The sequence below is a fragment of the Tubulanus polymorphus genome, chromosome 2 (genome assembly GCF_964204645.1).
Source record: "Tubulanus polymorphus chromosome 2, tnTubPoly1.2, whole genome shotgun sequence".
Lineage (NCBI taxonomy): Eukaryota > Metazoa > Nemertea > Palaeonemertea > Tubulaniformes > Tubulanidae > Tubulanus > Tubulanus polymorphus.
Genome location: NC_134026.1, coordinates 7549704 through 7673582, shown reverse-complemented (window position 1 = coordinate 7673582; position 123879 = coordinate 7549704). Strand labels below are relative to the sequence as shown.

The window sequence follows — 123879 nt, the reverse complement described above, 5'->3', positions numbered from 1 at the left end:
CACCCCCCCCCTCTCCCTAAAGAAAAGGTGCACAATTTAACCAATGAAAAGATTGTCCCTAAAAAAACGGTCGATCTATTCGCTATTTTTCCCCCGAGACGACTGCAAAGTGTCACACAGTAAAATAATGAAACTTTTATATTTTGTATTCAGTGTTTCGATGTTTTCTGATCAGAGTATACTAGATATTGAAGTCAAACCTCGCATCAAAACTTCGAGCCTTCGTCGCCTGGCTTTACTGACGTGGTTTAGGCCCACTTGTTGTTTATATCGCACCCCCTGGTCGGCTCATCTCCATTATGCCCAAGCACTCTTTTTCTTTCCCTCTCTCCCTATCTCAGAATCTCACACTCATCTCTCCTCTCTTCCTCTTACTGTCTAACTCTACCCGTGGACGTGTAAACTGATTTATATATGTCCATGCTCTCCCTCAGGTCTCTCTACTTTGCTTTGCCCTCTTTCCCTCTCTCACTCTTTCTCATTCATTTGCGCCGCCTTCGAGTCACTCTCTTTTCTCTGCTCACGTACATTTTACCAACTTAATATTTATATAAAATCAATGAAGCAATTTACATACACGTATATTTAAAAATATTTCTGAAAGCGCACATTCAACTGATCCCTACAAATTTCGAGTCAGCTAAAATTCGAGTTTTTTTGTGGAATCATTTGAGCTTGTATCAGCAGTATACGCAACATAGTCGGCGATGCTGCTGATGGGTGTGGGCTATATCTAATTATCCAAACCTCGTTTTTTCATTCATGATCAAACCCGACCACGTGTTGAACAATAACCAGGACGGTTGCGAATTGAATGCAATTAGGACTACACGGGAAAAATATATCAATTCAAAACTATCCGTGAACATCAGACTATGAAGACACACGTGCCTCGTTGTGTCAGTCTACGTATAATACTATACCGATTAATGCAAGCCAAGCAATTTTCAGAATTTGAAAAAAAGATCAGCAACATCAGGAGAAACTGGCGTACAGGTCGCATTTCGAGTCACACCCAAAATCATTAGCTCCGTTTTACTGAAAAGTTTCCAGTCTCATGTGAATATGACGTTCATCGATCGATTTTTGTTTTTCGCTTAACGTTTGAAATATGAAATATACGCGCATGAATTTCTATGTAGAATTGAAAGATAATCTGATCTGAGAGCAAGAGAGAGGAGGTGGATACAGAAGTGGGAGAGGGGGGAGGGAGGGAAGGAGGGAGGAAGGGAGAGATGGAGATAGGGGAGGGAGGGAGAGGGAGGGAGAGGGAGAGGGAGAGGGAGAGGGAGAGGGAGAGGGAGAGGGAGAGGGAGAGGGAGAGGGAGAGGGAGGGAGAGGGAGAGGGAGAGGGAGAGGGAGGGAGAGGGAGAGGGAGAGGGAGAGGGAGAGGGAGAGAGAGCGAGAGAGAGAAAGCGAGAGAGAGAGAGAGAGAGAGAGAGAGAGAGAGAGCGAGAGAGAGGGAGGGAGGGAGGGAGGGAGGGAGGGAGGGAGGGAGGGAGGGAGGGAGGGAGGGAGGGAGGGAGGGAGGGAGGGAGAGAGAGAGAGAGAGAGAGAGAGAGAGAGGTGGGAGAGGACAGAGCTCGTAAAGAAAGAGGGGAGAGAGGTTGGCGAAGGGAGAGGGAAGGGCGAGGGGAGAGCAGAGAGCGATGGGAGAGAGCACGGATTAAATGTTATTCTTTGATCTGTGACAGATTATTACGGGTTCCGGGAAGATGGAGAAGACTTTGCAGCATCAGCAGCAGCAACAACGACCGAATTATATCGATATTTTCTCAGAGGTATATTTTAGCCCCAGGCGATCTGCAGTTCCTCAATACACTCATGTATGTGCGCGCCACGCGTGATTTTATTGTTCACATATGAAATTGTTGCTGACAGCGACAGAATTTTTTTTCTGTAGCGAATATTTTTAAAAAAATAAAAATCACCTTCCCGTTTTTTTGTTGTTCTCGTTCTACCGCTTACTGGCCAACTTCGTAATGCTGAAGATTTTTGCCAGGTAGGACTTTCGTTGTAAAAACGAATTGATTTCACATGAAATCATTTATAGAAATATAGAGAATTAAGATATTTTAAGTTTCCAGACATTTAATGATTTTCTATTGTTCATGATATTGCAGACCTACATATGACCATTCACCGAATCACTTGATTTATACATGCATGTCTGTTGGATTCGAACCCAATGTCTGGGTACGTAGTTAATATTTTAAGATTCGAACCCAGAAAATGATACGGTTCCGAAAACAAACTGCAATCCGCATAGCGATTCGAACTGAATCTGGTGAATTGTTCCGCTTGTTTCATGACGTATGCTGGAATGAAGAGTTACGCCGAACCTAACCCTAACCCTTTAGTGTACTAGGTATCATTTCATGCTTGGATATATCTAACACCTGTAGCGTGTGTAGTTCTCGATCTCTCCGCCATACTGGTGACAGCACCTTCCGGTAATCAATTAGTTTCACCACTCACCGATCAGTGTCACTACCTCCTGGTGCTACGGAACGAAGCGCTAGATTTGACATAGATTGAACAAGTGAATAAAACATGATTTTACTCGTTTGATGACAAATGTTTTATTATCATTTTCATTTGGGAGCAAAATGAATATAAGTGACTGAACAAACGTTCTGGGTATACACTCGGACGCCATCTCGTGGCGGAGCGCTATTTCTTCATCTAAATTAGACTTTACTGAAATGAAAGTAATTGCAAAAAGCTTCTAATACAGAAATACAATACAATCGGTGGAAATCAGACGGAAATGTAGAGTATGTATTGTTCAGAAAGTTTCCACTTGGACGAGGATAAGTCATTGGCCCGATCTTATTGACTGATTTTAGATTTACACGTGAGTTAAATCAGTTGGTTTGTAGCTAACCAACAACTACAAACTACAAACCAACTGATTTAACTCACGTGTAAATCTAAAATCAGTCTATAAGATCGGGCCAATGACTTATTCACGATGGACGTGTGTGTAGAATAAGGTGAACGTTGGTTAACTTGGTACAAGAGCATGGAGAACGTGTGGTCGTTTGGTAAAGAGTTAGCGGAACGTAGGGTCTGTACTTACATGGAACAATCTCCAAGATCATTTTCAAAAATGAAGCCAGGTTTTTTGCACTTGAGAGGAGGACAATCCAATCGTTTTGGTAACATTCGATGCTGGATATATTCTCCTATACTGTATATAGTGTGTGTCGGAACGTATAAACATTTTCCTTTCTTCACCACATCTTCTTCAGTTTCACGATCAGATCCACCAATATCACTACCTCCTGGTACACCATCAACACCCCTACCTCCACCACCAATACCACCACCAACACCACCAATCTGACCTCCAGTGTTGCCTCCTGTATCATCAGTGATCGAATCATCTCCATTATCTTCAATAGGAGGTATATCAGTAGGAGGTATACCAGGAGTTGTAGGTATTTCGACTTCAGTTATTGGTTGCCCTCCATCACCGCCTGAACCTCCAGTACACACAACAAAGTTTGCTTCAGTGATTTCTCCAGTTACTCCAGGAGCGCCGCAGGTCAATGTACAGTCCACTATTGCAGATACCATGTCCTCCCCAGATGTATATTGAACACCGTCATATGTACAAGTACTGCCCGCTTCAGGTGTACTAGGAATGTCTTCAGGACATCCATTAAAGTTTGCTTCAGTGATTTCTCCAGTAACTCCAGGAGCGCCGCAGGTCAATGTACAGTCCACTATTGCAGATACCATGTCCTCCCCAGATGCATATTGAACACCGTCATATGTACAAGTACTGCCCACTTCAGGTGTAGTAGGAATGCTATCAGGTACCGTTGAACTACTGCCATAACCTTCAGGACATCCAACAAAGTGTGCCTCAGTAATTTGTCCAGTTACTCCGGGGCTGCCACATGTTATTGAGCAGCCTGCTGTTGCAGACGCCATTTTCTCATCGGATATGTAGTTAAGACCGTCATATGTACAGACAGTGGCGTTTGTGGACGTCTGCAAACTACAAAAATGCGATTAGATATCTTAGATAAGAAACTGTTTTACAGAGGATAACTACCGAGAAAGCTAAGAATCAATCGTCACCTGGTGGTAGGTAGGCTTGTCGTTGTTGAAGGGGGGTATAGTGTTGTAGGGGGCAGCTCTTCGCAGACGAACTTGCTATCCGTTAATTCAATATCCCATAAATACGGATTACAGTTTAATGGTTTACACACACCTCGTCCTGTTACCAATGGCGGGATGTCTTCTCCTGCCTGGAACTTTTTACCTTTATAGTAACAGCGATGGTTCACTTCCCAATCACTGGATGGTGTCCTGTGGTGGAATATTAAAACATTAAAACTTAGAATTAATCTACTGGGGAAGACGATAGGTGACGCTTGTATATATAGAAATGACTTCTAAGCGGCCGCAAAAGTGAGATAAGCGTGATGCTGTTGTATCCACAATCAGCAGTGTTAAGTGATAAGTGGGTTCGAGTCCTGCTGGCTGCTTACTACAGTGTGTGGGCAACACTTCAAAAAGCCGTCCCGTCGTAAATAATCCAATAGAGGGTTGGGAAACCATGATCCAAGCGACGTACAGCCAAAACAAACAAAATACTCACGTGAATTGGAGACTTGATATTGTTGGACCAATCGCACTTGATGTGGCTGATGACGTCACAGTGTCTGTTGCTGTATTCGTTGCCTTGGTAGTTGGACCACTATCCCCTGATCCTGGGCTCGCCATTGAAAAGGTAGGAAATTGAGAAAATAATTCAATTGAGAATTTCATATCCAAGCGCTTAAATCCAAGGGAAATCCTGTGTATGGCTAGAATTATGGCAGTATTTAGGGGGATCTATTTTCGATTCCAAGTACTATTTTTGGGTCCGGAAGCTACTGACCTAATTGTGGTGTGATGCCAGCAGCCTATTGCTGATAGAGTAGATTTCTTCATCGTAATAATCACGGATTTCTTATATTACATACAACAGTTATTTGTTACCGTTCTTATTTGAAGAACTATGACAACATTTTTCGGGGATCTCTTATTCAGGTTAGGCACGGTATCTGGGGTCGTGCTCTGTACATTGTAAGGTCTACGTACCGGATTTTTGTCTCATGTAAGCTGGTATGGTGGTTCTCGCTATAGTCGTTAGTATGTTAGTTGTCTCTGTAGTCGTTGCTATGGGAGTTGCACTAGTTGTCGGTTTTGGAAATATGGTTGCTTGATCGGGAGGTATGAAAGCAGCGAATGAAGGTGGAAATGGCGTGGGGCAATTCCAGAATTCGTCCGGTTCAACGAGCCTCACATCACCAGTATCTTCGGGACGCCTTCTACAGGTGATTCTACACATTATACCGCGACCATCGACAGAATACATCACCCGACCTGAGTTGTAATACCTGCGTTTGAATAAGCATCTGAACCTGAAATCAAATAGCTCAATATGAGGAACGGTATGCATCATCCTTGTGTGTCCTTTCCTCGTGGGATTGGTATTGGGATTGGTCATGTCATTGGCATGATACCTGGACCATCCTTCTGTGTTTGGGGTTCGAGATATTACATTTATATTTTCAAATTGGGAGACACTTTTAACTTACGGTTCGGCTTTGAAAACAAAAGCTTCAACATCGGCACTGAAGAAAAAAGTAAAGATACATAAACCTATAGTTACAAAGTCTGTCTATATTTTGGTTGGAGGCTTTATGGAGGTTGAATGGGGACTTAATAGAGGTTGGGAGACTGCTACAGAGGTTAGGAGGGTGCATCATGGATTCATACTCAACTAAATGTACTTAACAAACAGGATGAATTTTGCGTAATTGTCTGATTTTAAGAATATTTAGAGAAGTTGTTCATATATGTGTTATCACCGCCTACCACTGCCTGTGTCCCACACAAGCTTCTTTTCTTTCGCTTTAATGTGTGTACTTGTGCTTGTTGAAAAAGTAATTTGTATATTTCGTTTGTTAAATCTTGTTTCAGTGAAATAAAATTGAATTTGAACTTAGACTTGAACCTATCTGTTTTTAATATATATGTTTAAGTAAAGAAGACGATGTCTAAGGTTCTGGCGATAGATGACAAACTTACACGTATGAAACTATCACTAGAACAGATATCCAGGGAATAAACTCCATTATAAACTCCTGTAAATGTGTTAATTCATTGTATGATACAACGCATCAAAGCTACATACGTTTCTAGTGCTTAGCATATGTTTAAATGCCCGGTAAAAGACCGCAGGTGGTAAGCGATAGAAATTAAAAACAAGGTTATTCGATAGCGTAGCGTCAACTTACCAACTTTTCAGCTATCAGACCTCGTTTTATTGTCACTCATCCTATACAGTGTACTAGTACTAGCCTTCATTACCAGATAGCATTAAAGCATTAGAGTCTACTAATATCTTATTGATTCATGCACATGTTAAATCATGCGTATCCTTATGATCTACTTGTGTAAAAGGTACATATGTACTTGTTCTTGTAATTACGTGGGCAGTTCCTCGCGTGAAAGATTCGTGTCCTCAACATGTTTCTAGAAGATGCTCTATCAACGCACTGTAATATTCAGATCCCAGATGTTGATTTACAGTGTAAAAACTCGCTACTTTCATCATAGTAGTGACGATCATTATGTATGTCGACGACTTATCTGAATGATGACTTACGCTTAGTAAATTGATTTACAAAAACAGATTCAAAATTCATAGATGACTTATCGAGGTAGAATCTACGTGTTAACGTCCTAATACGGAATGTTGAAATATCATGATTTCATTCAGCTCCAATTGACCATAGTTTAGCAGTTTATTTGGAAAAAAAAACGTAAGGAACAAAAGGCGAAAAAAATCAACGAAAGCCTGAATATCGATATCCTCTACGTTTATATTCATTGATCATGGAATTATCGTTATAACATCGAATTGTGTTGCATTGTTACAGTCGTCGTAGTGGTGGCGCAGGTTACTACTCCGGGAGTATAATAATACTCTTTACGGCTTCTCTTCCAATCCGATAGCTCAGTTTAACCATGATCGTTTAACCATAAATTATGGTGGCTGATTCGGGCCATTACATACAAAATACCTGGTATGCAAATAAGGGCACCAGAACGCCAAAGCGAAATAGAACGTAAATTTTTCTTTAAAAATCCGTTTCGGCGCGCCAAAACAAAGAATATTCCATTTTGGCGCTCCCGCCTTTCCCGCTACCGATCTTTCAACCACGTAAAATAATTCAATATATGCAAATTTATGCAAATTACACACAGGATCAACGCGCCAAATTGAAAAATAATTTTACTGTGGTTGAATGTTTGTTTTGGCGGGGGCGCCAAAACGGAAATAACCGCGCTAAAACGAAATAATCTTTGTTTTGGCGCGCGAAAACGGATTTTTAGAGAAATTTAGACGATTTTCGTTGTTTTGGCGGGGGCGCCAAAATGAAAGTTCGTTCTGGCGGGGGCGCCAAAACGGAATGATCTTTGTTTTGGCGAGCCAAAATGGACTATCAGAGAAAATTGGACGTTTTTTTCGTTTTGGCGTTCTGGCGCCCTGCTTTGCATACCAGAAATTTTTCGCTATGGCCCTTATCAGCCACCATAATAAATAAACTGATCGTCGAATTGTTCTAGATCGCGATGAACTTAAGTCCAAACATCGTCAGCGCTCACAATAGCAAAAATTACAAGATGAATTAATTAGTGAACCATATTCACTGTAAGATTCTATACCATTATTAGGTCCATCTTGACGGCATCGCGAAGCACAAAACCCCTACCACATCTAGATCATATGGATACACCCACTACGAGAAATGAACCAGGGACCATATTGATATACAAGACGTAAGTACAAAAGTATTTTAGATTGTTTTAGATTGTTTTAGTTTGTTTAAGTTTTTAGATTGACGATACAAAATATGTACTAGTTAAGTGTGGTGGCACTATTCACATGCCACCAAAATGTCATATCTTAGGAAAGTGATTAGACAAGAATTAGTAAGTGAATCATCCTTTAAAACAGTGGTTATTCGACTCGATTTCTACAGCAGATTTTCATACAGAAATATTCACGAATTTCTCGGCCCAGTAAAAGATATATGTAGAAATTTATTACATAGTTTAAAATTTGAAACTGATCAAATGTGTCATATAGAAAATCTTTCTCTTCCAGTGGGTGTGGTGACAATGTAAGTCACAGGGGTCGAAAGTGTGAATTTTGACCTAGTAAAAGATATATGTAGAAATTTACAACAAAGTTACAAAGATCGAATTCTGCTCAAATGTCATATCGAAAACCTCTGTATTCTGGAGAGATATGTAAAAATACAATAATAGTGGTTGGGAGTGTGAACATCGCAAATGCGAGTGAAACTGTTACAAGCATAATTGTTGTACGTTTTGATTTTGTAGTTTTCTGATCAGACGAAACCATTTGTCAGACCTTGAATAAGTCAATTCTTATAACAATACATATAATTAGTCTATGCAGTTTCTTTGTCAATCTGTTCATGTATTTGTATTTGTGTGTGTTGTGTAGAAAAATTAGCAACAACTATATACAATTCAATGATTTGTGGAAAGGTGATTTTGATTGGGCGAAATTTATATTGTATGCAGTTGTACAAATCAACAATAAACGTTAATTCACTGATTGTCACTGTAAGCAGTAAACAGTGTTTTACTAAATTTTAAAGATGTGAATTAAACTTCATTCGTTATTTGCCTCAATTTCTACAGGAGATTTTTATAAAGAAATATTCACGAATTTCTCGCCCCAGTAAAAGATATATGTAGAAATTTACCACAAAGTTACAGAGATGGAATTGTGCTAAAATGTCATATAAAAAATCTCTGTATTCTGGTGAGATATGTAAAAATACAATAATAGTGGTTGGGAGTGTGAACATCGCAAATGCGAGTGAAACTGTTACAAGCATTATTGTTGTACGTTTTGATTTTGTAGATTTCCGATCAGACGAAACCATTTTTGAACCTCTGAATAACTGAATTATTATAACACAATTCGATATTAGAATCAAAGATAAAGGTAGAATGTTAACGTAAATGACGCTTATGGTGAAATATATTATTTGGTTAGTTAATTCATAGTAACATCCGAAAAGCTGGTCAGTAAAATGTAACGACAAAATAGGTGTTAGATACAGAACTAGTGCGTTCACTGTAATGACTATCAATATAGTAAATCTAGCGAATAACGGTGTACATATCGAACGAGATGTGAACGGGAAGAGCACAACTGCCGCACGTTCTAGAGATATTGCTACTATAAACCACGAACTATTGCAAACTGCACACGCCATCGTAAATCCATATATTTGACAAGTGATCAGTGAATTCATCACGAATATTGGACCACCTTTGACGTGCAACAGAACAAACTGTAAAACAGGCATCAGTGTAAAACTGATGCAGTACATGAAATCACTAATGGACAAAATTACAAGATAGTTAGCGTAAGACAGATTGCGGAATCTGCGACTTATCATTATCAAGAAAGTAGCTGAATTTCCAAAGGCTCCAAACAGGAACAGGACAGGCAAAATTACCAGTGAGACAGTACAGTAAATCCCAGACCTGTTCACCACAGACATGAGAACGATGTAACTGTTATAAGGTCTACCAATAGGCATCGCAGTCGAATTCATGTTTCACGAATGTGATTTGATGCAATTTGAATCCATATTACAGAGTTTATGATGTCTTATTTATGGCAGCTCACAATGTATTTGTTAACAGCGAATAGATACAGAAATCTAACACAATAAATGGTTTCTGATGTAACATAATTCATCCAGGTTTTTGAAAAAAATATCATTATGTAACTGAAGAAAATATCAATATTCGTTGTACAAGAAATAATTGTAAATCTGGTGAAATATCGTGTACATGTAGTAAAACGTTTGAACCGGTTGGGAAATGTTTCCACAAGTTCAATTCGTTATAACAGAATGATATCACAGTGAATTCCTACATGGATGGCATCTGACCAGTGGTTCAAGGGATTAAATACGCATACATGTTAATCTAATTCAGATATTTTTTTTTCATTTTTAATCAAATGATTGAATGAAATTGGCGTTTTAATTAATAATCAATTTCATGAATATTGAATGAAACGACGGTTATAAGCCTGGCACAATTCAACCATTCTAATGGGATCACGGGTGCATGATGGAATGAAAGAGAACATATCGCTGTTACCGAATAACTGACATGACCCGTTGCTGAAGAGATATCTAATAGCTGTAGTGAACATACCTTAGGGAGCGTCCAAAAATTACGTTCCTCTTATTGGGGGAGGGGGTGTTACTGAATTTTGGTACAAAGTGGTACATGGGGGAGGGGATCAGCAAAAAAGGTACGTACTTTGAGGGATGGGGTATTATTCAATCTTGGTACGTACTTTATGCACCAAACTCAAATGAAAATAGCCGTTACTGGTGTTTCATCGGCTTTTAGTGACTTGTTCAAGTGACTTGTAGTAGACTTCAACTGGGAATTCCCCATACCAGGTACCGGTATCGATCTTACACGCACTTGTTGGAATCAGGTATTTATATTTTTTATATTTTGTTTTGATTTGTGTTCTTTGCTTCAATATAATTGGGGGGGGGGGGTGGTCATGGTGCCATGGTACGTACCTATGAGGGGGTCAGTGAATTTGGTACAAAGGTGGTACAAGGGGAGGGGGTCAGAAAAACGGGAGATTTTGAGGTACGTAACTTCTGGACGCTCCCTTAAGCAATGTAGAGGAGCCGTAACATCAGTGTATGTCAACCGATTTCATTAGTTCGAAGTTTACCACGTAGTTGAACATTTGAAGCTGGGTGAAAGCTATGGAGCGCCATCAATGCAAAAAAATCTAATTCGCAATATTACAGTAGAAGTGGTCGGAAGTGTAAACATTGCCTATACGAGTGAAACTGTTACTACAAGCATTATTGTTGCACGTTTTGATTTTGCAGTTTTCTGTTCAGACGAAACCATTTTTGAACCTCTAAATAACCGAATTATTATACTAGAATTTTATGTTAGAATCAATAGTTATCGCAGACGACAGAAATATACGTTGAAATATCTAGTTTGATCAAAAAATTCATACGTGGTAAGTGAATGTAAATTTTGCGATGATTTGAAGCCCGATGCCGTTTGTCATTTGTGTGTGTGTGCGTGTTCGTGCGTGCGTGTATAAAAGTTAGCAAAATTTCTTATTTTGGAGTCCTACAGAATAACGATAATGCAATTTAATTTACTGAATGTTTCTGTAACAAGAACACAGTTAAAATGGGTTAATGTTAAATGAAGTGAATCAAACCTGAAATCAATGGTTATTTGACAGATTTTCTACAGCGGATTTTCATGCAAAAATATTCACGAATTTCTCGTCCCAGTAAAAGATATATGTAGAAATTTACCACGTAGTTACACATAGCAAACTGGTTGAAAATATCATATAGAAATTCTCTCTGTTCCGGTGAGATAAGTGACAATGGAGTAATTGTATTTGGAAGTGCAGACACTGCAAATGCGAGTGAAACTGTTACAAGCATTATTGTTGTACGTTTTGATTTTGTAGTTTTCTTATCAGACGAAACCATTTTTGAACCTCTGAATAACTGAATTATTATAACAGAATTTGATGTTAGAATCAGAGATAAAGGCAGAACCAAGACGTGGATGACAAATACCGCAAAATATCTTCTTTGGTCAGATAGTTCGTGGAAACATCCAAACGACTGGTTGGTAAAATGCATCGCCAAAACTGGGCTGAGATATAGAACCAGTACATTTATTGCAGTAATTATCAATGTAGTAAATCTAGCGAATCTCGGTGTACATATCAAACGAGATGTGAACGGGAAGAGCACAACTGCCGCACGTTCTAGAGATATTGCTACTATTAACCACGAACTGTTGACGCCGGCAAGTGCTATTGTAAATTCATATATTTTACAACTGATCACTGAATTCATGATAAATGTAGGACCATCTTTATCGTGGAAGAGAACAAACTGTAAAACAGTCATCAATGTAAAATTGATAGAATACATAGAATCACTGAGAGACAAAACGATAAGATAGTTAGCGTAAGATAAACTGCGGAATCTGCGACTTATCATTATCATGAAAGTAGCTGAATTTCCGAAAATTCCTATCAGGAAAAATACAGGCAGAATTACCAATAACACAGTACGGTGCATTCCAGACGTGTTCACAACAGAAATTAGAACGATGTAACTGCTGAAAGTTCGACCGATTTGCAACTGAGTAGAATTCATGATTCATGATAATTAACTGCTGAAGGTGTTGACTGAATGTATCAGTAGACCGACGCAAATTAAAGCCATGTTTTACTTATTCAAGCTCACAATTCATTGGGCACATCAAATGAAAATTCAATTGTTAGAAATATAACACCATTTACTCAGATTTTGTGTAAGTTGACTAGTGACCAAACTGTAAATGAAACTAAATCAAATATCAGTATTTGTTGTTCAAGAATTCATTGTAATTGGTGAAATATCGAGTAGTCTGAAGATGACATCTGAACAGGTTGGAAATATTAGCACAAGTTCATTTGTTCCTAGTGAGGTCAGAATTATATCTCAATGAATTCCTTCCATTGAGCAGGACGATCAGATCTGATTAGTAGATCAATAGCCGCGATCACATGGAGATGATTTGGCCCGGGCCAAATTGGTAAATTGAAAATTTTGCGATTATTTGAAAACTCGATGCAGTTTGTCATTTTCTATTCACTAAAGATTTGTATTAGATCAAGCAATTAATGAGTTTGATTTGAATTGTGAATTTGAAGAATTGATTCTTCGTCACTTTGTGAAAAAGAATCTCGATTGTGCGAACATTGCTCTTTATATTATACACCAATGACTGCATTAATGTCAGCAAAATTTTGAAATATACGCTTTTTGCAGATGACACAAATATCTTTTCGAGTGGTTCTGATATTAACCAACTTGTTCCGACCGTATCTAGCGAACTTGATAAACTAGCCACGTGGTTTCACGTTAATAAATTATCCTTAAATTAATAGATATGTGGATCGAAACTACCACTTAGCACTTCGATTAAAATTAGCGGAATTAGTAACGATCAAGTTCATAGCACAACCTTTTTGGGTATCAATATTGACGATAAATTATCATGGATTAATCACATCAATGATGATCAACGTTAAGTATCTAGGAGTGTCAGTATTTTAAATAGATTAAAAGATTTTTACCGGAGAAAAATTTTATTCAATTATATTTCAGTTTAATGGAACCGTATCTCAGTTATTGCAACATAATTTGGGCTCAAAATTTTAATGTTTACATAAATTCATTATTGTTACTTGAAAACGTGTGGTTCGAATAATAACAAATTCAAATTATTTAGAACACACTGAGCCACTTTTTAAAAGACTGAAAATACTAAGAATCAGAGAAATGAACAAATTACAGTTAGGACGCTTTATGTTTAACTATAACAAATCCATACTACCTGATTCTTTTAAAGATTATTCTCATTTTCGATATGAAATTCGCAATTATCAAATTCGTAGCTTATACAATATGGAAATCCCTCGAATTCTAACTCGAAGACGAAAGTTTTCAGTAAAGACTTCTGGTCCACTACTTTGGAATTCACTCGATCCGACTTTAAAGGAGTCAAAGAGTATCTACGTTTTTAAAAAGAATTTCAAACATCATCTGTTAATGGGCAATATTTATGTTTAAATCTCTGTTTTATGTATTTTGATCTGAATTTATTTTGTCATTTTTTTCACTGACTTGTCATGAGTTTCATGCGACGTGTGCTTGTCCAAGTGTGATAGATAGGTGAAAGGTATTTTGCATGTTCACATGCGAGTGTGTGTGTGCGTGTGTGATATCCATGGGTGTCAGGGCCATGCTTTATGGTTACAAGTTTTTAACTTCTCCTGGTATCCATCGACTTATATTATCTTACAATATTATCATCTGTAATTTTCTAATGTAATTTTGTTCGTAAATAAAGAATAATAATAATAATAATAACAATAATGATAATAATAATAAAAATAATAATGATAATAATAATAATAATAATAATAATAATAATAATAATAATAATAATAATAATAGAGTTTATATTTTTAGAGTTACGTAGATGAACAATAATAAAATGTCATTTACTAAATGTCATTGTAACCAGACCACAGCAAATACGGGTTAAAGTTGTAAATGCGGGTTAATCTTGAAATCTCTGGTTATTTCACTGATCTACAGCGCATTTTCGTACAGAAATATTCACGAATTTCTCGTCCCAGTAAAAGATATATGTAGAAATTTACCACGTAGTTACACATAGCAAACTGGTTAAATATGTCATATAGAAATGCTCTCTGTTCCGGTGAGATTGGTGACAATGAAGTAATTGTATTTGGAAGTGCAGACACTGCAAATGCGAGTGAAACTGTTACAAGCATTATTGTTGTACGTTTTGATTTTGCAGTTTTCTGATCAGACGAAACCATTTTTGAACCTCTGAATAATTGAACTATTATGACAGAATTTGATGTTAGAATCAGAGATAAAGGCAGAACTAAGGTGTGGATGACAAATACCGCAAAATATCTTCTTTGGTCAGATAGTTCGTGGAAACATCCAAACGACTGGTTGGTAAAATGCATCGCCAAAACTGGGCTGAGATATAGAACCAGTACATTTATTGCAGTAATTATCAATGTAGTAATTCTCGCGAATCTCGGTGTACATATCAAACGAGATGTGAACGGGAAGAGCACAACTGCCGCACGTTCTAGAGATATTGCTACTATTAACCACGAACTGTTGACGCCGGCAAGTGCTATTGTAAATTCATATATTTTACAACTGATCACTGAATTCATGATAAATGTAGGACCATCTTTAACATGCAAGAGAACAAACTGTAAAACAGGCATCAATGTAAAATTGATAGAAAACATAGTATCACTGATAGACAAAACGATCAGATAGTTAGCGTAAGATAAACTGCGGAATCTGCGACTTATCATTATCAGGAAACTAGCTGAATTTCCGAAAATTCCTATCAGGAAAAATACAGGCAGAATTACCAATAACACAGTACGGTACATTCCAGACGTGTTCACAACAGACATTAGAACGATGTAACTGCTGAAAGTTCGACCGATTTGCATCTGAGTAGAATTCATGATTCATGATAATTAACTGCTGAAGGTGTTGACTGAATGTATCAGTAGACCGACGCAAATTAAAGCCATGTTTTACTTATTCAAGCTCACAATTCATTGGGCACATCAAATGAAAATTCAATTCTTAGAAATATAACTCAATTTACTCAGATTTTGTGTAAGTTGACTAGTGACCAAACTGTAAATGAAACTAAATCAAATATCAGTATTTGTTGTTCAAGAATTCATTGTAATTGGTGAAATATCGAGTAGTCTGAAGATGACATCTGAACAGGTTGGAAATATTAGCACAAGTTCATTTGTTCCTAGTGAGGTCAGAATTATATCTCAATGAATTCCTTCCATTGAGCAGGACGATCAGATCTGATTAGTAGATCAATAGCCGCGATCACACGGAGAGGATTTGGTCCAGGCCAAATTGGCAAGGATACAACCCGAGCGCTGTGTCTATCTAGTATCGACACGACACTAAATAGACAAAGCGAAGTGGGTCACTTTCGGAACAAGTTGCAATTCATACGCAATGATTTGACCCGTGCTGAAATTCTCGGGCCTGATCCGACATTTTTGGTTGGGCCAAAATTGGCTCGGGTCAAATAGGTACGGGTCCATTTGGCACCCGTGTGAACAAGTTGTTCCAGGTCTTATTTTGCATGGGCTTAATTAAATGCTCGTGTTATCGCAGCTGTAAGTTTGGCCGGCCGGGTAACTACGCGATTATAAGAGGAACCAAATGCAAACGAGATCTACCAAAACCATATACATTTATCTACATTTCAATTCTATAATCAGTATATTAATAATCTGAGACTTGTTTTACAGTCGATGTGGTGGTGTAGGTTACTTGTCAGGGAGTATAATCTGTTCTACTCTTGATGGTCTCTCGCATGGCCCCTCTTCCAATCTGATCGCTTCGTTTAACAGTCGGATAAACTGATCGTCGAATTCTTCCAAATCGTGATGAACTTTGATCCAAACATCGTCTGAAATCACAATAGTGCAAATTGCAAAATAACTTTATTAAGCAATGCATTATCCTCTCCCACAGCGATACTTATTCGTTTCTTTGCTTCAGACTATGTACGATTAGTATACATACGAGTGCTATTATGAGTACTACTATGATACTTCAAGATAGATGGGATGTAGAATATGATTTTGATAAAAAAGAACCACATATAATTAGCGAACTAACGAAAGGCAATAGGCATTACAAAATATGAACCAAATACAAGGCCAAATATCAAAAGTGGTCATAAATCGTAAGTTGTTAGATTAACTATAGATTGAACTTTGATGACCTTACAGTGTTCTTAAATCCTTATGCAACTGAGCCGTTGATGGCATATAAATACTTTCACTGAAAATGAACTCATTTCAACTTGAGAGAATTAATTCTTACAACACAGTTTGACACAGTGTTTCACTAATCGTAAGTAGTAATGATACCTTGTTTGATGTAGTCACCGACACGTATTTTAAGTTCTAATCCTACAGCATGATTTAACGGTTCGTTCACTCGCTTTCGTCCTGCTCCTAAACTATTTCCAACTTTAGCGATAGTCATAGCGTCAACATCATGAACATAACCTGCAAAATATTACCCGAACTAGGATATATTGGATATCGTACGAAATAGTCTTTTTTTCTGGAGCGGTGAGATGATATGTAGGGAAGATGAACAGATGAATATAGATGAAGAAGTTGTATGAAGTGAGCCAAACATGAAATCAATGGTTAACATTTTAAATGGATTTCTACAGCGGATTTTCATACAGAATTATTCACGCTTTTGTAAAAGATAAATGTATATAGATTTACCACATAGAAACAAACATGGATTTGATGGAAAATGTTATCGAGAAATTCTTTCCGTTCGACTGAGATTGGTAAGTATGTAGTAAAAGCGGAAGGAAGTATGCGTATTGTAAAATGCGAGTGAAACTGTTAGAATCATTATTGTTGCACGTATAAGTCTTGTAGTTTCCTGATAAGTTAATTATTGCGTAAAATTCAATGTACGTAAATGGTGAAATGATATCTTATAGTTAAACATGTAAACAGTTTGGGAAACGTATGCACAAATTCAATTTGTTGTTAGTGGTGGCAAAATGATTTCACAAAGTATTTCTACTTGTAAGCAGTACACACAAGTTAAATCCGATAATTTCATTTAAAATTTTTGATTTAACGATTGAATGAAAATTCGCTTCTTCATTAATTGATATCAGTATAACAATTATTGAATGATAGTTTGAAGCTTAGTGCATTTTTTCAATATCTATCTAACGAAAGGCTGTATTAGAATAAAGCATGAAAATGATTTTTGATACAAACGAAAAATCAAAATGAATTATTGACATCTTTTAGAATCAGAAATCCAATGATTTATGTAAAAAGGAATCTAATTATCAGAAATTTTGCATCTTTGACGTTGAACAAAACAATTGACTATTAATAAAATGTAATATACTATGTCACTGTAACCAGTCCACAGTAAAAAAAAACGGGTTCAAGTTGTATGAAGTGAATCAAACTTGAAATCAATACTTATTTGCCTGAAGTTCTACAGCAGATCTTTATGCAGAAATATTCACGAATTTCTCGCCCAAGTAAAAGATGTAAAAATTTACCACATAGTTACATACTTGAAACTGAACAAAAATGTCGTGTAGAAAATTCTTCTGTTCCGGGGAAATTGGTAACAATGCGGTAACAGCGGACGGAAGTGTGAATATTGCAAATGCGATTGAAACTGTTACAAGCATTATTGTCGTACGTTTTGATTTTGTAGTTTTCTTATCGGACGAAACCATTTTTGAACCTCTGAATAACTGAATTATTATAACAGAATTTGATGTTAGAATCAAAGATAATGGCAGAACGAAAACGTGGACGACAAATACCGCAAAATATCGTATTTGATCGATTAGTGTATAGTAACATCCAAAAGACTGGTCTGTAAAATGCACCGATAAACCGGATGTAAGACATATGAACAGTACATTTCCTGCAGTAATCATCAATATAGCAAATCTAGCGAATCTCGGTGTACATACCAAACGAGATGGGAACGGGAAGAGCACAACTGCCGCACGTTCTAGAGATATTGCTACTATTAACCACGAACTAATGCTAAATGTAAGATCCATTATAAACTCATATATTTGACAATTGACCATTGAATTCAACATGAATGTAGGACCATCTTTAACGCGCAAGACAAACTGTAAAACTGGCATCAGTGTATAATTGATACTGGACATGGAATCACTCAGCGACAAAACGATAAGATAGTTAGCGTAAGATAAACTGCGGAATCTGCGGCTTATCATTATCAGGAAAGTAGCTGAATTTCCAAACGTTCCAAACACGAACAAAACAGGCAGAATGACCAATGACACAGTACGGTAGATTCCAGACCTGTTCACCACAGACATGAGAACAATGTTACCCTGATAAGTTCGCCCGATCTGCATCTCAGTTGAATTCATTATTCATGACAATCAACTATTGAAAGCGTGGCCTGGACTGACAGTCTGATGTGTCCCGACTGTCTGAGAGTGTATTAATTGACTGAAAGTGTGGACTGAATGTATCAATTTGACCGAAGCAAATAAAGTGAAACTTATGTATTAATATAAAGATATTATTGAAGTTTTAATACTATCTGATGTATCAAAGCTACAATTCATTCGTAAGGTTTATTGTTCGCATCAAATGAAAAATCAATTCTCAGAAATCTTACACAATTTATTCAGATTTTGTGAAAGTTTATTATTCTGTGAAATATATTTAATGTCACTAAATTTGATATAGTTATCCGCTATATTAAACAAGAATTCATTGTAAATGGTGAAATAGCTAGTAGTAAAACACCTATTTAAACGGGAAAATCGAGCACAAACACAGATATCACAATGAATTCCTACCTATAAAAGCAGTACTATCACACCTGACCCGTGGCTCAATGGAGTTGGACAAAATTACGGATACCGACGTCCCGAGTTCAAATCTAGTACTCATGCACGCGCGCACGCACACACACCATCTTATTTGATCGGGTAATTTTCCATTTCATTTGAAGGATTTAAGTTGTAAGTAAGCTTAGATTATTTCTAGGGCCTGGAGTCAAAATTTTAAAAATCATACGAATTGACCCCATAATTTCTAGGTGTATATGATGACTCTTTTAAGTATTTCCTTTTAAAGATATGATCCTAATCCACTTAAGTACCGGATTTATTTGAACGGATATCAACAGTATATTGTTAAACTTTTGTAATACTCCAAACATGACCGTCCAGCTCGATGGCATCGCGAGGCACAAACCCTCACATATATTCCTCCTTCCCCCTCAACAGAGATACAAACCGCCAGTCAGATTCATATACGAGATGCAGCAATTCTGACTGCCTCATCAATGAAAAAAGGCATATTATACGAATGCCCAGGAAAAATAATTTTCAATCATTTTTCTAAGAGACCCGACTACAGCACGCTTGCCATTTACCTTTCAATTTTTTTCTTATGTCCTTTTCAACACGCCTGTACCTCTAATTGGGGGAGGGGGTGTTACTGAATTTTGGTACAAAGTGGTACATGGGGGAGGGGGGTCTGCAAAAAAGGTACGTACTTTGAGGGAGGGGGTATTAATCAATCTTGGTACGTACTCTATGCACCAAACTCAAATTAAAATAGCCGATACTTGTGTTTTATCGGCTTTTAGTGACTTGTTCAAGTGACTTGTAGTAGACTTCAACTGGGAATTCCCCATACCAGGTACCGGTATCGATCTAACACGCAATTGTTGGAATCAGGTATTCATATTGTTTATATTTTGTTTTGATTTTTGTTCTTTGCATCAATATAATTGGGGGGGGGGGGTGGTTATGGTGCCATGGTACGTACCTATGAGGGGGGGTCAGTGAATTTGGTACAAAGGTGGTACAAGGGGAGGGGGTCAGAAAAACGGGAGATTTTGAGGTACGTAATTTCTGGACGCTCCCTTAAGCAATGTAGAGGAGCCGTAACATCAGTGTATGTCAACCGATTTCATTAGTTCGAAGTTTACCACGTAGTTGAACATTTAAAGCTGGGTGAAAGGCATGGAACGTCATCAATGCAAAATCTAATTCGCAATATCACAGTAAAAGTTATCGGAAGTGTAAAACATTGCCAATACGAGTGAAACTGTTACTACAAGCATTATTGCTGCACGTTTTGATTTTGCAGTTTTCTGTTCAGACGAAACCATTTTTGAACCTCTGAATAACCGAATTATTACACTAGAATTTTATCTTAGAATCAATGGTTATCGCGGACGACAAAAATATACGTTGAAATATCTAATTTGATCAAAAAATTCATACGTGGTAAGTGAATGTAAATTTTGCGATGATTTGAAGCCCGATGCCGTTTGTCATTTGTGCGTGTTCGTGCGTGCGTGTATAAAAGTTGGCAAAATTTCTTATTTTGGAGTCGCACAGATTAACGATAATGCAGTTTAATTATCTGAATGAATCAAACTTGGAATGATTGGTTATTTGACTAATTTTCTACGGCTGATTTTCATGCAAAAATATTCACGAATTTCTCGTCCCAGTAAAAGATATATGTAGAAATTTACCACATAATTACACATAGCAAACTGATTAAAAATGTCATATAGAAATTCTCTCTGTTCCGGTGAAATTGGTAACAATGAATTAATGGTATTTGGAAGTGTAAACACTGCAAATGCGAGTGAAACGGTTACAAGCATTATTGTTGTACGTTTTGATTTTGTAGTTTTCTTATCAGACGAAACTATTTTTGAACCTCTGAATAACTGAATTATTATAACAGAATTTGATGTTAGAATCAAAGATTAAGGCAGAACGAAAACGTGAACAACAAATACCGCAAAATATCTTCTTTGGTCAGATAGTTCGTGGAAACATCCAAATAATTGGGTTGTAAAATGCATCGACAAAACAGGGCTGAGATATAGAACCAGTACGTTCACTACAGTAATTATCAACACAGCGAATCTAGCGAATCTTGGTGTACATATCAAACGCGATGTGAACGGGAAGAGCACAACTGCCGCACGTTCTAGAGATATTGCTGCTATTAACCACGAACTGTTAACGCCGGCAAGTGCTATTGTAAATTCATAGATTTGACAACTGATCAGTGAATTCATGATGAATATAGGACCACCTTTAACTTGCAAGAAAACAAACTGTAAAACGGGTATCAGTGTGAAACTGATGCAGTACATAGAATCACCGAGAGACAAAACGATCAGATAGTTAGCGTAAGATAAACTGCGGAATCTGCGACTTATCATTATCAGGAAAGTAGCTGAATTTCCGAAGACTCCCAACAGGAACAAGATAGGCAGAATGACCAATGACACAGCTAGGTAGGCTCCAGACCTCTTTACAACAGACATGAGAACGATGTAACTACTGAACGTGCGACCGATTTGCATCTGAGTCGAATTCATGATTCGCGACAATTAACTGCTGAAGGTGTGGACTGATTGTATCAATAGACTGACGCAAATTAAAGCCATGTCTTACTTATTTAAGCTCGCAATTCATTGGTCACATCAAATGAAAATTCAATTCTTAGAAATCTAGTACAATTTACTCAGATTTTGTGAAAGTTGTAACTAAGTTAAATATCAATATTCGTTGTACAAGAATTCATTGTATTTGGTGAAATATCGAATCTGAGGAAGACATCTGAACAGGTTGGAAAATCTAAGCACGAGTTAAATTTCTTCTGAGTGAGGCTGAATGATATCACAATGAATTCCAAGACGATCAGATCTGACCAGTGGATCAATAGCCGCGATCACACGGAGATGATTTGGTCCGGGACAAGTTTGCACGGATCAGGCCCGAGTCAATTTCAGCCCGTGCCTAACTAATGAGCGTGTTCGCACGTAAACTACTCACTCGTTACTAAACAATGCGAAGACCCGTGCTAAAATTCCCGGGCCTAATCCGACGTTGTTGGTTGGACCAAATTTGCCTCGGGTCAAATAGGTACGGGTCCATTTGGCACACGTGTGAACTAGGGCTTATGCTTAGGCTTTTGCATGGGCCAAATTCGGCCCGGGCCAAAATGCTCGTGTAATCGCAGAGGCTTTGGGCAACTAAGCGAATACAAGAGAAACCAAAGACAAAAAGAGATATACCAAAACCATATACATTAATCTATATTGTAATTTATAATCATAGAATAATACAGTATATCGTAGTAATCTGAGGCTTGTTTTGTAGTCGATGTAGTGGTGGTGTATAGGTTACTAGTCTGGGAGTATAATCTGTTCTACTCTTGATGGTCTCTCGCATGGTCCCTCTCCCAATCTGATCGCTTGGTTTAACAGTCCGATAAACTGATCGTTGAATTCTTCCAGATCGTGATGAACTTTGATCCAAACATCGTCTGAAATCACAATAGTACAAATTGTAAGATAACGTTATAAAACTATGCATTAATCCATGTAAAAAAAATTCACGCAAAATACATTTCAAACGATTAGTATGCATATGAGTGCATGGGCATTTTTGGGGGGTTCGTTTTAAGGAATAGAGGTATCCTCCCCAGAACATTTTTGAAAATTTCGTGCAAGCAGGCGCGTTCTGGTGCAATCTGAGGCCGATAGGTAGACTGGTTACCGTTAACTTGTATGTATCGATTATTATTTTGCTAATTTAGCAAGTGCAGACCATGTGCCATATGATTTTAATGAAAAGAACCACATCTAATTAGCAAACCAACGCAAGGCAATAGGTATTAAGATATGAACCACATACAAGGCCTAAGTTCAAAAGTAAATCGTAAGTTGTTAGATTAACTATAGATTGAACTAAGATGACCTTACAGTGTTCTTAAATCCTTTTGCAACTAAGCCGTTGATGGCATATAAATACTTTCACTGAAAATGAACTGATTTCAACTTAAGAGAATTAATTCTTACAACACAGTTTGACACAGTGTTTCACTAATCGTAAGTAGTAATGATACCTTGTTTGATGTAGTCACCGACACGTATTTTAAGTTCTAATCCTACAGCATGATTTAACGGTTCGTTCACTCGCTTTCGTCCTGCTCCTAAACTATTTCCAACTTTAGCGATAGTCATAGCGTCAACATCATGAACATAACCTGCAAAATATTACCCGAACTAGGATATATTGGATATCATACGAAATAGTCTTTTTTCTGGTCCGGTGAGGTGATATGTAGGGAAGATGAACAGATGAATATAGATGAAGAAGTTGTATGAAGTGAGCCAAACATGAAATCAATGGTTAACATTTTAAATGGATTTCTACAGCGGATTTTCATACAGAATTATTCACGCTTTTGTACAAGATAAAAGTATATAGATTTACCACATAGAAACAAACATGGATTTGATGGAAAATGTTATCGAGAAATTCTTTCCGTTCGACTGAGATTGGTAAGTATGTAGTAAAAGCGGAAGGAAGTATGCGTATTGTAAAATGCGAGTGAAACTGTTAGAATCATTATTGTTGCACGTATTAGTCTTGTAGTTTCCTGATAAGTTAATTATTGCGTAAAATTCAATGTACGTAAATGGTGAAATGATATCTTATAGTTAAACATGTAAACAGTTTGGGAAACGTATGCACAAATTCAATTTGTTGTTAGTGGTGGCAAAATGATTTCACAAAGTATTTCTACTTGTAAGCAGTACACACAAGTTAAATCCGATAATTTCATTTAAAATTTTTGATTTAACGATTGAATGAAAATTCGCTTCTTCATTAATTGATATCAGTATAACAATTATTGAATGATAGATTGAAGCTTAGTGCATTTTTTCAATATCTATCTAACGAAAGGCTGTATAGAATAAGGCATGAAAATGATTTTTGAAAGAAACGAAAAATCAAAATGAATTATTGACATCTTTTAGAATCAGAAATCCAATGATTTATGTAAAAAGGAATCTAATTATCAGATATTTTGCATCTTTGACGTTGAACAAAACAATTGACTATTAATAAAATGTAATATACTATGTCACTGTAACCAGTCCACAGTAAAAAAACAACGGGTTCAAGTTGTATGAAGTGAATCAAACTTGAAATCAATAGTTATTTGCCTGAAGTTCTACAGCAGATCTTTATGCAGAAATATTCACGAATTTCTCGCCCCAGTAAAAGATATATGTAAAAATTTACCACATAGTTACAAACTTGAAACTGAACAAAAATGTCGTGTAGAAAATTCTTCTGTTCCGGGGAAATTGGTAACAATGCGGTAACAGCGGACGGAAGTGTGAATATTGCAAATGCGATTGAAACTGTTACAAGCATTATTGTCGTACGTTTTGATTTTGTAGTTTTCTTATCGGACGAAACCATTTTTGAACCTCTGAATAACTGAATTATTATAACAGAATTTGATGTTAGAATCAAAGATAATGGCAGAACGAAAACGTGGACGACAAATACCGCAAAATATCGTATTTGATCGATTAGTGTATAGTAACATCCAAAAGACTGGTCTGTAAAATGCACCGATAAACCAGATGTAAGACATATGAACAGTACATTTCCTGCAGTAATTATCAATATAGCAAATCTAGCGAATCTTGGTGTACATACCAAACGAGATGTGAACGGGAAGAGCACAACTGCCGCACGTTCTAGAGATATTGCTACTATTAACCACGAACTAATGCTAAATGTAAGATCCATTATAAACTCATATATTTGACAATTGACCATTGAATTCAACATGAATGTAGGACCATCTTTAACGCGCAAGACAAACTGTAAAACTGGCATCAGTGTATAATTGATACTGGACATGGAATCACTCAGCGACAAAACGATAAGATAGTTAGCGTAAGATAAACTGCGGAATCTGCGGCTTATCATTATCAGGAAAGTAGCTGAATTTCCAAACGTTCCAAACACGAACAAAACAGGCAGAATGACCAATGACACAGTACGGTAGATTCCAGACCTGTTCACCACAGACATGAGAACAATGTTACCCTGATAAGTTCGCCCGATCTGCATCTCAGTTGAATTCATTATTCATGACAATCAACTATTGAAAGCGTGGCCTGGACTGACAGTCTGATGTGTCCCGACTGTCTGAGAGTGTATTAATTGACTGAAAGTGTGGACTGAATGTATCAATTTGACCGAGGCAAATAAAGTGAAACTTATGTATTAATATAAAGATATTATTGAAGTTTTAATACTATCTGATGTATCAAAGCTACAATTCATTTGTAAGGTTTATTGTTCGCATCAAATGAAAAATCAATTCTCAGAAATCTTACACAATTTATTTAGATTTTGTGAAAGTTTATTATTCTGTGAAATATATTTAATGTCACTAAATTTGATATAGTTACCCGCTATACTATACAAGAATTCATTGTAAATGGTGAAATAGCTAGTAGTAAAACACCTATTTAATCGGGAAAATCGAGCACAAACACAGATATCACAATGAATTCCTACCTATAAAAGCAGTACTATCACACCTGACCCGCGGCTCAATGGAGTTGGACAAAATTACGGATACCGACGTCCCGAGTTCAAATCTAGTACACATGCACGCGCGCACGCACACACACCATCTTATTTGATCGGGTAATTTTCCATTTCATTTGAAGGATTTAAGTTGTAAGTAACCTTAGATTATTTCTAGGACCTGGAGTCAAAATTTTAAAAATCATACGAATTGACCCCATAATTTCTAGGTGTATATGATGACTCTTTTGAGTATTTCCTTTTTAAAGATATGCTCCTAATCCACAAACTAAGCTTATGCCTGATTCAATTTCGCTTTTTGAAAGCGAACTCCTTGTACTAGTATTTGAAAATCTTGATGATCTTTGGCTATATTTATTAAACGGTCCTCCAAGTCACATGGAAAATTTGAAGGGTTCTTGAGATACTCTTACTTTCAATTGATACTTCAATTTTATATATATATTTTGATATTTAAGATTTTGAGAAAGATAACAAGAAGATTAGAATAGATTCAACAAGTTTTAAAGATTGAATCAAACTTGAAGATCAATGGTTATTTGTCTGTATTTCTACAGCGGATTTTCATACAGAAATATTCACGAATTTCTCGTCCCAGTAAAATATATATGTAGAAATTTACCACATAGTTTCACATAAAGAACTGATTGAAAATGTCATATAGGAAATGTCTTTGTTCTGGTGAGATTGGTAAAAATGTAGTAATAGTGGATGGAATTGTAAATAATGCAAATGCGAATGAAACTGTTACAAGCATTATTGTTGTACGTTTAGATTTTGTAGTTTTCTGATCAGATGAAACCATTTTTGAACCCCTGAATAACTGAATTATTATAACAGAGTTTGATGTCAGGATCAAAGATAACGGTAGAATGAAAATGTGAACGACAATTACGGAGAACAAATTTATCTGGTCGACTAATTCATAGTAACATCCAAAAAACTGGTCGGGAAAATGTATCGACAAAGTAGATAAAAGATTTATAACCACTACATTTACTGCAGTAATTATCAATATAGTTAATCTGGCAAATATCGGTGTACATATCAAACGAGATGTGAACGGGAAGAGCACAACTGCCGCACGTTCCAGAGATATTGCCACTATCAACCATAATTGCAGCATGCAAGTGCCATTACAAAATCATAGATTTGACAACAAATCAGTGAATTCATCATGAATATAGGACCTGTTTTAGAATGCAAGAGAACAAACTGTAAAACAGGCATCAGAGTAAAATTGATACAATATATGGAATCACATAGAGACAAAACGATAAGATAGTTTGCGTAAGACAAAGTACGGAATCTGCGACTAATCATTATCAGAAAAGTAGCTGAATTTCCAGAGACTCCTAACAGGAACCAAATAGGCAGAATGACCAGTGACACAGTACGGTAGATTCCAGACCTGTTCACCACAGACATGAGCAGAATGTAACTGTTATAAGGTCGACCGATTTGAATCTGAGTAGAATTCATGATTCCCTTGGATCATGTGAGTGTACCAACTGTGCTGTCTGAGGGTGTACCGACTGTTTGAGAGCGGAGTAACTGTCTGAGAATGTTCTTGAACTGACCGGGTTTTCTCGGATATTGGAAAATCAATTCAACTTTAATATAACGATATCATTAGTCTTTATTACTGTTTCCATCCATTCGTAAGAATCATTGTTAACATCGAATGAAAAATCAATTCTCAGAAATCTTACTCAATTTACTCAGATTTTGTGAAAGTTTTTCATTGTGTAAAATACTAATTTGATTAAATTGTTATTCATTGTAAATGGTGAAATGCATAATTCTATATTAAAACATCTGAACAGGTTGGAAAATATTTTATCAGTTCTATACAGGGAAAACAAATGTCTTAATTTCAACGGTGCATTATCCAACCACAACAGTAGCTAGGAGTTCTCAAGTACATTGTTTATTACGGTAGATTCCAGATAGATAGATTCCCTGCACAACAGTGATGAGAACAATGTAGCTGCTGTACGTTCGACCGATCTACATCTCAGTAGAATTCACAATCCACAAAAATTTACTGTTTCAGGTGTGGTCTTACTCTATATCTAGAGTGATGCAAATTAAACCCATGTCTCACAATATCACATCAAATAAAGCGGGATAATCACATCTGAGCCGTGGCTCGATGGGGTTGGACAACCATCTCATACTGGGGAAATCTTTGTTTGTGATGAATTTGGTTCTATAGCCACCTTAAAAACGTACCTGATTTATTTGCAAGGATATCAACAGTATGTTTAGCTTTTGTCATAACATTCCAAACATCCCCGTCCGGGTCACATAGCAATTCAGATTCTTCAGTTGATACGCCTTGAGCAATTAACATCTCCTGGAACTTAATCAAGGCGCTTCCATCGTTCAGAACATTCCTGATCATTGCTTTTCCCAAATCCACACTATCAGCCTGATTCGCCAAATAAAGCAGCACACCGCCTGTTGAACATCGCAGAATGACTACTTGTATGAAAATGTTGACATATTACAAGACTTGTTTGTTGATGACATTTGTTTCAAATCATGGAATTGTAAAACAGTCCACGGCATTGAACTAAGAAAAGTCTAAGGCTTACTTAGTTATATAGCCAATGTAACAACATTACGACCAGTCTTAAGATTTAAGACCACTTTTGGACTTAACTACCGCCTGAAACCAGTTCCACTGTTCTCAGTCAAAATATGACTCTACGGCCAAACATTTGGCTCTACGTCAACTTTTCGCATAGGCCAATCTACGAGCAATTATCTGAAGTTCAGATAATTGCTCGTAGGGCCAATTGAGCTTCGACTGATCTTAGAAGTATAGAAAAACTGCGAAACTGAATAATGAAGTCAGTATTCTTATAATACCTTGTGCAACTACAAGTTGATCTAGATCATCGGGTCCCTCGCCTTTCATGCATTGTATTGATTCTTCGATCTCCAGTGCATTACCAACCATAAACCCGATAGGATGGTCCATTCTAGATAAACAAACTGCTATCTTCATTCCAAGACCTTTTCCCACCTCTACCTGCAAAAATAGATAGAATTTATATTCACAGTTAGACCTGTTCAATTTAATTCCATGTAAATTTCAGTCTCGTGGGCTTAAGTTTTCAATGGCAGTTCTTTATTCGACAATTAGATGAATTTCAACAAAAGATGGCATCATCCTTGCAAAGCTATTGCTCATCAAAATAACTCTAGTCCTGGCTCATAAGCTTAGTAGATTCGATCTTGGGCCTCAAACATGCCAGTTGAGCATGCACACCACAAGACCAGAGAACGGTTGTGAATGGCGGAGTTTGTAAATTTTTCAGGTCGGTGTGGTGGCCCATTTAGCTGTGGTAACCGGTCAAGTGTGTGGCTAGTGATCAGTTAGGTGTAATGACCGGTCAAGCTATGTTTTTGCTGAATAAAAGCCTTTGTATGGACATTAGTGACTGACCATATTTTTGGCTAGGCGTAAAGCATTTTCTTTAGTCTTCATGAAGGCAGCAGTCCCAAACTTAACATCGAGAACTAAACACGAGATCCCTTCAACAGCTTTCTTAGACACGATTGAAGCTGTAAAGAGACTTTTCTTATTAAGTGATATAGTTGTAGAGGAGCCGTGTTAACCTACTGTCTAATCAGGCGTGCTAAGACAAATAAGTAGCTTAACTAGTCTTCATTACAAATAATAGCTATTGCCACAAGCGCATATAATCACTAACCCACGATTAGAGGAATATTCGCTACCGTTGATGTAACGTTTCTGGTTGCGTAGAAAATACGATCAGCTGGATTTAGTTGTTTAGTTTGACTGACTATACAACCACCTACTGTTCCCAACAATGTTTCCATCGACGAAATATTCTGATCTGGGTTATATCCCGGTATTGATTCCAGTTTATCTATAGTGCCTCCTGTATGTTCCAAACTCCGTCCTGCCATCATCGGCACCTGAAACATAGAGATAACGTTAATCAAAATTGCTCATTTCGTTCACCATTACAGAATCGATTCCATAGTGAGTTTCTTTGGAATGTTAAATTGGCAATTGAAGGACCTAGGAACAGCTACTGATGTCCTTAAGATATTGATATTGATGTTTCTATATTCCCCTTAAGACACCCTAATGTGTTAGATTAGTTCTATAACCAAATTAAGGTTAGAATGGTCTTGACTATGCAACTGACGCCTGGGCAATGATTTTCACCTTGGATTCAGCCCATTATAAGATTTCAATCCATATGTTAATCTATTTCTGAATAAATATCCTCATTATTTCTGGAACTATTGGGTCCTCGTAAGATTCCTTACCTTTAGTCCACATGCGATAAGAGCAGGAGCCAGTGGAATACTGACTTTATCTCCAACTCCTCCAGTACTGTGTTTATCTACTACAAGATCCCTCCAGTCGTCGGGCCAGGTTAACAGAGCACCAGAATGCATGAACTGGTTAGTTAGATGCACAGTCTCCCGTACTGTCATACCTTTCACATATATAGCCATTAACATTGCTCCTGAAACCATTCATATTAGCAATGATGTCGAATAGGTTGTAAATCAATAGGGTTGCCGATGAAATACATAAGAAATGTGCTCATTAAATGTCTAATTTCTGGTGTTCATAATGGGATACCGGCAACACCAGATGGCGCAACAAAACACTGGGTTACTCGTGGTGAAAATCAGTTCATTTTCAATGAATTTTGAACATTATTTTTAGGCTTCCAAATCCGGAAATTATCAAACGAGTCATCGAATTGATATAAGATTTCCTTTCTCTCTCAGTATATGGTATTGATTTCACTGAAAATTGATTTACTAATCAGAAAACTTGACTCGAAGTTTATTGAAATGTAGAAGAAATTGAAGCGCGGTAACCCAGTGCCACTAGCGATCCTGGCGGATTATCGCTGAATCCTCGCTTCCCTCAATAGCCTTGCCGGTATCCCATTCATTTTTAATCAGAATCTCCGGTGTAGTTCGGTACACTGTGAAGCGTTGACGATAAGTTTGTGAAAACATGCTGATTAAACATCTGCTGTAACAGGAATGTCTTGGGTGAGATACTGAACATATATGAACTGTGGACGATCAGGTTTTTATAGTGAACTGATTTTTAATGTCTGGTGTATTTAGTTCAATTTCAATAAAAATTTGGAAGGTGACTGCGAAATGAAAAGGTGAAGTCCTGAACACATGTTAAATCTGGAATACTAACCAACTGTATCTTACCTAGCTGTGATTGACGTATCTCTTCCTCAACGACTCCTTTCACAAAGAAATGAATCTCATCTTCATCAAGTTCTTCGCCATCTTTCTTCTTATCGATCAGAGTCTGTGTAACCATGACAGCAGCATCTTCGTGGTCCATTAGACTAGTGTTAAATGGTTCAAAACCGTCAGTTGCAGGCATCTTGCTTTACCAACTGAAATATACTATCCTGTATCATAAATGTAAAACCTACACTATGGTGTGTTCAGCAGTCACCGCTGTCTACCATCTGGTGCCCATCGCAAATATACAAATCTTTTTTAATTTTTCCGTCACTTTTTATTTTATCAAATCGATATATCGAATAAACAGTGAGGTCTCTAGTACAACTCCATTATCTTAGCTCACCACGCGCTAGTTCCTCAGTTCCACAGATCCACAGTTCCAATGTTTCACAGTTCCCCGGTTCCCATTTAACGACAGCAACGGCATGAATTTCAATTTTGGAGTCAAATTCTAATCGAGATATTTGGAATCAAGTCCTGAATCAAACTTGAAATCAATTGCTACGTATTTTTAACAGAATTTCAACTGCGGATCTTCATTCAGTTGTATGTATTAAATATTGCATCATAGAGATGTGAACGGGAAAAACACAATAGTTAACTGCCGCACGTTCTAGAGATATTAGTACTATTAACTACGAAATATTGCCACCAAGTGCCAAAAAGGAATCATAGAACTGACAACTGATCAGTGAATTCATGATGAATATATAGGACCATTTTTAACGTGGAAGAGAACAAACGGTAAAATAGGCATCAGTGTATCGATGTACCGTGAAATCACAAAAATCTTAATTGTGCGAAGGTTTATATTTTTGGAGTTGGACAAATTAACAGTAAAATTTAATTTAATGAATGTTCCTGTAACCAGTCTTCAGTAAATACGGGTTAAAGCTGTATCAAGTGAATCAAATTTGAAATCACTGGTTATTTGACTGAATTTCTACAGCATATTTTCATGCAGAAATATTCACGAATTTCTCGTCCCAGTAAAAGATAAATGTAAAAATTTACCACATAGTTACACATTTCAAACTGAGTGAAAAACTCGTATAGAAATTCTCTTTGTTTAGGGGAAACTTGTATAAATAAGGTAATAGTGGTTGGAAGTGTACATATTGCAAATACGAGTGAAACTGTTACAAGCATTATTGTTGTACGTTTTGATTTCGTAGTTTTCTGATCAGCCGAAATCCTTTTTGAACCTCTGAATATTAACTGAACTATAATAACAGAATTTGATATTAGAATCAAAGATAATGGCAGAATGACAACGTAGATTACAAATACCGCAAAATATGTCATTTGGTCAATTAATTTATAGTAACATCCAAAAAACTTGTCGAAAACATGCATCGATAAAGCAGGTGTGAGATATAGAATCAGTGAATTCACTGCAATAATTATCAATATAACAAACCTAGCGAATCTCGGTGTACATATCAAACGAGATGTGAACGGGAAGAGCACAACTGCCGCACGTTCTAGAGATATTGCTACTATTAACCACGCACTATTGATTACTGCAAGCGTCATAACAAATCCGTACATTTTACAACTGATCAGTGAATTCAGGATGAATATAGGACCATCTTTAACGTGCAAGAGAAGAAACTTTAAAACAGGCATTAGTGTATAATTGATGCAGCACATAGAATCACTCAGCGTCAAAACGATAAGATAGTTAGCGTAAGATAAACTGTAGAATCTACGACTTATCATTATCAGGAAAGTAGCTGAATTTCCAAACGCTCCAAACAGGAATAAGCCCGGCAGAATGACCAATAACACAGTGCGGTAGATTCCAGACTTGTTCGCTAAAGACATGATGAGAGTGTTACTGGGAAATGTTCGATCAGTCGGCATTTGAGTAGAATTCATGAATCACGATAATCAACCGTTGAAGGTATGGATTGGATGTAATAGACTGATTCAAATCAAAGCCATTTATTATTTACTGATGCTCACAATTCATCGTTCGCATCCCAAATGGAAAATCTCAATAATCAGTGACTGATAGTATACTGACTTGTCTGAGAATGTTCTGGAACTGACCGTGTCTTCTCGCGAATCGGAAAATTAATTCTAATCTACAATAAAGAAACCATTATCACAGCTACAATTCATTTCTGAGATGTATTGTTAACAGCGAATAGAAAATCAATTCTCACAAATTGAATGAGAGTCTAATATCGTGTAAAATATATATGTCACTAAATTAGATATAAATAAACGTTGTACAAGAATTTATTGTAAATGGTGAAATATTTCATAGTAAAACATCTGAACAGGTTGGAAAATGTTTACACGAGTTCAAAATTCGTTGTCAAGTCAGGACAGAAATATATCACAATGGATTCTTATTTGTAAGTAAGACAATCCCATCCGTATCTTAATTAATGGATGGGATTGGACAACCATCTCATAAATCTTTGTTTGTGATGAATCTGGTTAAACGTACCTGATTTATTTGCAAGGATATCAACAGTATGTTTAGCTATTGTCATAACACTCCAAACATCCCCGCTCGGGTCACATAGCGATTCAGATTCTTCAGTTGATACACCTTGAACAATTAACATTTCCTGAAACTTTTACAAAGCGCGTCTATCGTTCAGAACTTTTCTGATCATTGCTTTACCTATTCATCCACACTTATCAGCCTAATTCGCACACCTCCTTTAAATCAGTGTCACTCTCCCCATAATGCTGTATAATACTGTTTCTTCTCCATTGACTTGAATCATTTACCTGATGAAACTATAAATGTACAAAGTAGCATCATCTGGTGAATGGTTTTAATCTTCCACTCATTTACATGATGAACCTACTCTTTGCGCTTGTAGCAAAAGCTTGTAATTTCTAATACATGTATCGATATCGTTAACCAACCACTCCAAGCCCCAGGGTTCGAATCCACGGATCTAAGCTTTAAAAGAGAAGCCCCCGAAGAGGCCCACCAGGGTTCAAACCCATCCGAGAGATAATAAAAAGGCGACTGACCGCTAGTGAACTTTAAATGAAAAATATAAAATATAAGGGGTATATTTTATATGATTACGATTTATTTTACTTTATCTATTACATCGTAACAATCTTGCAAATGAACATGTTTCTAAATATGCTGATAACCTTTTATGTACATCAAACCAGTCCCATAAATTAAATAAAAAAGAGCAATATGGAAACAAAAACAAAATGGCGGCGATTATTCTCTCGCTATAAGTGCTATTTCAGTTGGTTCGGGAATTATCGGAAAACCGTAACAATCTACCGAATATTTACGAATAATATTTTGAATTTTGTTTCTCGTTTCACCTGGCAGTTTGCCGATATCTTCGATATCCATTTGTGTTTCATAAGACAACAGCCCGTCCGCCATGTGGTGAATCTGTTTATCGAATTCACTGATACAAACTCCACCAGGTTCCAACGCTAAATGTAAAATAACACCGTATATCACTGTTTCCTTAGAGACAATTCGAGTCTTAGTCCCGGCCAGAATGTCAAGAATCGACAATTCTTTTTTGTTTCTGTTAGGTGGCGATTCGTCAGTCGTTTGAGATGGTATAATATGTTTGAATTCATCACGCATTAGTTCAGTAGACTTGCTATTCACATGCAGCGAAGTGTATGCCCTTCCGTTACTGTGTGCCAGTTCGTGCAAGGCAGTTTCCAAAACGAATCCAGGATCATCAAAATAGTAGAGAACATGTGAAAATACCAACAAATCGTAGAAATTATTCGGCAGAAATGATCGACTTTCTTCTGAGTTGAAGTGTCGGTTGTGTATGGTGTAAGAGAAGTCAAACTTACTGGCCAGTAAACCCATCCGTTCTTTCAGTTCAATCAACATATGAGTGTTTGGTTCTACACAATCTAACCGATCAATTCTAATATCACTCCAAGCTGTAAACAGTGCGTCTTCAATCAGATGTCCACGAGCGGGACCTATTGCCAGTATTCTCAATCCACGGGAGTCTTCTACGGCACGGCATTCTTTGTAACAGCGACGGAACGCTTCAGCCAGTTTATTACATTTTCCATTTACCGAATATCCTAGAAATCCACTAGAGAAATTTCGGAAAACGTTAAAAGCTTGGCTGTAGTTGCTATCATTCATTTCCACTATTATGCATCCACTTGGAAAAGTACGCAGATAGAATTAGTCTTGTGGTGGTAGACTGTTTACCGGTTGTGCAGTTGACTATGTATACAATATGTAGTACCGCGTGGCAGCTTTCAAATTGCATTTTATGTATTTTTAACTTATATCAACAATACAGCGTGTAAAACGTAGCAAAAGCATAGTAAAAGCTAAAGTATATTGTATGTATTTTTCCAATTTCTGCTGCTAAATGTGGGTCATCGGTGTAGAAATAAAACCTAATCAATACTGACTGACTGACTATACTGCTGTATTTGTGATCGACAGTACAACCATTGAGTCAATGGTTGTACTGTCGATCACAAATACATATATTCCGAAGTCGATACTTTGAATATCAGAACTGAAGGTCAAATTCTCTTCGTTTGACCTTGGGAGGAATATTCCTCCCGCAGTCAATTTTCACAATAGCGGTCCTCTTAATTGGTGATGATCAAATGAACGTGCGGCTCATATTTCTATTGTGTGCCTATCCGGTGTAACGCGCGACACGCTTACATAATCTTATCTGTAAATGTGAAGACCTCGGGGGCATTATGTTCTCTAAAGCCCGACATGATCCCACATTCGGGACTGTGAATGGGTTGATTTTACGGCTGAGTCGACATGTTTCAACAATTTTTAACTGTTCATTTTTGAATATTTGAAGACTTATGAACTAAAAATTACTTAAATTTTTGATACATTTTGAGAAAGTCACAAAACATTTGAGACTGCGTTTGACAGCAATATCTCAAGTACATTTTGTTGCTGCCACTGCCACGGTGACGGGTCCTTATCTGGACTGCGGATGGGGAATTCCTGAGTTGATCTTCGCTCGCCACAGCAACACTGCCAAGTCCTCACACTAGGTCTTGATTCTAGCTATGAGGAATGTTTCTGTTGATTCACCGAGCACATTAATTCCCTGATGTTCAACTGTATATTTACGCACGATGTTCTGTATATACTCCCGGGTATCATCTGCTAATTCAGTGATGTCAGTTTGCGCTACAAACGACAGCATATCGTCCGACATCTTCCGGATGAATTTATCGAATTCACTAATACACGGGCGGACTGGTTTCAGGGCTAATTGAATGGCTGTACCCGTTCTCGAGGACTCATGACATATAATACGTGTTTTTGTCTTCTTGATAATACCACAGATGTCATATTGGACAATTTTTGTGTGCGGTGACGTCTCGTGTGCCATGACCGGTGTTGTGTTCGATGTGTCCGTTGTCGTGTCCGGTGACGTGTCCGGTGCCGTGTTCGGTGCCGTGAGCGGTGATGTGCACGATATCGACTGCGGTCTTGATTCATCGTCACACAAGACACTGGATTTAGACAAAATATTCGCTACTTCATCCCGTATTAGAACCATTGCTTGAGAATTATTATCGTAAGCGATGAAAGCCATTCCGTCGCAATGTGCCAGTTGGTACAAGGCAGTTTCCAAAACGAATCCAGGATCATCAAAATAGTAGAGAACATGTGAAAATAATAACAAATCGTAGAAATTATTCGGCAGAAATGATCGACTTTCTTCTGAGTTGAAGTGTCGGTTGTGTATGGTGAAAGAGAAGTCAAACTTACTGGCCAGTAAACCCATCCGTTCTTTCAGTTCAATCAACATATGAGTGTTTGGTTCTACACAATCTAACTGATCAATTCTAATATCACTCTGGGCTGTAAACAGTGCGTCTTCAATCAGATGTCCACGAGCGGGACCTATTGCCAGTATTCTCAATCCACGGGAGTCTTCTGCGGCACGGCATTCTTTGTAACAGCGACGGAACGCTTCAGCCAAAATCAAATTAGTTTTGTCACCGACCATAGCATTGAAAGCATTGAACGCGTTACTGTACTTTTCATCATCCATACTGACGACTGTGTACTGTATGATTTGATTAAAACATTCTGTATGAGTACCGGTTGATATACAATAAACGTATATACCTACTCTGTGACCTAAAAATGGCAATTCTTATAATGCAAATGATATGTGCATTTGAAACCGGTTCAATCATAGTGCAGTATGCTTAAAAATTGAATTCCGTGAAAAACTTAAATCGCAGCCTAATAGTCATCTTAGTAATTTCGGGACCATTCTGAGTCCGTGCTGTAAAGATTATTGATTAATTAAAGCTATTAAAAGAATAATCAAAACATATAAGTGTTTTTACATGATACAATGTACAAATAGATCGTAAACTAAACATATGAGTTGAAGCAAGGAAAACTGTAAATTAATTCCGTACATTATATAGGAGTTGCAAGATTCCGGTGAAAATATAACAGCTTAAGATTTGGAGTTAATCACCAAAGCCTGTCTTTATTTTGAAAGAGGCGAATCTCTGTAACTCTCTCTGCCAGCTAAGATTTATTGTTAAGAACGAATAGAAAATCAATTCTCAGAAATCTAACACAATTTACTCATATTTTGTGAAAGTTAATTATTGTGTAAAATATAAATTTCAATAAATGAAATGTCAATTTTTTGTACAAGAATTCATTTTCAAATATTGAATATGTTTTAGTAAAACATTTGAACAGGTTGTAAAGTATCTATCAGTTCTATACACGGAAAACAAAGGTCACAATAGAATCCGTGATAATAGTGTCATGAATAGCGTCATTGCCTTTACAGACTTTTTACATAAAGCCAGTTCAATTTGCAACCACGTAAACACACAGGTTTATACTGCGACAATTTGTGACGCTATAACCCAGATTCCTGATCCGTACACTTCCATCTGGTTTAAAGTGACATTTTTTATATAAACCAGATTCTCGATCCGTACAACCGAATCTACATGGTTTATAGTAACAATTTTTGTCGTTATAAATTGTCCCGATTGCACACTATTTAACACAGATTAAATTCAAAATAAATCTATGCAACCTGATATACAAATGCGAGTAACGATTCAAGCGCGGAACAATATTGATCCATTGTGTTATTTGCTTTGAATCTTGACTTTTTAGATTAAGGTCGATCAAACTCGATGATTTATTTTTGCCAATAATTTCATGTGATTATTCGTAATCAGTAAATTGAACTAAATCTATATTTAGATGTATACATACGACGTGCTCATTTGAGACAATGGTCTAATAAGATATGTATGAGCATAGTTTGTTGTTGTGGTTGTGTTTTGAATAAGGAACGGATATTATTATTCCGAAGGGATATTTAGAACTATGATGACAGAAGAGAAAAACGAATCAAATGTTGCTATTTTGTATGAAGATCATCCTGAGTATCGACCCACTAAAAGGTTTGTTAGTTGATTTTCACTTTAAAACTTGGAATTGCGAAAAATGTCCAAAAGGAAATTATTGAGCAGTTCAGGCATCGGTGATATTGCGGTAATAGTGGATGGAAGTGTAAATATTGCAAATGCGAGTGAAACTGTTACAAGCATTATTGTTGTACGTTTCGATTTTGTAGTTTTCTGATCAGACGAAAACATTTGGCTCAAGTCCACTATAGCATTAAATAGTTCCAGCAGAGACTTATCACATTGGACTGGTATTTGGAATTAATCCGCCAATATTGGAGTGATTGAATCTTACGACATTACGCCATAGGGACGTGCGAACATACCGACATACCGACGAACCGACAAACCGACGAACCGACAAACCGACAAACCGACATACCGACAAACCGACGAACCGACATACCGACAAACCGACGAACCGACAAACCAACGAACCGACAAAAAGATAAATCCGTGCGTGGATTACCCTTATATAAAGTGGCTGGGATCGAGGGGCTGCGTGTATGCGTGGATTACCCTTATACAAAGTGGCTGGGATCGAGGTGCTGTGTGTGTCCGTGATTACCCTTATATAAAGTGGCTGGGATCGAGGGGCTGGGTATGTACCTGGATTACCGCCGATTACCCTCATATAAAGTGGCTAGGATCGAGGGGCTGGGTATATGCGTGGATTACCCGCCGATTTCCCTCATATAAAGTGGCTATATATCGAGGGGCTGAGTGGTTGCGTGGATTACCCTTATATAATGTGGCTGGGATCGAGGGGCTGTGTGGTGCGTGGATTACCCTTATGTGGCTGTGATCGACGGACAGGGTTTTTCCGTGGATTACCCGTGGCTGGATCGAGGGAATACGAGTTTGTCGGTTTAGCGGTATGTCGGTTTGTCCGTTCGTCGGTTTGTCGGTATGTCGGTTTGTCGGTTCGTCAACTATTCCACGCTATAATGGACTTGAACCGAACATTTTTGAACCCCTGAATAATTGAATTGTTATAACAGAATTTGATGTTACGATGGAATTTAACGGTAGACAGCCATTATTGTAAAAAATGTTACTTGGTCAATCAAAAACTGATTGGAAAAATGTAAAGACACAGTTGGAAGAAGAGTGAGAACCAGAAATGTACTTGAGATCAATCAACAGATAAAACATCCATAAAACTGGTCAGCAAAATGTACCGACAAAGTAGGTGTGAGATATAGAACCAGTGCAGTCACTATTTATTATCAATATGGCAAATCTAGCAACTCTCGGTGTACATATCAAACGATATGTGAACGGGAAGAGCACAACTGCCGCACGTTCTAGAGATATTGCTACTATTAACTACGATATATTACAGTTTACAAGCGCCATTACTAATTCATAGATTTGCCAACTGATAAGTGAATTCATGATGAATATGGGACCATCTTTAACGTGGAAAACTGGTGCAGAACGTAAAATCAATGAGAGACAAAATGATAAGATTGTTTATAGCCTAAGATAAACTCCGGAATCTGCGACTTATCATTATCAAGAAAGTAGCTGAATTTTCGAAGGCTCCTAAAAAGAACCAAAGAGGCAGAATGACCAGTGACAAAGTCACAGGTAGATTGCAGTTCTGTTCTCCAGAGACATGATAATCATGTTACTAAGATAAGCTCGACCATTTTGAATCCGAGTAGAATTCATCAAAATCGAATGAGAGTGTAGTGACTGTCTGAGAGTGTACTGATAGTCTGAGGGTGTACTGACTGTCTGAGAGTGTACTGACTATCTGAGAGTATACTGACTGTTTGAGAAAATTCCGGAACTGACCATGTCGTCTCGCGTATTGGAAAATTTATTCAACTTTAATACAGTTAACAATTAAGTATTATATAATAAGTCTTTATTACAACTACAATTCATTTGTAAGATTTATTGTTAACAGCGAGAGAAAATCAATTCTCAGAAATCTAATACAATTTTCTCAGATTCGTGAATATTAATTGTGTAGAACGAAAATGCAACTGAATTAAATATCAATTCGTTAAGCACAAGAATTCATTGAAATACCTTAAACTATGTGGTGAATGTCTACATATATCTATTAATGGGACGAGAAACTCGTGAATATTTCTGCATGAAGATTTCAAGTTTGATTGACTTAAACGTCAACCCTTTTCGAATCTACGTTCTCGTTTTTTCCCTAAACTGTGAAATTTCTGGTGGAAAATAACCTTTATATGGGAACAAGAACAGCCCACGGAAATCTTTGCTAATGTGATTAGAAACCCCAGTAATTAGAGAATGATAGTGGGCATTATTTAAGTGAATCATCGCCACACCTACGTTCGAATGATCAAAATAGTTCAAAATAGTTCCATCGTGCCGATTGCCGATTGTCGACTTCTGAAAATTACTTTACGTGCCTCTTTCTATCGATCTGCGCGTATTAATACTTTTCTCAGTGAAAATGTTGGAACCAACCCGCAGATCTACTTTTACCTGATCTGGAGTTGAGCCATCTTTACTTACTACCGTTCATGTCTAGTGGTAACCATGCTCAGCTGACATCCTGGACGCTTGAGGTTCGTTTTAGCCTCGGGTATACGTACGTACGCCCTAGCTAGCACTAGGATTAGTTCAGGTTATAGTTTTTGGCAATTTTTTGGCCCAGTGGAGCCCGGTTTTCTGGGTAGAATAACTGTCTTTCTAAACGCGCAAATATAAATGGTTGAACAATTGTCTGCAGTCGTTATTTTCGATTTATTTGAAATAATGCAGGTACGTTGGTAATCGACTTTGAACGCAGCTGTTAAACTGGTATAGTATAGACAATGAGTGAAGATCACCCGCGCACAGACATACACGTGTCTCTACATCGAAAAATGCCTATATTAATACAATTCTGTATCGCAGAGAAGAAGACTTCATCGGTCAACACAATACTCTTATCTGAGACAGTGATTCGGTATTCCTAAAGATGATGTACTAACACGAACTCCGAAGACGATGACCATATCAGGAAACTATTATGATATCAGGATGAAATTCTAGCGCAAGGGAACATTTACGAATCTTTTTGTGTTTATTTTGCAAGGATTTAGGTTATCTTTACAACACATACTCAAGGATGTTGTTACCTATATGGTTAGGCAAGGATGTTGTTACCTATATGGTTAGGCCTATGCTGATCAGAAACTATGTAAGGAACGAGCTTTGGAGTTTCTACAATAAGGACGTAACATTAATAAACATTTCTGTGGTCTTTAGGATTTAAGCCCTCGATGAATTAGGAAGAGACGGCACTGACAATATGTATTCGTTGTATCGTAACATATCCATTTTGTAGACGATTAGACTTTACAACACACGTGTTACAGATTATTTAGTTATATAACGTGTTTTTACGTAAACGATATGAAAATAACACGTCAATCAAACTCTTACGATTTCCTCATCGACAGTGAAGATGACACTGGAAACGATGACGAAGAAGAAACTGGGAAGGTTAATGACACTACAAACGAGGAGTTTGAATCACTATTCGTAAAAAGAGAAGGCAGAAGGTAAAATGACGAAAATATGGATTGGTTTTGTTAGAAATGTGACGAAAGTTGAACACAATGAATACACTTACGTATGGAGAACAGTACCCCGCTAGTCACGTGACTATTCTCCTGGGGACGGTTGCATAGACATGGCTTAGGCTTAAGACCAGTCTAAGACCAACTTTGTTCTATAGCCAATCTAACAATTTAAGACCAGCCTTAACATTTAAAACCACTTTTGGACTTAAGTTACGACTGTGCAACTGGCCACTGGTAATTTCCACTAAGTCTTAGTTTGAAAAGAATTATACAAATCCATAGCGGAATTACCGCCCACTCAAGAGTCGAGGATGGATAATGAATTTTAAAGCCACTTCATACGTACAAATCTAAAAGCGATGTATTGGAATCATAGAGATCATCGTCAGGTGTTTTTTAATCAGAAAACGTATTTGTGGTTGTTCAGTGTCAATGTTACAGTCTGACGCGAATTCATATTTATCAGCCACTATATTTACTACAGCTCTATAGATATTTGCAAGCGGTGTGTATTTATTTATACAGGTGCGCGCTGCTTCTAAATTATACATTTTATTAATATCTGGTTGTGACGATTTAAACCTTACCGTGAGGGTATGCACAGGGTTTAGACGCTGGTGTCACTATTGAGTTCGCAAGAGCTTTTTCATTGGTTTATCCGCGCAAGGTCCAGTTAGTTTAGGTTAACCTTGTATTAGGTTAACTGATATTGCATATATGCGATGGTCCATCACATATATGCAGAATCAGTTGTCTTTTGATGTTGGTCCAGTTCCACAATTAGAATTTGACTTAAGAAATTAAAAACGCGGGAAATGAACTGATTTAACTATAGAGTCAAACTAAACCGGCATCTGTGAAACTGGGTCGAAGGATTTAGGTAGTGAAACTGTAAAAAAGTAATTGATGTCATCATTCAAGGTGACCACCTCAAGAGGAAGTCATATATAGATAGACTGTTGAGAATAGCGGTTGTTTCGAGGCGGTTTAAACATCACATTCTATACAGGTAGACAGAACCCTGATCGGGATGGGGGAATAACGTGCACGCGCGGGTAAATTAGGACGTGTCCAATCAGATATAATCACCTGATGTTACGTGGAATATTAGAATTGACATTAAAGTAACAGATGCGATTGATTGGTTCATGCAGGTTCCTCTTCCTCTCCCCCCCTTGACCGCGCGCTGATAGGATTTTTAGTTTAGTTCGCTGTCATTGAAGTGGTGGAATAAGTCGTGATGGTTCTCGGTAGGATTAGAAGACGCGCCAATAAACAGGAGGATGAACTCAGTTGTATAATTGTACAAGAACAATTCGTTGATATAAAGCAAAGTCGGTATGTGTGAACAAAACATTTTTTCAATCTCAGAAGTATTTTTTTTAAACTGAAACCGTTGATGAAACACTTAAGTGCACTTCAACCTCAACCGGTTAATAAACATGTCGTAAAGTTAATATAAAATCCCTGCATGGTGAAGAACGAAATATTATTGAGCTAGTTGTTAATTCAACGTTCCGACTTTATCCCACTATAGTCATCTCCCAGGACAGCTGAATTCCTAATGATGACTTAGGATAAAGATGCTTTCAGACTGGGCCTTGATTTCAACTCAACTCAAGTTGCGATTAATTCTTAAAGTGCGTAATTGAACTTGTTTTTGGGTCATATCTGGTCGTTAGTACGCCTAGGGAAATTTTACGGATTCTAACAAGTCAAACCTGATTTGTTTCTATTTTCACTATTTTGCTGTGTAGAATATTTTCGGGGTTGTGTATTTTGTCAGTGACAGTATGGATATAGCTACGTTTTGAGGCACGTCTCATTGACCTCGATAATCGAACCCTTTTGCCGTGTAATTTGTAGTTTGTTCTGTGATATGAAAATGATACCGGACATTTTATCCGTTTGAAACGAAAGATTAGCTGGATATAAATTAGGTAGCAATCGATAATCAATAATTGGGGATTATTAGATTGTCGGGTGATAGGTATAAGGCTGATGGAGTTTCTTGTTATGGACGATTCATGTCAGCCTCTCATAAACTATGACTACGAACAAAATGGTAAGAATGAAATCAATGATTATGGAACGCTTCAAATAAGTAAAACGAACCCTAATTCAGGAGTTTGTCTTCCTGCAACTATAAATTGAAAACTGGATCCATAGTTTTAGTTCTGAACCTTTTAAAAGGCATTTGGAAAATGACACATATTTAATAGATTCTGATCAGTCTTCGTGGCCTGTGCGTGCTAAGGACCACTGCTGTCACTGATGTTTGATCCAAGGGTAGGACACCAAGATAAGAGTAGTTTTAACTAAATCCCATTGAATCTTTTTTATCGGAGAGGGGGCGGTCGCTCAAAAGTTAGTTAGGAATTAAGTAGTGAATAGAAATAACAGTGATGTGACATTTCAATCATGGATGGTATTTGACTATCAGGTAACTCGTGCCAACTTTTGAGCAACTGCCGCCCCAGATCTTTTGTCTAGGATAGAGAAATAATTCTAGTTGGTTGAAAATCGATTAACAAATCGATCGAGATATCCAGCTGGTGCCCGGATATGTATTCACTACAGGGGAATGCACGTCACATGTGTGATTTATAGGGACACAGAATTAATACGACATTAGGCCTAGATACCAGTGATTAGAAATGAATGCATATTGAAAAAAAAGATTTAAAACTGCTGTAATTATGTGTATATTATACCGGTTAAGCTGCTCAGGATAGAGTTTGGTTCAGTGAATGAAAGGGATTTACTATGGATAAAGCTGTACAAGTAGATTTTGAATACCATCAAACATCAATGAATGGTGACACTATAATACGGATACCCGAATTAGGATTAAGATGTGTATCTAATACGGGATATCAGATTGCACGGATTGTAAGGCGGACTTGTTGTTGGATAAAACGTGATATATGTAAATGTCGTCTGTGGTCGTTTTTTACAGCGAAGCAACTCCAACTCCGGGATGAGCAATGTTTAAACACACGGTATGTGCCATCTCTATTAACCACAAGGAGGTGCTGTAACTCGATAGCCACTAGCAACGCTGGGGTCGAGTATCATCCGTCATGGAGCACTTTGGCTCAAGCGTTTGCCACCCGGCGGGGAATGACGGTGGAGTTCTAGAATTGATAGGACAAGCAGCTATTGCTTCCATAAGTTGTTGCTACAACTCGCTTGGCTCCGTATATTTTAATGCTAAGGGATCATTCATTTATTACATTAGGGGAAGGGGAGGGGTCAGTGCAATTGCGTACTGCAATGCTTAATGTATACGAAATATTGGCCCATTCTACGTACAGAGGGGGAGGGGGGTTGAAAAATTCAAATTTTATGCGTACGTAAGAAATAAATGATCCCTAATGCATTTACATTTGCATTAGAGCTTATTTTACCTTATTAGATCTCATCTCACGGAAAGAACCTCGTGAACAACAATATTTGTCAACCTCGATATGCTCACTCATTACTATTATTCAATCAATACCCAATACGTATATAGGTCTGTATTATTGAATTGTTAATTGTATGTAAATATTATACGCTATGTTTATAAGAATAAATTATCATAATTTGTATAGAACTGATCCTGGTGTTTTAAACAATGCTTCAAAGTAACACTCACAACCATGTTTACTCAAGAACGCGGGAGCTGTTCTGGGATTGCTCCCGCTCCACGCTCCCCGTTTCCTCGTGCTACGTATTTACTTTTTTCAATGAAGTATGTGCACTCGTTACCGCGGCTGTATTTATAACCAGCCAGGTGTTTGCAGGTGCTTTACTGACTGCTGTTATGAAATCAATAATCATGAATGCTAACTAACGTACAGTCAAACTGATTTTAATTTCATGTTGTTAGTGATTGTGTTTCTGTTTTAGATGCTCGTGTAAGAAACTAGCGGGAGTGTTCATCGTGTTCTGTATAGGTGTCGCTATAATCACCGGACTACTGTTCAGCCTTGCGCCGAAACCTCCCCTTCCGTTTGGTCCTCCCCGTGATCCAACAAAATGTGACGGCGTCCAGAAAACCTATAGTAAAGCGACTGTAGTAACTGATGCGTCCTACTGTTCTGTTATAGGAACGTAAGTAGTTCGTATATCTAACGCTAGGTGGTAATAGATATAATGCAATAGTTGATGTACATAATAGTATATATAGTATTGTAAATATTTTGTTACGTTTTCATTCTCTAAATTTTAATCACTTCAGTGTTGTTTTGTAAATATTTGTATATACATGTGTAATAGTTTTCCTCCATATACCATGGAAATGGTTGGAGTGTAAATAAATCGTAATCGTAATCGTAATCAGCCGCGTGATATTACGTCACAGCGCGTCCTAATGGCCACACATGTATTTGCTAACTGAAGTCAAATGTTACAGTCAAATTCGAATTCAAATTCAAAACTACTTTATTATACCGTAATGTTTACAGCCCATGTTATCGGTTAACACAAAAGTTAAGAACAAGACATTAGAACGTTCAAATTGTAGTGCCAAAGTGTGCGGCCATAATGACGCATCTAAAGAACACTAATTGACGTCGGCAACGAGATTTCGATTCAGTCCCATGGTGTCGGGTTTCGTAAATAAAGGGTTAATGTTCTCTCTCTATCTATTCAACGTATAGAGATATGCTACGTAAGAATGGTTCAGCTATTGACGCAGCTATAACGACAGCTCTGTGTTTAGGAGTAGCTAATTCACACAGTACTGGTATAGGAGGTGGGTTCTTCATGAACTTCTATGACCGGTAAGTATTGTATTAACTAATCAAGACTCGGCATCTCAACCTAGATTAAAATTGTTCTACCCTACACTCTGTCAGATCAAATGACCCAAAGTCAGTAAAATCCAGAGTGATAGAACCTGTAAGTGTTGAGGGATCGACCCAGATATTGTAAATCTATTCATAATTTCATTCTAGCGCCACCAAGAAGTTACATACACTCGATGCCCGAGAGACGGCGCCACTAGCGGCAACCGAAGATATGTTCGTAGGGAAGCCAGAGGAAGCACGTGAAGGTCATTCAAAACCCCTTAACATCAGATTAACATAGATTTTTTCGAAAAATATCCGGAACTAGCTGCAAGTTTGGTAAATTCCACCCGTTAAGATTACGTACCTTCCAAATTTCAGGCGGCAAATCATTAGGCGTGCCCGGACAGGTGGCTGGGTATTGGGCAGCTCATCAAGCATTCGGCCGGTTATCGTGGGAAGATCTATTTCAACCGACAATTGAACTGTGTGAGGACGGGATACCAATGACGCCCGGAACCCACCTAGCGGCAAAAGCGAGATTTGGAGCCATTATGAATAATACATATCTCAAGTATGTGGCGCCATCTTTAGGAAACCATACAACCAATACTCATATCGAAACTTATTAGAACATTTTGTTGTTGAATTTTAGGGCCATCTACGTCAACCCGGCCACCGACGACATTTATGAAGTTGGCGAAAAAATCAAGAGGCCAATTCTAGCGAAAACATTAAAACTAATCGCGCTAGAGGGCGCTGACACATACTATAACGGTTCACTAGCTGAGGATATCATCAAAGATCTTAAAGAATATTGTAAGGACGACTTAAACGTGTCATAACTCCCTTATAATGTCACCAATTTCTATAGTAGCATCTTTTCAATAGCTAATAAGTTGATATCATCTCCGACTTGATGACGTCATTAGGGGATTCCTGTAAGCAGCCATGTTAGTGATGTTTTCTATTATTTATTTTCTAATTCAGCGTCGATCGTCACTAAAGAAGATTTAAGTCAATACCGTGTAAAATGGCGTCAACCAACGTCGATTAAACTGAACAGTGGTTTGACAGTGCACTCACTACCCCCTCCATCGTCGGGTGGACTCGTCGGGTATATACTTAGCATTCTAGACGGTAAGCACCCCAGAAACCAGGGGGCGAACTCGTCAGGAAGTTAGCGTAATCGGTAATGCTATTTTTCTAGCGCAGATTATATTCCCATATATGCCTGTCTCATTCACCAGGGTGCGTTCTGTCAACGATAGAAGTAAATGATGGGTATATAATATACCCTACTCGAGGTGAGTTATGCGTTCACTAATGTTGCACGAATGTTTTATTTCGAACCAGGGTATAATTATAAACCTCGTAAACTGGATGAAGAACAGGCGACGCTGTTTTTCCATAGATTCATTGAAGCGATGAAGTTTGGATACGCGGCAAGGGCAGAACTCGGTGACGAAGATTTCGTAGATGTAAAAAAGGTAACAAATAATCATCCTGTAATTGAGCTATTTAGTGTATGAAGCATACAAAATATACAAAAAGATAAATTTCCAAAAAAGAATAACTACAAAATTTCGTTTCCATAGAAAAATAATTTGTTTTTACTTATCATTTGCAAAATGTATGGAAAGCTATCATTATCATGATCATTTTTAGCCCACTTGGGACTTTAGACCCAGCGGGCTATTGCGTTCACTTTTCGTCCGTCGTCCGTCCGTCCGTTCGTCCTTCCGTCCGCAGACGGAATCCAGTTATTTTGGGAAGTTTTGAAGACGCTTCAAGGTAATGTTTTAATATTTGTGTTACACATGTATCTACCCTAGACACATCTTCAGCCCAAAAACTGGCCCTGTCAGAATCAAGATGACCGACTGGCAGCCATTGTTGTTCGCCAAAATCAGCACTTTTTACACATTTTTGAACTTTTTGAGGGAAATTTTGAAGACGCTTTGATCAATTACCTTGATCTTTCGGATATATGTGAATCCCCCCAGGGCCCATCAACATAACAAAAATTGGGTCGATCGGACTCAAGATGGCCGTCCTATGACCTTTTTAGTGCCCAAAAATGTTAATTTTGGCCCGAATTCTGAGTCCTGTAGCTTCCTACTGGTTTGCCATTTCTCATTACAATTTGTGATGGGTATTCTTTGGAAAGGGATGTTTTATACCTGAGACATGTATTTTTCATCAGCCAATTATGACGCAATTGGCGGCCATCTTGGTGTCACCAGTACTCATTCGTAAGTGGGAAAAAGTTTTTCCACATTATATTGATACCTAAGCATATTTTGCTACCACAATCAATTAGAAAGTTGTAGCTCATAACGTGTTCTATGATTGTGGTGAGTTTCAAGGTAATTGGATTTCGTATATGGCCACCAGGGGGCGTTGAATAATACAATATCTTAGCATTTCTTTATTATATTCATACCTATGCATATTTTGTAACCACAATCAATTGGAAAGTTGTGTAGCTCATGACATCATCTATGATTGTTGCGAGTTTTAAGGACATAAGTTTTTCTATATGGTCACCAGGGGGCGTTGAATAGTAGAATAACTTAGTATTTCCTTATTATATTGGTACCTAGGCATATTTTGTTACCATGATCAATTGCAAAGTTGTAGTTCATGACATGTTCTATGATTGCGATGAGTTTCGAGGTCATTGGGTTTTGAATATGGTCTCCAGGGGGCGTTGAATAGTAGAATAACTTAGTATTTCCATATGAAATTGGTAACGAGGCATATTTTGTTATCACAATCAATTACAAAATTGTAGCTGCTGACATGTTCTATGATTGTGGTGAGTTTCAAGGTCATTGGTTTTTGTAAATGGTCACCAGGGGGCGTTGAATGTTGAAATTGTTAGATTGTTGAGCATTTGAAACCACTTCCCAAGTGGGCATGGTGTCCCTGGACCCCTAGTTGTTTTTGCCGTCAACTTCTGATCTAATTTAACGATTATCTTATACCATAGTAATATTAGAGTAAATAATCTTATTCCCTGGATTTATTACTATTACAGATGTTTCTTGACCCTTTTTGCTGAAAGCGTTATATATTACCCTACTTCACTTACATTCTCTGTGAAATCATAACGATCACAATGAGATCAAGTAGAAAAAAATATTCCCACTGTATTTTGGTGAATCAACGTTACAAATCCACTGTCTTGAATATCGCGAATATGGCCGCATTGGATGGTCCACAACTATGTGGACTACGACCTGGGCAAATTAATTCAGTAAAGGTTTATTGCTTTCAAGTAACGGAATGTATTGCAGAAAACCCGTTATCGCTGCTTTATGGCATGTATCATTATCATCATTATTGAGCAACCATATCAGTGAAATGATACGTTTATATTACAGATATTGGATGAGATATCATCTCCACAATACGCGGCGTCGCGCAGAGAAATGATCAGTGACAATAGAACATACGATCCGTCCTACTACGGCAATATTACAGCTAAAATAGGACAATTCGGTACCTCACATTTCTCGCTGGTCGCTCCTAACGGGGACGCTGTCGCATTTACTTCAACTATCAACTTTTAGTAAGTATTTAAATCTCGACTAGCCCCCCTTCGAAGATTTCACCTCGGCCCCAGTTCAACAGACGGATTAACTTCTAAATATAAAAGATCTAAATTGAGTTAATGAAAAATCAAATTGATTGAAATTTAGGCTCTTTTGTGGAACAGACTTTGGACATTATCACGGGCCAGTTTTCGCCCTCTCCTACCCATGGTTATCCAATCGAAATATAAACAATTTTATCTCTACCTCCCTACACCCTACCCCCCCCCCTAAGTTTATCCTATCTAAAATCTCTTATATGATTCTGATCTATTTTCAGTTTTGGATCTAAAGTCGTTGGAAACAGAACAAATATAATATTCAACAATGAAATGGACGATTTTTCGACACCGAATCAAACGAACGGATTTGGACTGGCACCATCACCGTCGAACTTTATCCGTCCCGGAAAACGTCCCATGTCCTCCATGGCACCCGTTATTGTAACAGACAATGCTGGTGATGTAATCAATTCGATGGGCGCTTCCGGTGGCAGCAAGATCATATCAGCTGTTGCCCAGGTAACGTTGATAAAACCATACATTAATAATATAATAATAAGAGCTTGCATAGCGCATAATCCGTGTTTCCACGCTCAGTGCGCTGTCTCCACATAATGCCTTCTATACAATAAAGTTTTCAAAGCTTTTCGAAAGCAGGTCACATCTTCAATTTTCCTGATTCCGACTGGTAGACTGTTCCACAATAATGGACCTTTATGAGAAAAGGACGAATCGCCATATTTATGTCATATATTTATTTTATTATACATTGCAATAAAATTGTCGCTATCATAGAAACAAGAAGCTGTCGGGACCTGTAGAAAGTCTTTTAAAACTAATTTGAATTTGAATCTAACCGTAGAGTGGTGCCATCTGGTGTGTGCCCGTAATTAATCAAATCAAAATGTTTTATGTCCAACAGTCGTTGATTGAGAATTTATGGTTTCGTGATTCGTTGAAAGACAGTATTGATGAACCTCGATTACATCACCAATGGTTACCGAATGAGGTCGTTTACGAATCAACATTCAGCAAGGTCAGTGCCAATACTTTTCAAGGTCTTATAAGTATTGGGATATTTCTGAAGAAAATGCTCTGAAAAAGCATTTACCCATGAATTTGTTACAATACTTGCTCATCAAAAGTTCATGGTGATTCCAATAATCATAGGTAATGGACCAGTGATTCTAAGTAGGATTCATATTCCAACCTATTCAGATGTTTCACCATAACATATTTCACCAGTTACAAAGAGTTCTTTTACAACGAGTCACTAGTTCACTCTGATTTGACTCAAGTGCAAAACGGTCGAGTTCATACCAGTTAAATACACATTCACAATGCTTAAAAAATACCAGTAATATCGTTTTCTGTCGTGAACCGATCTGGAACCAACTGTACTGTGTCATTGGTCATTCTGCCTAACTTGTTCTTTTTTGAAGCATTCGAGAATTCAGCTACTTTCCTCATAATGATAAGTCGCAGATTCCGTAGTTTATCTTAAGCTAACTATCTTATCGTTTTGTCTCTCCTCAATGATTTCACGTCATGTATCATTGACGAAGCTGCATATGCACGAGTAACCCAGTATGAAATGTGAGGTACTTTAAAATACATACCGTATCATTTACTATTAGAATAAATGTTTCTTTGATTTATATTTTACAGAAAATTATAGAAAATCTAAAAGAACTGGGACATAATTTCACTCAATTAAGTGGTCGAGGCGCTGTTGTACAAGGAATAAATCGGATAGATTCTGGGATGTTAGAAGCTTACTCCGATCCGAGGAAGGGAGGCTGTCCGGATGGATTCTGAGTTTTAGAACCATGGACCCAGTTCAACAGTTCTCAGGTATAATGTGCCTCTTGAGTAGGAACATTGAAAATGAAATGATTTTAACTCTAGCTTAATGGATGTTGTCAAATGGAGCGTGACGACCTCGTAACTTTGAATTCCACTAGATGGCAAACTAGTCGAACCTGGTTGCTCATACTGCATCGGTATGCTCAGTGCTAATCCAGAGACGTTTAATCGCAATAAAACTCACAGAAAGCGCTATGTAATAAACTTCAAAAACACGACAAAAATTCTGTACAAATTGTTGTTCAAAAGAATATCCGAAAGAGCTCGTGTCAAATGTAACTGAAAACTGTGGAGCTGTGTATAGGATTGAGACCTATTCGTAAGAGTATGGATGAATATAAACGACCATGTAAAATCAGTGAGCTGCATGTTAAAAGACCGCTGCAATAATTATTTGCGTTCTGATGTGATGCTCTCCGAAAGAAGAAATTGTGAAACCATTCTGATATTTTCTAAATCTATGTAAACTCAAGGGCGAATCAATGGTGGAAAAAATTGGAAAAAAATAAATACATTGTTTTAGTCTCGTGACAACATTTTTTCAATAAAAGAAATATTTCTTATATTGAGAAAAACATTGTAACTTTGCCTTGTATGATGAAATGTGGATTATAAGATTATGGATTATATTTATTCTCAGAAGGTGATGAAAGGAATGATGAGTCCTTGTCGCCGAGGCATTGTTGCTGTATTCCTTCATGCTGAAATTCTTGTTGCTGGAGTCGGTAATGGTGAAATTCTTAAAAGTTTACAAAGAAAAAGAACAATCATAATTCAATTGATTCAAAGTATGTGCAAAAGGTATTTTTACGTTATTGTGACGAGTGTAGGTACATCAACACTCCATACATGGGTTGTAGGAATGTTGTGACCCATGAATACGTCACAATCCGCAAATACCAAGCCATGTGTGGAAGAGGGCCTGCACACGTTACTAAAAAGTAAAACGAGATAAAAAGGGAGCGTTTATAGTTTACACATTACTAACAGAACCGTGATAAGCATTCAACGACTATGGATTCTTCGATAAACTACTATCTATACTACCGAACACCACTAACTAGATTAATACGTTACAATCACTACACCTGACTGATCATCGGTCACCACACCTGACTGGTCACCACGGACCACGGCTAAATGGACGCCACACTGAGACTCACAATCAAGGGTTCTCAATGGCCTAGTAGATCGCACAGTGGGCTTACTTCCCGGTCCAAATCTAGGTTTTGATTAAACTGTATGTCTTTTTTATAGAAAATGAAAGAAAAATTCTCTTTTTGAATAAAGAACTGCCCCTGTGACTCTACTCCTGGCTACGGACCTGTGTGTTTACGTATGTGGTTGAATAATGAACTGATGCTATTTTACCCGTGTTTTCCCTGCATAGAACTGATAGATATTTTCCAACCTATTCAGCTATAAGATGATATCATTTAGAATGAGTTCTTGTACAACGAACATTCATGTTTTATTCAGTAGCATCCACATTTTACACAATAATAAACTTTCGCAAAATCTTAATGAATTGTGTTGGATTTCTAAAAATTGATTTTCTATTCGATGTTGACAATAAATCTTACATTTTAAATTGTAGCTGTAGTATAAAAACTCGTGGTTGAAATAAATGAAACATGGCTTTTACATCGGTCTTTTGATCCAGTCAGTCCACACATTCAACAGCTAATTATTTACCATGAATGCGACTCAGATGCTAGTTGGTCGATCTTACAACAGTTACGTCGTTCTCATGTCTGTGGTGAACAGGTCTGGAATCTACCGTACTGTCTCCCTGGTCGCTCTGCCTATCGTGTTCCTGTTTGGAGCGTTTGGAAACTTAGCTACTTTCCTGATAATGATAAGTCGTAGATTCCGCAGTTTATCATACGCTAACTATCTTATCGTTTAATCGCTCTGTGATTGTGTATACTGTATCAGTTTTACACTGATCCCTGTTTTACAGCTTATTCTCTTCCACGTTCAAGACGATCCAATATTCATCATGAATTCACTGATCAGTTGTCAAATTTATGAATTTATAATGACGCTTGCAGTCAGCAATAGTTCGTGGTTAATAGTAGCAATATCTCTAGAACGTGCGGCAGTTGTGCTCTTCCCGTTCACATCTCGTTTGATATGTACACCGAATTTCGCCAAATCTGCTGCATTACTAATTACTGATGTGAATGTTATGGTTCTGATTTTTCCTACTTTGTCGATGCATTTTATTGACATGTCTTTTGGGTGTTATCTTGGATTATCTGACCAAATTATAGTTTTCACCATAATTGCCGTCCACATTTACATGCTGCCTTTATCTTTAATTCTAACATCAAATTCTGTTATAATAATTCAATTATTTAGAGGTTCAAAAATGGTTTCGTCTGATCAGAAAACTACAAAATCAAAACGTACAACAATAATGCTTGTAACAGTTTCACTTGCATTTGCGATGTTCACACTTCCATCCGCTATTACTGCATTTTCACCAATTTCACCGGATCAGAGAGAATTTCTATTTGACATTTTCACTCAATTCCATCTTTGTAACTATGTGGTAAATTTTTACATATATCTTTTACTGGGCCGAGACATTCGTGAATATTTCTGTATGAAAATCCGCTGTAGAAATTAAGTCAAATAACCGTTGATTTCAAGTTTGATTCATTTTCCAACCCGTTCAGGGAACACAGAGTACAATGAATTCTTTTACAAAACGAATATTTATAACATTAGATAACGGTCAGTTCCAGCACACTCTCAGAAAGTCATTACACTCTATTTGCTGCTCATGAATCATGAATCCTACTCAACTCAAATTGGTCGAACAACAGTTACATCGTCATCTGTTCTATTCCGCGGTCTATTTTATGCTAATTATTTGTCGTTTTGTCACTCAGTAATTTTACGTTCTGTACGTTTTACACTGATGACTCATTCATCTGATTCCTATTCACTGAGAGAAACTAACTTCGCGAAAGACACTCTAAATAAAATATAATTAAACTATACGATCTCATGACTTGCTGATTAAAAATACATGTATTGTGATTTTGCACCTATTAGAATAAATATTTTTTTCATTTTTCAGGAAAGTATAGAAAATCTAAAAGAGCTGGGACTTAATTTTTCTAATTTAAGTTGAACAAGAATGTTTTTGAAATTACACACCAATTTTTGTTGCACAAGAATTCATGATAATTTGTGAAATATGTAATTATAACATCTGAGGAGCTTGAAAATGTCTTTACAAAAGACAGGTCACACAACAGCATTCAGTTCATCAATCAGAGTCAGATATGGTGGCCGCTTCGGACCGCGCTGAGATTTTTCGAGCATGCAAAATCTAACAACAAATTTGATAGCGAGAAAACAAATATTAACAACGCGAGATAGCGAGCATTTACATGAGAAAACAGATTTGTTTTCTCGCCCAAAATATTGTAAAAGTTTATGTAAAAGTTTAAGTGTAGTGACGGTAAATATCCGGATCTGCGGAGATATGAGCTTTTTATTCAGAAATTCAAAAATTTACATGTACACGTTAGTTTACGTGTTCTAGATACAAGTTCCCAATCCGATGTTGGGGAATATCTATCAGTCCTATACAGTGAGAAAAAAACAGGTCAAAATAGCATCAGTTCATTATTCAACCCGAAATACACATGGCTGTAGCCAGTAGTTCTCAAGGTCAGTTCTCCAAATAGATGATTTATCCATTTTCTACTAAAAGAAAAGTTCAACGTAAAACTAGGATCGAACAGGGTACATCCGGGGGTGTCAACTGATAGGCCACTGGGCTCTAGCTCATAACTGTGTCTGGTCACTGTAGTGACCAGCCAGATGTGGTGATTCACAGGCAATACTGATCACAGCAGTTTCTCATCACAGGAAAAATGAAAAAAAGGTAAAAGGAAATCATTCTCTGATTTCAGCAGTTTCTAATCCTATTGTCATAACATTTCAAGGCAAGTTCCTAATTGATGCTATATAAGGGTTTTCCACTAAACATGCCATACTGAGCAAACAATTATCCGTGATAAAGAATCATATTTGAAATCACTGGTTACTTACTGGACTGAATTTCTACAGCGAATTTTCATACAGAAGTATTCACGAATTTCTCGTCCCAGGAAGAGATATATGTAAAAATTTACCACGAAGTTACACATAAATAATTGTGTGAAAATATCATATAGAAATTCCTTCTGTTCCGTTGGAATCGGTAAAAATGCAGGAAAAGTGGATGGAAGCGTGAATATTGCAAACGCGAGTGAAACTGTTACAAGCATTATTGTTGTACGTTTTGATTTTGTAGTTTTCTTATCAGACGAAACCATTTTTGAACCCCTGAATAACTGAATAATTATAACAGAATTTGATGTAATGATCAAGGTTAAGGGTAGCGTAAACATGAACATGATACCAATACTAGCATAATGTGTAAAACGGTCAAATATTTCGTTGTAGCAGCCAAAAAATTGGTCGATAAAATTTACCGACAAAGTAGGTAGAATATTTATCACCATTACGTTCACCGCAGTAATCATTAGTATAACAAATCTGGCGAATCTCGGTGTACATATCAAACGAGATGTGAACGGAATGAGCACAACTGCCGCACGTTCTAGAGTTATTGCTACTATTAACCAGGAACTATTGTTGACCGCAAGTGTCATAACAAACTCATAGATTTTACAACCGAATACCGAATTCATGATGAATATAGGACCATATTTAACGTGGAAGAGAACAAACTGTAAGACAGGCATAAAAACTAAACTGACGCAGACAAAACAGTCACTGACTGATAAAACTATAAGATAGTTAGCGTAAGATAAACTGCGGAATCTACGGCTTATCATTATCAAGAAAGTAGCTGAATTACCAAACGCCCCAAAAAGGAAGACGATTGGCAGAAAGACCAGCAACAACGTGCGGTAGATTCCAGATCTATGCACCGCAGACATGAGAACGATGTAACCAAGAAAAGGTCGACCGATTTGCATTTGAGTAGAATTCATGATCCATCAGAAACAGTTAGAGTATATCCCAGTACTGACTGTCTGAGAGTGTACCGACTGTCTAAGGCAGTATTGGAAATGAGATCGCTTCTCACGTATTGGAAAATTAGTTCAACTCTATTATAATGAAATTTCATATTCATCATTACAGCTACAATTCATTCATAACGTTCATTGTTAACAGCGAATAGAAAATCAATTCTCAACAATCTAAAAAAATTTAGTCAGATTTTGTGAACGTTTATTCATAAGTGTGTAAAATGCAACTGAACCAATTTATTGTTCAATAATTCATTAAGTAAAAGTTAAAAGAGTGAAACATCTGAACAGGTTGGAAAATATCTACCAGTTCTATAGGTTAAACACAATTGCATCAGTTCACCAGTTGTACAGTTAGTACGATAACCACACTCAAACGTGGTGAACAGATAATAAGATAAAAACCCACTATGTGCAAATTAAGAGAATTTTAAAATCGAGAATTTATTTATTCAAAACAATCTTATTTATAAGAACACGATGTTCCGATCTCAACACAGGGTATATATACAGAGGAGAACAGGTTAAACCTGTTCTATATTAACCTGTTCTCCTCTGTATATATACCCCTGTTTTTAGTCAATATCTCACACCTGACGATGATCTCTTGGGTGAGATCGAAACGTGTGTTCTTATATATTAGATTGTTTCGAATAAATAAATTTTCGATTTGAAAATTGTTTTAATTTGTACATAGTGGGTTTTTTATCTTATTAGTTGTACAGTGTTGTTTCCCATCACACACGCCACTCGAGGGCTATCGACTGCCCAGAATGCTATGTCAAACCTTTATACTTCTAGATTTGCAAACCGATTTCATGCTCTACGAACGTGACATGATATGGAGTAGAAATTCATGAGGATCAAATGAGAGTGTAATCCGATATATAGGTGTCGCTGTGGTTACCTGACGATCCTCATAAACGTGACTGCTCAAACCGTCAGCATAATCTGAAAGCTACTTTTTTACAGTCCTGTATATTCATTTCGTATGGTTCAATAAACAACTGCCCCCGAGAACTTCTGGCTACTGTCCTGTTTATTTATGTGGTTGAATAATGAACCGATGCTATTTTGACCTGTGTTTTCCCTGTATAGAACTAATAGACATTTTCCAACAATTCAGATGTTTTACTATAACATGTTACACTATTTACAATGAATTTTTGTACGACTATGTAGTTGAATAATGAACCGATGCGTTATCCCTGCATATAGCTGATAGACATTCTCCAACCTATTCAGATGTTTTACTATAACATATTTCACCATCCGCACGATGAATTCTTGTACAACGAATATTCACATTTAATTAGTTGACATTTATGTATTTTACACGATAATAAAATTTCGCAAATACTGAGGATTGATGTTTCATTTTACGCGGGCACAAAATGGTTAGCTGAAATGAATAAAACATGTATTTTACTTGCATCGCTCTATTCATACTTTCAGTCCCACCTTCAGCAGTTTATCTATTGTGAATCATGAATTCAACTCATATTCAAGTCGGTCGATCTTACATCACATATGTCGTTCTGATGTCTGTGGTGAACAAGTCTGGAATCTACCGTACTGCGTTACTGATCATTCTGCCCATCTTGTTCCTGTTAGGAAATTTCGGGAATTCAGCTACTTTCCTGATAATGATAAGTCGCAGATTCCGCAGTTTATCTTACGCTAACTATCTGATCGTGTTGTCAATCTGTGATTTTTTGTACTGCATCAGTTTTACACTGATGCCCGTTTTACAGTTTTTTCTCTTGCACGTTCAAGATGGTCCTATCTTCATCATGAATTCACTGATCAATTGTCAAATTTATGGATTTATAATGACGCTCGCAGTCGGCAATAGTTCGTGGTTAATCGTAGCAATATCTCTAGAACGTGCGGCAGTTGTGCTCTTCCCGTTCACATCTCGTTTGATATGTACACCGAGATTCGCTAGATTTGTTATATTGATAATTACTGCAGTGAATGTGCTGGTTCTGTTTTTCCCTACTATATCGATACATTTAACCGACCGGTTTTTCGGATGTTACTACGAATTAGTTGACAAAATAATATATTTCCCCATAATTGCTGTCCACGTTTACGTGCTGCCTCTATCTTTGATTCTAATATCAAATTCTCTTACAATAGTTCAGTTATTCCGAGGTTCAAAAATGGTTTCATCTGATCTGAAATCTACAAAATCAAAACGTACAACAATAATGCTTGTAACAGTATCACTTGCATTTGCAACATTTACAATTCCATCCATTGTTACCGCATTTTTACCAATCTCGCCGCAACAAAGAGAATTTCTCTTTGACACCTTTACACAGTTCCATCTTTTTAACTATGTGGTAAATTTCTACATATATCTTTTACTGGGACGGGAAATTCGTAAATATTTCTGTATGAAAATCCGCTGTAGAAATTTTGTCAAATAACCAGTCAAGCACGATTCATTTTCAAAGTTGATCGACGTATATTTCACTATAAGATATTTCACCATCTTTCAATATATTAAATCTAATAAGGTTTGCATAAACATGGTCTGTTCCAGCACACATTCAGGGAGACATTACACTCTTAGATACGTAGTCACCACAATGTCAAACAGTCAGTCAATCTCAGAAATCACCTCACTCTCAGACAGTCAATACACTCTCATTTGATCCTCATGAATCATGAATTCTACCCGGGCTGCAAATCATGGATTCAACCAGAGGCGAATCAGTCGAGCTCATAGCAGGAAATCGTTTCCATGTCAGTGGTGAACAGGTCTGGAGTCTTCCGTACTGTGTCACTGGTCATTCTGCCTAACGTGTTCCTGTAACTGTTTGCAGTCCACGGAAATTCACCTTCTGTTCTAAAAGCGTCGCGGATTCTGTTCATCTTACGCTCGCTTTGTCCCTTATTGAGCATCAGTTTAACACTGGTGACCCAATCATCTTATGAAGCTAAAATGCACAAGTAAATAAAGCTCGTAATTTGAATAATCTGGTTTTCCTTTCAATAACTATAAGCCTTCGAGTTTACTGATTAAAAATACCGATTGTATTGTCATTTCTACCTATTAGAATATAATATGTTGATTTTAAGTCTAGAGCTCATTAATCGGCGCGACGATGTAATCCGTGGTCTCTACGTGGACTCATGACTTAAGTTTCCACTAGGTGGCAAACAAGTCAAACTTGGCTGCTCAAACTGTACCAGCAGGCGCTAGTGCTGCCTTACAGTCGTTTAGATACACTATACACCCTATAGGGGGCGCTAGCAGTGGAACGAACAAAAAGGAAAAGCTTCAACTAGAAATCGTTTTTCAAAAATATATATCCGCACACGAAAAAGCTTGAGTCAAGATTAACTGACGCTGTGAAGCCGCAACACTGAGACATCTTTACTAATGGTGGGGTGAATAAAGATCATGAGGAATCAGTCAGATGCATTTATTTCATAAGTGAAAAAAATGAAATAATTCTGCATGTTCAGCAGATGTGACGCCTTCTTAACTCAGAAATATATATGGTCTCTCCGCTCAAGCCTTGAAGCTGTACATAAAGTGATGATTACTCCAACGTCAAATCTTACACACAACTGGCTCCCGAATTAATAGAAAAGGGAAACCAATAAAAGTTATTTTTAAGAACGTGGAAAATTGGTTCAATATTCTTCTGACTGAAATCTACGTGTAAAAACATCTGTCCCGATTTTCATGTTCTTTATATGGAGCTGTAGTTATTGAATGCGTTTGCTGTGATTGTTAAAGGAGAGAGGGAGCTGACACTGGGGGTAACATGTTGTACTGGCTACAGATGTCATCATACAGTACACAACACACTGTGTATGGTTTACATATCGAATCGTCTGTCACTAGAGATTTCATTATATCTTTATATGTTTGATAATCTCTATGCCTCTCAATGGATTCCGATTTAGGAGATTCTGGTAAGTGAGTGAATCTATGATTAATCACTTTATGATGGTTTTAAATCTAGTTTTGTGATAGGTTTTTTTCTGGACGCTGTTGATTATTCAATTCTTAAAGAACTGAGGAGTCTTCAGAGTGCTATAGTCTATGGACAGGGTTAAGAGTCATATGGGTGCAGGATGAAAGGACAACTGTAGAACTAAGTCAGAACAGTGGAACAGGGCCCATAACTGTGGAACTGGGTCCAGAACTGTGAAAGTGTATCAATCATTACTGTGGACTTTTTATCCATGCCGATATTTGATTTATCTAAAAAAACATACGAATATTATTGCCAGGGCAGCCAAGTTTGCTTCATTGTATTAATTTTGTGGCAGACAATATTAAGATTTCAAAAAAAAGAGTGATCGGCGATGTGAAAAGTCTAGCAGAGCGTAGTTTCGATCTACGGACCTCTGGGTTATGGGCCCAGCACGCTTCCACTGCGCCACTCTGCTGGATGGATTGGTAATATCATGACATTACTATTTGGCAATGCCCACACTCACTGACTTCCGTTTTAAATCTCTCGTTCAGAATCACAACTAACACGGGTTTAGCAATAAAAAGACGTTATACACTTTAATGACCACAGCAGATGAGTTTTATTATTAGTTTGAATGCATACAAATGTTTTTCTCAGGCAATCAGATTTGGTCACCGCTGTTACACAATGACGTCACTGATGATGCAATAGAAGATGATAATCCGTTCTCGTTTGATCCGCTGTATGTCGACTCAGCGTGTAAACAACTACTGTCTGAACAGACTACCAAGAAGAACTACTATACCAACAGACGGTCAGTACCCCTTGAGTCTGTGTTGTGGCGATAATGTATAAAACCTTTGGACCAAAACCTGGATTCGAACTATTTTGGAAATCATGGATGAAACACACTCTGCATTGTAAAATCCCTGCACATTAAGAATAAAACTAGTTCAAAAGGTTTGCCAGAGTTTAACGTCTATTAGGCGTTTTGACTATAGTTTTCATCGGGAATACTGATGTTATAACAAAATTACGAGATGAAAAAATTTTATTACAATAAGTGGTCACTTTCATACGTATGTACATAATTGAGAACTTGTTGAATAATTTGCAGACATTTGGATGTAATCCTCACAACGCGCTGGGTCGTTGTTTCAATGACTGCGACATTCACGGCTCTAATCACAATCCTATCGTTCGTATCGCTGTATTTCGTTTTCACGAGAATTCTACCGACGAATCATGGAATCCGCGGTCCAGATCTGCCTTATTCGGATCCTAGTGGGTGTACTGGTGTTATTGGTAACTATAGCCACGGCTCCGTTGCCAGCGATGCAGCGATATGTTCTACTATGGGCAGGTATGTGTAGCCGAATGAAACCCTCGCTAATCCGTGTAAATTGTAGAAAAATAAAGAAGTACCACAATAAAACAGACACTATGTGAAAGCTTCTGTCAACGTCCTGTGAGTTTAACAACGTACTAACTTTTCTGGCAATGGCCGTTCGCGATGTAGAGAGAATCACACGATAATAACGAAAAATCAGTCCGAAAATGTAACTGAAGCTAGTAGTTTATTCAACGTTTCGACTATATCCTAATAGTCATCTTCAGGAATAATGACGAAACGTTGTGGTTTCGTTTCAATAAATCTGATCATATAAACTTTTATCGTGGGACTTCTTCATTCATGGGCAGGTATAAAGATCTTTTGATGTTTGATTTATTTTTCAAACACAAATAAGATTAAACTCTTTTCATTGGATTGATGGTAATATATTTTTGGTATGTTTAAAATCATGAATTGACCATCAATTTACATTGAAATGTTGAATCGGTCATAGTTTCCCAGCCCTGTTGCGTGGTTGCTGAAAAGAGCCATACACTCAAGTCTTACCCCGTTCTGAACCTCCACAAATTACAAAAAAAATCGAAGTTGTTTTTTCGCCAGTGCAGAAACGAATCGGGCGTGTTCGGAGCCCGTCTTTCCCTGATTTTGTTTTCCACTCATTTCAATGGCTGATTCTTCCACTTTTCGGAAGTTCTCTGATAATAGTGAATTCCAGTCACTTTACATTGCTTTCCCATCAATATTTGATTACGATATATTGTTGTTAGCAAAAATACATAAAGATGAGTATGTATTTTATGTATTTTTATGTATTTTTGTTGTTAGTGATATACTGAAGACGCCGGGAGCAACAGCTGTTGACGCCGCTATCACTACTCTACTGTGTAACGGGGTAACTCATCCCCACAGTTCTGGTATTGGAGGTGGTATGTTTATGGTCATCTATAAAAGGTAAGGAAACTGCCACAAAAAATTATTTTATCTATTATAAATCCATGTTGTTACTGTTCTTAGTATTCCAATAGTATTTCAGTTAAACATGATGTTATAATTATCATTATAACTATTATGTATAACCTTTGAACGTTTTAAGAAAAGCAATTTTGGACATAGACTTGATCCAAAGAAATTATGGTAATAATATTGATGAAATCATATCATATTATATATCGTTATGTAAGAAAATGAATATTTTCACTATAATTTCTTTTGACCAGTGTGTGATCTAAGTCGTGATCATTTGTGATTTGTCTTGAGGTTACGCAGACAATTATCAAATTTAACACGATACAGTTATACCTCGTTAATACGACCCTGTTTAAGACGAAACCCGTGAATTGCGATGATTTCCAGCATGTCCCAGCTAAGATGTTCATATTAATCAAGATTTGGATAATACAAAACCCGTGTCAATTTTGACCCACAAGGTTCCTTTCAACGAGGTTCCACTGTCCACATACAAAAACGAAACTGTTATCCAGTGGATTTTTATGCACAGTTGAAAATGAGTCATTTCTGGTCCGTAACCTGGCTTTAGTCGACGTGAAATGCTACATTTTAGAAATTATGGTAATAATATTGATGAAATCATATCATATTATATATCGTTATGTAAGAAAATGAATATTTTCACTAAAATTTCTTTTGACCAGTGTGTGATCTAAGTCGTGATCATTTGTGATTTGTCTTGAGGTTACGCAGACAATTATCAAATTTAACACGATACAGTTAAACCTCGTTAATACGACCCTGTTTAAGACGAAACCCGTGAATTGCGATGAATTCCAGCATGTCCCAGCTAAGATGTTCATATTAATCAAGATTTGGATAACACGAAACCCGTGTCAATTTTGACCCACAAGGTTCCTTTCAACGAGGTTCCACTGTCCACATATAAAAACGAACATGTTATCCAGTGGATTTTTATGCACAGTTGAAAATGAGTTATTTCTGGTCCGTAACCTGGCTTTAGTCGACGTGAAATGCTACATTTTATCGTCTTTTAGGCAAACAAAAGAAATCTTCACCATTGATTCGCGTGAAACAGCGCCAAATGCAGTGAATCGTACAGACTATTCTCACAAATCTAGTCATTATTACGGTGAGTGACATGACACCAGCAGAGTGGCGCAGTGGAAGCGTGCTGGGCCCATAACCCAGAGGTCCGTAGATCGAAACTACGCTCTGCTAACATCTTTTACATCGTAACCAATTTATTTTTTTATCTGTTGGCAGAATATAGATACAGTATAAGCAAATATCGTTGCCATGGCAGCACTACTTAATACTTACTTCATCAGCTTTCTATATCCGCACGAATAACCTTTTCCAACGAAAGTCAAAATATCGTCGTAGTTGAAATTTAAAGAGCATTTTCTCTTATCGTAGGTGGAACGGCTATAGCTATACCGGGTGAGATTAAGGGCATGTATGAAGCGCATCAAAGATTCGGAGGATTAAAATGGTCACAATTATTTACGCCTGTCATAAATCTTTGCGAGGATGGTGTTCCTATAACAACTGCTTTAAATCAGAAACTCACCGTTCGAGCTGAATTTGCGAAAGGAACCCCGGCATTGAGGTAGGTAGATCTATATGTCATCGATTATAACTCTATAACTATTTGAGGTATACCCAGGCATTGAGGTAGGTAGATCTATATATGTCATCGATTATAACTCTATAACTATTTGAGGTATACCCAGGCATTGAGGTAGGTAGATCTATATGTCATCGATTATAACTCTATAACTATTTGAGGTATACCCAGGCATTGAGGTAGGTAGATCTATATATGTCATCGATTATAACTCTATAACTATTTGAGGTATACCCAGGCATTGAGGTAGGTAGATCTATATGTCATCGATTATAACTCTATAACTATTTGAGGTATACCCAGGCATTGAGGTATGTAGGTCTATATGTCATCGATTATAACTCTATAATTATTTGAGGTATACCCAGGCATTGAGGTAGGTAGGTCTATATGTCATCGATTATAACTCTATAACTATTTGAGGTATGCCCAGGCATTGAGGTATGTAGGTCTATATGTCATCGATTATAACTCTATAATTATTTGAGGTATACCCAGGCATTGGGGTAGGTAGGTCTATATGTCATCGATTATAACTCTATAACTATTTGAGGTATACCCAGGCATTGAGGTAGGTAGGTCTATATGTCATCGATTATAACTCTATAACTATTTGAGGTATACCCAGGCATTGAGGTAGGTAGGTCTATATGTCATCGATTATAACTCTATAATTATTTGAGGTATACCCAGGCATTGAGGTAGGTAGGTCTATATGTCATCGATTATAACTCTATAATTATTTGAGGTATACCCAGGCATTGAGGTAGGTAGGTCTATATGTCATCGATTATAACTCTATAATTATTTGAGGTATACCCAGGCATTGAGGTAGGTAGATCTATATGTCATCGATTATAACTCTATAATTATTTGAGGTATACCCAGGCATTGAGGTAGGTAGGTCTATATGTCATCGATTATAACTCTTTAATTATTTGAGGTATGCCCAGGCATTGAGGTAGGTAGGTCTATATGTCATCGATTATAACTCTATAATTATTTGAGGTATACCCAGGCATTGGGGTAGGTAGGTCTATATGTCATCGATTATAACTCTATAACTATTTGAGGTATACCCAGGCATTGAGGTATGTAGGTCTATATTTCATCGATTATAACTCTATAACTATTTGAGGTATGCCCAGGCATTGAGGTAGGTAGGTCTATATGTCATCGATTATAACTCTATAATTATTTGAGGTATACCCAGGCATTGAGGTAGGTAGGTCTATATATGTCATCGATTATAACTCTATAACTATTTGAGGTATACCCAGGCATTGAGGTAGGTAGATCTATATGTCATCGATTATAACTCTATAACTATTTGAGGTATACCCAGGCATTGAGGTAGGTAGGTCTATATGTCATCGATTATAACTCTATAACTATTTGAGGTATACCCAGGCATTGAGGTAGGTAGGTCTATATGTCATCGATTATAACTCTATAACTATTTGAGGTATGCCCAGGCATTGAGGTAGGTAGGTCTATATGTCATCGATTATAACTCTATAATTATTTGAGGTATACCCAGGCATTGAGGTAGGTAGGTCTATATGTCATCGATTATAACTCTATAATTATTTGAGGTATACCCAGGCATTGAGGTAGGTAGGTCTATATATGTCATCGATTATAACTCTATAACTATTTGAGGTATACCCAGGCATTGAGGTAGGTAGATCTATATGTCATCGATTATAACTCTATAACTATTTGAGGTATACCCAGGCATTGAGGTAGGTAGGTCTATATGTCATCGATTATAACTCTATAACTATTTGAGGTATACCCAGGCATTGAGGTAGGTAGGTCTATATGTCATCGATTATAACTCTATAACTATTTGAGGTATACCCAGGCATTGAGGTAGGTAGATCTATATGTCATCGATTATAACTCTATAACTATTTGAGGTATACCCAGGCATTGAGGTAGGTAGGTCTATATGTCATCGATTATAACTCTATAATTATTTGAGGTATACCCAGGCATTGAGGTAGGTAGGTCTATATGTCATCGATTATAACTCTATAACTATTTGAGGTATGCCCAGGCATTGAGGTAGGTAGATCTATATGTCATCGATTATAACTCTATAATTATTTGAGGTATACCCAGGCATTGAGGTAGGTAGGTCTATATGTCATCGATTATAACTCTATAACTATTTGAGGTATGCCCAGGCATTGAGGTAGGTAGATCTATATGTCATCGATTATAACTCTATAACTATTTGAGGTATGCCCAGGCATTGAGGTAGGTAGATCTATATGTCATCGATTATAACTCTATAACTATTTGAGGTATGCCCAAGCATTGAGGTAGGTAGATCTATATGTCATCGATTATAACTCTATAACTATTTGAGGTATGCCCAGGCATTGAGGTAGGTAGATCTATATGTCATCGATTATAACTCTATAACTATTTGAGGTATGCCCAGGCATTGAGGTAGGTAGATCTATATGTCATCGATTATAACTCTATAACTATTTGAGGTATGCCCAAGCATTGAGGTAGGTAGATCTATATGTCATCGATTATAACTCTATAACTATTTGAGGTATGCCCAAGCATTGAGGTAGGTAGATCTATATGTCATCGATTATAACTCTATAACTATTTGAGGTATGCCCAAGCATTGAGGTAGGTAGGTCTATATGTCATCGATTATAACTCTATAACTATTTGAGGTATACCCAGGCATTGAGGTAGGTAGATCTATATGTCATCGATTATAACTCTATAACTATTTGAGGTATGCCCAAGCATTGAGGTATGTAGGTCTATATGTCATCGATTATAACTCTATAACTATTTGAGGTATACCCAGGCATTGAGGTAGGTAGGTCTATATGTCATCGATTATAACTCTATAACTATTTGAGGTATACCCAGGCATTGAGGTAGGTAGATCTATATGTCATCGATTATAACTCTATAATTATTTGAGGTATACCCAGGCATTGAGGTAGGTAGGTCTATATGTCATCGATTATAACTCTATAACTATTCGAGGTATGCCCAAGCATTGAGGTAGGTAGATCTATATGTCATCGATTATAACTCTATAACTATTTGAGGTATACCCAGGCATTGAGGTAGGTAGGTCTATATGTCATCGATTATAACTCTATAACTATTTGAGGTATACCCAGGCATTGAGGTAGGTAGGTCTATATGTCATCGATTATAACTCTATAACTATTTGAGGTATACCCAGGCATTGAGGTAGGTAGATCTATATGTCATCGATTATAACTCTATAACTATTTGAGGTATACCCAGGCATTGAGGTAGGTAGATCTATATGTCATCGATTATAACTCTATAATTATTTGAGGTATACCCAGGCATTGAGGTAGGTAGATCTATATGTCATCGATTATAACTCTATAATTATTTGAGGTATACCCAGGCATTGAGGTAGGTAGGTCTATATGTCATCGATTATAACTCTATAACTATTTGAGGTATACCCAGGCATTGAGGTAGGTAGGTCTATATGTCATCGATTATAACTCTATAACTATTTGAGGTATACCCAGGCATTGAGGTAGGTAGGTCTATATGTCATCGATTATAACTCTATAATTATTTGAGGTATACCCAGGCATTGGGGTAGGTAGATCTATATGTCATCGATTATAACTCTATAACTATTTGAGGTATGCCCAGGCATTGAGGTAGGTAGATCTATATGTCATCGATTATAACTCTATAACTATTTGAGGTATGCCCAAGCATTGAGGTAGGTAGGTCTATATGTCATCGATTATAACTCTATAACTATTTGAGGTATACCCAGGCATTGAGGTAGGTAGATCTATATGTCATCGATTATAACTCTATAACTATTTGAGGTATGCCCAGGCATTGAGGTAGGTAGATCTATATGTCATCGATTATAACTCTATAATTATTTGAGGTATACCCAGGCATTGAGGTAGGTAGGTCTATATGTCATCGATTATAACTCTATAATTATTTGAGGTATACCCAGGCATTGAGGTAGGTAGGTCTATATGTCATCGATTATAACTCTATAATTATTTGAGGTATACCCAGGCATTGAGGTAGGTAGGTCTATATGTCATCGATTATAACTCTATAATTATTTGAGGTATACCCAGGCATTGAGGTAGGTCCTCGATGACAGGTTCATTAATCGGGGTGATGCCTTCTCTAAATGATCCATATCTCAATATCTTCCCGAGAGTTATTCATAATGATAACAATAATGTTTGTTTTCAAATCAAATTTATGTTAGAAATATGCACGAAAGAAATAAAGGAAAGCACGAAGGAAATTGATGATAGGAGTCTAAACAGAGCTGTACAATCAGATCCCAATGATGAAAAGATTTAAGGGAAAAAAATGATCAAGAAATTATGAATAATAATTGATTATGATATGATAATGAATACTGATACGTAATAATGAATGATATGAAATACTAATAGATAATTATTTATGGTATTTGGTAGTGATTTGTATATAGACAAGTCGACCTGGTTACCGCACCCTGTTGGGTATAAAGTGAAAAGACCCAAAATGGCGGTGACTCTCAGACAGATATCACAACACGGTGGTGATGAGTTTTACTACGGATCATTAGCTGACGACATTGTAGCCGATATTCAGCAAGGAGGTAGTTTAAATAATCATCATTCTACGTATTACATTATAATCAGCTACAAGTGCCTTTGAAATATGGGGTTCGAACCCCGTGTTAATCGTATTCATAGATATTATGAATTTACATATCATATTTGAATAGAAATTATGATGAATAATATGGTTCGAACTCGGATCATATTCTAACAAACATATCGTTTGCTAATTGTCGTATTGTTGTACAGGAGGTCTTGTGTCCAATGATGATATTAGTAATTACAAAGCTAAATGGCGGAATCCGGTCAATTGTACAATAGGTGGCACCACATTCTATGGTTTACCTCCTCCGGCTAGTTCAGTGGTATCGTGTTTCATACTGAATTTGATAAAAGGTGAAGATCATTCCACACATATCTGATGTTTTAAAAAAAATTCTGGGATTCTCGAACTATACCTGAGATTATCAACATCATCTTGAGATTTCTGCGTTAAAAGACTTTTTTTTGTATTTTGTGCATAGGTTTTTATGTGAATAAGTCCATCAACAGTCGGGATGAGACAGAAATGAGTCTACTGTATCACAGAATTATCGAAGCTTTCAAATTCGGTTACAGTAAAAGATTTGAACTCAGCGACGAGGATTTCGTGGATATCAAACAGGTTTTTAAATCATTAGATACATGTATTGAATAGTGAACTAAATGTTTATCGAACTAACAGCCCAATTGTTCATACAAAGTGAACCTAAAACTAATATAGATATTCTTATGGAAAAAAAACGAACGATTGTGAAGAGAAACTGTCAGAAAGTAAACGACTCATTTTTATGAGCCACTTTCAAAACCGTTTTGATGATTGCTCATGGAAATTGTGTTGGTCAAATACCATGCGGGTTTTTATCTTAAATTGAATTCTAGACAGTAAATCATGTTTCTATGTGAACAAAAATATCTTGATCCTTAACCCATCAGCTAAATATCAATATTTTTTTCCAAATAAAGCGACAAAGATATTTTCATATCTGTTTCCACAGTTGATGGTGAATTTAACATCTAAACAATTCACCGACTCGACCAGATTACGAATATCCGATCACGTGACTCATGGACCCAAATATTATGGAAACTACACCGGAAGTATGTCTCCAACCGGAACTACCCATATATCGATACTAGCGCCGTCTGGTGACGCAGTTTCAGTTACAAGTACCATTAACACATCGTATGTATTTCACCAAATAGCGAACATCTAGAAATGTAGAATCTTCAGTCATTGAAGGGTCTCAAATTATCCTGAGTTGAGTTTGAATTAGGTCATTTGCAATGTTCCATCTCCATAGTAAATTCTTAACTGGCAACTGTGGACCCCAGTCCTGAACTGCGGAACGGGATCCTTCCTTTATTTCTGAATAAATACCATTTTATTCATTTATATAATGTGTATTGATAGGTTTGGTTCTCATGTTGTTGGTAATCGTACTGGTATCATATTCAACAATGAAATGGAAGATTTCTCCTACCCGGGAATGCCTTCGAACTTGTACCATCTACCTACGTCACCTGTTAATTTCGTGTCTCCCGGGAAACGACCTATGTCGTCGATGTCACCGCTAATAGGTGTCGACACTGGTACAGGTGAGGTGAAACACGTGACAGGCGCGTCTGGAGGTTCCCATATCATTTCAGGAATAGTCAATGTGAGTTTATTATCGATCGATAAATAGGGCCTACTTCAAATAGGTTTGAGTGTGATCTAAATCACTCTTCGTACTTGTTGGTTGAAAATTTTGTAGATATTGGTCAGGATGTTGTTTCTCGGTGAAGATCTGAAAACGGCTATAGATGCTCCCAGAATTCATCACCAATGGCTTCCGGATGTTACACAGATTGACGATGGTTTCCCAAAGGTTTGCAAATGCGAGAACCCCAGATACGCGCTCCTTTTATTATTGGTAATCTAAATCTACATGTTTTCCGACTCCAAACGCACTACTAAAAGAGGATATTCAAATAATTCTCCAGCCTTACTTGACCCCCGTGATAAATGCTGCCGATGGATTCTGCCATGTTCCAGATTCGACCATTACAGTTGAAAGTACCCCATAGGATTCGAACCTTACTTACTTACTTGGCCAAACTTACCGAATAGGGTCATTGGAGCCAAAGTACATTATACAGTAACCTATACCGTCCTAAAAAATCAGTACATTTCAGATGAATTATACGTGTATGTAACTCTTAAAAGAGTTAAATCTTAACTCAAGCTATGGATTGAACTGGGTCGTGGGAAAAATGATGTAAACACAACCTTTCACTTTGAAACGTTAGTAGCTGCTAGGTGTTAAATATTGTCGTTAGATATATAGTGAAGTGATGTTTTTTATATGTTGTAGGAATATAAAGAGTATCTGGAAGGTTTAGGACACAATGTAAAATATCTAAACGCGTTTACTCACGGTGCCACTGTACAGACTGTCTGCTATAATAAAACTGCTCGTAATATAGAAGCTTATTGTGATATACGCAAGGCAGGCTGCCCTGACGGATTTTAGATTCAAGCCGGCTGTCCTGATGGATTCTAGGCTGATCAAGAAAATATCCTTAGGAACATGGACGATATCTAATGCCGGGACTGAGTTCACAGACCATGTATAAACCGCAGTCCAACCTGACTGGTAAAATGCGTAACCCTAGTCAACTATGTAGCGATAGTGATATTAGCTCTTTCTTGTTGTTATTATATGTAAGTTTTTGTAGAAATAGATTTATTTTTCTTTTGAAATATATAACGTAATTTTTGGGCGTCCTTGATTTGCACATTCGTGCTCGGTGTTGCTAGATGATGTCGTTTGAATACGCTAGATGGCAGACGCGTAGGAGAATGTCGTTTCCGGAAAAACTCAATTAGTTTTGATCTTTTCTAATGTAAATTATTGCCCGCCACAGGTCTACTTTCAGTTGATAAGAACGAAGACTTTCATAACCTTATTCAAGCAAGTAAATTGGAACATTCTTTAAGACAGAACTAGAATAAACGTTTTTTTAGTGTTTATAATTTGACCGCTTTGGTTTTTATTCCAACATTTACTTTACCGTAAAAAAAAAACATCAGCACACAAACGAAGAACGTTTAGAGAAAGTAGTAATATTTGAAAGAAATTGAATGGGATAGAAAGAGGGCTATTAATAGTGATTGTGAAATCCTCGCTAGTTTATTTACAATCAATATTTGATGCATTAGAATACTTCACGTTTTATTATGAAAATAATAGTAACATCAAACAATGTATGAAATTCTTGCACATTGAATACAATGTTATCATTTACTATACATTCAACACACAGGAAATCAATACATTTCATACAATCAAATACAATGAATCTTTTCAGCGAAATTGTAAATATTTAGCGTCACGGAATCCTTTTAACTGTAAAATATCGCCATTAATCGCTTAGAATCGCGCTCACGTGTTGAATTAAAGAACACCTAGAATTCTCCCGCGATTTCGCACTGAGTCGACGTCACCGCTACATTCTTCCATTAACCGTTTTCTAACGCTAATATTTGGACAATATGTCGCAACAGGTGCAACAATGCCTCAACGGCTTGACGTCGTTCCCATAACAACAATAACCGATAGTCAGGCCAAGCCGATACAATTCAAAGATGCTCCAGTGACCGTTCGTAGTCAGAAATTCTGTAGCAACGAATTTGCAATATTTTTCAGGACTTTACTGCGGTATGTAATGAATTTCACATGTAAGTGAGCCTTTTCCTAAATTCAATACTCTGGGACCACAAATTTGTCAATGTACAACAACCTGTTCACAAACCAGGAGAGTGCATTACTTACTGCGTATTCAGCTGATCGATGAATCAAAGTGGAATCTACTTAAAGGAATTACAATCCCTAGAGTAATTGAAGGAGACAACTATTCTAATACGAGACCGTTGTTGAGATGTTGGTTGTTAGAGTTAAATTATGGACAAACATCGTCCGTTCAGTTGTTACCAACTCAGAAGCTGCAGCCTGTGGTTCTTAAAGGAAGGATGATGCAGATGGCCGTTTAGTCGCAGCCAAAACATTGTGGTTTAAATTCGCGATAAATCTATCTTATCTTTTAAAATTACAGTTTGGGAATTTTCATTTACGGCGGACAACGATCTAATATGGCGTGGCCTGTATTTGTGTATTATTTGTTCAGGTTGTTGAAGACGGATCGATACTCAAGCCGCCGGTGAGAGGAAGTCTGATGTTTAAACCAATATACGCATTCAGATGTCGAGATATGAGACAAAAACCGTTGATTTTCCTCTCCTCCGCTGAGAGGAGAGGAACACAACACATTGTTCAAATACATTGATATAAACTTTCACATTTTAAACGTGTTATTCGCAATCATAGCCTACTGTCGTGTTGAGTACAACAATAAACAGATCGATACTCGCTGTCCCTCTATTTCTGATAATGATATCAAATTACAGACAATCGAACTTTAAAACGTGTGCGAATCAATACGGCCATAAAATTCCAGATTCTAGGGATCAGATTTTGATGTATTGTTGTGATGATATGTTCATGATATCAATTATATAGGTATCAATCATTTCAGGACTCGAATCTGAAATGGCTTCGCGGGGCATGGATACGGAAGGCAACACAATAGCGAGTACCCTTAAACAATTTGGAACACCCTCGAGATAGGACCCTGAATCCGCCCCTAAGCTTGCGCTAAGCAGTATCCATTTGAGATATTCCACTGCCGTAAATCAAAATGCGCAGTCTCTTAATTACCAGCAACTGTAACTATCATGTTAATGAATATGCCGTAACTGTATCAGGACCCGCACTCGGACTCAAGACGTCTGGATACTGGACTAGGACTCTGGACTCAACAGTTAACCCTAGCTTGGGTTCGTAGACTTGCGTGAAGTCCCATTTAGTAATTATTATGGCATTGGGAGTAAGCTCTGCTGAAACTGTTTTAGACTTGGAACTGGCCTACGACAAACTGACTGCGCTCATGGGACCTAATAAACTAGTGACTAGATTTAAAACAGGTCCCTGGATACTGAACCACTTTCAGTAGTATATATGAATCGAGTTGCCATCGAAAATCTGACGAAACGACCACAACAAACTTTAAAACCAGTCTTTCATATTCTCCGATAAATGTTTATTCTAGTGAAGGTCTCATTGAGTCAGTGATAAATACAAGTAGCCTATATTACTGTCGTTCTATTGAAATGACTATCACCTAATCCTATCGACATACACAAAGCTTTTATAGTAAAAGTTAAACAGTAAGAAGACAGTAAGTAAGACAGAGATAGATGTCTCGATTTATATAATTCACTCTTCAAACTGAAGTTAAATATTAAAACCGAAGGCACACAAAATATCAGATTTCAAACGGTTTGACATCTACCACACAACAGACGTTATAGAGACACACAGGGTCTAAAACGTTTTATGACTATTTTACATCTATATCTATAAAATAAACAGAATGTATTTAACAATGAAATGGATTTTGTAAATTTGAATAAAGATTGAATTTCTGATGATCGGTATAGGATCAAAAGCGTTTAGGGTTTACATATGCGTATTATAATGAAATTTATTCTTAAGGATATTAAGAACATCACAGTCAAAGTTTCGTCATACACTTATCCATTTGGAATATTTTGTCTTTGGAGAGGAAGAGAATCTTATAGACAAACATTTCTGTAATGCCTGATAATGCGAAAGGAATGGAATTTGTGGGTTTTTGGAAGAACCCGCCACTAAGAAAGAACCCCTTTAGGCCACGAATATCACTTATAAATGATTAAAAAAACAAAAGGTTAGATGGCATAGGTTCTTTTAAGCACACTGTAAGAGTGAGTAGCACATAACTCTCTCGCAAGTTCACTTTGACTTCCTAGAAATCCTGGATTTCTCTGAGTTTGGTTCCAACACTTGTAGGGCTTAGATTCCTGGCAGCGGTGAATTTTATCGAGAGGTCAACTAACACACTAAGACCGTCAGGTCCCTTTGGATCGCTGAAGCTTCGAACTGGTTGGTACAACATTACGGCCTTTATGCCAATGTTAACCGACGAATACCAAGAAACGCGTGAAGAAAAGTCTTTAATAGTAACTTAGTTTCTTATGGATGATTGAAAAAAGATCGAGTCAATTTGGGAGGTCCGTGGTGCGAGGAGTAAGAGATATAGAACGTGTTAATAGTTAAACACATGTGATAGAGAAAGGTGGGAGAGAAAGACGGGGGGAGAGAGGAGCGAGAAAACATGAATCTTGTTAATTTACCGCGATGTTAATATTGTTCTCGTTAAATGTAGATACATGTTAACTTGTTTGTTCCTCGAGCAGGTGATCTCAGGTGAATCGGTTAGTTTGACACCTCGAACTCAGCATGAATTAGACTTTTGTTTTAGACAGACGATGTTTTAATGGTCTGTAGTACGCGGTATAGTACACGCACACGTGCTGGCGGTCGGAATTCGTGGTCTAAAACATGGTGAAAACATGAATACAACGGGGTTCTGCCCCCAACCGATGAAAAAGCCATGTAAATCTAAAGATGACTGATGCTTAGATAAAAGAACATCGATTTGTGTCAAGATCAAATACACAGTCATGTATATACTTTTGGTTAAGGTGTGACTGTTCAAAATGTCGCCAATTCCATTCCGTGATTCAAGTAAAAGTTTCTAGCTTTAGTATAAGCCAACATGTTTTATTCGAACTACGAGGCCTACGTCAGTCGACAGAAATGCCCCTACCAGACCATAGGCCTCGCAATGCACTAATTGGCTGTGTCCAGTTTATATCACAGTCATGACAAGTCAAAAGATTTTATATAGGGCCTACGTATTATATAACTAAGATGAGCTTAGACCGGTCTTGTACTAAGCTATGTCTGCGCAACTAGCCGCGGCAGAATTCGGAAAACTAAGGGAAAATAAAAATTTGCATCACGTCACTTTTCGAGAAAAATAGCTAGAGTTAAGGGTTAAGATTTGCGGCGCAAAGTTAACAAAATATGTTATTGTTTAAGACAAGAGATTTGAATTTCACACTTCAAAGAATTTCTGGTGGATGCTGATATTTTTCTTGTTCTGTAAATAAAGATTTAGTTTTTAGTTATTTAGTTGTATAACAGTTTCTAACTGGATATAAACAGAAAGATTCGAGGTGCGAGGTTTTAAATCGCACAGATGTTCGTTCACGCTGGTTCCAGTTAGTTACTGACAAAACTTCAACTCTATCGGTTGTGGATCCATAGGCTTAGACCGAGTAATTAAAAATTCCCGAAGAACGTCAGACACGCATTCGTTTTCTCGTCTAACATCGATTTGATCCACGATTTCCCATAGAAATAGCGTCCCAAAGCCTTAACTTCCAGCCCATTTTATTATAAACATTGCCTAAGATGGACGATAACGCGCATGTCCTTTTGGGTTCGAATCCCAGGTTTATGTCATGTTGCTCAGGTCCCCGAGAACTTCGGGGTAAATACCTATCTTCTAAAAGGTGTTATTGAATCATCCGTACGTCCTTTTTAGAAATTCAATGGTCTGACGTAGTAGGGTAACATGTTCACCAAGAACCTTAGTGTCTGGTGTACCACAGGTTGGTTACACTAGGAACGTAGATCGACGGAGATTACTGTGGAGACAACCTCTGCCAGGGCTGGGTGAAGGTTACATGATGTGCTCGAGGTCTCGGATATATAAATGCCTTGTTTCTACCACCCTAAAAAGTCCGTAATGAAATTCGTTTTAATTGACTTTCTCAGTTTCGACGAGTCGACGGAAGCACGTTGTGAATTGATGGGATAAACAATATTGAACTATATAAACGGGTTGGAAACAAACCTGAAAAAACCTCGCCGCGGAGGAAGTGATTTAAATAGCTTTTACAATCAGATACATAGATATCATTTTTATGGTTTTACGGTTCTGGATTCTGCGCAGATTTTGTATCTGTTGGTTTTGCTAATGCGGCGAGAGAAGCCGCAGCAAGGGGTAACATACAGCGAGCCTCGCAGAAACATGTGCATCGCGAAAAACGCTTCCGCTCGAACGAACTTCCGTTACAGAAATATAATTCACAAGTACCCGTATGTCGTAATGAGTATCGACCAAAACAAACAGATCTCACCGGTGGGTGTAACTAAATACCGGCACGAACCGATTCTAAACAGCTATTTTCTCGTCTTACCTCGAGAACGGCTGAGAGATTAACGGAACACATGTAGAAACATTTCATCCGATACAAATTAAACGATTTATTTCAATTCGTTGAATTCTCACTGGTGTCGATATAGAACCCGATCGTGGACCCTCTTTAAAACTGCTCTTCGCGTTGCTACGGTTACTGTCCGGTAACATATGATTCGGATAAATCGTGAATTAACGCCTCGGTATTTCGAGTATTAAATACAACTCACTTGCCACAGTTCCTGCCGAGTTTCAGTTATTCCAAATTTCAATATCTTTGTTTCCGAGATGCCTAGACCCATGTACCCTTTTATCGCTGTACTGCTGTACCCCTTCAAAGCTTTATAGAATTATGAATATCTTATTGGGATAAGAGATCAACCATTGTCAGAAATCCCCGCCGTACCAAAGTTTGGTGCTATCACAGTTTGCCTTCGATTTGAGTTTATGCAAAACATAGGTAAGAATTGAAATAATACATGGTGAAATGAAACATGATTAATGGTGGATTTCTTGTATCCTGCCTTGTTTCATTTCGATTCTTAGTTTTCCGCGGAAATCTAGTACCCCCAGGACACGGGACACTGCCAAAATCAAGCCCCGCACTGTACCCCTCCCCATTCAGCCTGTCGTCGAGTTTTCCCAAGATTTGCCTCGAAAGTTACATCCATCCATCATGAATTAGAATCACCTGCATATTAAATCTTTTTCAAATTAACTGCAATTTTACGCATCATAAATATTTCCCTACGGAGAAACTACCGAACAATTCGTAACAATAGATATCGGATTTTAATCGTAGGCAAACTTTTTTGATTTCTTGAATTTTAAAATCGCTTCCGTAGTGTCACTAGTAGCGGGACACGTGCGCCAACTAATAGCTCGCAGCTAGATACCCGTGCGGTGTATTGAAAGTGGGCGGGGATTATGTTAATTAGGAACGCATTCTGACGCTTTTATGCACACTAACCAATAGCGAATCAGCGTGATACTTGACTGTTCACAATAAGACGTCGCACTTCGATTAACAATTACTTTTATAAGCTGATCAAAGAGAGAGATAGTTAATAAAATCAGTAAGATACAGAATCTTAAACAGAACACAGCCACGAACTCAGCAATTCACAAACAAACTCTTTAAGACGTTATCGTACAACTTGTGACTTTATTTGGACTTTTCTCAAATCGAGCGCGAAGCCAAGCGGCAAGAAACATCAAACTGGATTTGTCATCAGGGAAGTTGAATTTAGACTCGTCGGACTCGCTACCTCAGAGGTCTGAATCGAGTTTAGCTCCGGGTAGCATGTCGACGGCACCTCTATTTCTACGCGGGTCCGAGCGGTTCCCCCGTACCCCTAAATGCGCCCGGTGCCGTAATCACGGGGTCGTATCGGCTCTGAAGGGACATAAACGATATTGTCGATGGCGGGACTGCGTTTGCGCTAAGTGTACTTTGATAGCTGAAAGACAGAGAGTGATGGCCGCTCAGGTGGCGTTGAGACGACAACAGGCCCAGGAAGAGAACGAGGCTAGAGAATTGGGGCTGCTTTACGGCCCGGGAGGACTTCTATCTCTGAATAGTACGGCTATTGAACCTGACGATAATAGTAACACGACAAGAGCCTACGAGCTGATGATGCTACAAAATACCGGTAAGTTTTACTTTGTGATACCTTTGAAATGAACTAATATAAAATCCCCGCACGGTTTGAGTCAAAACCTTGAATAAACTACTAGTTCAGAGAATAATTTCAGACTTTTCATTTTTAGTGTGCAGGGATTCTATATCATCTTTGTCATGCGGGCTCAGATTGAAGTTTCATCGATGCTTTAAAATCACCTTTAAAATAGAGTAGCACAAAGTTGCAACGTAAAATACTAAGCTCAAGGAAACACAATTATTTCGGAATCTTTCTATTCCAAGTGTACGGGGATTTCTATCATCTTAAAAAAACATGCATTCAGAGTGTTTCATCTAATACTTTCAAGTCAACCATTCAGATTTAAAAGCATTAAGCTTCAAATATATTCTTAAAGGGTGAAGATTTGAAATGAATTTTTCACGAATCATTCGAACACTTTTTTTCAGACAGTATCTTCTCAATTAATGTTTCGATAACCTTGCCAGTCTCTGCCATCTGGCACTTAAATATTTTCAGTGTGAATGTAGTGTGAAAGAGAGTGTGATTGGGTGTACGAGGGTGGCATGAATATCATATAAACCTTAACAAGTTTCTTCATGTTTCCCTCCATCTTGAATTTTTGTATTTGTATTACTTTGTACGATTATTATAATTCAAAATGGAAAAATAAATAATGATAATAATAATAATAATAATAATAATAATAATAATAATACCGAAAACTAACTACGTAGTTAAGAATGCGGACTGTCAAATGCGGAATGCGGATCGCGGAATGCGGAACTATTCCAATTAAACACTTATAAATAAAACGATTGTAAATTATACTGCGGGATCATCTGTCAGAATTCGCGAGTTCTCTGTCAATACACGACCTGTGAACCCTTAAACCTGGAGTAGTTAAAACCTGTGGTATATTTATGGCGGCAGCTGTATTTATTCCTACAGTATTTACCTCTAATTCGAAAGAGCAAACTGTAAAATATAATGTTTCGAGTTTATTTGAATTGAACATGTGTGAATTGAATTGAATTGATGGATTGAATTCCTGCATAGTCTGTGTTATTTACTCCGGGATTTGTTGAATGTAATTTTAAACATGTTTTATGTTAGTATCAGCTGCGACGCTACGACTAACTAGCGATTGAATATTACTGCGGTGCAATTCTATCTTATATTTACCCCCCGAAAATACAACAGATGGATTTTATTCTAGAGTAAATTTATACACTCTAGGCTTATATAAACCATTATTTAAACGCAAATACAAATTTCGCGTGTAAAATAAGAACAATTCGAACTTTTTGGATCAGAAAAAAATCTTTTATTTCAAATCCAGAATGGTTTCAGATTTCAATGGGAAGAAATAGAAAAATGAAAACCAAAATATTTAATTTATCGAACAGATTTCCAGTGGTTGAGTACGCATACGGAAATTTTGATAATTGATAGATCTTTTCGAAATTCTACATTTTTTAATACTTGTTGCATTGATTTAAAAAGAACTTTTTAAGAAGGCCGCCATGGGCGAAATAGCTTTTTTTTCAAAGTAAAACACCATTTAGAAAATGACAGAAAGATTATTTGAATATTGAGCACTTTATATTTCTGAATAAAGAAATCAGAACATTATCCTGAAGATTCAATATTGATTCTAGTTGGAATCGTGTCAGTTTTTTTCTATTGAAATCTAATACGGAATATGAATAAAACTTTTTAGTCTGTAACGCGAACCCCCTCCGCCCCTCCGCCCCTCCTCCCCTCCGTCCCTCCAACACTCCCCTCTTTAAACACTACCGGTTTCACATAGTTACTACTATTGTACTTCGACACAACTTGTCAAAATATTGACTCCTAAATAAATTCACATAATATGCATTTACGACTTTGAAAGACTGGTTGATCTTTTATTGTGTTTCGGAATCAGATCTTTTTCCAAAAGTCGGACATAACTTTAAGTCATAGAACTATAAAAGCCTGCAATTCGTAACCGAAAAATGTTATGGTATGCGGCAAATATCTCATAGAAAATGCAGAATTAAATCAATCGCATTATTTCTACGCATAAAGGTTGAATGGAGGTTTCCCTGATTTCTAATAACTCCTTAAAAACTGCGCGATTTATCATTTTCTCAATATTTTGAAATCATAACTTTTGCAACAATTATGAAAGTGTCTACATCTTCATCATTTAGTACAAAATTAAGGTACACGTTATCACATAGTGACAGATAGTCAGTCAATGAGGGGGCTTACTTGGACTTGTCAACACACTAACTATACGGGTAAAACTCTAACAGAAGGACTACAACGGCAAACATAGGACGTCTAAAATCAGTTTATTTGACCGTAAAACCTGTTTGTCAGACGTGTTGCCTGGTTGCTCCTATAAGAGCGAGTCTTTTATTCATTGATGACTACGGATACCGTTACCGATATTCTATAGGCGTTTACTACCTTCCGAATGGTTGTTTCTATAGGTGTTTGTATTTCTGAGTCCCATTTTATACACGAGTCGTGTAAGAATATGCTGTTTACAAAGAGAGTGAGTGAGGGCTCTTATATATAGAAACTCAGATGATAATCGTCTAATCACAGTACGTCACTGTTCTTTCACACAGTTAAATGACCGGGAGCCAGTTGCTCGGATAAACGACATAATCGTGACAATTACCAGCATTGTCTGAACTGAATCCTGGGGTATTTGCCCGATTGTAGCCTCTTTAAAACCCATGGACTATAAAACGAGTTGCAGTTCGTTTTTTATAGACCGTGTTTAAAACTATGGACCCGTTTTAAGGGTCACGTTAAAACAATTCCTTGAACAACTGACCAGCGCTATCGCATAGGAATCATTTAAACTTTTCAAACTAGATCGACCCACAGCGGGGGCGGATCCATAGACCACTGTTGAGGGTATTGCAAAAAATATATATGTATGTATAAAAAAAGGCATAATCCAGGACAAACGAGGAGGTCTTGGCGTCTCCCAGAAAATTTGGTTGAAAATTTTCTGCCTCGTCTTGTAGAAATATGCCTTTTCCTACTTTTGATTTTTTAGGGACTACTTAAAGGACACGAAATTTTCGCGACGGTGCCCATACGGTTCTATAACGTCTGAATCCGCGTTTGCAAAGCGTCAAATTGGGTTTATGGGTTCACTCATAAACTTCGACCTAAGACTATTGTGGTTCTAAAGCCAAGTAAAATCTGTATTTTATAAGCACTGTTTTTCACACTTAACTGAAATTATCACGAAAATATTTCTCAATTTCAAGTTTTGCAAGGCGTAGGTCTCATTGATTTTCCTCCAAATACAATAATATTTTTCTGATTTAAATAGAAATTAAATCAAATGTCATTTGATTACAATTCTTCGTGATTAATCTTCTCCTCCCCTTGCACCCGCTCCCTAGGCCCCCTCCCTCCCCCTCATCAGTCACATTGACTCTTTTAATTATCTTGTGCCGTTGAATTTTCGCATTCACCACAATAACCAGTAAAACTTATTAATTCGCGAAATTTGCTGCTGTAATTTGTCAAAGTGTTTTTGATAGAAATCTCGTTAAATGTTTGAAAATGTGAGTCATTAAAACCATCGTCTTCGCGGGGGGTCAGTCAGTAAAACGTTTCTTAATAACAAATAACGCTCGTCCCTCGGTGGCAATGGATGATTTATCCATATCACGTTTTTGTCATTTTAGATAAATATTTACGGTATATTTTCTTAGACGTTTACAATATATTTTTTCGACTTATTTGCAATGCACAAATTAACGTAAAATCTAAAATCGCGCACGCATGAGGGAAAGCGTCGAATTTAACATTCTGAAATACAGAATACAGAGAATGAAGAGAAAATGCTGCAGATAAATTGTGCATTATATAGGTAAAATGATTTTTTGCAAAAGTGTGATTTTGTTTATCAAAACTTTTTATCGTTTCAATGCCAATTTTGCCCAATTCTATGAACTAATTTCAAAACTTGTTTTCTTCAATTTTCGTTAATGACGGCGTATGGAAACCAATTAAGTTTAATCAGCTTATTGCAATGTTAAAACCCTATAGCGTCAAAAACGAAACAAAAACTCACGATTGTAAAAAAAAGCTAGGTCCCTGTTTTCAGTGGAGGATCTATCAATTACGTTTTGAAAGCTATCAGATTTCTAATAATTCCATTTAAGGCCTTATATTTGTTTGGTATCATTAGAGAGCTCTCAGTATGGGGTATCATTTTTAAGCAACTCCCTGTCGCTATCGAGGTGGCGTTTTCAAGTTTCTGTTTTATGTAACCACAGAACCGGTGATGATCCCGACGTGGCATGGGCTCCACTTTCTTCAGAAACATTTAAATATCAAACTTATTAACGGCTCAAATATCATTCCTTAAAATCTGGAACTTGAAATAAAAACGTTTTCTTTGAAGATGTTTGTAACGCACCGGGAGAGAGGGCAGAGAGAGGCAGAGTTAAAGATAATGCAAACTGGGTTTGAAAAATAAGAATGTTTTTAGGAGTTACACGTTGATAAAACAACAGGGGCCAGTTTTACAGACTGCTAATTAACTTTAACCTGGGGGCTAACTCAATTCAATTTCAATTGACTTAGCCCCTGGGGTAAAGTTAATACCAGTCTATAAAATGGGGCTCAGGGGTTCTGCGCGGCCATACGATTGTCAGAACACCATAGAAGTTTGATTCAACTCCAATATTGACTAGCTTTATGGAAATGTTAAGAAGGTCAAAAACATGGTCAAAAACAAAGTTTACATTTAGATTTTTATTTAAATCTGGCAAAAATTTGTAGCGCATTTGACGTACTAGGGCGCTTGGTGGATCTTCACTAACAACAACCAATTTAATTGCCACAGGAAAACAAAAATCAAGGTTCTACCGAGATTCGAACTCGGGCTACTGGATTCAAAGTCCAATGTGCTAACCACTACACCATAGAACCGGTTGTTATTCGACTGTAATCAGTCGTAATAAAGACAATTGTCACAAACATGTTGAACTGACGACAACTGTTGTTCCTTTGTCACATTTCAATAATTATTAATTAGTTTAACATATGCGGTTAAACAGCACGCTGTAGAGACGTCTGGTCACGAGTGTCTAGAGCATTATTAAATGTGACATCCCGATATCTATATGCCTTTATCTTCCATATGCGCAGTAAAACGAATGGTATTTTTAAATCTCAATTTGACTTTAATTACGTAATAAAATGGGATACAAACTAACGGGGTAGTAAAACAGCTATACACGTAGAAACATTAGAGCTGAAGAAAAAAGGGGTACCAGAGAGTTTGGGTGGCACTAATGGAATACCCGCACCGCCACTGTGGCAATCGAGGATTCCACGTCTGGCAAGCGAGGATTACACATCTGGCATGCGAGGATCCGCCAGGTTCGCTAGTAGATAGTTGGTAGTCCGCATTCAAGTTCTTCTACACCTTAATTAAAACAGAATGGACATTTTCTTAAGCTAAATGAATTATCAATGAAAACTATTATATACCGACATCCGAGTAGAAAAATAGATTTATTGTTGTATGAACTGTGATGATATAATACGGATTCCGGAGTCTAAAAATCCAGTTCAAAGTTCATCAAAAATTAAATTATTTGGACAACGTCAGACTGAGTGTTCGTCAAGCCATCTGGTGGAATAGTTGGTGTAGCACTTTCCCAATCATCAAGCAGATAAATTGGAACAATATCAATAAAACAGCGCCCCCTATCTAGCGCAAGAGGTATTGTGGAAATTCGAAATGGTCCAACTGTGACCTGATATTTGAATTCTGTGAAACCAATGATGTCAGGAGCAGTTCATCGTTTGAACAAAATATCTGACTATTTCTAATGTTATCTTTTGTTTTGTATATTAACAGCTGGAGTTGGGCCACCGCCTGCAAAACGAGCAAGATCAGATTCATTTAACAGTCGAGAGAGTCCATCACCGTGTCATTCTCATAAATCAACGGACAGCTTTCAGCATCATCATCAGCAGCAGCAGCAGCTCGATAACTCATCAGAGGAAAATACCCCGGATGATAAGACCAGTGGCGACATCATCGGACATAACAACAACCAATCGGATAGGATCGAACGACCCCTATCGGCGAAATCCGGAGACGAAACGGCTGAAGATGAAAATGTAAAAGTTGACGACGAGGAAAAGAGTGAAAATGAAGATGATACGATTCCGAACACGAACAGTTTATTGAGGAGAGACGGATTGATGAACGAACACAGCGCCGCGCACAGGAGTGGGTTAATCAGACGACCTCCCGTCGAGATGTTAGCTCGGGTTTTCCCCCACATGAAACACAGTGTATTACAGCTGATATTACAGGGTTGTAATAACGACGTCGTTCAGGCTATCGAACAGATTCTTAATAACCACGTCGACAAATCACAAACTGCTGCAAAAGATGGCACCACTGGTCGGGGTCTGATAAGTCATAAACCCTATGCGACCACTACGGCAGCGCCACCTAGTACAGTCAGTACGAATCAAATCAAATCCGCTTTTTCGCCTATCGGTGCAGGTGGCGCCACTATGAGTACACTTCCGTATGCGTACGCAACTACGAACACGGCGCGAGGGCTGGCGTTCATGCCGTATGGTCCGGCGAACTTTCTGCCTAGTTTACCAATGGGTACCGCGGGTTACAACTATGCTGGGGCGCTGGCTGGAGCCTGTAATTCTATGAAATCCAGTATTTATGGACTAAACCCGTATCTTTACACCGCAAACATTGACAAACAAAATACGTAAATTTAAAGAGTGTCGACTGTTAGCCTTTTTGAAAATAACACTTTGGAATATGTGCGTCTTGTCCCAGTTAGGGCTCGAAAAGGTCACGTGTAAATAAATTGTGAACCTCCTGTGCTTAAATTATATGTTTATCTTGAAGAAATATGCGTTGAATTATCATAAGAATTCCTCATAGTAAAATAACTAATTATCATCAATCAATTAATTCATGATGTTGAAGAAAAGGTGCTTAATCGGCGATGTGTTGAAACTGATGTATTAAAAGTGGAAAAATGGATTATAAAATAAATGTATGTAAAATAATTATATGAAATAAATATGAATATAATATATGATAATATGATGTTTCAATGAGCTTTTAGTTGGTCGAAAAAAAAATCAAGGTTCTACCGAGATTCGAACTCGGGCTACTGGATTCAAAGTCCAATGTGCTAACCACTACACCATAGAACCGGCGCTAGTTTATGCCCCGCTCAGCGTTGTTTTATTATCGCGCGCAATGTTAACGAATGCACGCGTTCAAATATCAACATTTATGATCGAATTTTATTTGCAATCGGGATTAATTGGAGCTGCCCCATTCACTTCACTATACTCCCCTTAACAAAAAATAGAAAGTCCACGGCATCGAAGAATAAGAGGATGTTAAGTACCAATTCGACTTCCGGCAAGAGTAAGTTATTGCAGTGTTTATGCTGGCAGAGGTCAAGGTCTAAAATGTTCGGAATAGCGAGAACGGGTTACCGCGTAACTAAACTACTAATAACTAACTACTACGCGTAACTAAACTACTACTACTACTACTTACTACTACTACCTACTTCAACTAGCGGTAGTTTCTCGATTGATTCCACAGTTTTGTATGGCAATCGGTGTTGTGTTAAGAACTGTTAATCCCACGTTTTAGCAGTGTGAGTGAACCTACCATCTCTTAGTTCCAGTTGTCCTTAAGCAACCGTACCTGGTAACGTGTACATTTTTGGAAGAAAAAACTTGAAGGACTAAATTCTTTTATAATCAACTTTGGATTGAAAAAAACCATTTTCAGGAGTTGAAGGTGTTCGTACGGTATATACATGTATGTACATAGAGACTGGCCCATGAACTGCATCATCAACATTAATAAACAGTCAGCAGATATTCATATCTCCGCAAATGAAAACATATCTGCACTCGTCTCACATTCTTTTGAAAAATAGATTTTTGATCACTTGAATTATTCACGACTGTTGTAAATCGCAATCGTAGGCTAAACGTTATCTTGAATGAGCTGAATAAAATCTATTGTTGAAACATAATTATATAAGTCAATTCTCTCAAACAACTGCTTCCTGGCATCTGATTGGTCAATATTCATATCGTATTTATAGTACAGTCTGTGAAGAAGATTACGTTTAATTTATATCATTTCACTTTCTGCGAAATTGGACTGGTGTGACAGATTTTAGAGTCTCTGTATCTATGAACGGAATTTCTCTTGAAATACACGGCCGGAAAGTTTAAGATGATCCGGAGTGGAATCAGGGAGATGCGATGATGTGGAATAAGGAAACCAACAAATCTAACTAACCGACTTCGCGAGTTTAGAGTTCATTATCGGAGTTGAACTTGAAAATGATTTTCGAATCAAATAAAGCTCACACTGTCTCACAAGACATAATTCACTGATAAAAAAACCATCTTACATTCATTGAATTTTCAGATCAATGTTTTGCGTCATGACATGACTAATGGAACTTTTATTATTCTGTGTCAAACCTCCCTCTCACCCCCCCCCCCCCCGCTCCCGACTTATACATTCTAATTACTACAGACGGTGTTTAAATGGACGGAAATTGCGACTGTTAAATTGTAATAAATAGTTTTGTGACGGAATTTTCTAGACACGAGATAGAAATGCGTGGAATGCGCAGTAATTGAATAGTAACTGATATATAACATCATCACATGCACTGAGAACTCATGTCTGTCTGTTTCAATGTTTCAGCTTCTCAGAACAGTCTAATGATTACCGTCGCTTCCCGTCATCGCCTCCTGGAATCCAATAAAAGTTTAATAGTTGCAGCTTATGGAGCTACATTCCTCCTCAGTCGCTAAGAGCCCACGTGACATCACGTCACCATTTGATTGCTGTATAAATTGGATTTCGATTTTGTGTCTTTTCTTCAACACGACATGGTGGTGTGTGACGTCATCCGTGAGCTTCAAGATCCAGAAAGCCACGATGCGTTTACTTCTGTTACTTCTGACTCTTGGGTTAGACAATGAGTTTACTTCTGACTCTTTTAGCAGGGTTAGAAAATATTGGAAATGATTCAAGTTGAGAGACTAATTAACCAAGAACTGTGGAACTCAGTCCGGTCTCTAATAAAAATTTCTCTAAATACAGTACAGACTCTGTCTCTTGCGTGGAAAATTTACGACTGGTAAAATTCGTCAGTAGAGTCGTTTTGATTATCAAGTCACTGGTCTCTAGGGGTTCATTAGTCCTACACCTGACCAGACAAACTGACAAACTGTATCAGTCACCAGAATTTGGTGGTCTCGTGGTTAACACACTGTTCCAATTTAGGTTTCGATTAACGCATGGACTCTAAAACGAAATCGTTTTAGAGTCCATGGTTAAAGTTTCTGTCTAATTAATAGAAAATGGATGTTTCTCTATTTGAAAGCTACCCATACGAACTACTGGCAACCTGTGTAATTATGTGGCAGAATAATGAACGAATGCTGTGCCTGTAGTATCGATAAATATCATCAAGCCAGCGCGGATGTTTTCATAATAATAATAATAATAATAATAATAATAATTTATTTCCAAATCCATATTAGAATATGCTCTTTGGCTTACAAATAATATTTTTTTCAAAAATACAGAACTAGCATATAAAAAGTATATATAGATACAAGTAAAAGACAGCAGAATTAGGCGTTTAAGAATAAGCAATAGTAAAAAGGTGAGTTTTTAATTGAGATTTAAAACTATCTAAAGAAGTGCTAAGACGTTTTTCACTACAACATAGGCCTATTCCACCATTTGCAACGAATATTTTTGTTAATGTTACATTTATATTTCTACACGATATCAAACTTTTACAAAATCTGAGTAAATTGGGTTTGTTTTAAAAGAATTAATTTTCTTATCCCAATTAATTTTGTATCCCAAGTATCGACCTACCATTTGAGGTTTGTATGTTTATTTTCTATGTAAGGTATATTCAAATTTTACAATGAATTTTTGTGCAACGAATATTGATATATAGTTCACTTATATTTATGTTCTACACAATGTTAAACTTCCACAAATCTGAGTAAATTCTGGCAGATTTCTGAGAATTAATTTTTTACTTATTGTTAACAATAAATATTACAAATGACTTGCAGCTGGAATAAATAATTCTGATGATATATTCGTATCAACGTTGAATTATTTTCGGATATGCGAGAAGACACAGTCAGTTCCAATATATTCTCAGACAGTCGCTACACTCCAAGACAGTCAGTAACAATCTCAGACAGTCGATAGGCTTTCAGACAGTCAGTACACTCTGAGACAGTCAGTACGCTCTGAGACAGTCAGTACGCTCTGAGACAGTCAGTACACTCTCAGACAGTCAGTACGCTCTCAGGCAGTCAGTTCGCTCTCAGGCAGTCCGCACAGTCTCAAACAGACAGTGTACTCTCAGACAGTCCGCACGATCTCAAACAGTCAGTATAGTACGTGAGTTGGGTTCAGTGCGGGTTGCTACCGACTGTGTTACTCTACTACTAGTCGCTCAGTTACAACTATGTCATCGATATCAGAGCGCGAGCACCAAACGTCACTTAAAACAAACTCCAAACAGCTCCGCAGAGCTCTAGTGTAATCCGTATTGCTTAAAACATATTTAAACAGCGAAGTTAGGATCGTGCGTTCTAATAATTGCCAGTGTCAATATGCGGATGATAGTTTAAATACTCTAATTAATTCGATGTAAATTGATTCATGGTTTTGTAGAGATGTAAGTTGATCCTTGTAAAATGGCTTCTAACTAAAGCCGCCATTAATTATCGATCGTGTAAACAGTATAACGAGTTATTTTAACGGGTGTTTAATGTTTATATTCAGCCTTAACGACGATCAATAAACAAACACGTCTAATTACAAGTTAAAATGTTGATATTATTCAAAAATTAAACACGATTTTCTAGACGCGTAAAAATCATTGAATACAGTTTGTATGTGAACTCAGCGTGAGTGTAGGTGTCATATAACACGTGGACATTTCCTGAATCAGTGTTGACTTTTATTTTCAGAACTTTTTCGCAAGTAGAAATTGTTAAAACGGTGTACCTACCAAATATTTCTGTATATCAGGTAAACTTTTGTAATCAGCAGAGAATGATAGCGGATCTAGGTTAAGTTTGGTTCAAGATTATCGATAAGAAGTGGAAAGGGTTCTCCTCATGGAATAAAGTTCAGCCTCTGAGAACTGCTGAACTAAAAAGGTTCTCTTTTTAGGAATTAAGAACTTAGAACTCTATTGCCCTGTGTATTTGCGTGTATTATTTATGTGGTTTAATAATGAACTAATGCTATTGTGACCCGTGTTTTCCATGTAAAGAACAAATAGATATTTTTCAGGCCTGTTCAGATGATTTACTAAAAGCTATTTCACCATTTACAATTAATTCTTGTACAACAAATATTTATATTTAATTCAGTCACAAAATCTGAGAAAATTGTGTTAGATTTCAGCGAATCTATTTTCTATTCGCTGTTGACAATAAATCTTACAAACGAATCTTAGCTGTAGATATCTTTATATCAAAGTTGGATTAATTTTCCAATACGCGAGTAGACACGGTCAGTTCAAGAACATTCACTGACAACCAGAACATTATCAGACAGTCGGCACACTCTCACACAGTCAGCACACTCTCACAAAGTCAGCACTCTCTCAATATAATTATTATCAATACTATCATTATATTTTTGTAATATGCTGTAATTTATGCGTTATTTTTGTGCTCTGTGCAATTTTATCATAACTTGTTGAGTGAATAAACTAAACTGAAACTGAAACTGAAACAGTATTATCGATATATAATTGCATTGTATATTGTATGTTTGTTTTGTTATGGGGACATGTAGTTAATTAGATTTAATTATAAATAGCTTCAGATGGCACTGAAAATACATATACTCCTTTTACTCCAACATTGTTCAATGAAAGTTGCTAAAGTTATATGATAGTTAGCCATTAATATTTGAAATGACATATCTACAAAAAGTTTATACCGTTCTTGTTCGTATTTCTAACATGACATAATTAAGTGAAATTCATGTATCATTATTATAGAAATTGCCTTTCTTTGTATATTAACGGGGTGGGGGTCAGTGAACGACCATCCTCTGTCACCAGGGGAAGTGTGTAGGTCTTCATTTGCCACCAGGGGGATTTAGTATGAGCCACCACCGCAAGGGGGATGTGTACAACTGCCACATTCCTAGAGGAGGTAGTATTTCTTCACCGCCGCTAGGGGGCTTGTAGCATAGACTGCTACCACTAGGATCGGTGCACTATGGACCACTTCCGCCAGGGAGGTGTTTGTGTTTGCTGTCACTGCTAGTGGGAGTATAGTATGGTCCACCGCAACTTCCTAATTCTGTATAAACTCGATCTCGCTTCTAACATTTGTCATTAGTCGTTGTACAGAGATACATATTTTGAAATTCAGGACAAAATGTCATAGATTCTAGTTAGGATTTGACCTGCAATAGTTAAATACACCGTAAGTCAAACCTTGCATTTTAATCATAGTATTTTCTCGTATATAAATATATAAATCCATATTGACCCGTCCGATATAACACTGTGTTAGTTGCATTGAGACTGATCCTGAACTGCATCAATAATAAACAGTCAATGGATTTTCAATATGTTCACAATTGATAATTTTGTCTTGTGTCTGCGCACTCACTCACTCTATCTTCATCACTCTCTTGACAAACATTTTTAAAGTAGTTAACAGAATCACAATAGTAAACTGCGTGTAGTATTGAATGAATCTTGTTACCAGAATAAATTCTATTGTTGAAACATAATTAAATCATCTCTTATATAACAGATACTGTCATCTGATTGGTCAATATTCATATCGCGTTTAGTGCAGTTTGTTAGGAAGATTATGTTCAATTTCCATCAATCTAATTTGTAGAACTGGACTGATATGAATTGTGGCCGACTTGTGGGTTTTTTGTATTCAAGCACATAGTTTTCCTTGAAATACACGGAAATAAATAAAATCTCGAAGTGGAAACAGGGAAATGTGATGCGGGGAAATAGATACGTACTACTGACTCTCGCTACCTGTAAATAAGCGCAGTTATTGCATCTTCAGCTCGGCTGTGACTCCGTCTTCTTCAGACTTCGTTGTCACTATGGATTCACGAAATTTCACCGATTCCAATAGTAACGAGTACCAATCTATGATCCAAATATCGAAAATTTATAATTTCAACGTAGAAATGAGGTACTTTGTAGGTTTTTTTGATCCTTTATTCGCGTGCTTGAATTTCACTAATATTGTCACATTTATTCGGTGTCGTAAATCTCGTTCAGTTCGCGCTACGTTCATTTATTTGCTTTCACTAGCGATATCTGATCAGATATTCATTCTTTATCAACTTGACGTATATGCCTCGTCCGTGCGTCACGTGGTAATGCGTATAAAGTTTCTTCGTTCACCAGAGAAATGCAGTCGAGGTGGCATGTTTCCAACAGGTTTTAAGTCCACGCTGTGTCCAGTTCATTCAGGTCTCGCACGATTCGTATCGAACTTCAGTAAGTTAAGTTCATGGCGATATGTTCCTTTCGATTCTTGTATGAAAATACTCACAGGTCTAATACGAGATTTGCCGGTCTCTTTTTCTAACTGGATTGTTGTTACTATGGCAGGTGAAAGGTTATTGGCGATAAAGAAACCGTTTTTCCACAAACAATACGTCACAAACCACAAGAGAATGCTAGCAACGTTATTTACACTGACAATATCTTTATCTCACAACGCAGGTTTTTATACCGTTATGAAAACTTGTGGAAATAATCGAACATGTTGCGAAAGTTTAGGTAATGAAATAGCTGGACGAAGTGGGGATAGATTTGGTGTTCTGTATATATTTGAAACAATAACCGCTGCACTAAAAGGCACAATTCCGTGTATAATCATTTTATGTTTATCAGTGTTAACTGCTAAAATAAGCTGCCTTTCAAACAAACACGTGACTAACAGAGGTAACAAAGCTATGCTTTATATAGTAATGTCGTATGTGTTTTTAGTTTCACCCTATGAGATTGGTATTTTCCTCGATAAAGCGTTGCGTACTTTGCGTAATTTTAACGTCCCCGAGCAATTCTCCCTAACAGTTTATTTAACGTATGAGATATTCGCTACTCCACGTGAATTGATTTATCGCACTAATTTCTTCATATATTTACACACGATTCCAGCTTTCAGAGAACAAATTCTAATCAAAATTCGATGCAAACGTCGCCGAAATTAGAATATCTTCAAAAACAAGAAACACCGAAATCAATTTTACCGTCGAATGTTGTGGGGAATGTTTTCTTCAAGGGAAGATCATAACAAAACTTGTCTTCCCAGTGATGAGTCTTGTCTTTAAAAAAGAACTGATTTTGAACTCTGGTGACGTTTTGCGAGTTGGGTAACTTGAAAATAAACCTGACATTCCGAATTACTGGAGAAAATTTGTAGGTCACATGAACGCTGATTGCGTGATGGACGTCGAATGAACAAGAAAAGAAATAAAAGACCTTCTACAAAACGATACAAAATCTAATTGCGGATAAAACTTGCAATTCTGCAACAAAAGTCATAAAGACACAACAAAAAACCAAAGACATACTTCTTAATTCCTCTGCAATTATACATATTTTTCTAAATCGAATATCGAACACACAACTGGAACAGCACTTCGATTTCCAATTTCAAAATCAAAACCCCTTGTTTCATTCCCGGCAGGTGTGGTGGGTTTGTAATGGACACCAAATCAAAACCACCAAATAAACAAAAGGGACAATCCCTATTTTGAGATTTTAAAAAACTCAATGCATAATTTGTCCTTTGATTCAACACTCGTTACTATGTTCATTTTCACTCATTGATTGATTTCCACTTAATATTCAGATTTTCACTGATATTAACTATTGTATTACGTAATTTAGTTTTTACCCCTTTTTACTAACTTGTTGAGTTCATAATCTTCTTTACAACACGGTCTCAGAGTGTTTCATCAATGGCTACCTTCAAATAATATCAAGTCACAGTATACGTATGTATTCAACAATTTTTCAAAACTCTATTCGAATTCATTGAAATCACGTTCCATATAGAACCATCTGAGCTTTCGCCGCGTCCAGTTTCACGCAAAACATATGAACTCTCATTTTCGCTTTTGCTTCTTTTGGTTTATCATGTTTTCGATGAGAACAAAAATTCTAATTTAACAATTTTTAGATTAGACGTGAACGTGAAACCAGACACTGACCGGAAGTATAATTATCTGAAGTGTAAGTGGCGATGTTTGGAGGACGTGTGGTGACCTCGTGGTCTAATGGAGCACTCTTGTCCGCAGGGACTGTGTTGTCTTGTACTGGTTCTCTGTCTCAAACCTATTTTGTTGATTCATTCCGACCAGTTTGCGGATATTACTATGAATTGTTTGACTCAATAAAGTTTTCCACCATAATTGTGATTTACATTTTCCTTTTTTCATCAAATTCTGTTTATAGTAATTTACTTATTCATAGGTTCTAAAATGGCTTCATCTGTCGATCGGAATTTTCTAGGCACGAGTTAGGAATGTGTGGAATGCGCAGTAATTGCATAGTAGTTACTGATATAAAACATCATCGCAGCAGTGAGAACTCGTGTCCGTCTGTTTCAATGTTTCAGCTTCTCAGAACAGTCTAATGGTTACCGCCGCCTGACATCGCTGCCCGTCATCGCCTCCTGGAATCCATTTGGAAACCAATAAAAGTTTAAGGTTGCGGCTTGAAGAGCTACATTCCTCAGTCACTAAGAGAACACGTGACATCACGTCACCCCTATGTTGCTACGGAATTGAGTTCTAAGACTTTTGCTTTCCTTCATTCAACCCAACATGGTTAACGTCACCCGAAAGCTCCTAGATCTAGAATCGGCCACAATGAGTTAACATCTGACTCTAGGTTGAAGATATTGGGACTAATCTAAGTTTAAGGGCAATAAACCAAGAAAACTGTGGAACTGAATACTGGATCAAATAACAATTTGCTAAAATGTAATAGACCTTATCTCTTGCTTGGTACATTTGTTACTGGTAAAATTCCTAAACTTTCTCATCAGTTGATGGCCGAGGTGTGTTAAGATCATCGGGTCACTGATCCCTCAATCAATCTAGGATTCATCAATCCAAATACCTGGACTCAGGTACACAAAGCATGGTTAATTGTAAAAACATCAGAAACGAACCCATTTTTAATTCGCAATGTCAGATTCAACGATTATCTTTGGAACTGAATCCTGAGGTCGATAGATTCTCTATAAATTCTCTCTCGTTTCTGACGTTGTTTAGATACATTCAGGAATTCAGGACAGAAGTTGATAGTTTCTGGTAAGAATTCGACCTGCAATACTTAAGTTAAACCTTTCATATTTTCTCATAAACCTTTGATCATATCTTACCCTGAGAACTGCATCAACAGTTAACAGTCAAACGATTTCAGTATCTGCACAATTGAAAACTTTATCAAGTCTGCACTCTGTTACTCTCTACCTTACTCGTTTGAAAAATAATTTCAAATTAGTTAACAAAATCACAATAGTAAACTGCGTGTAGTATTGAATCAATCTTATTACCAGAATAAATTATATTGTTGAAACATCAACTTTCTTTCTTACAACTGATACTGTCATCCAATTGGTCAATATTTATCTGTTTAGTGTTTGTAAGGGAGATTATGTTTAATTTCTATCATTCTAATTTGTAAAACTGGACTGATATGATTTGTGACTGAATTGGTGAGTTTAATGCATCATGCACGGAATTTTCCTTGAAATACACGAAAAGAAATAAATTCTCGGAGTGGAATCAGGGAGATGTGATGAGGTGGAATAGATACTACCTGTAAATGAACGCAGCAATTGTATCTTCAACTCGACTGTGACTCCATCTTATTCAGACTATGTCTTCAATTTTGATTGCACGAAATCTCACCATAAGTAAAGAGTACCAATCCATAATCCTACTATCGAAAATCTACAATTTCAACAATGAAATGAGGTATTTTGTAGGTTTTTTTGATCCTTTATTCGCGTGCTTGAATTTCACTAATATTGTCACATTTATTCGGTGTCGTAAATCTCGTTCAGTTCGCGCTACGTTCATTTATTTGCTTTCACTAGCGATATCCGATCAGATGTTCATTCTTTATCAACTTGACGTATACGCCATTTCCGTGCGTCACGTGGTAATGCGTATAAAGTTTCTTCGTTCGCCAGAGAAATGCAGTAGAATTGAGCACATATTTCCAACAGGTTTCATGTCCATGCTGTGTCCAGTTCACGCAGGTCTTGAACGATTCGTATCACACTTCAAAAGGTTAAGTTCATGGCAACGTTATAATTCTTGTATGACAATACTCACAGGTCTAATAAGTGATTTGCCGGTCTCTTTTTCTAACTGGATTGTTGTTACGATGGCTATTGAAAGGTTAATCGCGATAAAGAAACCGTTTTTCCACAAACAATACGTCACAAACCACAAGAGAATGCTAGCAACGTTATTTACACTGGCAATATCTTTATCTCACAGCAAAGGTTTTTATACCATTATTAAAACTTGTGGAAATAATCGAACATGTTGCAAAGGTTTACGTGATGAACTAGCTGGACGAAGTGGGGATTCATTTGGTGTTATATATTTTACATTTGAAACAATAGTCCCTGCACTAAAAGGCACAATTCCGTGTATAATAATTTTATGTTTATCAGTGTTAACTGCTAAAATAAGCTGCCATTCAAACAAACACGTGACTAACAGAGGTAACAAAGCTATGCTTTATATAGTAATGTCGTATGTGTTTTTAGTTTCACCCTATGAGATTGGTATTTTCCTTTATAATGCGTTGCGTACTTTGCGTAATTTTAACGTCCCCGAGCAATTCTCCCTAACAGTTTATTTAACGTATGAGATATTCGCTACTCCACGTGAATTGATTTATCGCACTAATTTTTTCATTTATTTACACACGATTCCAGCTTTCAGAGAACAAATTCTAATCAAAATTCGATGCAAACGTCGCCGAAATTAGAATATCTTCATAAACAAGAAACACCGAAATCAATTTTACTGTGGAATGTTGTGGGGAATGTTTTCTTCAAGGGAAGATCATAACAAAACTTGTCTTCCCAGTGGTGAGTCTTGTCTTTAAAAAAGAACTGATTTTGATCTCTGGTGACGTTTAGCGAGTTGGGTAACTTGAAAATAAACCTGAAATTCTGAATTACTGGAGAAAATTTGCAGATCACATGAACGCTGATCGCGTGATGGACGTGGAATGAACAAGAAAAGAAATAAAAGACCTTCTACAAAACGATACAAAATCTAATTGGGAATAAAACTTGCAATTCTGCAACAAAAGTCAGAATTATATAAAATCCAATTAGGAATAAAACTTCTTAATTCCTCTGCAATTATACATATTTTTTTTAAATCGAACATCAAACACACAACTTGAACTGCACTTCGATTTCCAATTTCGAAATCAAAACCCCTTGTTTCATTCCCGGCAGGTGTGGTGGGTTTGTAATGGACACCAAATCGAAACCACCAAATAAACAAAAGGGACAATCCCTATTTTGAGATTTAAAAAAACTCAATGCATAATTTTGATTCAACACTCGTTTCTATGTTCATTTTCACTCATTGATTGATTTCCTCTTAATATTCAGATTTTCACTGATATTAACTGTTGTATTACGTAATTTAGTTTTTACCCCTTTTACTAACTTGTTGAGTTCATAATCTTCTTTACAACACGGTCTCAGAGAGTTTCATCAATGGCTACCTTCAAATAATATCAAGTCACAGTATACGAATGTATTCAACAATTTTTCAAAACTCTATTCGAATTCATTGAAATCACGTTCCATATAGAACCATCTGAGCTTTCGCCGCGTCCAGTTTCACGCAAAACATATAAACTCTCATTTTCGCTTTTGCTTCTTTTGGTTTATCACGTTTTCGATGAGAACAAAAATTATAATTTAACAATTTTTAGATTAGACGTGAACGTGAAACCAGACACTAACCGGAAGTATAATTATCTGAAGTAAGTGGCGATGTTTGTAGAACGTGTGGTGACCTCGTGGTCTCATACAGCACTTGTCCGAGGGACTGTGTTGTCTTGTACTGGTTCTCTGTCTCAAACCTATTTTGTTGAATCATCCCGACCAGTTTTCGGATTTTACTATGAATTGTTTGAGTCAATAACATTTTCCACCATAATTGTGATTTACATTTTCCTTTTTACATCAAATTCTGTTTATAGTAATTCACTTATTCATAGGTTCTAAAATGGCTTCATCTGTCGATCGGAATTTTCTAGGCACGAGTTAGATATGTGTGGAATGCGCAGTAATATTGCATAGTAGTTACTGATGTAAAACATAATCACAGCAGTGAGAACTCGTGTCCATCTGTTTCAATGTTTCAGCTTCTCAGAACTGTCTAATGGTTACCGCCGCCTGACATCGCTGCCCGTCATCGCCTCCTAGAAACCATTTGGAAACCAATAAAAGTTTAAGTTGCGGCTTATAGAGCTTCATTCCTCAGTCATTAAGAGAACACGTGACATCACGTTACCCCTATGTCTAAAATCTTGTTTTCGCTGAACATGACAATTTCTGTGGAAAATTGCTGGTAGCAGGAAAGCTTTTAAGTTTTCTGCCCCAGGTCTCTAGAATGCTTTACGTACCTGTCTCATTAAGACTTGGTCATTCCAGTTCAATCTTTTAAATCTAATCTGAAAACTTACCTGTGTATCGAGTTTACCCCTAAGCGACGCACCTTCAAAATAGCAGTACGTTATGAGCTGATTTCGGTGAAATCTTGGCACGCTTCCTAGTACGATATTTAATCCAGCAAGGCAGAAACCCGTTATCGCTGCTTTGCAGCTATATTTGATATATTATTTTTATGAAAATTGCCTTTCTTTGGAATTAATTAATGGAGTGGGGGTTAGTGAACGACCATCATCTGTCACCAGGGGAAATGTGAAGATGCTCATTTGCCACCAGCGGGATTTTAGTATGAGCCACCGCCGCAAGGGGGATGTGCACCACTGCCACACTCCTAGAGGGCGTAGGGGCGTATTCACCACCGCTAGGGGGCTTGTAGCATGGACTGCTGCCGCTTGGATCGGTGTACTATGGACCAATTCCGCAAGGTAGGTGTTGTGTTTACCGCTACCGGTAATAGGAGTGTAGTATGTTTCAACGTAACTTCCTAATTCTGTAAAAACTCTATCTCGTTTCTGACTTTTATCACTAATTTAGTTGTTCAGAGAAACATATTTTGAGCTTCAGGACAAAATGTCATAGTTTCTAGTGAGGATTTGACCTGCAATAGTTAAATACACCGTAAGTCAAACCTTGAATCATAGTATTTTTTCGTATATAAATCTATATTGACCCGTCCGATATAACATTCTGTTACGTACATGCATTGAGACTGATCCTGAACTGCAATAATAAACAGTCAACAGATTTTCTTCACAATTGAAAACTATGTCTTTCGTCTGCACTCTCTCTTTCCCTCACTCTCGTGAAAAAAACATTCGTATAGATTGAATGAATTTTGTAACCAGAATAAATTCTATTGTTGAAACATAATTAAATCAACTCTTACAACTGACACAGTCATCTGATTGGTCAATAATCATGTCGCCTTTAGTGCAGTTTGTTAGGAGGAAGATTATGTTTAATTTCCATCATTGTAACTTGTAGAACTGGACTGATATGATTTGTGACTGAATTGGTGAGTTATTTGCATCATGCACGGAATTTTCCTTGAAATACAGGGAAAGAAATAAATTCTTGGAGTGGAAACAGGGAAATGTGATGAGGTGAAATAGATACGTACTACTGACTCTCGCTACCTGTAAATAAGCGCAGTTATTGCATCTTCAGCTCGGCTGTGACTCCGTCTTCTTCAGACTTCGTCGTCACTATGGATTCACGAAATTTCACCGATTCCAATAGTAACGAGTACCAATCCATAATCCGAATATCGAAAATCTACAATTTCAACAATGAAATGAGGTACTTCGTAGGTTTTTTTGATCCCATATTCGCGTGCTTGAATTTCACTAATATTGTCACATTTATTCGGTGTCGTAAATCTCGTTCAGTTCGCGCTACGTTCATTTATTTGCTTTCACTAGCGATATCCGATCAGATATTCATTCTTTATCAATTTGACTTATATGCCTCGTCCGTGCGTCACGTGGTTATGCGTATAAAGTTTCTTCGTTCACCAGAGAAATGCAGTAGAATTGACGACCTGTTGGAAACGCCAACAGGTTTTAAGTCCACGCTGTGTCCAGTTCATTCAGGTCTCGCACGATTCGTATCAAACTTCAGGAAGTTAAGTTCATGGCGATATGTTCCTTTCGATTCTTGTATGAAAATACTCACAGGTCTAATACGAGATTTGCCGGTCTCCTTTTCTAACTGGATTGTTGTTACGATGGCAGCTGAAAGGTTATTGGCGATAAAAAAACCGTTTCTTCACAAACAATACGTCACAAACTACAAGAGAATGCTAGCAACGTTATTTACACTGGCAATATCTTTATCTCACAACAAAAGTTTTTATACCATTATTAAAACTTGTCGAAATAATCGAACATGTTGCAAAGGTTTAGGTGATGAAATAGCTGGACGAAGTGGGGATAAACATGGTGTTCGGTATACATTTGAAACAATAACCGTTGCACTAAAAGGCACAATTCCGTGTATAATCATTTTATGTTTATCAGTGTTAACTGCTAAAATAAGCTGCCTCTCAAACAAACACGTGACTAACAGAGGTAACAAAGCTATGCTTTATATAGTAATGTCGTCTGTGTTTTTAGTTTCACCCTATGAGATTGGTATTTTCCTCGATAAAGCGTTGCGTACCTTGCGTAATTTGAACGTCCCCGAGCAATTCTCCCTAACAGTTTAATTAACGTATGAGATATTCGCTACTCCACGTGAATTGATTTATCGCACTAATTTCTTCATATATTTACACACGATTCCAGCTTTCAGAGAACAAATTCTAATCAAAATTCGATGCAAACGTCACCGAAATTAGTATTATCTTCATAAACAAGAAACACCGAAATCAATTTTACTGTGGAATGTTGTGGGGAATGTTTTCTTCAAGGGAAGATCATAACAAAACTTGTCTTCCCAGTGATGAGTCTTGTCTTTAAAAAAGAACTGATTTTGAACTTGAGTAACTTGAAAATAAACCTGACATTCTGAATTACTGGAGAAAATTTGCAGATCACATGAACGCTGATTGCGTGATGGACGTGGAATGAACAAGAAAAGAAATAAAAGACCTTCTACAAAACGATACAAAATCTAATTGGGAATAAAACTTGCAATTCTGCAACAAAAGTCAGAATTATATAAAAACCAATTAAAAATAAAACTTCTTAATTCCTGTGCAATTATACATATTTTTCTAAATCGAATATCGAACACACAACTTGAACTGCACTTAGATTTCCGATTTCAAAACCCCTTGTTTCATTCCTGGCAGGTGTGGTGGGTTTTTAATGGACACCAAATCAAAACTACCAAAAAGATAGATAATAGGGACAATCCCTATTTTGAGATTTAAAAAGGCTCAATACATAATTTGCCCATTGATTCAATCAACACTCTTACGTTGATTTTCACTCATTGATTAATTCCCTCTAATATTCAGATTTTCACAAAATATCGTAATACGTAATTTAGTTTTTACCCCTTTTATAAACTTGTTTAGTTCATGATCTTCTTTACAACACGGTCTCAGAGTGTTTCATATATGTCTATACGTTCAGATGATATCAAATCAAAGTACGTATGTATTCCACAAATTTCAAAACGTCATTCGAATTCAGAAAAATCACGTTCCATCTTTAACCAGGTCCGGTTTCGGCAAAATATCTAAACTCTACTTATTTTCACTTCAGTTTCTTTTCGATAATAAACAGTCAGCAGATTTTAATAATCAGTCTCCACAAATGAAAATTTGTCGTGTCTGCACTTTCTCACTCATAAACATAATTTGATTTACGAATGTTGTAAAAGCACATTAGTAAACTGAGTATGATATTGAAGGAATGGTTTTAGCAGAATATATTCTACACTTGAAACATAATTAAATCAACTCTTTTATAACTGATACTGTCATCTGTTTGGTCAATATCTATATCGTGTTGAGTGCAGTTTGTGAGGAAAATTTTGTTTCTATCATTTCAATTTCTGTGAAACTTGACTTATGTGTATATAGCTATGTGTGTTGATAAATGATCCGGAGAGGAATCAGGGAAAATGTGATGAGATTAAATAGATGCGACTGACTCTCGCTACCTGTGAATAAACGCAGTTATTGAACTCTGCGACCGCAACTTCTTCCAGCTCCGTGGTCAAATTATGGCTGCACGAAATCTCACCGATGCCGACAGAAAAGATTATCTATCCACAGTTCTAATATTGCAGATTTTCAATTTTAACGATGAAATGAGGTACTTTGTAGGTTTTTTAGACCCAGTGTTTGCCTGCTTGAATTTCACTACTATTGTAACATTATTTCGGTGTCGTAAATCTCGTTCAGTTCGTGCTACGTTCATTTATTTGCTTTCACTAGCGATATCTGATCAGATATTCATTCTTTATCAACTTGACGTATATGCCTCGTCCGTGCGTCACGTGGTAATGCGTATAAAGTTTCTTCGTTCACCAGAGAAATGCAGTACAATTGACGTGTTTCCAACAGGTTTTAAGTCCGCGCTGTGTCCAGTTCACGCAGGTCTTGCACGATTCGTATCAAACTTCAATTGGTTAAGATCATGGCGATATGTGCATTCTTGTATGAGACAATTCACTGGTCTGATTATCAATTTGTCGGTCTCTTTTTCTAACTGGATTGTTGTAGTTATGGCTATTGAAAGGTTACTAGCAATAAAAAAACCGTTTTTCCACAAACAATACGTCACAAACCATAAGAGAATGCTAGCAACGTTATTTACACTGGCGCTATCTTCATCTCACAACAATGGTTTTTATGTCGTTATTAGAACTTGTAGAAATATAACATGTTGCTCAGAGCTAGCTCATGAAATAGCTAAACGAAGCCGTGATAGCTATACTGTTTCGCTTGGATTAAGTACAATAACCGTTGCATTACGAGGCACAATTCCATGTATAATGATATTATGTTTATCAGTGTTAACTGCTAGAATAAGCTGCCTCTCAAACAAACGCGTGACTAACAGAGGTAACAAAACTATGCTTTATATAGTAATGTCCTATGTATTTTTAGTTTCACCCTATGAAATTGGTCGGTTCCTTGAAAATGTTTTTCGTACTTTCAACGTCTCTACGGATATTTCTCTACCATTTCATTTAACACATGGGATATTCACTACTCCACGTAAATTAGTTTATCGCACTAATTTTTTCATATATTTACACACAATTCCAGCTTTCAGAGGAAGAATTGTCATCCAACATCGATGCAAACGTCACCGAAATTAAAATATTGCCATAAGCAAGAAACATCAGAATTGATTTTACTGTAGAATGTTGTGGGGATTTTATCTACAGAGCAAAATTATAACAAAAATTTGTCTTCCAAGTGGTGAGTTGACTGAGGAACCCTGTGTCTGAAGAAAATACCCGAATTTGAACTCTGGTGACGACTTAGTGAGTTTTGTAATGAATGATATCACGTGGATAGAACAAGAAAAGAGATAAAAGACCTTCTGCAAAATGATATAAAATCCCACTAGAAATTATAACACATTTAATACAACAATTAATTTACTTCTCAATTCCTTAAACTATAAACGTATTGTAGGATTACCTGTTTACTTCAAATAAACCCTGTTAACCTATAAAGTACTATCAGTGTCGCTTTACGTATTCTTAACCAGGTAAACACGGCCCTCTCATCTTCTTTATAATGCCTCTACTATTCGGTTAATACTCAATACATAATTAGTCCTTTGATCTACTCTTTCCTATATTCGCACCCATCAATTTTTCCATCTTTATATCTAGTTTAATTTCACTTATATTCACTATTCCATTATGTAAATACGTATGCCTGTATTCAATGCACGCGTCTTATATGAATATGCTCACTTCGCAATATTGCTGAGCTAGTCTTTCTATTCTGAATTGTAGATATACGATATACCTAAAAATTTTGTGAAAACTAAATAAACGACGTCAATGCGAAGAATCCATGATTATACTTAAAGATTTATTATCCGTTTTCCGGTAATAACATCACGGTGAAACAAGATTCCAGCGTCGTTTAGATAAATTACTATTACAATCATATTCTATCGGAACCATCCAGTTTTTCACGAAAAAAAATAAACTCACATTTTCGCTTTAGTTTCTTTTGTTGTATTTTTGTGTTTTCTACGGAACAAGGACATATATATTTTAAAAGAAAATTTCGAGGTTAATTCCGAGTTTGTAAAGTTAAATGCTTAAAAGTTTATTACGAGTTACAAACTCGGAATTAACCTCCAAATCACATTCAACTGAGAAAACTATATAATTCCGAGTTACAAATTCAGAATTAACCTCGGAAAAAATTTTTTTGATAGATATATCCCCAGGATGCTTCCGTAGTTTTCTATGAGGCCGAAAATTCTAATTCAATAATTTTTCGGCTAAGACGTGTTCGTGAAACCAGACTCTGGTCGTTATTTTTACTGACCGGAAATATAATTATCTGAAGTAAATGGCGATGTTTGGAGAACGTGTGGTGACCTCGTGGTCGTATAGAGCACCAGTGTTTGTCTGCGGGGACTGTGTTACCGTATCATACACACGAGTCATCATTGAACCTGAGGTTGGGTTCAGTGCGGGTTGCTACCGACTGTGTTACTCTACTCGCTCAGTTACAACTATGTCATCGATATCAGAGCGCGAGCACCAAACATCACTTTAAACAAACTCCAAACAGCTCCGCAAAGCTCTAGTGTAACCCGTACTGCTTAAAACATATTTAAACAGCGAAGTTAGGATCGTGCGTCTTAATAATTGCCAGTGTCAATATGCGGATGATAGTTTAAATACTCTAATTAATTCGATGTAAATTGATTCATGGTTTTGTAGAGATGTAAGTTGATCCTTGTGAAATGGCTTCTAACTAAAGCCGCCATTAATTATCGATCGTGTAAACAGTATAACGAGTTATTTTAATGGGTGTTTAATGTTTATATTCAGCCTTAACGACGATCAATAAACAAATACGTCTAATTACAAGTTAGAATATTGTTATTATTCAAAAATTTAAAACGGAATTTTTTGGGCTCGTAAAAACCGATTCAATCGGTCCTTGAAGCGGAGGCGTGGGCGTGAACCTTTTAGCTGTTTGATGGAAAATGGAAACAATTTTCTTTTGTAATACAGAATTGATAACTCCTGGCTTCACCATTCACAATGAAGCATTGAACAACGAATATTGTTAATATGTAATTTAGTTATATTTATATTTCACACAATAATAAACTTTCACAAACTCTGAGTAAATTGTGTCAGATTTCTGAGAATTGGTTTTCTGTTTACTGTTAACAATACATTCTAAAAATGAGTTCTAGATGAAATAAAGAATTTAATGATGTCTTTATATTCAAGTAGAATTAATTTTCCAATACGCGAGAAGATACGGTCAGTTCCAGAACATTCTCAGACAATCAGTACACTCTCAAACAGTCAGTACACTCTCATCTGATCATCATGAATCATGAATTCTACTCAGATTCGAATTGGTCGTGCTTATCCCAGTAACATAGTTATCATGTCTGTGGTGAACAGATCTGGAACCTACCGTATTATTTTATTGGTCATTCTTTCTATTGTGTTCATATTTGGAGCCTTCGGAAATTCAGCTACTTTCCTGATAATGATAAGTTGTAGATTCCGCAGTTTATCTTACGCTTACTATCTTATCGTTCTGTCAGTCAGTGATTCCATGTTCTGTATCAATTTTACACTGATCCCTGTTTTACAGTTTGTTCTCTTCCACGTTGAAAATGCTCCTATATTCATCATGAATTCACTGATCAGTTGTAAAATTTATTTTTTGAGTTTTTGATGGCACTTGCTACCTGCAACAGTGCGTGGTTGATAGTAGTTATACCTCTAGAACGTGTGTCGGTTGTGCTCTTCCCGTTCACATCTCGTTTGATATGTACACCGTTATTCGCTAGATTTACTATATTGATAGTCATTACAGTGAACGCACTAGTTCTGTATCTAACACCTATTTTGTCGCTACATTTCTCCGACCAGCTTTTTGGTTGTTACTATAAATTATTTGACCAAATAATGCGTTTTACCATAATTGTCATCCACGCGTATATTATACCGTTAGCTTTAATTATTACATCAAATTCTGTTATAATAGTTCAGTTATTCAGAGGTTCAAAAATGGTTTCGTCTGATCAGAAAACTACAAAATCAAAACGTACAACAATAATGCTTGTAACAGTTTCACTCGCATTTGCCATGTTCACACTTCCAAATACTATTACTGTATTGTTACCGATATCACCGAAGGATCGACATTTTCTACATGACATTTTTGCCCATTTTCATATGTGTAACTATGTGGTAAACTTCTACATATATCTTTTACTGGGACGAGAAATTCGTGAATATTTCTGTATGAAAATCCGCTGTAGGAATTCAGACAAATAACCATTGATTTCAAGTTTGCTTCACGTCATTGTGTACAAATTTGTGTTTTCCCTAGAACATGACTAGAATTGCCTATGAAAATTCCTCGCGATTGGATTTGACCGGTGTAATCAGGGCGGGTATCTTTAGTGGGGAAGAGTAACCACACCTGACTGGTCACCGCTGCTAACTGCTAACTACCACGCTGACCGTACTGACTAACAAAACTTGGAGGCGAGAGGACCCGGGGGCAGGCTCAGCTAGGGTTAGGGTTAAGGAGCTGAGATTTTGGATATTTTTGTAAGAAGTATCATGGATTTTTAGAAACTTTTCTTTTCGTAATTCAAGTGCTTCGGAACTAAGTTCCACGGTTGGCCGTTAAGTTTTTTACTCTAGAATTGAATTGAGTAATATGTGAACAGAGAACAGTATTCTGGGTGTGTTTGAAATGTCTCTTTCTAACCTCGACATAAACAGTGTGTACATTTTCAGATGTTTTACTATAACATAGTTCACAATTTACAATAAATTCTTGGACAACGAATATTTTAACTTAATTTAGCTTAATTCATTTTTACACAATAAACACTTTAATGATATTTCTTTATTAAGGTTGAATCAATTTTTCAATAGTCGAGAAGACACGTTCAGTTCCAGTACACTCAGGTCTCAGACAGTCAGTACACTCTCAAACTGACAGTCGGTACACTCATTTGATCATCGTGAATCATGAATTCAACTCGGACGCAAATCGGTCGAATTTACAGCAGTAACATAATTCTCAAGTATGTGGTGAACACGTCTAGAATCTACCGTACTGTGTAACATGGTCGTTCTGCCAATCGCGTTCCTGTTCGGAGCCTTCGGAAATTCAGCTACTTTCCTGATAGTAATAAGTCGCAGATTCCGTAGTTTATCCTACGCTAACTATCTTATCGTTTTGTCTCTCAGTGATTCTATATATTGTTTCAAGCAAGCAACCGCTCAGGAATTTCTCATTTTTTTCAAGCGAATTGGAAAAATAAATATTCAAATTTTTATCCTCTATTAAACGGAAGAGTAAAATACCCGGATGTAGAATAACGATGTGTTAAATACCCGTATCACCAGTGACAACCGGACTACCATTGTTTCCCGTCAGATAACAATCAACCCAATGAAATTAAACGTCTTAGAACTCGAAGTATTTTGATCGATGGATTCGATCGCGGATTATCCTCGCGTTTATCGGTTGAGTTGAGGCACACGCCTGACGCACACACGAGCGGGCACGGCACACGTCTTTTCAACAGAGAGTGGAACTAAACTTTCTTACAAATTACATTAGCATCGAAGTCGCTCTATAAATCAACTCAATACGTGAATGAATGAATGATATTTAGTCAACTTAATAATTTTCATTATCCATACATTCATCCCTGCACCGGGTTTGCATTTAGGGGGGGATTCGCAAGATGTACTGAACCCCGCAAACGAACTGATGAGAGGATTATCATCAATTTGCTGTGAACAATTTCAGCACCAATGAGGGAGAATTGACCGGAAGAGTGTAGATCGTCCAGGGGGATTTTAGTATGAGCCACCACCGCGAGGGGGATGTGTACCACCGCCAACCTCCTACTTGTAGAAGGTGTAGTTTTTTCCACTGCCGCTAGGGGGCTTATAGCATGGACTGCCGCTGCTAGGATGAAAGTGTACAATGGGGGGATGTTATGTTTGCTGCCAAAGGGTGAGTGTATGAGCCACCGTTACTAGTGGGTGTAGTATGGATCATTGCCACAAGGGGGAGTGTATGATTGTTAATTAACGAGCTGATGTGATATTTTGACAGATATTAGAGGAACATGTTGATGTCGGTTGTTCCGGCGAGAAGAAAAACAGAGAGTATGAGATGTATTTAACGCATCGCGGAATCTTACGTGGCTCATTTCACTGGCAGCAATTCTCAATAAAACTCCCTCGAATTGTCACAGAAAACTCATCGAGGCTTGCTATAATTGATAATTGATTAGAGATGCGATATGAGATCGTTTCATAATCAAAAACTACATTATATTGCATAAATAATGATAGCCGCCGTCGCGGTGCTTAGATACGGTCGCGAGGATACGCGAGGAACCGTCGTGTCCATTGTTTCCTAACGGCTCGTTCTATTGGCCGCGATACAAATTTGTCAAGTTTTACGCGTTAACGGCGACAAGTCCGGTCATATCGGTCAATAGTAATATCACCGGCTTCTCTTCGCTTTCACACACTGACAGGCGCCGTGTTGATGGTTAATGGGGCAGGATGAGATGAGCTGTGATATCATTATACCCTCCATCGAGTCTACGCCGATCCGCCACTACCGTTGGCGGTGTAATCAGATTTGTCGCGCTAAATATCACAATGAAACGACGAAGTTTATTGACCAGAAAATCATCATAAACTAAAACAGCATAAAATAGCAGAACACTCGCTAGCAGCCGATGAGAGGACGGGCGGTTAACTGGTTAATTTTGACGTATTACATCTTTTATTAGATGGCATTTTTATTCTTTATTCATGACGATGTTTTCAGAGGAAGTTCGCGAAGATATTCAACATTAATAAATGTGAAATGATGCTTAAGGTTGAAACTCTGCCCCAGATCGCACCTTACGTCTGCTATAAAAACGAGTTCGGTTTTAAAGCCGCCATTTGTATGCAAACCGATATGCGTCCTATATGCATATATAGCAATTTTATCGATTTAAAAATGCAACAATACAACAATGGATACAAAATATTACATTTTCATACGTAGTTTCTTCGTTGTTAATTATTATTACTTTAATGTTCTATAAATAGACCATCGGTTTCAGAGATTATTGACAGTATCTGCGCTTCCCCTTCCCCCTTCACGCCCCCTCTCCCTCTCATCTCTCTAATCCTTTAGTCTGATCATGCTGACGGCATCTCTCAACTTTCATCCCATCCAATATCTCAAAATCATACATTCCTGACACTTCCATTAATATCTAATCTAATTCATTAATCGGTACTGATTCTGTTATAAGCGCTTATAGACTGGCTGTAACCGCTAGCACTCGCAGAGTCAGATGCTGGTGATAAGGTTGCTAAACTGAAGTGGCTGGAACAATAGCGAACAATATCCCAGCGAGGAGACGATATAAAGCACCTTTCAAATACATTCGCCGTCGAGTGTTCGCGTTGAGAATAGATTAAGCAATTGTAAATCAATGATATTTAACGTGATTAATTATTGTCTTGTCCGGGTTACAAAAGATTGATGTAATCTACGCCCGAGGAGGCAATAGAGAGAGGTAACGGGAGGTGATATAGGTTAGAGGTTAACCTCTGCGTCTCGCTGTCTTCGGTGTTGTGTGTTTACACAGGTTTCATAGTTCAACACACAAGTGACATGTTTATCTGTTAGAATATCCATGAATCGAATTTTTTTTTTTTCAAATAATGTGACGCAATGATATGAAATCCCTGCACACTAAGAATATAAATCATTTCGACATTTTGACTTCATCCTAAAAGTAATCTTCAGGAATACAAAAATAGCAAAGTGATGAGATACAGAGAGACTCCAGAACAGAGAGAGTAATTAAGCAGTTAACAGGATTCTATTCATTTTATATTTCTTATTGTGGGATTATACACATTTTACAACACGTACTCAAAGTATTTCGTCAAAAGTCTTCGATGACTATTAGGGAAAGTCGAAACGTGGAAATAAAGAACCAGCAGCACGAGAAACATTTTGGACCTTTCTAATTCTTAGTGTACAGGGATTCTATATAATCTTTACAATACGGAGTTTTTTATCTGACACAATATACGAGATATACTGCGTCATCCGACTACGCTTTTACGTTTTAAGATTTAAGATTTAAGATTTGAGATTTATCTAAACATTGCCCATTCGACTCCTGTAGATTTGAACATCCGTTTCTAAACGGATGCGTTTTCCGGAAATTGAAATAAAACGGCGGCGCATCAATAAATGATGTCGTTAGCGATCAAGAAACTTTATTCTCGTGGTAACATTTTCAAGCGGCTCCCAATCGAGTGAGGAATGTTTCTGACACGAGCGGGATTATTATAAATCTGTTTATCATCATTAAACCCGGAGTAAATAAAACGACTGTAGCTTTACTCCGGGAGTTATTATTAATGTTACTGCGAGAGTTGTCGTCATGAGGATCGATGCGGTATTTGGATACGGGAAGGAACGGCTGCGGCGTCCCGCAAGGGTCAACATTAAACCTAACATAATTAGCGGCGGTAGTTGTTTGTGCGGGTATTGTTGGTGAATTATCGAGGTTGTTAACGCCGGTACTTGGCAACAAAAGAGACGGCAACAGTAAAGAATACACGTCTCACGTCTCGGTGCGGGTTTAAACCGCAAACAACGCGCAGTTAAAAGCGCCGTTTAAATTGTATACTCTTGTTTAACGTATTGTTGGTTTAACGGCAACAATAGAATTTACTTAATTTACTACTGAAATTGTTGTGAAGCTCTTCTGGCGTAGTATTGACAATAACTCCCGGAGTTGGTGACTCCTGCGAGTAAATATAAACTCTAGAGTATGAAAGAGAAAGGACGAAATTTAATCCTAAGAAACGATCGTTTCAGAGACAACCGTCGCCGCTGTTAAAACACTTTCAAATTTGAACAATATAAAGACGTGTTTATAGAACAGACTATAATGGCCGGTATAGTGGTTTGTTTGTTGTGCCTTATTGAGTTGACATGTGAATCTATTATTACTATACACACGAGCTTCCGAAAAGGCAAACCGAAACTGTCAAAACTAGACATAATGTGACCGTATACAAAGCTCAGTTATCTGATATGTGTTTGTTCCCTTTCCTCGATTTTAATGCCCCTCTTACTCCCCCTCTTCTCTGTCTATCCTTTTTTCTACTGGTAACAGAAGAAAACTCTATTGATTCAAAAATAGAATTCATTAATAGAAATTCTTTGGTTAAATAAATCAAATCGTCAATCTCTCAACGAGCAGAAGTTCACGGAGACCCGGATGACACACAGCTGCGTGTCATACATATTGTGCCGCTACCCATGCTTTAGGCTATTTAAGTGATCCCTGGACTAGGAACCACTTTGAACCACGATATGCGCCCTCTGAGGGCCCCGGGCTCCACGGTATGGGGGTTAGATGAACTATTCGGTTACTTGGCTCAGTTTCACAAAAAAGTTAAACTCAATTTTTTGTGTAATTGCCGATTGTTACTTCATGTTTTCAATGATGACAACAATTCAAACTTAATCGTTTTAGGCTTAAACTTTTCGTGAAACTGGGCCCAGGGGACCATTATGGGTTGTAGATCCACTATTGGGAACAAGGGTGTACTGGACTATCGGGCTACTAGGGAGAATAACAGGGCTGCTGGGTAACACAATGTGGCACTGGGATCCATGGGCGTGGAAAAACTGCTATTCAGTCATCTGCCCCCCCCCCCCATCAAAAATCGACCAATCCAAGAATCCTCAGACAAACGAATACGACATTCATTTATTCATTTCTTTAAGAAAAATTATGAAATTCGATTAATTTTTATTTTGACGAGAAAAAAAATCAGCATTAGCAAAATACTTTTTTCAAAAAATGTTTAATAATCAATTCAGATTAAACTATCACAGGCATACCACCGTTTTAGAAATCATTTACAGGGTTTGTTCAGTTTTGCCGGAGAACCCCTGAATGTTAAGTCTCAAGGGTCTGTGTCTATATCAGAGGCCGAGTGTACTGGTTGTAGTGACGTCACTCTCGACTTCTTCCGGCGACCCCTGGAATATTAAAAACGACTGTTGAACATCTTCAAAATCGTTGAATAAATTGAAGATTTTTAATTTATCCATATAATACCTAGGGGGTGCCACTGGACCTTGTTCGTCTCGTTCGCGAAAAACTTCTAAAGACGAGGGCAACGAGAACGTACGAGAATAACGTACTTTCTCGCCCGATTCCGGAGATTTCCGACGGTGAGTAGATCGGGATTGTTCAGTAGTTTCCGTAGACATCTGACCTAGATGTTTCTTAGCGACCGAATCACGGTGATCTGAAAAAACTGGCCGTAAGAATTAATTTTTTTTTTTGTTTTCAATTTGGACTCCTAATTCACGTTGGCTGCCAGCTACGAGTTAACTCGTACTTCCGGTTCTGTCACCAGTACCGGCTACGAATATATTCGTTGAGATTCTTCATATTTACGATAAGACCCTGCCACACGTGAATAAAACAGTTCCTTATGGCTGGCAATATGAAAAAACTGCTTCAAACTCTATGCTCATTGATCAATTTCGAGCAAAGACTGACTATTTTTAACAGCTTCAGTGACAACCTACGAGTTATTCGTCTAGCACTTGGAGGTGGCACCTTATCGTCAAGCTGGCAGCCAAAAACAATAGAAATGGATGAAATATGTTGTAACCAGAAAAACTGTCTAGATTAAAAGTCGAGAAATACCTGGTTCCTTAATTTTCCTGTCTTTCAGTAATTTCCTTATCATTAATTCGATATGCTCAGTTTTCTGTTGTTGTTCACTGATGAATGTTTGTATTGAATGGTTCATCGTTTCTATCTGATCTTTCATATTCGCTGTATCCGTTTTCATTCCTAGTATTTCTCTATTTCTAACATTTGCCGATTCCTTCACAACCGCCGAAAGCTTCAAACAACAAGTCAGCGATATGAGAATAAGTTAATTCTGGACAAAATAAGCGGGGGGATAAGTGGGGCTGAGGAGAGTGTAGAGTTTCCACTATTGATTATGAGTTAAACTATATTCACTCACAGCGTCCCCTATTGATTATTGTTTTAACTAACCTTGATTATACTATTCACGGTGTTCACATCCGTATCATCCTCGCTATCATCATCCTTTTCACTAAAACCTAATTTGTGCGCCAACCACGACTTGATATTAATCAACTGCTCCTACAAATATTGAACATTGATAATGTTTATTAAAGGACCCAATTCCATCGTTCAATAACCCATTTCTACCGTTCGGGATCCAATTCTACCGTTAAAGACCCAGTTCTACCGTTCAAGACCCAACAATACCGTTCATGAGCCAGTTCTATCGTTCAGGACCTAATTTTACCATCCATGACCCAATTCTACCATTCAGGACAAAATTCTACTATTCGGGACCCAATTTTACCGTTAAAGACCCAATTCTACAGTTAATGACCAAGTTCTACCGTTCACGGGCCAGTCCTATCGTTCAGGACCTGTTTTACTGTTCATGTCCCAATTCTACCATTCAGAGCCATATTTCACCATTCAGGACCCAATTCTATCGCTCAGAACACAGTTCTGCCGTTCAGGACCCAATATACCATCCAGGACCCAATCATACCGCTGAGAATGTAGTACTATCGTTCAGGGCCTAGTTCTACAGTTCAGAAAAAAGTTCCACGGTTTTTGGGTCAGTTAGACACGAGTTGAATTTAGTTCATTCTATTGCGTCAAATATGAACGGATAACGGTAATGTGTAATACAATCCCAGCCTCTCCCCCTCTGACGTCACACCTACATGTAACTGTCCTATATTATGTTTCAGTTCAGATTGGTCGTCTGTTGAAGGATCCTGATCGTAGAATAAAGATTCGGGAGAATAAGACTTGAAGATTTCAGCTTTCACTTCTCTGTATTTCTTGGCAGATAAATCTTGTTCTATCGCGTGAACTGTTAACATTTTCTGCATCAAAGCCGTAGCTTTAGCGTTATCATAAACCCTGCAAATAAACATCCCACAAAATACCTTAAAAACATCGGCCAGTAGACTATGGCAATCAAGGATAATTCCAATTATGACAAGTGAGGATCCACCAGGTGCCACCGAGTGTGCAGTCGGATATCAACTAGGTGCAACCGAGGTTGCCTCTTGTTCCAACTGAGGATCCACCAGGTGTCGCTAGTGCACAGTAGGACATAGGAGCCAGATTTTTTCTAAGCTTCTATTTATTTGATATATAATCTTATTTGTACGTTTAATTTATGGGTAGCAAATATATTATTCTCTCCATTTGAGTTGACTGATTTTTGAAAAAAAACTAGTGAAAGACATATAGGATTTAGGGCCTGGGTAAATTTACATTTGATTTTAATTTGATTACCTTTGGAATGTGTCGGACAGCATCGCTATAAATATGTTGATGCATAGAATAGCGGATATAGCTAACCACGTGACCACTAAAATCGTCGCCATTACCGGGTCGACTTCATAGATCTCCTGATAAAAATACAAAACGTCTGACATCAGTTTACCGATCTGAATACCAAAATATCGGAATATCTTTGTTCTCTCACCAGTTATGATATACTACTACAGATAAATTCAAAATTTTTATATCAAAATCAAAAAAATTCAAGTCAACTGGTGCTATTGGTATATATGAATGATTTTCGGGCCTATGAGAAATGATTATCGACATTTATACTCACTTGCCAGGGGTACTCATCTACTAAGGTCATTCTGAATACACTGAATAATAGTTCGGCGACGGTCGCGAATCCATTAATTTGTTTAGTCGGACCTCCAAAGCGAAGGATCGCATCAGTGTAATTCGTGTTGTTGTTTATCGTCACTGTATAATTATTAGAGTTCACGGTGGATAAATAGGAATAAGGGATATCTCCGCCAAACTGCATCCAAAAAGCGCACGCTGCAAAATAAAAAGATTGACTATTACAATTCCTCTATTTACGGGGATTCGAACTTCAAAGAACACAAATCAAAGGAATAGTTTTGTATACACTGGGATTCGACCTTCGAGGTGGGGAAATCAAAAATGTATTAAGTCGAATGAGAACCAAATAGCACGGAAATGCACAATGTTCCAATACATTGCGGGATTCGAACCTTGTTATACGACGGAAATGAAGAATGTTCCTATATCTTGCGGGATTCGAACCTAATAACATCAGCTTCATCGAAATCGAAGCATAGGGTCCTATATTGAAAAGGTGTTTCTCAGAATAGATTGTTACTTACCGAATGGTACATAGAAGATACCGTAGAGAAACATGAATCTCAAAATATCCGACAACATTTTACCCAACATCACTATGAATGGTCCTGAAAAAAACCATATCAACATTTCATTTATAGGTCCTGTAATACAGATTGAAATAACTGTACGACTATTGAATTGAAGCTGTGGAACTGAGTCCAATGTAAATGAATGAATCAGTGGCAAATGAAATCCACGTGACTGTGAGATTGCTCAATCCTTACCACATAAAGTGAAAGGTCTTACATCTTTCATCAATCGAAGCCAAATGAAGATAATTGTAACAGTATAAAGACGTATTGTATTCCGTGTTAGCGCCTCGACATATGTAGCGAAAGAAACATCGACAGCGTGTATCGTTTGACAGGCTACCAATAGAAACAAACAAATCCAATCGAATATATTCCTGAAACAGAAACAATTATCATCGATGATTAAAAATGAATTTCATAAGCAGATTTGATTCCGAAAAATTCTGGTGCAGATTATCTACATCCACACCATATTTCTATTATGTTGCATTGTATTCATACAATGTATTTATGTATCAAGCATTACTATTTCATTAAATTTATATTATATCCATAAGTTTATTATCTATTGTAACAGGTGTATGCGTCTGAAGTCCTTACCAGAAATCCTTCCAGTATTGACTCCTAATTTCTAATGATTGTTTCTGTTTGACTAGAAACTGTTCTTCTTCGGGCCATCTGGGATGCACAAACTGCAAATCTTCATTAATTTTCGCTTTTCGCCACTTCAGACTTTTCTGAATTAAAAAAGAGAAAATGAATTGTTATTCGACATATAATCGGGTTATGAGGATAGGGGGTTAACTTTTTCATAATCGAGTCTAGTCGGTTAACGTATTCATACCTTTTGTGATTTGGATAAAGTTCTCAATTCGTCGACTTCAATCCCTATTTCAACCACAGTCGTGATATTTATAAAAGCCTACAAATTTAATTTTCCCGAATATTGTTAGTATATGAAATATGAGCCTAGAAAGCGGTACCAGTATACACCACCTGGTGGCATTGTTACCTGTAGCGCTATTCTCCACCAGTCATGTGGCAAGATGTAGAAGGAATGATATATTCTGTGCGATAGAACGCATTCAAAGGTCCATCCCAACACAAATACAATATGAAATATCAATTTCAGAACCGTCGTCCTCCTAAACGCGATAATAGATATATCATTACATTCATTACAAATACGTTGTAAAATTATTCTACAAATTTAGAAAAAATTACAAATTCTACAAATGATTCTACAAAAGATCTGACATTCGTTCAGTTTCCAAAAAAAAGTTTAAAACTGAATTGTTGGATCCTGAAAATTATCGAAATAACTGAATAACTGACATTTGAAATGTCCCCGTTACGCGACCGAAGAAATAGCCCCTATAAGAGTTGATAGCATTTTACCTCGCAAATAGTTTCCATTTTACATTGATCAGTCGTTGTATAACTGGATGGGTGACTAACTGATATGAATTCACCGCTTTGATAGCTGACATCTTCAAGATAAAGAAATGGGAATTGGCAGTCAATGAAAAAAGAAAATCATCTTGACATCCTAAAATAAACCTCATTTCATACAGAATTCCTCAAACAATAGGCCTACAATGTGTTAATCAAAAAGCGATTGACGCATGGATTGAGACAATGTATACATCGATTATGTTATTGAATACTTTTTAATCTTATTTCTAATGTGTAATGTGTGTTAGTCTACTTACTGTGTCTGTGCCTTCCGGTAAAGCTGAAAAAAGGAATAGCCATAAATAACAAACTCGCCATCTAGCGGAATATCATCGAACTTTATGAATATATTAAAATTCAAGTTGGAAATACTAACTATTGATGGGTAAATAGTTTGGCATAAAGAAAACAGCTAATTGAAATCAAACCAATCGGACAGCTTATTGAAATCAAACCAAAAATCTCGACTCCATAGCTTTGCGTTAGGAATGCACCGATATTTTGAGGCAGCATCGTCAATAAATTAAACTAACTTTAGTCTCGATACTTACGCCCGTCATCTTCGACCGGTTTCGATTCTAAATGATTCAATAAATAATACTGCCTACGGTTTGTCCTGTCGAGTTTGTGGAATTGATTAAGCGCTAATTTCGCCTGGAAAATTATAGAAAAAAACTGATTTGATAAGAACTCAAATCCATTAAAAGTCATTAGAAATACGAAGCAATAATTTCTAATAATTTTCGCCATTTTGAAATATTAGAGGATGTTCATGTTTCAGCATCTTTAGGACTATACCCATCTTTCACATTTATCATTGATTTCGTTGTACTCAAAATTTAAACTCAAGTTTACGTTTTGTTGCTAAATTTGTTACATCATCGTTTCAATGAGGACAGCAATGCATGAAACTGCTTTTCATGAAACTGCGTCCAGATGATACCCCTCCCCCCGCCCCACCCCACCCCTAGAAAAAAACCACCACCCAGCACTGATACTTACGACCATTGGCATATTTAGAATTAACCAGACAATGAGAGGCTCATGTGAACTGTCTCTAACTCCAGCTGGAGCGTTATTCTTCAACAGAAATATCGCCGCTTCACTACGATCTGAGATATAGGAAATAAGAACATCTTACACAAATGAAGATGCATCAGGATTCAATAGAATCCGGAACTGATCTAAATTCCATCTTAAGATGAATAGATATGACTGCAGTGAACTGATATAAATCTCAGTGTAAAGTTAACGAATAAAATCCCAGTTAGATCTGTAGAAAACAGTTTATTTCCTTATATTTTCGAGGATAAAACTAAACCTCATCTTCAGAGGAACAAAAAATACATTAATGAATCAGTATCCAGTTCGATAGTTGTGAGTTGAGATTTGAGTAATTAGAAAGTCAACTGATCATTATCCAGGAAGGAGTTTATATTCGTAAATAAAGCACTGTATGTTAGAGTTAACTCTAACTCACAACTGTTGAACTGGGTCCTGAGGAACAAAAAATACAATATTAATTACAATATTTAATACAATAGATATTATGTTCTAAAACATGATCAGTATCCAGTTCGATAGTTGTTAGTTAAGATCTGACTAATTACAAACTCAACTGATCTTAACTCAAGTCCTAAACCATTATCCAGGAAGGAGTTTATCGTAAATAAAGCACTGTATGTTAGATGAATTTTTACTCTGCCCAGAACTTACTGAATTCTGCAGCTATATGTAACGGTGTTCGTCCTCTGTAATCCCGAACGTATTTGTATTTACAGTTCGCGCTGAGCATCACTTCAAGGGCTTCTACTGAATCATTCTTAGCGGCGTAATGTACAGCAGTTTGTAGTTCACCTGCAGTACGGGCTTCTTTATCGGCTATAACATAATAAAGATTAAACAGTCCTTTTAATTGATAATCAGTTTCTTTGTTGGGTTTGCTTGACGTCGCTTGGTAGTTGATTTCCCAAATTGAACCCGATTGGATTTTGTTCATTTGAAGCGTTACCCGCACGCTGTAAGCAGCCAGCAGGACTCTAACCCGCTTGTCACTTGGAAGTGGACGGGTTACTTCAAACTTAATAAGCTAATACTTATCATAAGTAAATAATTCGTCTTTTTGGCAATGAATCTTACCACCATGTTTGATAAGTAATTTGACCATAGCCGGATAGTTGAGTTTAGCTGCCACGTGTAAAGGTGTTCGTCCATAGTTATCACAGGAATTCACCGATGCACCGTGGTCAATCAGAAACTTTGCCACGTCTGTGTGCCACGATCTCACAGCCTGCAGTTCAAAGATTTAGATTGCGTATGGAAACGACGAGCTTTACGTATTCGGGTAGTGTCCAAAAACAGCTTTTATCGTGGGCCTGAAATTTACCTCGTGCAGGAGAGTCTGTCCGTGTATATCTGAACAATTCGGATTCGTCCCGACTTCAAATAATTGTTCTAGAAAATCGAAATTCATCGTCTCATCCGAGTCATTACTTTCTCCTAATCGGATGAAATACTGTAAGATCGTTCTGTTTCCGGCAATGATTATCTGATCATCGGTGCAGTTGTTTGAGGTTTTGAAATTCTCCTGGCATCCTTCCAAACCGGTTCCCGCTTCGGTGAAATCGCCATTTTCAACGTCGTCTAGAAAAGAATTAGATATTTAAAGCAGATGATCTAAATTGAGCAATCAGTAACCGTGAAATTTTAGTAATCCTAAGGCTAGTTCCGCAGTTTTTTGGATTTCTTTTACCCTGGACCCAGTTCATGGTCGTGTGGATTTTGTTTTCCCTGGATTCATATTCTTGAGCGGTCTCTCCACTGATTGCGGAATATAAATCTTCTGGCGTGTTCGTTTCGACTAGAATACGCTCTACCTATTCCGGAATAGCTTAATCCGAAAACCTGATGATCCTTCTTCATCCGCTAATCGACACCATACATTTTAGTGTTATTGCAACAGGGTCCTTGGAATATTTCAAAATGCATTACTTATCATTTCTATGGATTCTCGCCGCTTAGATTTTAAGCTGCCCAAATAGGATGTCCATTACGCCCAGACCCATCTTAGCTATCATTTTACATTTTCAATCAGTTATTTTTAGAGTGATATTCTAATTCATAACTGCGGAATCGGAATGATAGAAACGACTGTAAGACACACAAACTTACCCTCCTCTTCTATCTGTAATATGACACCTCTTTTCGTATTCTTATATCGTTTCTTATCAGCTGTTTGGTCATTACCAAAAAATAGACCCCTAAAACAATCGATCGCATTAAATAACTGACTGTTTCAAAAACTGCCTATCGTTTTTGCTATAATGTGCATTTGAATATGTAATTAGCTTGTAACCATTTAGCTTGAGATTTCTGGAAAGTAAATGTCCAGTTTCAATTAATCATATTTTACATCTGACGAGAGATGATGAGGTGATATCACCTCACCTGATTGGGATTTTTATCACCTCACATAATGAGTTGCTGTTTTCTACTATGGATTTATTTTAGAATTGTAAGAGTATTTCTACGAGTTATACTCAAATCGTCTTTTTAGAAATTTTTGATTTTGTTCTCTTTGCGCTCTGATATTGAAGACATAGTTGTAATTTCTACTATGGATTTTCGGTTACCTGAACTGCTTTGCAAGATTTATTAGAGAGGGGGGAGGGGGGAGAGAGAGAGAGAGAGACCAAATTTTGTACTAGATTTCAGTTGGTTTGTGTCAACTAGTGTATTGTTGACATATAGTGAAAAAGTTCATTGTTACTTTGGTATTTATCCGCCGGTTATCTTTAACCATATATACAGAGCGCGGTATGTAAGAAATGAATATTACTATTATCAATTAACTATATTGTTTACTGTAATCTATTACAAGGCCCAGTTTCAGAAAAATGTTTAACTCAAATTTATGATTGATTGCTATTGGTTACTTCATGTTTTCATCGAGGACAACAATTCAAACTTAACCGATGTTGGTTTACACTTTTTCATGAAACTGGACCCAGATATATGACTGACCCGTTTGCTGCCATGGCCGCTGTTGAATCTCCCGACTGTTCATCGGCTTCGTCGACTACTTCTGGATTAACTTTACTCCTAGACTTCCGTCGGCCCATACTCGACAATTTATTTCTAAGCTTGATTTTACAATCATCCGACTCCATTATCACATCGCCTAGTACGTATATATTATCAGCAGAACGTTTTAATGTTCATTCCATTCTGTTTAAAATCCGTCATTTTGTTTCTTCATTTCGAGTGATATTTCCAATTTAAATTTCGCCGTCGCAGAATTCGTCGACCACAAGTTGTATCAACTTCTTAGATTATGTTTCGAGTTATTTGTAGGCGGTAAACTGTACAATGAATACAGATATTATACCGGACATTCTCCTAGGCGACAGCCAGTACTCTATTATACTATATTGTATTATGTATAATTCATTGCAATGTCCAGGAACAGCGTAATTGTACTGACAGGGATTTTATGTGGTCTAATAAATCGTATTATTTCAGGACCGCCGCCGACAGTTACAACTGTACACAACGCGAAAGAAAAGACTAATAAACCCATGCAAAGGTTTGAGTGTAGGTCTGCTTCTGGTCTTATCTGAAAAGTCCTGGACACATTTTTTCTAAAAATTCTCCTTAAGGTTAAAACCCTGGAAATGAATTACTCTCAATTTTATTGAGTCAAACCGATGACTGCGGTAGAAGTTAAGGTTTTGAGACCACGGGCAAGCACAAGTTTATTCTACAAATAAGGCTTTAGAGTTCAAACATTCGAAATGAAATAATTTCTACTATAGAGTCAAATGAAGTTGGTCATGTTTGATTCAAGAGCTATAATCAGTTCATTTCCATTGCTATAACTCTGAAGGGCAAATTCTAACTGATTGTAGAATGGTAGAACTGGATTCAGGTATCCAGATGATATCACTAGGTTTGGTTCGAGCCCTCCAAAACCTTTGATAAACAAAATCATTCAAAAACCTATAATTGCTGCATTTTGTTTTCAGAAATAGATTATTATGTTCTGTACTGTATATCTATACCCCTTTCAATTCTATGTCTGCCCCTCGCCGCCCAGACCTGCAAGTAGTACGATGTTCAGAGCATTTAAACCTTCAAAGGTGCGTCGTGTTTAGTCGATGGGTTTGCGTGGGTTGCAATGGTGATTTAGTGTACAAAAATATCTCTCACCCAAAAGGGCAGTGAATCCTTTTATCTATTGGACATTATCGATGCGGAATCATTTGACAGGTTATTTTTTCTGCTGCCGATACTGGTTAGGGCTATTAGCTGTTTAGAGAGATGTAAATGGTATTCATTTGATGTTTGAGTTTCAGCTGTTTGTCTCTGTCTCTCTCCTCCACCGGTCACCTTCTGTCTCTCACATCTCACACCGATGAATAACCGTGGTTATAAACAGGTGACCACCAAATGGATCGATCCCTACCATGGTTAAAACTACCAGTTAAGATCTTATAGATAACATGGCAATAGATAATGACAATGATTTCATTTTCTATACTCCACTACATTTCGAAGACCAGGCCTTCTTTAACTTCACATCGTGTCGTAATAAGAATTGATAATTTGAATTTAAAAAATCTGTTGAATTTTCATGAAATGATATAGAAGTCGTAATAAGTCTTCTGCGCAGCCATGGATTATATATCCGAGCTTTAGTTACCGTTTAATTGTGACCATCTTTTGAAACTGTAATTGGAACATCAGTTCGGGACAAAGAAAAACCGATGAGAAAGTGATGGATTGATTCTAGTCACACTAGTACAGTTATGCGA

General features: G+C 37.2%; 7 protein-coding genes, 1 long non-coding RNA gene and 4 other non-coding genes across 19 annotated transcripts; 4 read left to right on the top strand and 8 right to left on the bottom strand.

The window, feature by feature from the left end:
* Nucleotides 1-3987: 3987 nt before the first annotated feature.
* On the bottom strand, nucleotides 3988-4723 carry LOC141900795 (uncharacterized). The gene is made up of 3 exons (XR_012618783.1): nucleotides 4616-4723; nucleotides 4093-4323; nucleotides 3988-4009 (listed from the first exon to the last, which is right to left on the bottom strand). It is a non-coding gene; the product is annotated as an uncharacterized LOC141900795 (long non-coding RNA).
* Nucleotides 4724-16069: 11346 nt separating this feature from the next.
* Nucleotides 16070-17738, bottom strand: LOC141898372 (thymidine phosphorylase-like). Its single transcript, XM_074784224.1, has 3 exons — nucleotides 17703-17738; nucleotides 16679-16819; nucleotides 16070-16212 (listed from the first exon to the last, which is right to left on the bottom strand). The coding sequence occupies exons 2-3, from the start codon at nucleotides 16794-16796 to the stop codon at nucleotides 16070-16072; spliced, it is 261 nt and encodes an 86-aa protein (XP_074640325.1). The 5' UTR covers nucleotides 16797-16819; nucleotides 17703-17738.
* A 4748-nt stretch (nucleotides 17739-22486) lies between these two features.
* Nucleotides 22487-45770, bottom strand: LOC141898439 (thymidine phosphorylase-like). Of its 5 annotated transcripts, none has more exons than XM_074784315.1 (9): nucleotides 45688-45770; nucleotides 31009-31202; nucleotides 30088-30290; nucleotides 29499-29727; nucleotides 29231-29349; nucleotides 28651-28813; nucleotides 28009-28260; nucleotides 23255-23395; nucleotides 22487-22672 (listed from the first exon to the last, which is right to left on the bottom strand). In XM_074784315.1, exons 2-9 carry the CDS (start codon nucleotides 31187-31189, stop codon nucleotides 22533-22535), a joined length of 1428 nt encoding a protein of 475 aa, XP_074640416.1. In that variant the 5' UTR covers nucleotides 31190-31202; nucleotides 45688-45770; the 3' UTR covers nucleotides 22487-22532. The 5 variants fall into 5 exon arrangements, with proteins under 5 accessions (XP_074640416.1, XP_074640415.1, XP_074640418.1 ...); XM_074784314.1 differs by lacking the exon at nucleotides 45688-45770 and adding an exon at nucleotides 32474-32576; XM_074784317.1 differs by lacking the exon at nucleotides 45688-45770 and adding an exon at nucleotides 32474-32576 and having other exon boundaries at nucleotides 28009-28257.
* Nucleotides 35309-37117, bottom strand: LOC141899558 (uncharacterized). The gene is made up of 2 exons (XM_074785932.1): nucleotides 35551-37117; nucleotides 35309-35404 (listed from the first exon to the last, which is right to left on the bottom strand). Exon 1 carries the CDS (start codon nucleotides 37083-37085, stop codon nucleotides 36069-36071), a length of 1017 nt encoding a protein of 338 aa, XP_074642033.1. The 5' UTR covers nucleotides 37086-37117; the 3' UTR covers nucleotides 35309-35404; nucleotides 35551-36068.
* LOC141898438 (scoloptoxin SSD14-like) lies at nucleotides 38318-52935 on the top strand. 4 transcript variants are annotated; one of them, XM_074784313.1, is made up of 14 exons: nucleotides 38352-38484; nucleotides 38658-38738; nucleotides 39489-39675; nucleotides 45942-46145; nucleotides 46694-46816; nucleotides 46991-47088; nucleotides 47204-47396; nucleotides 47478-47641; nucleotides 47813-47962; nucleotides 48179-48312; nucleotides 50212-50399; nucleotides 50702-50942; nucleotides 51346-51459; nucleotides 52092-52929. In XM_074784313.1, exons 5-14 carry the CDS (start codon nucleotides 46698-46700, stop codon nucleotides 52239-52241), a joined length of 1551 nt encoding a protein of 516 aa, XP_074640414.1. In that variant the 5' UTR covers nucleotides 38352-38484; nucleotides 38658-38738; nucleotides 39489-39675; nucleotides 45942-46145; nucleotides 46694-46697; the 3' UTR covers nucleotides 52242-52929. The 4 variants fall into 4 exon arrangements, with proteins under 4 accessions (XP_074640412.1, XP_074640414.1, XP_074640413.1 ...); XM_074784312.1 differs by having other exon boundaries at nucleotides 38658-39675; XM_074784311.1 differs by lacking the exons at nucleotides 38658-38738; nucleotides 39489-39675 and having other exon boundaries at nucleotides 38318-38484; nucleotides 52092-52933.
* An 8201-nt stretch (nucleotides 52936-61136) lies between these two features.
* LOC141898437 (glutathione hydrolase 1 proenzyme-like) lies at nucleotides 61137-72584 on the top strand. The gene is made up of 13 exons (XM_074784308.1): nucleotides 61137-61288; nucleotides 61954-62110; nucleotides 62414-62659; nucleotides 63476-63601; nucleotides 64657-64751; nucleotides 65039-65231; nucleotides 69746-69909; nucleotides 70121-70267; nucleotides 70396-70535; nucleotides 70909-71096; nucleotides 71325-71571; nucleotides 71668-71781; nucleotides 72268-72584. Exons 1-13 carry the CDS (start codon nucleotides 61264-61266, stop codon nucleotides 72424-72426), a joined length of 2001 nt encoding a protein of 666 aa, XP_074640409.1. The 5' UTR covers nucleotides 61137-61263; the 3' UTR covers nucleotides 72427-72584.
* Trnam-cau (transfer RNA methionine (anticodon CAU)) lies at nucleotides 61697-61768 on the bottom strand. Its single transcript has one exon. It is a non-coding gene; the product is annotated as a tRNA-Met (tRNA).
* Trnam-cau (transfer RNA methionine (anticodon CAU)) lies at nucleotides 64769-64840 on the top strand. The gene has a single exon. It is a non-coding gene; the product is annotated as a tRNA-Met (tRNA).
* Nucleotides 72585-79406: 6822 nt separating the features above from the next.
* On the top strand, nucleotides 79407-86529 carry LOC141898371 (doublesex- and mab-3-related transcription factor A2-like). The gene is made up of 2 exons (XM_074784223.1): nucleotides 79407-79755; nucleotides 85640-86529. Exons 1-2 carry the CDS (start codon nucleotides 79407-79409, stop codon nucleotides 86527-86529), a joined length of 1239 nt encoding a protein of 412 aa, XP_074640324.1.
* Nucleotides 84631-84702, bottom strand: Trnaq-uug (transfer RNA glutamine (anticodon UUG)). The gene has a single exon. It is a non-coding gene; the product is annotated as a tRNA-Gln (tRNA).
* A 381-nt stretch (nucleotides 86530-86910) lies between the features above and the next one.
* Trnaq-uug (transfer RNA glutamine (anticodon UUG)) lies at nucleotides 86911-86982 on the bottom strand. The gene has a single exon. It is a non-coding gene; the product is annotated as a tRNA-Gln (tRNA).
* A 26305-nt stretch (nucleotides 86983-113287) lies between these two features.
* LOC141898368 (uncharacterized) lies at nucleotides 113288-122235 on the bottom strand. Its single transcript, XM_074784219.1, has 18 exons — nucleotides 122090-122235; nucleotides 121238-121326; nucleotides 120453-120709; nucleotides 120206-120356; nucleotides 119783-119947; nucleotides 119069-119178; nucleotides 118618-118720; nucleotides 118324-118346; nucleotides 117456-117533; nucleotides 117212-117348; nucleotides 116804-116985; nucleotides 116561-116644; nucleotides 116011-116231; nucleotides 115683-115798; nucleotides 115100-115301; nucleotides 114384-114494; nucleotides 114024-114225; nucleotides 113288-113616 (listed from the first exon to the last, which is right to left on the bottom strand). The coding sequence occupies exons 1-18, from the start codon at nucleotides 122233-122235 to the stop codon at nucleotides 113288-113290; spliced, it is 2706 nt and encodes a 901-aa protein (XP_074640320.1).
* Nucleotides 122236-123879: the final 1644 nt, after the last annotated feature.

Bases quoted from the DNA above. Each gene is read 5' to 3' on its own strand.
- LOC141898371 (XM_074784223.1), top strand. From the start codon at position 79,407: ATGTCGACGGCACCTCTATTTCTACGCGGGTCCGAGCGGTTCCCCCGT. The intron at 79,756-85,639 runs GTAAGTTTTACT...GTATATTAACAG, and splicing joins GATGATGCTACAAAATACCG to CTGGAGTTGGGCCACCGCCT.
- LOC141899558 (XM_074785932.1), bottom strand. From the start codon at position 37,085: ATGGATGATGAAAAGTACAGTAACGCGTTCAATGCTTTCAATGCTATG.
- LOC141898372 (XM_074784224.1), bottom strand. From the start codon at position 16,796: ATGACTATCGCTAAAGTTGGAAATAGTTTAGGAGCAGGACGAAAGCGA. The intron at 16,213-16,678 runs GTATCATTACTA...TTGTGATTTCAG, and splicing joins CGGTGACTACATCAAACAAG to ACGATGTTTGGATCAAAGTT.
- LOC141898437 (XM_074784308.1), top strand. From the start codon at position 61,264: ATGGATTCCGATTTAGGAGATTCTG. The intron at 61,289-61,953 runs GTAAGTGAGTGA...TGTTTTTCTCAG, and splicing joins TTCCGATTTAGGAGATTCTG to GCAATCAGATTTGGTCACCG. The intron at 71,572-71,667 runs GTGAGTTTATTA...AAAATTTTGTAG, and splicing joins TCATTTCAGGAATAGTCAAT to ATATTGGTCAGGATGTTGTT.
- LOC141898439 (XM_074784315.1), bottom strand. From the start codon at position 31,189: ATGCCTGCAACTGACGGTTTTGAACCATTTAACACTAGTCTAATGGAC. The intron at 29,728-30,087 runs GTAAGGAATCTT...TCTATGTTTCAG, and splicing joins TTATCGCATGTGGACTAAAG to GTGCCGATGATGGCAGGACG. The intron at 28,814-29,230 runs GTCAGTCACTAA...CTATTTTTGCAG, and splicing joins TACGCCTAGCCAAAAATATG to GTAGAGGTGGGAAAAGGTCT.
- LOC141898438 (XM_074784310.1), top strand. From the start codon at position 43,288: ATGGTTCTCGGTAGGATTAGAAGACGCGCCAATAAACAGGAGGATGAA. The intron at 48,313-50,211 runs GTAACAAATAAT...TTTATATTACAG, and splicing joins ATTTCGTAGATGTAAAAAAG to ATATTGGATGAGATATCATC. The intron at 50,400-50,701 runs GTAAGTATTTAA...ATCTATTTTCAG, and splicing joins ACTTCAACTATCAACTTTTA to TTTTGGATCTAAAGTCGTTG.
- LOC141898368 (XM_074784219.1), bottom strand. From the start codon at position 122,235: ATGGAGTCGGATGATTGTAAAATCAAGCTTAGAAATAAATTGTCGAGT. The intron at 114,226-114,383 runs GTTAGTTAAAAC...TGTTGTTTGAAG, and splicing joins CCGTGAATAGTATAATCAAG to CTTTCGGCGGTTGTGAAGGA. The intron at 113,617-114,023 runs GTATTTCTCGAC...CAGTTTTTTCAG, and splicing joins CAGGAAAATTAAGGAACCAG to ATCACCGTGATTCGGTCGCT.